The 144,179-nt window shown below is 42.9% G+C and overlaps 1 protein-coding gene across 2 annotated transcripts; it reads right to left on the bottom strand.

Annotated features, from left to right (window-relative positions):
* Positions 1 to 39,669: 39,669 nt before the first annotated feature.
* Positions 39,670 to 128,973, bottom strand: BCL11B (BAF chromatin remodeling complex subunit BCL11B). Of its 2 annotated transcripts, XM_040412537.1 has the most exons (4): positions 128,200 to 128,973; positions 109,896 to 110,261; positions 42,749 to 44,614; positions 39,670 to 40,787 (listed from the first exon to the last, which is right to left on the bottom strand). In XM_040412537.1, the coding sequence occupies exons 1-4, from the start codon at positions 128,255 to 128,257 to the stop codon at positions 40,735 to 40,737; spliced, it is 2,343 nt and encodes a 780-aa protein (XP_040268471.1). In that variant the 5' UTR covers positions 128,258 to 128,973; the 3' UTR covers positions 39,670 to 40,734. The 2 variants fall into 2 exon arrangements, with proteins under 2 accessions (XP_040268471.1, XP_040268470.1); XM_040412536.1 differs by having other exon boundaries at positions 39,670 to 44,614.
* Positions 128,974 to 144,179: the final 15,206 nt, after the last annotated feature.

Genomic DNA, 144,179 nt, shown 5'->3' with positions numbered 1-144,179 from the left:
TGCTTATTTTTTATTTTCTGATTACCTCTTATCTCTTTAATTAAAGACAGCGACACGATCACTTAGGATGAAAGAGCAGAAAATGAATTATTTGTTCAGTGCACGCTGCGCCAATGTTTGATTCGCATTCAGGAGTAATTGATATTATTTCTCAATTGACTGACCGAGCTCTCAGTCGTTACCGGTGATTTACTTCACGCTGTTATAAAGAAAACTCCAGTAAACAAACAGACAGAGGCGCATTGTAATAATCCGTAAAGTCCAGAAGTGCAATAGAACGCAAAATTTCTCAGGTCCAGAGGACTGACCAAAGCCAAGCGATCCACACATTCCTACGATTCAGAGGTTGTGTCCGTTATATTTCTATGACTATCTGATCATCCAGAATATTTGATAATCAGGTCGTATCAGGTCCCATTGATACTAGTATAAAGGAATTTTACTGTTATGTATTTAAAGGGGTATTCCTATTTGGCCGTGGGTGTCCAGGGTTATGGGCACAGTCGAGAGGGGGTGCTACAATGTTTCAGTTACTTCCATAGAAGAAAATGAGAGTTAAAGAAAGGTCACAGGAAAACAAGTTACATTGTTTCCATAGATCCCAAATTACCAAAACAGCATAACTCGTACAATGCTATTTCCATAACCCTGAACACCTCTGGCCGCCACATATGACGGGTAATTGGACCTCAGATATGAATGGAATACCCCTTTAATAATGTCCTTCAGGCTCCATACTGTCTCCCTCAGTAGTAGTCCACTCTTGGATGGCTCCAACTTTGTTTTCTGTGTAGAATAAAATATTCAAAGAAAAGACACCTTTTTTTTTAATTCAGAATCTTGTGTATACTGTATACATGACCCTTTATTGTATCTTCATCACCTTTCAAAAACCTGTAGATTCCCAGAAAAAGCGAGGAGGGGATAGGAGGGGGATGAAGCTGCAGTTTCTCACTCAGTGACTTCAGTAGAACAGCATGAGAGGGAGAGGGGAGGAGGGGCAGCATTGTGAAACATCTGATTGGTTCAGAACGCACAGCCCAGCTCTGACATCACACTAGGAAGAGCCCGCCCACTCAGCCAGCATGAAGAGAGGAATATGACAGCACAATGGGGACGACTTAGCTTTATGTTTACATTTAAAGGGGTCTTCCCAGACTAAAATATGTTGGACTGGTAGGGATGAAGTTGAATGGGGCTGAGCTGCAGTACTAGGCATTGCCACATGGAGCTTACTTGAGTATGCTGATGACTTTTGGGGGTCCCGAGGGGAAGCCTACCACCATCCCCACTGACCAAAATTAAAGCTGGAACCTGATTGGTCATGAAGACCAGCATCACTTTGTGTTTACACTTAAAGGGGTCTTCCAGTGCTAAAACATGCTGTTTCGGTAAGGATGAAGATGAATGGGGCTGAGCTGCAGTACCAGACGCTGTCACATGTATGGATGAGGCGCTGTGCAATGAAGAGGCCACGGGCACTTAGTGGAGCAGTCTTATGGTCTATGGGGGTGCCAAGGGGAAGACCCCACCAACCAAACATTGATGGCCTCTCCTACAGATACAGCATCCATGTCCTTGAAAACCCTAAAAATCCCTGAAAAAATACAGAATTATCTTTTTTTTTTCTAAGAGAATAGTGTAATTTTATATCTCAAAGTAAATATAATTTAATATTTTTGTAAGAAAGTTGTAAGAACATTTCCAATTGCCAGAATCCCCCCCCCCCCCCTCAGGGGGGATTAAAGTCAGACAGAAAACTCCGCTGTCACACATTTCACATTGTGCTGGCATGCTTGGATAATCTAAGATTATAGGGGTATTATCAATATTCTGCGCGGCCTCGATTTCTAACCTCTAGATGTGGGTGACAGTGAGGTCCCTTTAAGAGTAATGACATCTCGGGATAGGTGGTGGGAGGAAGCTTTTGTGGTTCTTGGGTCTCACTTTTGGTTCCTAACAAAAGAGGAGGAAAGATCTGCCATTATTATGATGATGAATGCTTCCTCCTTATCTGCAGGCTACGTTTCCATCACCTGGACTCCTCCATGCTGGTTCACCATCCACGAGCGATCACATCAACCTGCACCAACAAGTCTCTCTTCACTGCTCTGGGTCAACAGTTCAATGTTGTCCTCCTAGGCCTCAGAGCATTGTGGGTATTGTAGGCCAAGCATGACCAAGTCTTATCAATAACGTTATCTGGAAAAAAATAACACTTCTCAGGAAAATTATTCGCTCATCGCCTCTGGGTTCTTTTTGGATGTAACCCTTTGCATACCAGGGTTTGTACTACAGCTTTTATACAAGGTCTTCTCTTCTGTTGTTCTTGACTCTTACTCATGGACTCAAGAAAAGGTTGTAATCAAGTTTTATAGACTCATTTTACTTGCTGGAAGCCTCAGAGAGACGTCTCCACCATCTCCATCTTATAGCATACTCTCCCTGAATGTCCAGTAGACCTCCTGGACTCCCCAAAGGGCAGACACACCTCCCTCACAGGTCATGGGGGCCTGTTTTTGCCCAGAAAGGAGACCCCTATGAGTTATCTCTGTATGTGGCGCTGGGATATTGCATCATTAGAGGGGTGGGGCCGGCCAAGGAAAGTGGCTGGGGCCTCAAGAAGGGGCGTTCCAAACTTCTCCCGCAAGCCAACTTCTGAAAGCTAACAGACACAGAGCACCCGCCCCGATAGGGGCGACTCCATACAGAACCTGTCCCTGTATTGGGGCCTAATCCCTAATTGTACCCTATTTACAAAGCCCTACATGCCATGTTTCGTCCCGAATTGCCGGAACTTCAATGAACTTTAAGGGAATATAGAATCGACTGAAGGTAGATTCCCTGTCGTATTCACTGTATGGACTATCAGTGGTGAACTGAAGGAAGAGACCGGCACTCCTTGGTCCTGCAATTATATCGGGTTTATTCGCCACTCATAGAAGAGGTGACGCGCGTTTAGACACATGCAAGTGCCTTTATCACTTGCATGTGTCGAAACGCGCGTCACCTCTTCTATGAGTGGCGAATAAACCCGATATAATTGCAGTACCAAGAAGTGCCGGTCTCTTCCTTCATTTAAGCATCCGGAGTGACGTCCGCTAACCGCGCACCCATACCGTCATGCAGTGCCGCCCGACTATTCGTAACTATCAGTGGCGAACGTCCGTACTCAGGTGTAGGGAAGTGTCCCCTGTCCACCTGTGTCTCACCGCAATTTGTGGTAGTTTGGGAGAGCCATGAGTACGGAAGTTCGCCGTATGGCCCCCTCTTTGAATGGAGCAGCAGTCTACCATGCTTTCAAACTGCTATTGGACTGACGGAGGTAGTCGAGTGCTGAACCAGCAATCTCTGGCAGTCTCATAGAGATAGGGTGGCGGTCTACCATCTCCTTTGCCTCTCCATTCAAACCCTATCAGACTAAGGCCTCATGCACACGACCGTATGTATTTGGCGGTCCCCAAAAACGGATCTGCAAAAAATACGAATGACGTTTGTGTGCATTCCGTATTTTGGGGAATGGAGCAGCTGGCCCCTAATAGAACAGTCCTATCCTTGTCCATAATGCGGACAATATTAGGACACTTTCTATTTTTTTGTGGAACGGAAATACGGAAACAGAATGCACACGGAGTAACTTTCAGTTTTTTTTTTGCGGACCCATTGAAATGAATGGTTCTGTATACGGTCCGCAAAAAAAAAGGGACGGACACGGAATGAAAATATGTTCGTGTGCATGAGGCCTAACAGACGTAGCCAAGCACTGTCTCCAAAAGTCCCAGAGAGATGAATGGAGCAGCAGTGCACACGTTTGACCACCGCCTCATACATATGTATGGGGGGCCAAGACCACCGTTCTCATGATCCCGTATCCCCATAGATCTAACAGTTATCCCTAGCCAGTGGATAGGGGACATCGTGTTGTTACTGGAATAACCATTTAAGGTGCCTATGCACATTAGACGCGTGTCCCCCGTGGCCGTATTGCGGCCTGCATATGGCGGGTCCGAAATACACGGGACACCGGCCAGGTGCATTCACTTGAATGGGTCCGCAAATCCGGAGATGCGGATCGGAACCCCACGGAAGTACTACGGAGTTCTTACGTGGGGTTCCGTTCCGTGCTTCCGTTCCGCAAAAAGATAGAAATTGTCCTATCTTTTTTGCAGAACAGGCAGATCGCCCACGGCCATCACACGTTCGTGTGCAAGAGGCCTAAGAGTGACAGCTACAAGTGGAGATGCGAGTCTAACCTAAGGCATTTGAGACCAAGAGGCTTGAACATCTCCCCCGGATCAGAGCGGTCCGCACTGGGTCTGTAAATATCTGCAAGGACCGCACATACAGTATATTGGAGGTACTGTCCTGTGATATACCTTTAAGAGCATGCAACCACCACGTATGATGTTCCCTCATATATTGTGATGCAACCATCAAGCGCATGGACTGTGTGAATTTATTCTCATGTAGCCTTTTAAAGTACTGATAGAACAAAGATACGTATACAGCATGTATCCCCGCCTGCTTTATATCCATGCCATCCAATAACCCGAAAGTGCGCCCCCCGTATTGCACAGACCCAGCAGGTCCATGCACATCCCACTGATTTCATGTAATGCTTTACTTGCCCTGTGGTGGTGCTGTAAGGAAACGATCTGTAAGCTAATAGCTGGGGGTCCTAGCTGTGATCAGGGGGATTTTCCAAAGTGCACAGCCCCTTTAATTATAATAAATTAAAAAAAACACCGGCAGGAAACACCAATTACAGATCCCGGTTTTCCCGTACAGTACAATTGTCCAGGACGCCTCATTGTAAAAGTAGGGGCCTTCCACAGGGGGCTGCAAAGTTACCGCCATCCAATCAATGAGCCGTCCTGGAGAAGTTAGGGGTTTTTCTTTCTCCGTGGATTGAGTTTCACTCCAGAGCTGTAATTGCACCGCAGTTTAATTTCGCAGACCATGCCCAGACTTCAAAGAAACGCCAATGAATGATCCTTCACAGCTGATTTCTGAACAGGGGATAAAACCTCCCAGCCACAGAACACACAAACAGCGAGAAAAACTGGACGTGGATGCAATTTACATGTTTTTTCAATCAAAATGAAGCTTCTGCTTTACTGAACCTCACGAAAGACGGAAGGGCCGATCATGGGACGTATAGCAATGGCCGCAGCTACAAGCCATGGCTGTATCCACATCACCCCAGTAATGTTTGCTCATTACTAAGCCATTTTTCGGCTTTTACTACTGTTTCTCATATTCTGCCACTATATATTGCCCTAGAAAAAGATGGCAGCTTTCTTCCAAAAAGAGCACCACACCTCTCCACAGGCTATGTGTGGTATTACGGCTTGGCCCCATTCACTTCAGTGGTGTTGAGCAGCAATACCAGGTACAACCTATGGACAGGAGTGGCAGAAGCAGCCATGTTTTTCTAATCCTGGACAACCCCTTTAAACACTTCCTGACACTATATCCTACTGGACAATGTATGTATTTATGTCACTTATATAGCGCCAGCATATTCCACAGCGCTGCACATGATGGCATCCCTCACATCAATCCCACAAAATAAACAATCAGCATGTTTTTGGACTGTGGGAGTAAACAAGATGACCCCCCCAGGCAAATACAGGAGAACATCCAATCTCTGTGCAGAGGTTGTCTTTGGTCGGATTCAAACCCTGGACTTGAGCGTTAAACACTGAGCCACCATGCTGCCCGGGTCATAGCATCCGATTTCCTCTTATTAGTCCATACACTTGTGTTGGTACCATGACCCACCTTCCTTAAACATGCATGTTTGGATCAGTTAAAGTTGGAGGAGCATTTGCCTGGTTGCAAGGTGCAAGTAGTGGAGGCGCCAACACAAGTCACTTGGTCTAAAACAGGTAGTTTGGTTTCAGGGCTAGATCGGCAAACTAATCATTTGCACTAGGTTAAAGGGGCTTTGACGACCTATCTTTAGGATACCAGCTGAGTGGGGTTCGACTCCCGGCTGATCAGCTGCCTGCAGAAGCTGCTAGGCACCAACGCCAGAACAGAATGGGAGCAGGACTGCAGTAACCAGGCACGTCCACTACACAGTGTACAGCGCTGTTCTGTATTTTACGCTGTTCTGTTCTGTATTTTCCGCATTTTACTCACTTTGGGCTAAAAATATTATTTTTTTACATTTTCAGCCGTTTTTAAGATACAGGTGTTAAAAAATCAGTCTGTTTGATGCTTTTTAACCCCTGTATCTAAAAATGGCTGAAATATTTTTAATCAAGACCAAAAAAGTAAAATGTAATCATAAAAAATTGCCCCGACGGTGTCCATAGTCTTTAAGGAAAACGTATTGACTCTGATGTATGAAGCCAAAATGGTTCAAATTCAATCACACTGACGGTGACCCAGGAGGCTGAGCAGATAATAATAGATAGTAATGGTGGCATCTCTTCTAGGCTGACAGATCGCACGCTTCTTTGGTTAGTTCACAGAAAATGAGGAATGTCTCAAATGTAGTGAAATCTGACGTCCGGGCGATACCTTCCCTTCGGCGGAATGTTGCACATCTTAATTACGTCCACATTAGGCCGTGAGATACGTGCTATGCAATCAGACAGACAGACACGGATCTCGTGGCTTTGACAATGGCTGTAAATTAATTTATCTGATTCATTTGTCTAAACTCAGGTCACCCCGTCCGGATCAGTAAACAGCTCATTACAGGAACGGCTCTGATGACATCACTGCAGTGACATCACTGTGTGCAGTGTTCATGGGGATCCTAAGCTCATGGTAGGGACAGGATCTGATGACTAATATGTGGTTATTTTTGCAGAAAGAGGCTTCATTAGAACAGAAAAGATGGGGTTATGATTTTTATCTTTTTTTTTTTTGTCTTTTATCAAACTACGTTCAGATTTTCCAAAGAATTTTATAATATGTCTTTATCGGGGATGAAGCTCCATTTTTCTGCTGCAGAGAACAAATCCCCTGCCACACTTCAACAGCCATAGGGCTAAATGAAAAACCTCTGGCAGCCTACAGCCACCAGTAGGGGGAGCTTTAGAGCTAAGAGAAGACAACATGTCACATCTCCTCTTGCTTGGTCCATCCCCTTAGATTGAGCAACGCTATCTGCATATAGTGCACTCTGTGTCTAAAGGTGTGGGACAAGTCAGAGGAGTGATCACATGACATCCGTCCAGACAAACTTGCAGCATGCACCGTTCTTATCTGTTTTCCGTCTGAGACTCGTTCATTGAAGTGAATGGGTTCTGAAAAAAAAAGTACACACCAAGACACCCATTCCAATGTACACATATGTCTGTGTTTGGCGGGTGGCAATCGGAACAATTGACTGAATCTGGCCTATCGCTAGAAATATTCAAGGGATCTGCTCCATATAAAAAAAAACAGAGCACCAACTGTTATAAAGATATATAATAATATTAAAAAGGTCCATCCCAATGGAGACTTGGGACACCCCCCTCCCAATAAGTGGTGTGAGATACTCCCATAGAGTAGTCCTCGTGTAATACTTAAGTCTATATTTGTTACACTTTGGTCCTACTGAACGTAGGAGGGAAAGAGGTGAGGGGAAAAGGCCTGGAAACTAGGGAAAGGAGCCGGTCACCTCCTAGAGAAACCCTAATCAAAGTCCTGACTGACTGCAAGTATGAACTGACCCCAGAGGTAGGTGAGTTCATACACAGGAACCTAGTCCTAACTCAACCTGTAGGACTCTGGTACTAATGTTAGGACAAGAGACAACCTCCCTCAGGCCTAAACACAAATGGCAGGGAAAATAACAACACAAGAAAACCCCAACAATAAACAACAGGGGAAGGAGACACTTAACTTCAAATGGCAATGGAAGCACAGGAACTCTGCCGAGATCCAAACACCAGGACTCCAAAACAAGACTGAAGCTTTAAACCGCACAGCATGGTGGGAGAAGTCACAATAAATAGGGAAGGTTAGATGACCACATAAGCAACACCTGAATCAAGAGGTGTGGCCATTACCAGAAACAATACAAATTGATCCACAAGGAACCTGTCAGATCAAACAACGTGTTGCCAGTCTCACTGATCTCCTGCCACAGGAACGTCTGTGACAATATTGTGCAAATCTGCTGTAATCAGGCCTGGACCCTCTACCACATGAGGACAGGGGTGCTATGAATGGGCAGTGCATTATGAGAAACAGGGTGTCTCCGGTTGCTTTATGTTCACCTACATACTGATTATCTTGGTTTGGTTATCGCCAAGCTTCACCTGGTGGATTAGGGTGGAGTTTCTGATTGTTTAGCCTTTATATATCCAGGCTTTATTCCATTCTGGATGTCAGATATAGCGTTTGCATGGTGCATTCCCTTCCAGATATTTTGTACTTTGTTCTGAATTCTGGGAACTGTAGTTTCATGGTTGTATCTTGTTCTGGTCTAGTGTGTACTGTGTAGCCTGGGATCTGTAAATTCATGGTCTATTTTGCAGTTTTGGGGATTTATTTGTGGTTGTGCTGTTGCCTGGCTGATATGCTGACAGATCAGGTCAGTTCGGTGTCTTGCTTTCACCCCCTATTGCTAACTGCTTCATATATGTGTTTTTTTTGCAGCTGCCCAGTTGTTGTGCAATTGAACTCTACTGTAAGTCCTGAAGGTATCTGGGTACCATGACCCACCGTTAGGAGTTCAGAAAGGTGAGTCCTATGAGTGAAGGTCGGGTCTGTGGTCTGCACAACTGGTGTTGCAAGTATGATGGTGTTTTATGATAATTACACAAAAATTTTATGGTGCTAATTTTGCAGTTGACCATGACTTTCACATTACATTTCTTTGAGTCATCTTCATCGATCCTGTTTTCAATTTTTGTATAGTCCCACACACCATTGTGGCCCTCAAAGGTGGGGATGCAAGAGACTGTCTTTGGCAACCCTCTAGATACCATAACAGTAGTAAATATTGTCCAACAAGTCGTCCATCCAACGCTCAAGGTCACCAAGTTTTCCTCCATCGACCTACGTCAGTTAGGTGAAGTCACCATCCATATAATGTAGTTAACTATGGTTTTCATAGAATTGTATTACTTCTATCCTGGCAAATGGAAATAATGCGGCGGTGATTAATTGTTCTCAAAAGCATATGAGCAGTCATGTAAGCAAAGTGCAATTCAATTTCACAGAGAAAACCTTGAATCAGAAAGATGAAATAAAGTCATTTTATTGGCTCGAACAATACAAGAAAAATAGTAGGGACAGGTCAGATGAGTTAACTTTTATATACGGTAGAGAGGGAGAGAGGAATGAGATGGCACCCCCGCCCTATGGTCAGGAGGGCGTGGGCCAAGATCAGAATGCAGATAGAAGAGGAAGGGGAACGGTGTATGCATTATTAGGAAGCCACAAGTACTTGAAGAGGTCAGGTGCAGAATACACTTTAGTGGAGCAGGAAACACAAGATCAGCTCAGTTTTCAGTAGACCGTAGCCTTGATTAAGTCTTGCATAATAGCTACAAGTCCTTCGCACAAGTCACTTGTGTTGAAAATGTCAAAGAACTTTATGAATTTGCCCTGAGCAAAAAGGAAAAAAAGATTATGGTCGGTACTGGTGTTAGAGGCTTATGACCATTCTTAGTGGGTGTGAGGGTTAACCACCATAAAAGAGACACACAAGAGACCACATGTGCTGGACTCATGACCACCACGCTCTCATACCGGCCTCGAAACGTGCTCTTAGAACTAATGTGAGCTTGTGTGGTTGTGTAATTCACATGGTGGGTTGTAAAGTATCTATGAAAAGAAAGAGTGGTTAAAGAACATCACTACCTGGGAGGATAGACTTAAGCTTTACCAAGATCCTTCCACCAAACATCACCTTTCCTTAGAGGTCCTGTAGAACAGGAACCTCAAACCTGACTGCATATACCCAACAAAGTCGTGCACCATCTTGGAAACCACAATCATTAGTTCTCAGCAGGGCAGGGCTAGGTTCCTGCATAGTCATCAAGTCTGGCACTATCAATGAAGAAGGAGAGGGAGTGTGAGGAGCAAGGGTGGACAGAGTGACTTGGGTTTGCTCTTGGTGCATTTAACTGCCTAATTACATATGGATTAATAGTCCTTTTCCTTGAGAATGAAGCATTGAGCTGCGCTAACCCTACTAGACTGCCTGAGCTAACTGTGAATTTTCAGGTGACAGTCTCCCTTTTAGGGCTCATTCAGACGGCCGTATGCTGTCCGCAAAAATACTGAATGCTATCCGTTTTTTTGCGGATCCGCAAAAAAATGAAACATGTCCTATACTTGTCCGTGAAAATCAGGACATGGCCCCATTGAAGTCTATGGGTCAGCAAAAATACTGAATGCTATCCGTTTTTTTGCAGATCCGTTTTTTTGCGGATCTGCAAAAAAACGGATAGCATTCAGTATTTTTGCGGACAGCATACGGCCGTCTGAATGAGCCCTAAATGGAACCTGTCACCCAGTTTGGGGCCATGAAACCATCAGGGATTTAAAGGAATTTAGAGTTTCAATCCTACCCATCCATCCTTGCGAAAGAAAATAAATGAAATTCAAACCAATTGGGAAAAGAGTCCCGGACTCTTCTCCAGGGACAATGAAGCCATGGATTATACTACTTGCTTCACTGTGCATGCGCTACCTATGGAGCACATTGCAGTAAAGCCAGATGTACCATCCTTGGCTGCATGGACACCCGTACTCATGCTCCCAATGTGGCTGGAGAAGAGTCCCAGACTCTTCCTTCGACAAGTTTCAATTCCATGTAGGTTTTCCCCAGCGGCATCACAGCATGCTGACGGGTTACTGGCCCCAAACCAGGCGACAGGTTCCCTTTAAGACAATTGTGAATAGGAGTTAAAGCCGCAGAAGGGCGCCATCAGCCTTAGATAAAAGCATAATACAGTAAAAAGGCAACAAAAGTGTCAGCGCAGAAGACGAAACGTAAAATAAGCAAAAGGAAACCGGAGAAAGATGAGGTCCAGATACCCGGAGAATTTCAATTTTAAGTACTGTCTGCAATGCCACCAACCATGGATGTCACAACCGCAGGTATCCTAATGTCGCCGTTCTATTACTTCCCCTGTTGATACAGATCAAAGATTTACGTGGCGGCACAAACTAATGTATTTTCCTAGTACTATGTGTGACTTTGGTGGGCTATCAGACAAATAAATGGTTTTTACATGATTGGATATAGAAAAAGCCTACAGCTGCTTTGGAGATATGGAAAAATGTAAATCTTCCCCACTGTTTCAATAGATTATTTCAATTCTCACTGTTTCCCATGTTAATAGACTTCCCTGCCACCGACAGTATTTTATTTTAGAACCGGTACTTGTTTTGTTTTTTTGGAGTTTTTTTGTTGTTTTTTTCTTCTTCTTCTCCCCGTTGAAAAGAAATAAGGATTCTTGAAAGCTTAGACCGTGAGCAATGTCTTGTGTTCCTGGGCTGGAGAACAAAAATTACTTAATCCATCATTTACAGATGGAGGTACAGGAAGAAGAATGTTGTCATACTTTGCTTTATTTCTCAGCTGTTTGATAGGGAAGCGGAGTGATTGATAGGGCCGACGATCTGGAATGCAGAGACAAATGTAGTGTTACTGGGGACAGGAGAAGATAGCATCTAAATAAGAAACTGGAGAGAGGATGAGGGATGCCGCCCGGCTTCCACTTAGTATGACATAATGGATTTTTAGTAAAATTAAAGCCGTCAGTCAAATGAGACACATCGTGCAGATTAACCCAGTCCTATGCGGCGGAGGATCTAACCGCCACGGCGCGCGGCTACATGTACAATACAGGGTCAGCGTGTGGACCCTCGACTGCTCCATGATGCATCTCAGGGTTTGCAATGATCTGTGACTCCAGAGTATTTGAGGATCGACCGCTTGCCTTGCCTACGGCAGACAGTGTTGTTGTTAGTCCCCCATGCTTTATACTGTAGCTTTGCTTGCTTAGGCTGCTTTAACACTGTCAGTGATTTTCATAAGATATTATGGGGGTCATTTATTAGGACCGGCATTTTAGACTTAATATCCCCTATAGCTGGCGCCGGCCTCTACATAACTTTGCCTTGCTGGCGTAGATTTAGACCATTTTCTACGCCGAAAACATGATGAATAGGACGAGCCTGCTGGCCCATCCCTTTTCCCCGAAACACGCCAGTTGCAGATTGTGGCACAATGGACCTTTGCACTGCAACCTGCGCCAGAAATACGCCTAAAATAACCCCCAATGTGTTTTTGACCTGAACCTGGTTTTGGTTCACAATCACTGATGAAAATCACTGACCAAACACTGACTGTTTAAAATAATTACGTTTTTTTCTGTTATGCATGACAACAAAATAAAAATCATGTCGACAGGCACAAAACGGAATGCCTCTAAAGGTTTCCATTTTGCATTCCGTCCTAAAATTGCGTTATATTCAGTTATAACTCTGTTATAATGGAACACTATTCCTAATGTCTCTTGCACACGACCATATGGCTTTTTTCAGTATTTTGCGGTCCGCAAAAAATACGGATGACGTCCGTGTGCATTCCGTTTTCCACGGAACAGCCGGCCCCTGATAGAACAGTACTATCCTTGTCCGTTATGCGGACAATAATAGGACATGTTCTTTCTTTGAATGGAACGGAAAAATGGAAATACGGAAGGCATACGGAGTACCTTCCGTTTTTTTTTTTTTGCGGATCCATCGAAATGAATGGTTTCGTATACAGTCCGTATATGGAACGCAAACGAAAAAAAAAAAACGTTTGTGTGCAAGAGGCCTAACGCTGTTATAACGGAACGTTATAAGGGAATATACGACGCATATATGAACCCACCCAACCTGACTGTTTGCAAAGTTGCTTCATTTCTCATTGGAAAGGCACTGGGGCAATAAAAGAAGAACTGGTTGTGCCGGTGTACATAATAACCCTTCATTGTGTGTAAACTCCGAACACGAGTTCTCCTTGCAAGGTCAGCCCGTACGTGTCCATAATTTGTAGGGAAGAATTTTCTTTTGAATCCGCCGTAATGGGAGGCTTGCCATTTATGCATTAAACAGAAGACACTGTCAATAAAACAAGAGGCAAGAAATCAATAAAGTGTCAGACAAATTAATTATCAATGTATGAAGTTAAAAATAATGGGATGAGATCACAGGCGCTGTCTATACAAACCTTACATCAGGTTAATTCCCCACATCCGTTAGTACAGGTATTAAAGACGTCGCTGGCCTGGATTCCTGCAAATGGTCCGGCCGGCCGCGAGTCATGGACATCAGACACAAATAACAGGGGGGTTTAGAGGTTTGATGATGCTGTTACACCGTATCATATAGAATTCAATATTTACATGTCACATCGACCCTTATATGCATACATAACTGGCATTTAAAGGGGTTGTCCAGGATGACCTCAGGATAGGTCATCGATATCTTCTAAGCGTGGGTCTGACACCAAGCCGTTGTGCAGTAGTCCAGCTCTGTCCGCTGTGTAGTCCTTCCTTGACTTTAGGGAATTTCAGTAGTTCCATTGTGTCTTGATACAGGAGGAAACGGGTTCCTCTGCCTTCTGTGTTGAAATGTCATAATAGCATGTGACCCGATGGGTTGACTTTCCGAAACTGCTCCAAGCTGCACCCCTTGGGTAGTGGTACGGGGGTAAGGGGAGCTTTATAGGGGAAAGGACCCAAGGGGCGCAGCTTGGAGCAGTCAAACTCATTGGGTCACATACTATGATGATGTTTGGACACAGAAGGGAGAAGAACAAATGAACTTCCAGTCACAGCAGAAGGGCCCCAAAAGTCATGGAAGAAAGGTGAATTTGAAATAAAGGTACATTACAAATTTTTTTATTTTGCTAATAGTGAGCGGTTTTCACATTTTTTTCTCTGGAAAACCCCACATCACTAGGCACCACCGGTGGGCTGATATATGCCTTTGGAGGTCTCCAACCTTTGCATTGGATGTCCCATCTTCCTGAAGAAAATATCCATAGGTCTTAGTCTACTTTCACACCGGCGTTTTAGCTTTCCGTTTGCGAGATCCGTTCAGGGCTCAGCGGTCCAAAACGGATCAGTTTTGCCCTAAATCATTCAGAATGCATCAGTTTGCCTCCGATCCGCTCTAGAGGTGGACACCAAAACGCTGCCTGTCCGTCCTGGGATGCGGAGCGAGACGGATCCGTCCTGACACACAATGTAAGTCATTGGGGACGGATTCGATTTCTCTGACGCAATAGAAAACGGATCAGTCCCCCATTGACTTTCAATAGTGTTCAAGACGGATCTGTCTTGGCTATAGAAGACATAATACAACTGGATCCGTTCATGACGGACGCATGCGGTTGTATTATTGTAACGGAAGCGTTTTTGCAGATCCATACGCTAGTGTGAAAGTAGCCTTAAAGTTTTTGACCTAAACAAGGCAACAATCAATGGCAACAATTTCAATTTGGCAATTGTTTCATTTTTTACCTGCAGAGTGAACAGAGGTGTAGTCCGCCATATAGTGCGGAGGCCTCATCCTCATCATCAGAGCATGCTGGGTGTTATGGTTCAGGAGCCACATGTCGGGAACCACAAACCAGCTTTGCTACAAATGGTAATGATAGTACCAGCCCTATTTTCTTCTGTCGCTTCCCAACATACATGAGTGCGGTGGATCTGCAATCACGGGAAATACTTTGGGCTGGCAGTTTGCAATTTACAGCATGCTGGGAGCAAATCTAAGAGTGAAATCGTGAGAGGGGGCCTCCGAGATATTAAGGGATTAGCGGCCGAGTCTAATCTGCAAGGCAAAACTTCATTCAATATTCAGAATCCTCCCCGTAAATGGTGTCAGATCGACTCCTCGCGCCCCCCGATTTGTAAATATGCAGAAGTCTTGCAGATCGGGTGTCCTTCCGGAGGCTTCTCATTCCATTACTGTATCAAAGATTGACATCATATCTCTGTAATGTGCTGCTGCCATTTTTAATCGAGTGATAAGACGGTCTCACTTTTTTCACATCGGAGGAAGAAATTCACTCCATGGCATTAAAGAGCAATCCCATTTACAACTGATACTGACATCAATGAGACGGTAGATGGTGAAAGGATAGGCTTCACACAGGACCCGTCTGAATCAGTAAATACTGGTATTTACCATGAAATTACAATTCTGCAGCATCTTTTCTTAAAGGAACGGGTCATTCCTCTGTTATTCCCTCTGGCAATGTATGAGCAAATTGAAAGCCGGGCAATCGATTGGACATTGTTGGCACTGACATTGACTGCGTAAGTCATGGTAACATCCAATACTTTCCCAAGAGGAATGACACAACACAGAGTTTAAAGAAAAGACGGCTGGAGCACCAAACGTCTCCCGAGCAAGACAACCCCATTCTATATGCGTCTAGTGACCCCCACCTTCCTCTATAACCTTAGACTGACCTAGATGAAGTTACAAAGCTAAATCTGGACCAGCAGAGGAAACGTGTTTCTCCTTGAAGAAGGTTTAATTTAAAGGGGTTTTCCAAGAATTAAATACTAATATCGGATTGGTAGGGGTCTGACTCCAGCACCGCCAACCAGCTATTGGAAGGGCCTGTCATACTCTGGTGAGTACTACGGCCTCTTCCCCGGCTTGTGACATTGCGTCCATTGACACGCAGCCTTTCTGCAGCAGATTGAGCTGCAATACCAGGTACGGCCACTTTGCGCTGTATGGCACTATGCTTGGCATACTATGAAGAGGCCACCCCTTTGAAAAAGCTGATCGGAGTCAGACCCTCAACAATCAGATACTGATGACCTTCTTCGTGAGAACGGGTCATAAATATTTAAGTCCTGAAGAATCCCTTTGGGGGGAAATACATATTGTGGTATGCCTGGAGCAGGGCTTGAAGTCTTCAGTGAATACAAGTGGGTAGAGACTTGGGATAGATGGAGGATTAAGCAGGCCACATACATAAGATGCCAACACTTACAGCTCTCTCCTGATCCCCCTTGGACGAGCATGCACGTGTTTTGGAAGGGAGAGGGTATTAGATGCTGTCAGAGTCCTCTATCTCCATAGGAAAAATGACTGGGCACATGCCAGTCCCCCAACATTGGGCGTGTTGGGGGACCTCCATAAGCATTATATAGCCGTCCGATCCTGCCCATCTGATCCTGCCCAAATCAGCAGATTCATCTAATATGTACAGGCGCCTCAAGACAGGGAGGACCAGCAACTCCTCTGGGACAACTGGTTAGGAATGTGCTCAAACCCAATATACCTGGAATTTGGTAACCCTAAAAAAAACTATGATATCTTCCAAAAGTAATCTTTCACCTGGGTATCCTGTCAGCAGCCACGAGCATAGTGCGGTCAACACTGGAGGAAATACAACAGCCCTCAAATGTACGAAGTCACAGGTGCTTCCTGCCTGAGAAGAACTGAAACCGCATCACAACACTGTATGCTCCTCCAGCCATGGTACCACAAGCTAATGCCCCCCACACAGTGGCGGATTACAATAGGGTCGGTAGCCCCGGCATCCTTGGGGGCCCAACGCCGACCCGAACGCCCACATACTGCGGCAGGGCACACTGCCCCGCCGCCGATCACCGCCATGGGCTTCAGGCCTACTAGGCCTGAGGTCCATGCGGTAGTGAAATCCCGGCGCAGGAGTGCGTGATGACGTCATCGCGCGCCTGTGCCGGGAGGGACGCAGGACAATGAAGAAGAATGCGCGCCTGCCTCACCTCATGCCGGACACAGGTAAGTATTAGCTTTTATTTTTTGTTTGTTTCTGTGTGTGCCAACTTGGGGAGGAGGGCAGTGTGGCAGCAATGCGGTCAGTTCGGGGGGTGGCAGATTATTACTTGGGGGCAAATTACTTCATGGGGGGCAGTGTGGGGGAAAATCACTTCAGGGGGTGCAGTGTGGGGGGAAATTACTTCAGGGGGTGCAGTGTGGGGGGAAATTACTTCATGGGGCAGTATGGGGCCAAATTACTTCAGGGGGTGCAGTATGGGGCCAAATTACTTCAGGGGGTGCAGTATGGGGCCAAATTACTTCAGGGGGTGCAGGGTGGGGCAAATTATTTCATGGAGGGCAGTGTGGCAGCAATGCGGTCAGTTCGGGGGGTGGCAGATTATTACTTGGGGGCAAATTACTTCATGGGGGCAGTGTGGGGGGAAATCACTTCAGGGGGTGCAGTGTGGGGGCAAATTCTTCATGGTGGGCAGTATGGGGCCAAATTACTTCAGGGGGTGCAGTATGGGGCCAAATTACTTCAGGGGGTGCAGTGTGGGGGCAAATTACTTTATGGGCGCCAGTGTGGGGGCAAATTACTTCAGGGGGTGCAGTATGGGGGCAAATTACTTCAGGGGGTGCAGTATGGGGCCAAATTACTTCAGGGGGTGCAGTGTGGGGGCAAATTACTTTATGGGCGCCAGTGTGGGGGCAAATTACTTCAGGGGGTGCAGTATGGGGGCAAATTACTTCAGGGGGTGCAGTATGGGGCCAAATTACTTCAGGGGGTGCAGAGTGGGGGCAAATTACTTCAGGGGGCAATGAGGGGCCTACTTCAGGGGGTGCAGTGTGGGGGCAAATTACTTCAGGGGGTGCAGTGTGGGGGCAAATTACTTCAGGGGGCAATGAGGGGCCTACTTCAGGGGGTGCAGTGTGGGGGCAAATTACTTCAGGCGGTGCAGTGTGGGGGCAAATTACTTCAGGGGGCAATGAGGGGCCTACTTCAGGGGGTGCAGTGTGGGGGCAAATTACTTCAGGGGGCAATGAGGGGCCTACTTCAGGGGGTGCAGTGTGGGGGCAAATTACTTCAGGGGGTGCAGTGTGGGGGCAAATTACTTCAGGGGGTGCAGGGTGGGGCAAACTATTTCATGGAGGGCAGTGTGGGGAAAATTACTATATGGGGGCAGTGTGGAGGAAATTACTATATGGGGCAGTGTGGAGGAAATTACTATATGGGGGCAGTGTGAGGGAAATTACTACCGGTATATGGGGCAGTGTGGGGGAAATTACTACCGGTATATGGGGCAGTGTGGGGGAAATTACTACCGGTATATGGGGCAGTGTGGGGGAAATTACTATAGGGGGCAGTGTGGGGGAAATTACTATATGGGGGCAGTGTGGGGGAAATTACTATATGGGGGCAGTGTGGGGGAAATTACTATATGGGGCAGTGTGAGGGAAATTACTATATGGGGCAGTGTGAGGGAAATTACTATAGGGGGCAGTGTGGGGGAAATTACTATATGGGGCAGTGTGAGGGAAATTACTATAGGGGGCAGTGTGGGGGAAATTACTATAGGGGACAGTGTGGGGGGAAATTACTATAGGGGACAGTGTGGGGGGAAATTACTATAGGGGACAGTGTGGGGGGAAATTACTATAGGGGACAGTGTGGGGGGAAATTACTATAGGGGACAGTGTGGGGGGAAATTACTATAGGGGACAGTGTGGGGGGAAATTACTATAGGGGACAGTGTGGGGGAAATTACTATATGGTGGCAGTGTGGGGGAAATTACTATATGGGGGCAGTGTGAGGGAAATTACTATAGGGGGCAGTGTGGGGGAAATTACTATATGGGGGCAGTGTGAGGGAAATTACTATAGGGGACAGTGTGAGGGAAATTACTATATGGGGCAGTGTGGGGGAAATTACTATATGGGGGCAGTGTGAGGGAAATTACTATAGGGGACAGTGTGGGGGAAATTACTATATGGGGCAGTGTGGGGGAAATTACTATATGGGGGCAGTGTGGGGGAAATTACTATAGGGGGCAGTGTGGGGGGAAATTACTATAGGGGGCAGTGTGAGGGAAATTACTATATGGTGGCAGTGTGGGGGGAAATTACTATAGGGGACAGTGTGGGGGGAAATTACTATATGGTGGCAGTGTGGGGGAAATTACTATATGGGGGCAGTGTGGGGGAAATTACTATATGGTGGCAGTGTGGGGGGAAATTACTATAGGGGGCAGTGTGGGGGGAAATTACTATAGGGGGCAGTGTGGGGGGAAATTACTATAGGGGGCAGTGTGGGGGGAAATTACTATATGGTGGCAGTGTGGGGGCGTTTCTATTATTTTTTGGGACACTATACAGGCATTATTACCTGGAGCACAATATAGGGTGTTATTATTACTGGGGGTCTCTAGGGGACATTATAGCTGCTGTGGACACTATAGGGACCTTTGGGGTAATTTATCAGACTGGTGTAAAGTAGACCTGGCTTAGTTGCCCCTAGCAACAGATTTCACCTTTCATTTTTCACAGCTCCTTTGGAAAATGAAAGGTGGAATCTGATTGGTTGCTGTGGGCACCTAAGCCAGTTGTACTTTACACCAGTTTGATAAATGACCCCCAATTATGAGAAATCTAATGTGTCTGTAACAAACTCTGTAGAGACGAGATGCGGCTGAAAGAATTAGTCATGGCGGTCTGGGTCTAACGGAGGAGAAGAGGAAAGAGAAGGTCTACATGACGGGAGATGTCCCTGGATGTAGAGGTAGGTGGTGCTGTATTCCCCTATATGTAGAGCGGGCTCAACGCTGGGACCCGTGTCTCATCTTCTCCTCCAAGTCTTTTTTTTATCATAATAGTATGTATTTTAAATTTGGCAACTAAAATTTTTATTTGTCACCTGCAGTCCTATGTAACAGCCCAGATAACAGTGATAGTTCACTGTGTTATGTGGGGTGTGACATAGGACTGCAGGTAACATCTACGACATCTGTACTCGGAGTTATGAGATGGTGGGGTTCTGACTCCTGGCACCCCCACCAATCCGCTGTTTGAGGAGACCGCGATGTCCCAGTGAGCGCCGCAGACTCTTTGCTCCTTACCAAGCACAGCGCTGTCCATGTGTTAGCACTGCGCTTAGTATTACAGCTCAGCCCCAATCACTCAGATGGGACAGAGCTGCACCGAGGCCATGCGAACGATGTCATAGGGCCTAGGAAGAGACTTTGGCGCTTATCTTCATACAGAAAAACTAAACTAAAACTAAAATGGAGGGGGGGGGGGGGGCCCGAGTTGGGTAGACAGCCCCGGGCCTATCATGCACTTAATCACGGTTCTCTGCCTCATCTTATACTGTACATTCTAGGGTTTACCTGGCTCCTGGGATTTGACCATCCATGACTCAATGGATGAGAGGATGGTCAAGCCTTCCACCAAATCATAGCCTATTAATCAGAATTCCCTCATAAAGGGCATAAATTCAATGTCCTCCTCTTATCCTTTAAGTAAATACATTGGCCAAAGAATAGACTACTTAGTGAGCCTCCTTGTACCAAACACATGGGGCACCTGCCCTGCCAGCTCCCCCATAGATATACCTATGCTAATAAAATATCCCTCTATATCCATACAAGTAAGGCTACTTTCACACTCGCGTTTTGGGGGAGGATCCGTCATGGATCTGCAAAAACGGATCAGTTACAATAATACAACCGCATGCATCCGTCATGAACGGATCCGTTTGTATTATCTGTAACATAGCCAAGAAGGATCCATCATGAACTCCATTGAAAGTCAATGGGGGATGGATCCGTTTTCTATTGTGCCAGAGAAAATGGATCCGTCCCCATTGACTTACATTGTGTGTCAGGATGGATCCGTTTAGCTCAGTTGCAAGCAGCATTTTGGTGTCCGCCTCCAGAGCGGAATGGAGACCGATCGGAGGTGAACTGATGCAAACTGAGCGGATCCTTTTCCATTCAGAATGCATTAGGGCAAAACTGATCTGTTTTGGACCGCTGAGCCCTGAACGGATCTCACAAACGAAAAACCAAAACGCCAGTGTGAAAGTAGCCTATGTTTCCTTGGAAGTCAATCTTCAGATATGATAGATCAGATGTCCTCGATGGCGAAACCTCATGTTCCCTAGAATGAAGAAAACCTTCTGGGCCTCCAAATCATCTTCAGATATTTGGGCTTTGTCAAGGGGTCTCCTATTGAAATTGATGGAAAGGTTATGCTTGTAACTAGGGGTGTAGGACTGTGTAGCTATAGAGGGTGAAAAGTTGAAGATGCCTCCAAGCTCTAGTCCTTAGGGGGGTACCTGACGCCACAAAAGAAGACACCAATACTATGAATATCACATAGTAGGCGGGGGTCCTATTACAGATTTTGCATTGGGTCACAGGAGCTTCAGGTTACATTTGATGGGAGTTCCAGCTCATGGACCTCCACCGGTGACCTCTTCGACACGTCTCAATTTCATAAACACTCACTTTCCGGAGCAGCTTCACCTCTGCGATATTACAGAAATGAAATGCCTAAAAAATGCTTCACATATGAGTGCAATTAATTCACTGAGGAGAACAAATCTGTGCTAAAGCCTCGTGAGTCCATTACTATAGTATAAGACCTGTTCCTGGCAGCCTGTGTCCTGCTTATGGCACAGGAGACACAGGCTGCCATAAAACAGCTTGAGAACTTGGTTTCTTCCACTGCTGCCAAAAAATTGAGCTGTTGTGATAATGGACCTATAAGAAATGCGTTGTAATAAGATCTTCACTTGACAACACTTGAACCTGCACCTTAAAAAAACGAAAAGGTCATTTTCCCCAAAAATGTGCCTTAAAAATTAGTTGCACCGTGAAAAAAAAAAACATTGAATGTCACCTCACATGAGATCTGTCTGCAGCTGACAGGTACAGGCTTCAGCCATAGGCAAAGGGAGGGTGGTGTCTGCAAGACAGGTACACCTTAAAATGTAAAGACATGTTAACCCTTTGCAGTCTAACAAGGGAAGGTTAATGCAATGTGGCCCATTAATATCATGTTGCAAAGAGACCAGGAAGCGATAACATTTCTTGATGTTCATGGAGACGCAGCCCCGGGGAGGTTTTGTGAATTCCATCCACGGTGTTGACGAGGTCTGGAGTCCAAAGGAAGACAATGTTGTAATCTGTGTCATGTTTTATTTATGGGGAGGAACGCACTGGATAAGGGTGTTAACAAACACATATGATTGCTTCGGGGGCATCGCCTCGTCCTGAGGTAATTAGGACAAAGCTGTTTCTCTGGATGGGGAGTCAGATGGGAGATAAGCGCGTGCTGCGAGAAAAATAGATGGATCCGCAAGAGCCAGGCCGCAGACCTCTGTCACAAAAACATGGATTATGCTTAGAGCTGATATACACTCACCAAAATGGAGTGATCCTTGATGCATCCATGACCCGAAAAACTTATGTGAAGGACCTCAAGATACGATCATGATTGGTGGGAACTGTGGAAAGGGAAGAAACGGGCCAACTGCCTAGAAGACTCTTTCAGAGGGTTCTCCCAGTGATGTCTATAAAAGAGAGGAGGCCATACAGCAATAGGTCTCCATATACGTCAAATTTTGTCCACCCAGGGCCTCCATTACCTTTTTCTGATCCCACAGGCCGTGGCGTTGCGAGGGGGTTGCGGGCCGCATCGGGTGACACCAGTCTGATGGCCGCAGCAGCAGGCCACAGGGAGATGAACGCTTCCCATGTGGAAGCGCTCATCTCCATAGTCATCTGTATCGCCGTCCTCAGGACAGCGATACAGATGGATGCTGCGACGGGGAGGGAGAGGCGTGTCCCTTCCCTGTTCCTCTGATAGGCTGCCGGCACTAGGCCGGCAGCCTATCAGAGGGCGGTGCCAGCGGCGCAATGGCGTCATCGCGCCGCCTGAGCTGTACAGCACGGGACACAGGCCAGAAGAGGCCTACATTGCATTGCTGACACATGAGGGGGGGGGGGGCTCTTGTTACTGGCACATGATCATGATGGGGGGTGCTCTTGTTACTGGCAAATGATTGGGGGGCATCTATGGGGGCACTTATTACTGGCACATTATTGGGGGCACTTATTACGATGACCACACGAAGAAGCGGCCACCAGAAGAAATTGAACAGCATTTGGTGTCTGTCAACCAGCCAGCCAAAGTGGGGTGTACCTGACCTAGGTGAGCTGCTGCCAGCAAGGAGGAAAGGGGGTGCTGGGGCTCTAAGCTTTGGGGGGGGGGGTCTGCTTAGCTAACGGATGCCCCCCCCCCCCCCCCCCCCGGCGGCAGTAGCACCCCCATAGCCCCCATATATGGCAAAAAATAATAATTTTTTAACACCATTTTAGACCGCACCGGGTGACACCAGCCCTAGCAACGCCACTGCCCACAGGATCTCATCACCTTGTACCAAAAAGACTGTCACCTTTCTACAAGGGTCCCACAGTCTACCTCCATAAGATGTCCACCCTTAGGTTTTCCATTTTTTATAGGACGAGGTTCTTGATCATTTTATTGCAGCAGTCCTAACGAATGGTCTTGTTTTTTGCACCTTTTTGGTATAGGAGGTGACAATACAGGTTACAGAAGTTGTGGTTACCCTGACCTTGGAGGCTGAGGGGCCCATTGGTGCATATGAGGATACCAAGATGACAAATGATGCCTGGCGGTTGGGGGACGTTAGACCCAGGAGATGACGGTTATGCCTTGATCAGAGAAGGTTCTGTACGCTATACAATATACCGCCTTTCCTACAAACACAGACTTGTTTTAGCTCCACCGAACAGGTAGCGGGTGAAGAAGATTTTATAAAAGATCGTGCAGCTCACAAGAAAGCAATGGATGTGCACTATAGGGGAGGCCGGGGCAGACATTTTGCCGCACGTGGAAACGGGCTTTACATTTCCTAGCAGCAGAGGAGATCTGTGCTCTGTCTACACTCAGACATTCTGGGCTCCTATCATTACTGAGCCGGCCATAATGAGGTTTTATAGGCAAAAATACATAAAACAGGCCTGTTCCATATTAGAGGTGAGCCACAGACCTCATGTGAATGGCAGCGCGAACAGAGGAGCCGCAGAAGATCGCTACATGCAGTTATACCATTTTGTCCTTTTCTTACAATTTTTTGAGGGTTGGTATTCCTTTAGAAAAAAAATAAAGTAACAGACCACCAGGTTTTTGGACAAATTGGGGGTCTTTTATCAAAGACCAGCCTTTTACCCCAGTCTTCAATAATATCCCCTACGTAGCGCAAGCCCCGTCATAAATTAGGCGCATCCTCCGGCAGGCCGTTACGCCTAGATTGAAATCCAGATCCAGGCTCCAGATCACAGCTCATGGCCTGAGTAGATTTCAGTTGTCATACACGGTAGTAAACAGGAGTAAATGATGGCGAATGTTCTGTGGTAGTTTCTACTCCACTTTTTCAGAAAGTGGCGTGGGCGATGTAGAAACGCCACTTGCGCCTAAATTTATGTGAAATGTAATTTACAAAGTCGCCAACTGTGGGTATACCACTTTACAGTTTCTGGCATAGGGTGTCATTGTAAATGCCCCCCATAGAATGCAAATGCCCAACCTCATGTAATGCTGCTATATAACCTCTGTGTGAAAAGCAAAAATGTTTGAGTGAAATAATCATCCTCTGCAGATATATTGGTACTTAAAGGGAGTGTCTGTCAGCAGTTTTGACCATGCTAAACGGCTGACAGCACTAGGTAGGAGATGGGGGGAGCAGGACAAAGATACATTTTTATTATCAGGAGTAGTGAGAATATGAAGTTTTATTCTGCCAGATTCTGCTCCTGCAAGTGCCTTGGACATGGAGCTTCACTGTGAAGTGCACTCTGCATTGAGCTGCCTCACAGCCCCTCTACAGCTGTAGAATCCAACCAGGAGACCACCACAGCTGTAATGCAGAGGCAAGGGGCTGTGGAGCAGCTCAATGCAGGGAGCACTTCACAGGAAGCACCTCCTGGGCACTTGCAGGAGCAGAACCTGGCAGAACAATACTTCATATTCTCACTACTCCTGATAATAAAAGCTCCAAAAATGATTTTTTTTATTGCTCTCCCCAGCCCCTACCTAGTGCTCTCAGCAGTTTAGCGTGATTAAAACTGCTCCCTCTAAAGATGGTGTCTGGTTTATAAAAATATTTTCATATACTCTATTAGGGATTTCTGGGTTATCAGATGGATGGGTGTCCAAAGTTCTAGACCCTCATTGTTAAACAGAGTTGAGAGTCATTACAAGAGTGTCTCTCACGGTGGATTACAAGGAAAATCCATAGATTTCAAGGGGAACTGTGTATTACTTCATTTCCCCTGAAATTAAACATTTGCTATTGGGCTGCCTGACAGATCACAGCTGAATAATGAGGGTCCCAGTGTAGTAATGTGTTGTGATATGTAATATTATAGATGACCAAAATCAGATCTGTGCGGGTCTGACTGCTGGCACCCCTGCCGATCAGCTGTATGAAGAGAAGGCATGTGCCATGCGGGTGTGCCGTCCCCCGTCTCTCTTCCTGCTTGCCATAAACATAGCAGTGGCGAGCAGGAAGAGAGACAGGTGATGGCACGCATGCCTTCTCTTCATACAGCTGATCACACCCGGCACCCCCGCCAATCTGATATTGATGACCTATCCTGAGGATACGTCATCAATATTAAAAGCCTGGAAAACCTGTTTAAAGCAAGCCACTCTATTTGACCAAAGTCTCCAGATCTTAACATTTCCGCCAGCAAATTGAATTTCTGGTATCCGATCTACCTCTAAAAAAGTAGCATAGCACTTGCAATATAAAATAAAAGCGCATCATGGAATAGGACAAATAGATCAATAGACAGATGAACAGACATTAGACATAGAGAGATAGATAATAGATATGAGATAGATAGATAGATAGATAGATAGATAGATATGACACAGATAGATATGAGATAGATAGATCTATAGATATTCTCATTTCCTGCTGCGGTGCCCCAAATACTCAGCAGTGAGGGAGACTGACTTCAGGAGACTGTCTGATCTCTGCCCAGACTTCATCTCCATGGAGGAGGAAGAGAGACTCTCCATACTGCTGGGGGAAGAGGAGAACACAGCGGCCACAGCAGCACAATATATTACTGCCCGCCATAGACTGAGAGGAGCCTGATATACCATGGACTTCTATACCCCCACCCTGTATATGTCCCCATCCCCCAACCCCACCCAATTATTTCCCACTTGCTTTGGCAATGCTAAAATGTATTTAGTCCTGCCAATAAAGCTGATTTGATTTGATATGACATAGATGATAGAGTAAAACAATAATCTGTAATAAGTCAAAGAACTGTATTTGACTGAAATCTCCAGATCTTGAAATTTCCGCCAGCAGACAGAACTTCTGGTGTCTCTCCCTAATCTAGAATAGTAGTAGAACACTTGCAATCTACAATAAAAGTGCATCACGGAACTATTTAGAAATGTTCCACTCATTTGCTCACTGCACTTTGTAACATAGCACTATTTTACATGCGGCTCTTGATCTGTTCAGAACTGGCGCTTCAGATTTGTGCCTAATGAGAATATAACTGCAAATGAGAGTGGCGCAGTGAAATACGACCCGATCGCACTGATTCTATTATTCTTTTCAATAACAACAGCGAGGGAAGGAATCAGCAGACTGGAGCAGTAATAAAGCCTGGGCTTGTTGGTATCTGCACAGAGTTTAGGGTCTGCCTCCATTGTTTTCATTCCTACAAGTACGGTGAATGCAAAATGTAAAAGAATATGTGCCCCCCCCATACACTGTAGTGATAGCTGTACAATCATGATGTCATAACCTGTAATATGTCATATATAAAGGCTAATAGCTCTTAGGTCAGAAAAAGTATTTTTTGATAAATTTGCTTTAAGGGGGTTGCAATCCCTTTTTGTTAAAGTGCCCATCAAAAATAAGCTGATCCCAGGGTGTCAGGCTGCTGGGTTCCCCAGCAATCAACTGCAATCTGCAGTGAACCTGGCAACAGGTGTTCAATTTCCTTGTAGCACCCCCACAGGGGAAATAAAGCATTACACGATGGCCATTGAAATGAACAGGTTGTTTGTGTATTGAAAGAATGAGTCCTCCAAAGCAAGAGGTCCTCTCCATGGATGCTGTTTGCTCCAGCTAATTGATGGAGTTTTTGCATGAAGGACTCTCCTGCCTCAACAGAATACTTGGAACTACATTTCCTAAACCAGATTGATATATTGAGGATGAACAAAACAAGTTAATTATTGTCAGCTTGTTAAAGGAGCTGTCTCATAGAGGACAACCCTTGCCCATATCAGGAATCTTGCGATATCCCCTCCACGAGCTGCTCTATAAGGGCTCATTCACACGACCGTTGTTGTTTTGCAGTCCGTTTTCACGGATCTGTTGTTCAGTATCTGAGTTTTTTTTTTTCTATGATTTTAAGTCCTCTTCCGTTCCTGCACAAAACATATCTGTATGGTTTCCTTATTTGATCCGTTTTTTGCAGTTTGGAAACGGAAACAGTAACTTATTAATCACCAAACACATGAGCAATATGGGCTGGGCATAGCATTTCTACAGTATGGATCCGCAAAATATGGATGAAATACAGATGTGTTCCATGTGCGTTCCATATTTTTTGCGGACCCATTGACTTAAATGGGCCCTCCGACCGTGATTTGCGGACAATAATAGGACATGCGCTACTTTTTTGCAGAACGGCCATGCGGACAAACGGAAACGGAATGCACACGGAGTAACTTCAGTATTTTCTCCAGCCCCATTAAAGTCAATGGTTCCGCAAAAAAAAAAAACGGAACGGAAAGAAAATACGTTCGTGTGCATGAGCCCTAAGAAGGGAACATGTGTGGTCAGGATCAAGCTGAATGACCACCATTGACTACATTCTACATCAATTCCACCCAGTATAGTATTATATTTTATGAAATATTCATGTATACATTTAGAAAACAAAACCATGATGGCGACCAAATTCAAACTCTTAAATTGGATGAATCTTCTACTCATGTATGAAAAGATATGTCTCTATCGCACAGCTATGCCTGACCAGCAGTGAAATAATATGGTGCTCTAAGCTGCTTGGATGATTGGAAGTGATGAGATTGTACACCAACACAGGAGGAGCTCCATAAATGATGGGAACTTCACTGTGGGTCCTGGGACCTCATGGACATGTCACAAATACAAGCAGCAAGATCCCTTATATGTTCCAGGACTGTAAAACTCATGTATAGGAAGAACCTCTAATGATCACTGACAACATTGTCCATCTCTACATCTTGCCCCTTAACACAACCCATGGAGGACTCCCACCAAAGTTCAACTCAAGGAAAGTGTGGAGATACACCAGAATCAGAAAACCCATTTACACTGCCAGCATCTCTGAGGTTTCCCTTCTAGCGTGTCAGTTTCACGTTAGTTGGATGGATCTTGTACTCAGGTAAGAGAAGATACGTCTCTACCTGTGCAACCACCAGTGGAATAATAAGGTGCTGTAAGTTCTAATGTATTTCCTTAAAAAAATGGGATCTTCGTGGTGGTTCCCGGGATCCCATGGACATGTCATTATGCATTCTAAGCAGGAAGATCCCTTAGATCAGTGATGGCTAACCTCTGGCGCTCCAGCTGTGGTAAAACTACAACTCCTAGCATGCTCCATTCATTTCTATAGAGTTCCGAGAACAGCCAAGCAAGGGGGCATCTTGAGTCATAGTTTTACCACAGCTGGAGTGCCGGGGGTCAACCATCACAGCCTTAGATGTTCCAGGACGGGAGAAAACTCATGTATAGGAAGAACCTCCAATGATTACGGACAACATTGTCTGGCTCTACGTCTTGCCCCCTGATGCCACACAAGGAGGACTCTAACAACCGTTCAACTGAAGGGAAGTGTGAACTCGTACCACCATATTTTAACCGCAATTACATTGCCAGCCCCTCAAAGGTTCTCCTCAAGTATCTCAGTTGCCTTTAGGATCTATCATCCTTATAGACATGGCTGTGGTCAAGAAAGAAATATATAGAGTATATATGAGTGCATTTTATAACTGATTAGTAATGGCTTAGGACTTCACAAGAAAGTGACATGTGAAACGGCTTGATGTTTGACTTTTGACTTTGACAATTGGCTCTTGTGCTGTGTAGCTTTTAATTCATTGATTTATGTTGCTGAGTTCTACAAAATAATGTGAATGCATGGCATGACCTTATGGATACTTCCATCAAAACTAAAATCCGGCAGTAATTTACCGTCACCGCTGAGCGGCTCTCGGCTTCAGAGTAATTCTTATCACAGGAAATACACTGGTTGGAAGAAGAAGACTTTGGTGATGCCTTTTTATTGGTCAATTAAATAGCAAGGTCTGAAGGTCTCTGTAGCTAATGATGCCAGATGAGGAGACCAAGTTGTCTCCTGCTTCGAAACAGTATTATGCTGTACTACAGGTAATGCACAAAACATGAAAATAAACATAGCATAGGAAGACTTACAGTTTTGTCTACGTAAATTTGAATCATTACCGTATATAATAATAATAAAGCCTTCAACCAATTTCTAATCTACTTTGTATTTCTACTGCTCATCATCTCTGCTTGAAGTCAATGAAAGTAAACATTCATTCGGAGACAGAAAATCTGCCCTGATCCCTTTTCATATGACACCAGTGTATGGTTTGTTAAAATGAGTGTTCCCATCTTAGGTATTTATCCCAATTTTTTTGAATATACCATAAGTGCTTGAAAAGTGTAGGTCCCACCACTTATACACTTACCTATCGGGAAAAGGGGAATCTGGTGACTCTCGTTCGTTGATTCCCAGCCACTGCATTTGTCGTGTATAGAATCCTGTTATTTTTTCCCAAAAGGTGAGGGTCTGAGTTGAGACTAGCTGTGTATTAGCCATTCCCTGTGTCAGTTGGACAGGATCAGGAAAGGACCTCAGCATGTAAACAATAAATGATTCCATTGACTGACAGCAAGCATAGATCTTGGTAACAGTAAGAAATTAAAACACAAAGAAAAATGGAAAGTAGTAGGACCTTTAATACCACAATGTGTTTCATGTATTAACATAAAACTGGAAACAACCCTTTAAGAATTTTTCGAAAATGTTACATATTTTAGTGATTCAAAAACAGAAGACAGTTTTACCATTTCAAATCAACTGGTAGAACATCTGCAGAATATGCAGTGAACACATAGGGGATCAGTTATTAAGATGGGCATTTTAGACGCTGGTCTTAATAACCTTGTGCGTTGGCGGTGGATCCGCTGAAGTTATGAAGAGGCGCCGGCCTCTACATAACTTCAGCGCATCCTCCGTCAGTTCTAAATGTAAGACGGCTTCCTTGCGGTCTTACAATTAGACCATTTTCCATGCCTGAAACAGGTGAAAATAAATGGTGAATGAGACGGACCTGCCGACCATTCCCCGCCCACAATTTTAGACCCGGCGTGAAGTCGCAGATAGTGGCGCAACTGACCGTTGCGCTGTTATCTGCGGCTGAAATTTGCCTAATAAAGGCGTATTTCAGCACGATAAATTACCTCCTATATGTGTAAGAGTAGACCAGGGGGTGGCCTGGTGTAGGATGCAACTTTTTTGCGACTTTTGAAAAAATAACATATAAAAATCATGGTCTAATCTCCCTTTTAGATCTCCTGTGAAAAGTGGCGACAATCACAAAATGTCGCAGTTGCCATGACTTGTGACTTTTTTACGGCACAAAACGGAAATATCTGGCTTAATAAATAAATGATCCCCATACTCTATACATAATACATACTCTATACACTTCTGCAGAAAATGTAGTGAACACATAGGAGGTCACTTATGAAATCAGATATGTCCGTTTTGTGGCGTAAACAAGTCGCAGTCATGGCAACAGTGACATTTTTGTGACCCTCACCACTTTTCACAGTGGTCTATGTTTAAAAGCAAAACGTGAGGTTAGACTTGGATTATGGCTCATTTACAATGTGCGACTTTTGCAATAGTCGAAACTCCCGCCAGGCAACCCCTGGTCTACTTTTACACCACATATATTATTAAGGTGCACCATTTCATACATTTGGTGCAGGCACACAAAGCAAAGCCTGACTTAAAACTGACATAAAAACAACCTTAAATGATAAATGACCCCCATACTCTATACATAATACATACTCTATAAACATCTGCAGAAAACATAGTGAACACATAGGGCCAGATTTATCATTAGCTCAAGTCAAAATAATGGAGTGAAAAAGTCGCATATTTAAACTTTTTTTCGGCTCTTCGCTATGCTCACCAGTTTTCTGAAAGTGGGCGTGTTTTCTTATGTAAATGAATCTCTAGACAGATTTACTATTGCGACTATTTATGAAATCGCAAAAAAATTGCATAATTTCACTCCATTGAGGACCATGCTTATCTTATGCAACTTTTTATTGGAACATGCAACTTTTTCGTAAAGACATGCGACATTTGTAAAGCCGCTTACTGACGGATAAACTGCTACCGTCAAACCACATTTATTACAGTCTTAAAGGGCCGATCATAAATCTGACTTAGCTAAAACTGACTTTAGCCATATGTGAAAGTGGAGCGAGCTGTCAGAGTAATGATAAATATGGCCCATACTCTATACACACCTGCTGCGTACGTAGTGAATACATACTCCATACAAATCTATAGAACAAATTGTGAATAGGAATAGTTTTGAAGTTCGGGTATATGGTGAATTGTATTATGGGTTCCGTTACCACAGACCATAGCGCAATTCAATGACGAAATGCATTCCGTCATAATAGAAGTCTATGGCCAGCAGAACGGATACGTCCAGTTTCCATTATGCAATATACACACCTGCAGAATATGTAGTGAACAGGTACCCTATACACATATTCAAAATGTGCAGTGAAAACATAGTTTAAACATATCTCTAGAATATGCCATAAATATTTATTCTATAAACATCTGCAGAATATGCGGTGAACACATAGGGGGTCATTTATTAAGACCGGCATTTTAGAAACAGGTCTTAATATCCCCTGCGCTGGCGGTGGATCTGCTGAAGTTATGAAGAGGCGCCGGCCTAAATGTAAGACTGCTTCCTTGCTGGCTTAAATTTAGACCATTTTTTACAAGTAAAACAGGTGTAGAAAATGACAAATGAGACAGGCACCACCTTTTTTTAGACCTGGTGTGAGTGGGGAAAAGATGCAGATTACGGCGCAAATAACCTTCGCGCTGAAATCTGTGACAGATATATGCTATAAAGTGGCATATATCTGTTAGTAAATGACCCCCGTAGTCTATACATATCTGCAGAATATGCATTTATTACATATTGTATATGTATGTGCAGAATATGTAGGGAATATATTCTGTAAACACGTCTGCAGAATAAGAGGTGAATCCATAATCTCTCTATATACACATACTCTATACACATCTGCAGATTATGAGGTGAACACATACTCTATATACATCTGCAGAATATGAGGTTAATATATACTCTATACACATCTGAAGAATATGGGGTGAATACATTCTATACACATCTGCAGAATATATAGTGAACACATACTCTATACATATCTGCAGAATATGAGGTAAACACATACTCTATACACATGCAGATTGAGGTGAACACATACTCTATACATATCTGCAGAATATAAGGTGAATACATTCTCTATATACATCTGCAGAATGAGGTGAATATATACTCTATACACATCTGAAGAATATGGGGTGAATACATTCTCTATACACATCTGCAGAATATGTAGTGAACACATACTCTATACATATCTGCAGAATATGAGGTGAATACATTCTCTATACACATCTGCAGAATATGTAGTGAACACATACTCTACACATCTGCAGAATATGCAGTGAACACATGCTCTATACACATCTACAGAATATGTAGTGAACACAAACTCTATACACATCTTCAGTATAGGAGGTGAATACATTCTCTATACACATCTTCAGTATAGGAGGTGAATACATTATATACATCTGCAGAATATGAGTTGAATATATACTATATACACATCTGAAAAATATGAGGTGAATGCATTCTCTATATACATCTGCAGAATATGTAGTGAACACATACTCCTATATATATCTGCAGAATATGTAGTGAACACATACTCTATACACATATGCAGAGAACACATACGCTATACACATCTGCAGAATATGAATACTCTATACATACCGTATCTGCAGAATATATGGTAAACACATACTCTAAACACATCTGCAGTATAGGAGGTGAATACATTCTCTATACACATCTGCAGAATATGCGGTGAATACATTCTCTATATACATCTGCAGAATATGAGTGAATATATACTCTATACACATCTGAAGAATATGAGGTGAATACATTCTCTATATACTGTACATCTGCAGAATATTAGGTAAATGCATACTCTATACACATCTGCAGAAAATGAGGTGAACACATCTATACACATCTGCATAATGAGGTGAATACATTCTCTCTATAAAAACATACATACTTTGTACATATCAGCAGAATCATCTCTTTGCATATAGATAGAATAAGCACACAAATTAGCCAGTTTAAAGTCACATGACCATGCACCGCCAATCAGCAAACACATCCAATGTATGCATAACAATGTGGTGGGTCACATACTGTATGTGGAAAAGTGTGTGCATTGTTCTATTTTTCTTATTGCAAATTGAAATATGGAATTCTCAGCTCAGTCTATCTAATGATGCATATGGGGTCCAAAGATGAGTAGATGTCTTGTTCCTTCCTATAAGAGTACCTGTCCCCATATACTGATCTTTAATTGGTAGGGATTTCGATATTTTAACACCATAGGGATTTATGGGGATTTATGAGACTACAAAGTCTTTTTTTTTTTTTCCAAAAACAGCACCACTTATCTACATTGAGAGACTTTTCAGCCTTTTGCAGCACGGTTAGGCAGAGTGCCGAGACATACATAAAATGAGAGTGCCATTTTTAGTCGCACCCTCTTCACACCGTTGATTGGAAGCTGCCGGTACTACAGTGACATGTTTGGGGACAAGAGCCTTACGTGATATTCTCCAGCCTGAAGAAGTCAGCAGATTAACGCCATTGAACTGAACTTGTCCAGAATATATTCACACCATGGAAGTGACACTGACGCCAAGCTATACTTAATTAGCAGTTAAAAATTACCTTTTCCATTCCTTTTTTTTTTTCTTACACAAACTTAATTCTTTGTCATGGTGTGTCATTTTATTCTGGCTGCTTCTTTTTTCCACCCATAATATTCTGTGTTCCCTGTTAGAATATTAAAATTCCTGTAATACGGCAATTAAGTTAGATGATTTGGAGCCTAACATAGCAGTGGAAACACAAAAAGTACATAATCCTTCATTATAATCCTTCTTCATTTTGGAAAATGCATTCAAAAATCCCCAAAAACTGCATGTGTGAATCTAGATTTAGAGTAAAGACAGCTTAAAGGGCAACTGACGTATCAGAATAATCCATCACTTGTGCCTGCGTGAGGGAAAACACTACATCTGCCCATTATATGACTTGCATTCTCCATTTTAACCAGTTTCCCCCTCTGTAGGCTCTAACTCTAATTCGCAGTACTCCCCGAACCAGTGGTTAGAGACTAGCTGCTATGATGTCTCCCATACACACAGCACACAGAGAAAGAGGTAATTCTGCTCTCCTATCTTTCTGTAGCACAAACTCTGAAGTAGCAGCAGCAGCAAAGAGGACATTATACAGCAGTGTAGCTGTGAATCTAGCACTGGGGTGAAATAGAAAATTTAACAGAGCCAGCAGCAGCTTCTGTGTGTCACTTTTTCTCTCTCACTGTAACCCGATCCCTCAGTGGAACTGAAAATCCCTTTGTCTCTGCCTCTAGAAAAACATATTTTAGCAGTTCAGGGAGGATGAGAAGAAGTGCTCATAAGTAGTGGAGACATTTTTCTTGTAAGGTACTTTACAAAGTTTCTTACCTTCACTTGAATTATAGGTTCATGCAATGTTTGCTGGAACAATAGTGACCATTTTAAATAAAGTGCTAATACAAGAAAAAGAGCTTTTTGGCCAGATTCACACATTAAGTTTTTGATGCAATTGTAGCACGTTTTGTTTTTCACCCAAAGCCAAGAGCAAATCCATATGTGAGGACAAACATGCAGCAAGTTCCTCCTTTAAACTTTCTTCTCTTTTGGATCCACTCCTAGCTTTGGTTAAAAACTTCAACAACTTCAGGTGAAAATCAATTACTGCTAAACTTTCTGGATAATGGACATAAACTATTTTGATGCCATTTTTTTATGCATTTCATGTGAATGTAGCCATTAAAAAAACATCATAAACTGCACCAAAAAATGAATCAAAAATTGCAACAAAGACAGCAAAAAACAAACAAACGTGTGTATCTTGCCTTGTGTTTTTTAAATCAGAGACTTCTCGTCTAGATTACTTCTCGTCTAGACTAGAGACTTTCTGGAGTGATTTTTAATGGGATCTCTGATGTATTTATTTTTTAAATCAAAGCCAGGAGAGGATCCAAATACGAAGACAAATAAAACAAAATTTTTTAGGGTTCTGCCACTGCCTATTTTTTCTCTTTGTAAAAAAAAACATCATGAAATTTACAAGTTTTTTTTTTTTGCAACTATTTTTTTCCCTCACATCATGTATTCCAGACTTTTCTTAGGGAGTTCACATCTCCGTTTCATTATCCGTTCTTCTGATCCATCAGAAGAACAGAAAAAAAAAAAAACAAGATCCTGTAAAAAAAAAATGGATCCTGTGCAAGTTATGCACATTTGGCATTCGTTTCAGCCATTTCTGCCAGAGATCCGTTATTTTAGATGGAAAAAAAACTCCTGCATGCAGTAACCTTTTTCTGTCTAAAAAATGGTTCTCAGATGGAAATGGCTTAAACGGATACCAAATGTGCATAAGGGGAGGTTCACATAAGCGTTTTGATTTCCGTTACAGCATTCCGTTATAACATGCTTATAATGGAAAAAAACTGAATTGCTATAACGGAAACCAAAAGGAACACTGTCCGTTTTAATCCATCCTAATTAATGGAGAATAAATAACGGAAATTAGCATTCCTTCTGGTTTGCGTTATTATTGATGGAAAAAATTTCCTGTGTGCAGGACTGTCTGTTTTTTTTTACAGGATCCTGTTTTTTTTCCAGTTCTTCTAACGGATCAGAAGAACGGAAAATGAAACAGAGATGTGAACTCTCCCCAAGGGCTCATGCCCACTAGAGTAAGGGCCCTTGTGTAAGGGTCACCGTGCTGTGGACCATCTTTTTGTGTTGCAAAGGCATGGATGGGAAGCCCATGAAAGTGATTTGTAGTATGGGCTTCCGATCCGTGCCTCCGCTCCTCAAAAAATAGGTGAAGTCCTATTTTCAGTCGCATGTTGCGGATTGAGGACCCATTCAAGTTCACAAAACGGGCACTGAGCCAGTACGCTTGTGGGCATGAGCCATAATGGAACTGTATTAAAATGCCACTACAAAGAAAAGTCTTTATTTTTCTTTTTTGGATATTTGTAGCAGTGTCTTTGGTTGGAATAATAACTGCATCAAAAACGGCAAAACAAATGATATTAAAAGCAGCATCTGTGAACCTGGCTTTGTGTTTTTAAATCAAAGACATCTCTAGCTCATTAGACTTTCTAGATTATTGGAACATGCAGCTTTAGTGCAGTTACTGGTGTATTTTTTGTGCATTTTTATGTAATTTTTTATGCCGTTTATTAAGCTAAATCCAGTAGTGGATCCATACATTGGGGCAAATATAAATCCATCCGTTAAGCCTTTTTCACACCCCCGGGTTTGAATGCTTGCAAAAAAATAAAAATAAAAACAACCTTGGATTTCAAGTTTTTTTTGCAACTTATTTTGGTGGCTTTTTTATTTTGTAACATTTAAAACACGTTTTTAAAAAATCATGCCGTGTTTTGAAAGCAGCTCCACAAATCCAAAAAGTTACACACAAAAAAATGCCCCAAACCAAAGCACTGTGTATGCAGATCTGGCTGCAGTATTTAAACCCAAAAATTATGTTGTCAAAAATACCAATGAAAACAGCAAGAGAAAAACAATAATGCCAAACACTGTGGGGGGGATTTATTAAAACTGGCGTCATTTTCTAATATACAGGTATTTAGCATTTTGCTGGCAGACCTTTATTATATCCACACAATAGCCTTTCTCTAAAGAAAAAAAATGGCAAGGCCCGTTTTAGTCCTGTAAAATGCGTCCATAGGAGATTCGATCAGGACTAAAGATGGCGTCAGTCATGTGACTCTCACTCCTGTCATGTGGCCTTCAGTTAACTGTCCAGATATCTAATAGGTGAATAGTAGTTTATTGAGATGCAGTATATACACTATCCATATCTGCCACGGTCTGTGGAAAAGCACACCATTGTTCTCCCTGTCTCCCATGTATGTGTTGCATTTGTAATTTTTTTTTTTACAGCTAGCTTTATTAACAACATGACTACATCACCTACAGACAGGCAGCCATTTTACAAACCACCTAGAAACAGGTAGCCATGTAAACACACATGTAGTGAAGTAGCCACAATAGTTTCTGCCATTAGTCCTATGGAAGTGTGCTGTCCTGTGTGCTGACCCCACTGTCAGTGGGGTCTCACATGACTGATGCTATACCATTCTATTGTGCAGATAGGAGTCAAAAACCTGATATAACAAAGGTATGTAAGCAGAATTTTAAATACATGGATATCTGAATACTGTATGATTTCCTATTATATAAACAAATGCATTTTAAAAAAAAATTAAAACCCAGAATACCCCTTAGGATCAGTCATCAGTTTGGTGAGGGTCCAACTCCGGGACCCGCGTCGATTAGCCATTTGCACAAAAATGTGTGGGGCAGTAGACTTAAATGTCCCCCTTATTTGTGGTGCAGATACTTTTCCATTATTTAGACTGCACTTCTGGATACAAATTTACACCAAAACAGCAGCTGTGATTAATAAGGCCTTCTGCTTAAAGGGGTTTGCCCATTTGGGACATTGGTCGCATATCACTAGGCTATGTCACCAATGTCAGACAGGTGAGGGTTCCTCTTCTGGGACTGGCTCCTATCTCCAGAACGGGGCTCTGAAAATGCGTGGCAACCCTCTATACCATATCAGTGAACGGAGAGGTGCTTGCGCAATGCGCTCTCCATTCACCGTTATGGGGGCTTTACAAAACAGCCAAGCGACTGCGCAGTGTGCTCTCCTTCACTTCGGGGGCCCCATTCTGGAAAAAGGAGAGAGTCCCCCAACTATCTGACATTGATGGCATATCCAGATGGGTCAATCTCTTTAGCAGACATCTGGATTGAGACTTTTTGTGTTTTTTTATTTTATTTATTTTTCTATGCCTATATTTCGTTGATGAAGAAGCAATGAGAAACAGGATCTACGTTTCCTAGGAGAAGAAAACAGAAGAGGAAGAAGCAACGATTTCATCAAGTTTAATGTCCAATTTATTTTTCTTTTTTATAACTTGAAAACTGGAACAAGCTTTGTTTCAAACGAGCGTACAAATGAAATGGCTGACACATGCTGAACTCAACAATGAGACAGTACGGTTAAAGAAAGACCATATTCTTGTACAGATAGATAAAGAAACAATAAATATTTCACCTAGCCATGTTGAAAAGACCTCGAGCCGTCCCAACATTTTATCCATAATAAAAAAAAAAGTGCTCGTTTTTCAAACAGAGCGCAAATACCAAGCAATAATAAATAGTTTCAAACTTGTAGTAAAAGACAAAAACCTCCAAAACAACAAAAGCTCAATACAATAATAGAAAAAGGTAATAAAAATATTTCGCCTTGCCGTACAAATGCAAACAACTTAAACCCACATTTAATTTTGCTTTGCAGTTCTGAAATTACAAAGAGCACCATTATGATGAGGCTGCCTGCGATACACAATATGGCGGACTGTCTTTTAACCATGGGCTGCGATGAAATGCTATCGACCGCTTAAAGGGAAGCGAGGGAAAAACTACGGAAGCTTGCTAATTGTGCTTGAATGTAGGGGAGGGGTATTTTTGAATCCTAAAAATTTCACTTTTGTGCTTGTTGGTTTGACCTATGGCTACCCATTAAATAATAAAAATGGTGGTGGGGGGGTGAGTTCTGCATTTGCTGGTGATGTTACAGTTTCATCCGTTGCAGATCCAACTTTTTGGGACGGGGCGTTCCAAAAGAATAGTCGATTTCAAAGCTGCCAATTTTAGTGTTCCCAAAAGTGGGGGGTAAATTATGGGTAAAAAAATAAAAATCAAGAATTTCATCTCAGCCCATCAAACATTCAGGATTTTTTTGTTTTTTTATGGAATGTACAAAAAGGATTGAAAAGCAAAGCAGATGCTAATGGACTGGCAAGACCCGGGTTCATGTGGCGTCCTGTTCTGACAGGGGATGGCGTGGTTGTGCCTGGACCATATAGCATAATAATACAGTAGGTTTTGTGTTCTCCTTTAAACTGTTTTTTTTTTTTTAGTTTAAGTACAACATATAGGGAATAAGGATAGGATGTAGGATGAAGCATAACTCTCTATAAGAGGTTCTCTGGAAACTTCACAGGTTACAGTTTGTGGAATGTTCCTGTCATTTTCATTAAAAAAAATTCTATTATTTTACACTGGTAATCCGTACCAATCATTCAATACCTGCTAAGGCCTTGATACAAGGTCCAGGCACCCTATAGATTGTTACATCCCTGTAGGAACAGTACTTATTTTGTAGGCTAATCATGAAAAAATGTACAACTAATATTTACCGGTGAACAAAATATCTAAGTTGTTTTTTTTTTTTTTTCTTTTTTATTGATTACCCCGGAAGCCGTTAAACAACTTCCCTTTTTTTTATTATTATTTTCTGTACAGTAGGACTTAAATTACAAATGCTTTCTTTATTTTGTATTTTTTTTTTTTTGTATTTTTTTTTTCAATATTTTATCCTGCCAAATTAAAAAAATATATTATGGCAGCGTGTTTTATTTTATTTTATTTTATTTTTTTTCAAATTCACTAACAAAAAAAAGTACATTTAATCCTTTTAAAAGGACAAGCGTACAGTTAAAAAATTACAAGCTCCGGTAAAAATACAGCAAGTGCCTACATCATGTCAACCGATCAATATCAATATCCATTCCAGAAAGGGAGGAGGGGCAAGAGGGGAGGGGGGTAAAATTAAGCACAGTTCAAAAAACGTGATTTTTTTTTTCCGTTTTCTGCAAAGCAATAACAATATTAAGCACTTTTTTTCTACTTACTTTTTCTACATGGTGTAGCAATCACCTTTTAATCCCCAAATACAAGTTTCTATACAGTTCAAAATAAAAAAAAATTATAAAATAAAATAACACCCAAGGCAGGAAAATAAGTACTAAAACTCAGACTTTACAATTACAGTGACAAGAACAATGTTATAGACCCACCATTTAAGTTTTTTTTTTTTACTGCAACATTTTTTTTCAAGGAAAAAATTATTTTTTTCGGGTTTTGTTAAATGCCCAGGCATTCTCCATTATTACAAATACTGGTCCACTTTTACAGTAATCAAGAAATTTTAATATATATAATATATACTAAAACCCCATCACCAAAAAAAATTCAAAAATAAACAATATACACATGGCCATTATGGCATTTTTTTTAAACCTATTAAGCAAACCTTGAAAAGAAATGATCGTCCAAACACACATACACACAATTATTTTTTCTCTTTTACCCTTGTACGTATTGAATACTGTAAACGTATTTTAAGACAGAGTGCACTAAATTTTACATAAGAAAAAAAAAAAAGCAGTTGTTCCTGAATTGTTTTTTTGTTGTTTTTGATTTTCCCATTCAACGATCACCGGTAAGCCGCGTCATTTCATTTTCGTTTCAGCAGTAAATAATTTTCATTCCGTTTTTTTTTTTTTCTAAGCAGCGTTGTCCTGAAAAAGAAACGTAGCTGATAATAAATCAGCCCAGAGAAGGTTCAAACTTGTGCTGAGTAAACATCTTCGTTAGATTGGGTCTTATGTCTTATGGCGTTATCGAGTCCACACTATCGTCAACCAGAATTTTTTTGTTTAATAAGTAAATGTGGCTTTTGATTTTTTGTTTTTTGTTTTATTAAAGAAATGTACTTTTCTTGTGTTACTATGTTAAAAGTCCTTTTTTTTTTGTTTCACAAAAAAAAAACAAAAAAAAAGATTTGCATTTTGTCTCAAGAGACTCACATAGGAAGATCAGTTTTCAAGGCACTCACAAAAAAATTCGAATGGCAGTAGACAAACCGTCCAATAAATTATATATATATTTTTTTTTATAGTGCCAGCATTGTGAATGCCATGCTTAGCAACGCTGGCACTTAATCTCAGGTGTTCCCTTATAGCGTTCAACCCGCCATCGGGTTGCGTAGGAGAATAGGCTGTAATTTCTTGTTCAGAAGCCATGGAAAACAGAGAAACTCAAGTTTTTTTCTTTTTTTGTGTGTTTTTGTTTAAAGTGCGGTCAACAAAATTAAAATGGGTAACCTTTTGATCTCTGCTGTCCTCCTGATGCACGTAAAAGGAAAAAAGAAAACAAAAATGGAAAAAGGATCTTAAAAGCCGGTGTCATTATCGGAACTTGCAATTATTTAGAATAAATAACAATGTTCAAATTCATAGTCCACAATATTACAATGACATAACGGTAATGAACTGCAACGATGACCCTTCAGCCTTTCAGCACTGAGTGAACTGCAAAACACTGCAGGTGGGTTCAGAGTTTCAGGAATAACAGTGCATCTCTCTGACATTTGCTCGCTGGAGTGACTCGCAACGCCAGGCCCATGGGTGCTGGAGTTGCAGACCACTTAAGCAGCAAAAAATGATTTGTACGTGAAGCAGATTGCGTTCAAACTGGGACACTGGTCCCGTTTATACGGCAAGTTTTTGAAAAATTTCCCCTTTTTTTTTTTTTTGAGGTGTACCCCCAAGATTCTTGAGTTTTAGGTTGCATTTTAACTGTTGCGTATGAGATCCTACCATGCAATTAAAAATAAGTGCTAAAACACATAAAAGATTGTAATCCGCCATTTCAATAATCCTGACCCCCATCTTTTAGGAATGGCCATAGAACATAAAATCTGTAACAAAGGAAATCAAATAGCTGATGGCTTCTTTGCAAGAAATTACCAAAAAATATTTTTTTTTTAGCTTAAATTCCAGAAATGTAGCAGCCCAAAAATGATAATTTTAAATACAATTCTCCACTACTAAGACAATGGGGAGGGGAATGGGGGGCTACTACTGGGAGAGGTGGGATTAAACCCTTTTCTTTCTTTTTTTGTCCTGAAGGGGGCTGAAAAATCATTTTTGCTTATAAGAAGTTATCAGTCCCCGCAGCACAAGAGGGTTTTTGCGTTCTTTTTGTTTGTTTTATAACATGAATGCACAATAACAAAAAAAAATATATAAAAAATATAGAAATGAATTAAACTAAAAAAACTGCAAAAAAAAAAAAGTACCTGCACATGCCAAAATGACAAATTAAACCCAAATAAATACAGAAATTATTGCACAGTTAAAAGGCTCCACAATTGTTACTGCCTTATTCAACCCTCAGGTTTTTAAACGAACTGCAGACACAGGATATATTTTAAGTGCCACTTTGTGACACCTGACATGTTTACGCTAAGTTATGTTTAAGGAGGCAAGTAAGGTCAGCTTTCTCAGTTGGCAATAGTTAAAAACTGTACAAATTAAATGGAATTAACCCATATAGGGGCCTTAGCTTCTTTCTGCCTGCTCAATTTTCACGTCATTTGTCAGCAAGTGTTCTCCGTGCCACTTTTTCATGTGTTTTTCCAGGGTGCTGTAAACGCTGAAGGGCATCTGGCAAATGTCACAGCGGTACACCTCCTTACCTATCTGGCCATGTGTTTTCATGTGGCGCGTCAGCTTGCTGCTCTGTGCACATGCATAGTTGCAGAGCTCACATTTGTAAGGCCGTTCCCCAGTGTGGCTCCGACGGTGGACTGTGAGGTTGCTGCAGTTCTTAAATACTTTGCCACAGAACTCGCATGTATCGCTCCTTCTCCCTTCCTTTGAGCTGGGTCGGCCAGGGCCTGGTCCACCAATGTGAGGGGTGCTTCCCCCGCTCGCTGTCCCGCTCCGCCCTGAGAGACCCCCGTCCAGCATATCACCTGGTGGAGTGGAGAACCGCAGGCTTCCGTTTTCTGAAGAGTGTTCAGAAGACGTTGCAAAAGGGGATTGTCGAGAGTCTGTGAATCCAAGAAATGGATCCTTCATGAAGTGCCGTGATGCTGCATATCCAACCAGCCATTGTGAGTAAACGTTTTCTGAGGGGATTATCGTTGCTGGTGGTAAGTCCAAGTCTTTCTCAATTTTTATCCTTTTAGAGGAGTTATTTAGACCACTACCAGAAATAGGCATTGGTTTTCGAGGGAACAAGCCTGGAAAAGGTTCACCTGAGCCAAAATTTCTACCATTGACTGTCCCTTCTTCGTTTCGAATGATTTCCCTCTCTACTCCGTCTTCGTCACCTGGAATTCTCCGACATAGGTCTCGTGGATCAGAAGAGCGTTTCATGAAGTGACTTCTCTTTTGTTTGTCGTTGAGCATGTCATTATATTGCTGCATGCTTCCCAAGTTTACATTATCCATTACTTTACCAAGAACGAGGGACTTCTCATCGTGGATTGGCTTTGTACCGTTTTCACGGTTACGACTCATTTCTGAGTCCATGCTGAAACTTGATTCTGGTCTGCTCTCATTCTCCAGTTCCTCCTCCTCCTCTTCTTCTTCCTCCTCCTCCTCTTCTTCATTGTCATGTCCTAAGGAACGGTCACTTTCATTTCTAAAATCTGTCTCGTTGGATTTCCCTCCTTCTCCCGTTAACTCACTAGTGCCTGGCTCTGGTGAACTTGTAGCTGATAGTCCATCGTCAGACCTGCCAGTCATTGAGCCAGATTTGTGCATATGCGTTTTCATGTGGCGTTTTAATTTGCTTGCCTGCGAGCAGGCATGGTCACACAATTGGCATTTATAAGGTTTTTCCCCTGTGTGACTACGGCGGTGAACTATAAGATTGCTCTGGAACTTGAAAGTCTTCCCGCAGAACTCACAGGATTTACTCTTGGCCTGGGTTTGAGGCGGGGTCGTACTGCTCGGGGGCATTGGCGGCAATGGTGGCGTACTCATAAAAGGGGACTTGGGGCTTGGCTGGAAGGGATTTAGCAGACGATGCATAGGATTGCCACGGTTCGGAGACACTGGAGGAGGAGTGGAATTATTTCCTGCCAGTTCTCGTAGCCTTCGAGAAAAATCCATTGCTGGAGATTCAATTGCCATTGGATTTAAACGCATAACTCTGTCAAAGGCACTGGGATGCTGGGCAACTAACCCCATTTCTTCGGCACTAAGGCGGTGCGGGTCCAGATGATGGCGAGGGGGTGGGCTGAAGAGCGGTGGCGTGTTTGGCAGCCGAGCATCAGCAAAGCCTGGATGTTCACGTAGGATGGGTCCAGTCATTCGTAAAAGATTAAAGGGATTGTTGTCTCCAAGGAAGTTCATCAGGGGGGATGGTCCAACAGTCTCCGGTCCCAGAGGAGGAGGGATAGTGATTCGGGGAGTAAGGGAACTGCTAGTTGGGCTGGTCTCCAGGTAGATGCGAAATCCATGTGTGTTCTGAGCATGTTGAAGCAGAAACCAGGCGCTGTTGAAAGGCTGCTTACATGTTGTGCAAATATAGCTTGAAGGCTCATCTTTACCTAAAAAAAAAAAGAAGAGAAGAACATTCAAATGATGCACTTTTGCTAATTAAAAAAAATAATTTAAAATAACATTCAGGAATAAAAAAAAGTTTTCTTATTGTCATACAAGCTTCTAAGCAATTTCTTTGAATTTCAAATAAAGCTGTAATGAACGTCCTGCAACACTCCACTTATTACTTCTGGGCAAATTTACAGACTGCAGCTCAATAGACAGCACAGTAATGAATATTTGCTAATACACTTGTATCACACTGTTATCAGCTTGGCAGAGTAATGAATATGAGAGCGGAAAAACAATACCTAATCAATAAGTTCTTAAAAAATACTACACCAAAACGTGTTGGCATTGATTTTTTTTAATACGCTACAATTGGGCATCTATAACAACGTAGCTGTGTTGTGTATGACATTTAGGCTGTCACTAAACGTCTTTGCTTATCGCTTGAGATCAGGAGCACAGCGGTTGCAAGTTTTGAACGCTTTATGACATACGAAGGCTCTGTTTCTCTTCACAAGCGGTCTAGCTACACATTGCCAAAATCATGGTGTCATCATCAATAAAGTGATGAAGGACACAGAGCACATTATTGGACAAAAAAAGAGGCCTTGTGAAGGTGGCCATACAAATGATTAAAAAGTTGTCCGAACCTTCCAGTTGCAGCAGGAACGTCTAACTATCTAATTGCCCTCAACAGCAGATGCTGGGGAAACGAAAGATGAGGCTACATGTATGGCAAGGCTGGCTCCAGACACCTTCAACAGTCACCCAACTTTTTGTGCCATTGTCTACTCATGGCCTTATTTCTGGACCACTAAGCAAGTCCCACTGGTTCCTGCAGTGTTTGAAGTGGCTTCAAAAGTCTACAGCTCTTGCCCCTCATCGATTACCTCCACTAACAATGCCCTGACAGCATTCCCAACCCAGACAAAGGCGGAATTGCCTTTCGACGTGTCGTCCAAACTTTATTGGTCTATTACTCTTCCAAAAACCGTTGACACCACGAGTGACAGCCTGTACTACTTCAATGATACCACTCGGCCCCAGCGAGCAGGTAGGTTTTTATTCAATCAGCTCACAAAATGGCAGCTCCCGTCATCTACAGGTGATAGGTCACGGACGCCCAAGGACTTGTAGGAAAAGCTGTAAAATACCTTTATGTAAGTCAAGCTAGATCAAGTCGAGCTGGATTTTTGAACCCCTGGTTACATCTTTTATGAACTTGTGCTTTTTACGTTTTTATTAGGCTTTATGGTGAGGTCACTGCTAAGGGAGTCTGAATTTCTATATAGCACACTGAGCCGTCAGTCAGCAGAGAACTTGTATATACTTGAAAGGTTCTGTTCAGGTAAACTTGGATTACTGCGGCTATTTAATTCAAGTGAACTGGTCGTTTTAAATGGCAGGCTTGCACACAATCACTTGCTGGGACTTGCTGACAAGAATGTGACCTCTTTTACCTGATGTCATCTCAGCGTATAACTCATAAAGCATGTGAGTTTTACAAGGTAGGACTTTACAAAAGAAAAAAAAGCATCCAAAGCTTACAAAAATGGCAAAAAATAATATTATTTTCTTAGTTTTAATAATACAAAAAAAATAGAACTCAGACTCGGCAATAAACAGCATTCCTGAGCAGACAGTCGATTACGTCAATATGTTGGACTGGGCACCACCGGTTGAAGCCATCTGAAGCCAAGCATGGAGAAGATAGCAGTTTACAATGTGTTGTTGAAGAGAATCTACACTGACCAAATCATGTCCAGGAGATGGAATCAGGACAGGGGGCACATTTCTAACACAACCTGTCCCAATTCTGCCTCCTGCAGTGAATGAGGGGGTTACAGTGGGGAGGCAGATCAGAAGATCAGTAGAGGAGCATGTCATGGACATTATATCCAGTAAAAGAGCTTTTGCAAGCTCTACAATCGGGACAGGGTATGTATGAAAATACTGCATCCCACCCTCTGGGGACATATATACATTCAGAGCCCCTTTAAATAAAAGTCTACTAACAAATAAACTTTGTGGACTTTAAGGCAATAACAGCGTATGAGTCTATGGGGCAATTTACAGCAATGCAAAACTGACTCCCTCACCATAAATTCCCATTCCCTATCTATTAAGTTTAATCTGGGAAAAATATTTGCACAGCACGGAATGTCACTGAGAGATCAAGTCCAAAAGCAGATCTTGAGGCTCAGATTTAAAGTTGAGGGTTTGCTTATTTCGACACGCATGTCCACATAGCCACAACATAGCCATACAACTGAACAAATTACATGCTATACAATGCAAGGACAATGACAACCACACACGAGTACAACACAAGTGAATGGATAACAACCACATACCAGTATGACACATGTAAATGGATGACAACCATACACCAGTACGACACAAGTGAATGGATGACAACCATACACCAGTACGACACAAGTGAATGGATGACAACCATACACCAGTACAACACAAGTGAATGGATGACAACCACACACCAGTACGACACAAGTGAATGGATGACAACCACACACCAGTACGACACAAGTGAATGGATGACAACCACACACCAGTACGACACAAGTGAATGGATGACAACTATACACCAGTACAACATCCTCATGTATTGGAAGGCCATCAAATTAGTAAATTTGTAAAATGTGCACAATTTCTGTGCATTTTTGTTTCTTTCAATAAATGTGGCTTTATAGGCAATGTACATGACATGGTTGGAATATAGGTTCTGACATTTTGTATCTATACTCCATCAGTTGCTACTTGTAGGAAAACACGCACGCCATCATAAATATGTCTCTTGTATTCAAACATTGGTGGAGGGATCTAACCATAGGACGTCTTCATGGCCTTTTGGTTTCGCACCCTTAAGAGTAATAGCTATGAGAAACTGTGACTGAATTTCTATTTCATTGCAAATTATAGAGTGTAACCTATTTTGAAGCTATTTTAGACGAGCCTGTGGTTTGGCCACCACTGGTTTGGTTTGTCTTTGCATCTTTTTGAGTTCAAGAAGAACTTCTGTCATGATCAACCTTTCGTGGTCTTCTCGTCAATCTGAGGCTGTAAATCTACTGGCTCACAAATAAGTTACAGTCCATATTCTGTAAGAAGACCCCTTAGGACTGACCTACACAGATTGGGAGAGATCTGGAAGAAGGGTCTTGAGAGACACTTCGAGCTTAGATGAAGTTGGGAGGAACACTGGATTGTTGGATGAGAAGGAAATTCATGTACCATCCCAAGTCCATTATGGTTTGTGGTTCTCCTAATAGAGGCTTGAGAAGGAAGAAAAATCTGGATTGAATAAATATTTTTAAAAAAGACGTAGGGGAGGGCGGTGTGACAGCTGCAAAATCTCGCCTTCTTCAAAACAGTGATTGTGTGAGAACATGTCTCCGTCCTTACAATGGCTGAGCCCTGTCGCCCTCCTGAATGGATGTAGCCACGCACAGATCTTTTGTTTCTTCTCTCCAAACACATGCACAACAGGTCTACAGCCTTAATGCGTCGGTGAAGGACATCAGGTACTACGATATAAGATGCCGGAGGTGCAATAAAAGTAATTTCAAGGCTAATAACAGGGCGAGTGTTCTATGGCAGATATGTAATACTTTCTTTCTCACATTTCTCAAGCAAATGGAACCTTGACAAGGAATGGGAAGCCAAGACAAATCCTATTGTCTATACAAGATGGGCCATGTGGGACATGACCAATACTTTTATCTCCTATGTAAAAAGAGGAAAAATAAACTCCTTCACTAAAGTATAAGGCATAATGGACACTCTACTCTACTTCATGGGAAGGTCCATGGCTTTTCATGGAACTATGACAATGTGACTAACAATACTAATCTTATCTTGTTCTGCAGCATGTAGGGTGTGTTTTATGAGGTTCTGCAGCAGGTAGGAGATATGTTATGAGGTTCTGCAGCAGGTAGGATATATGTTATGAGGTTCTGCAGCAGGTAGGATATATGTTTTGAGGTCTGCAGCATGTAGGGTGTGTTTTATGAGGTTCTACAGCAGGTAGGATATATGTTATGAGGTTCTGCAGCAGGTAGGATATATGTTATGAGGTCTGCAGCATGTAGGGTGTGTTTTCTGAGGTTCTACAGCAGGTAGGATATATGTTATGAGGTTCTGCAGCAGGTAGGATATATGTTATGAGGTTCTGCAGCAGGTAGGATATATGTTATGAGGTTCTGCAGCAGGTAGGATATATGTTATGAGGTTCTGCAGCAGGTAGGATATATGTTATGAGGTCTGCAGCATGTAGGATATTTGTTATGAGGTTCTGCAGCAGGTAGGATATATGTTATGAGGTTCTGCAGCAGGAAGGATGTGTATTATGAGGTTCTGCAGCAAGTGAGGTGTAGGATTACAAATTATGTTTTTTTCAACCCAATGTTGTAGTCAGGTATTTTTTAGGTGTGCAGACACTGCATCTCTATCATGTTTTCCTATTCCTCTGACATCACACCCCACCTGTTATGACATCAAAACTCGCTGTATACCAGACCTATACCGCCTTTACTATACCAAAGCGCTATAAAATGTCATCAAAATGAGCCATGAACTAAGTCGGACGAGTCGTAACATTTCGGGCTGACAAATAGCCACAAACGTCTTCTCGGTGGACGTTGTCTGTTCCTGAGGTCCTTTAAACCCAGGACAAGCTGTAAATCTTCTTTAAATGCGATGTACATTTAGCTGTGTGGAGATAATTGACACAAGGCTGTGTTATATAGGTTATCTAATACAAAGGGGACTCATTAGCGGCGCAGTACAAACAAGAAGTAATATACATATATTGTTTTCGAGCGGCATTATAGAAAAGTGATCGGCTCCGCGGGGATTTATAGAACGCCGGCAAACGGCAGACATCTACTTGTAAATTTACCTCACTTGTCTCTTAAGTTAAAGGTTATTCCCTTGATCTGAATCTATAATAAAACATAATGGGCCGAGGTCGTCGGAGAAAGTTTGAATATTTAAATTGGGTATAATAACAGAAAATTGCAGGGTAAAAACTGGACCCGCTAATTGCTGGTGGCAGCGCAGACGTGTCCCTGTCATGCCGCAGTAGAGCTCTACATGGTGCGGCTTTCACCTCCCCGCTGCCCCAGCGCCTTTCTTCTCCGCACGCCGTCCCAGCACGGCCTGCAGAAAAACGTAGCCAAATCATAATGGCCTTGTCACTAATCTGGATGTGGGACTACAATTCCTATCAGGCCTTGCTGGTCCCAACCAGGCTGCCGAGCAAAACCGGAATATTTTTGGGAAAATGTTATAGAACAAAGAGCAAATTTATTATTAATATTTGTTGCCTATTTGTTAAAAAAAAAAAAAGAATAAAAATTTTTTAAATTCTTTTTCTCCAATGGACATAGAACTACAACTCCCAGCATAAACTGTTGGATGTGTACTTTAATTAAGCAGCTCAATCTAGTGACCAGTAAAAAAATGTTTTTTTTAATTTTAATGATCTACCCCAAAACAGAACAGAGGATTAGCTAAACCTGTTTCTCTAGCTGATGTGGTACTACAACTCCCAGTATGTACTGTCAGCTGCTGGGACTTAAAAAACTAATTTAAATGATCTTGTCTGACCCAAAACTAAGAGTTAGGCCTCATGCACACAGCCGTTGTTTTGGTCCGCCCGAAAAATATAACCTATCCTATTTTTGATCGCGTTTTGCGACAAGAATAGGCAGTTATATTAATAGCTGTCCGTGCCGTTCCGCAAATTGCGGAACGCACACGGACCCCATCCGTGTTTTGCAGATCCCGCAAAACACTGAACGGTCGTGTGGATGAGGCCTAAGTCCATTCTCGCCCTCCTGGAGATGAGCGACTACAACACCCAGCATGTACAATCAGTATTAGGCCTTATTCAGACATTGATGAATCGTGGATGTGCAGTGTCTGTCTTCTCCACAGACGGATCCATTGTTTTTAATGTGTTTTTTCCCATGTCTGTAAATGCACTATTTTGGTTCTGTGACTCGGACCCAACGTGTCCACTGAAGTCTACGGGTCCGTGAAAAACCACTGACACAACATGGATGGCAGCAGTCAGTGATTTCCACAGACCATTGGTAGGAGATGCTCTGGACATTAATTTTCAGCTGAGCAGTGTCCATGGAATACAGATGACAGACTGAGAGCAAAACGCGGACACGTGGACCAAACACGGATCCTTCACGGATGTCGGCAGACACGGATGTGTAAATAAGGCCTAAGGCATGTTGGAATTTCGAGAATATGGCGTCAAAAAGAACAAATTTAATTAAAAAGTCATATCTGTGTAAAAACAGGTAAAAAAAACAATATCCATAGAAAAAAATATCAATACAGAGAACGATAAGTAAACCTGCCTCGCCAGTGGAGGTGGAACTACTGCTCTCAGCATACGCAGACTGTCAAGTGCATGTTGGGACCTTGGGAATGATGTGCAAAAAAACAAAACAAAAAAACTTGGCAATCTTCAACATGTGGTACTACAGCTCCCAGCATGTACTGGTAGTTTCATGCATGCTGGGACTATTCGAATGAAGCGTTGATGGACAGAAAAGAAAAAGATTCTGGCAACCAACAAAAAATAAATATGAAATAAAAAGAGGCGGGTGGCGAGGAGGCGCGGGCGTTCACCTTGTCTGAACGAGGACAGTCTGCTCAGGTTAACCAACCACGGCAGAAGCATAACTCCTGTAGACTTGTCACCGAGCACAAAAGTCATCAGCGACTGAATGTTCTTTCCTGCACCGCAATTAAGACGAATCAATACGACGTGCCACAAATGGTATTTTATTCTCAATAAGAACTCGGGCTGAGTTTATTCAGAATATTTTAGAGCTTCCCTGGGGGATTTTGGTCCAACGCAGATGGCAAATAAAGTACTCTGCCTAAGGCTAGAGCACATTATGCTAATTCTAATGTCAGATGTACTTTAATATACAGCTCTATTTAATCACCCCATTATTTCACATTTCCATATGAAAAACCTGCGGCACTTCTGCAGAGCTTTCAGTCGCTGACAATGCCAACTTCCCTCATCTGACTGACTGAGGAACAGAAAGGCGCGCTGGTCAATCTCGCCAGGCTGAATGTTATTGCCGTCTTCACCCTCGCCTGAATTTAATGCTCACTGGCTGATGGAATGAATAGAGATCCTAGAGGAATGCCGGCGTGCCTCCCCTCCCCTCTACAAGTCCCTGCCTGCATGACGACTCCTGCCGGGGGACCCACCAAATCACCCTAGGGACTTGGAAAGGATTCATCTGCGGTTTGTCCCGCAAACCTGGGCCCGCGGAAACGCAGATGCATCCATCAATGGTGGCACTAAATGAAGCCATATCATAGTGCCGTAATGGCGCCCGCACAGGTGTAACAGAGCTGATGGTGTCGCTGTTAAGGAGTTGTGCAGAAGTCAGCACTGCTACATCTCGCAAGCGACCATCTTTTCTTCTCCACCATCCTCTATGGCCTGTGTGTATGTGTGGCCCCTATACATTCCAGCACGGTTCTGGAGGGACTCTGGATTCACACACCCGTGGACCACATATTGCACCATTCTGCTGGAGGATGCACCGGGGGAGGGGAATCAGAATGTCTCGTAATAAACGTAGATGAAAAAATTCAAATGCTCAAAAGTGTGTGTAAATATGTAGAGAATATGTATGTATATGTGCGTGTGTGTATGTATATATGTGTGTGTGTATGTATATATGTGTGTGTGTATGTATGGAGTATGTGTGTGTAAATATGTAGAGAATATGTATGTATATGTGCGTGTGTGTATGTATATGTGTGTGTGTATGTATGGAGTATGTGTGTGTAAATATGTAAAGAACATGTATGTATGTACGTGTTTGTGTATGTATGTATGTGTGTGTATATGAAGTAGGTTTGTGTAAATATGTAAAAAATATATGTATGTACGTGTGTGCGTGGATTATATGTGTGTATGCATGGAGCGTGTGTGTATGTAGAGGTCATTTATACAATATGTGTATATGTGTGAGACATAGACAAATGGATGGATAGAAAGTAAAAAAGGAAGGAAGGAAGAAAAGATGGATGGATGATGGATGGAGAGAAAGATGGAAGGAAGGAAAGATAGATAGATAGATGGATCGAAATATTGATGGATTGAGATAGATAATAGATAGAAATGAGACGGACATGTGTGACAACCGCCTTCTGTTATGTGTACATCTATGTATTCTGTAGTATTTGTTGGGCAGCAGAACATTCACCTTCATCAATGAGATGTGGCCGCGCTCTGCACTTATACTACAAAGTTCTCTTTTTTGGACTGTGAAACACATTGAAAAAAAGCATCCAGGCAAAAAAAAAAACAGCTTTCCTTCTTTGGATCCAAATTCATTACATAAGAGACAGAATAAAGGAATGCAAAGAATCTTCGCTCCTAGGAGAGTGCGTTGCCTAAAAGCTATTTTTAAAACAATCAGTGCTGCAATAGAAACACTGGAATGAGAGTCAATTTTTCCTCTATTTGCAGAAGTGCGCCGGTTTTCACTGGAAAGCCGCCTGTGTTTTGTTTGGCTCTCGTTCATACACTGCCTTGGCAGGCTTTCCTTGGATAACACACGGTGAATATCTCTCTTGCAATACAGTAGCACTCTCATTTCAACCGTCCCAGCCACGCGTTCTCTAATAACACAGCGAGAGCGGCAAAATCCTCCTGACTGCATCTCGCCGGGGAGTAAAGAAACACACGGATCCTACGGAAAACTCACAAGTCGAAGAGCTAAGAAGAGGCAGCGGGATCTACACCATCCTTTACCTAGAACGGAACGGCACTTTCTTGCCAAACCTTCCCGTCTCAGTTTTTTTTTTTTTTTTTTGCTGGGGGTTTTCCGCTACAGTTATGAAGTGAATCGTGTGCCTTCTGGCCAAAACATAAAATATTCCGACAATCCTGTGAATCTCTGGATTTCTGCGGCTCGTGGAGGATCACAGCTGGTGGCTTGTACAATCTGTGCCATACAATATTCATATGGATTTATCTCCCAGATAGACACCATGCCCCCAAAAACTTACCTACTAAAAATGACTTACTTATTAGAAGAAACAAAGGGAAAAAATATTGTGACATCGAAACGCCGCAAGCTACGAGCTAGAGATTTCCCAGAATTCATTGCTGGTCCTGAATTCCATCATTAGAGACGCACCAATGTTTTGAGTCGCAATCATAAACTTTTTCCTTATTTTGCACGAGTGCCCGAACATAGAAAATATTCATAGAAACTATTTTTTCCAGGTTGGGCCGATTTATCTCATCTTGATCGATGTTTTTACTCTTCCTTGAAGAGGTTATGCCCCGGACAGGAACAAACAGACCTCTACATGTCAATATGTGGAAACAGGCCGCCATTACTATGGATCAGCAATATAAAATCTAAGTTATAACCCCAAGTGGTCAGTACTGACCACCGAACATGCTTAAAAAGCACTTGTCAGCAGGATCGACTCTATTACACTAGGCACACTGCCTGGTAGGGTGGATCCTGCCGATTAAAATGATACCTGTCTTGTGAAAATCGGCTGAGAAATAAAGACTTTTATGCTTTGTGCAAATGAGAGCGTTATAGCACTGAGGGGCGGGGCTCCTCAGCGGTACAGTGTTGGCCACACCCCTTGGTGCTCTGAAGATCTCTTTTGCACAACGAATAAAAGTCTTTTTTCTTGGGAATGCAGCCACCGATTCACACAAAACAGGTATCATTTTAATCTGCACGATTAACCGTACCAGGCTGAATACCTGATGTAATAGGGTTGATCCTGTTGACAGGTGCTATAACTGGCAGATGTCTCATTGCCCATCATTAAGATATCTGTTTGTCTATGACGGTCCTTAAAGGGGTTTCTACTTTTCAGACAAGGTCTAGCAAAAAGTGTCACTTACAACCAATCTTTTGTAACGTGTTCAGATATTGACAGAAACTTTGATGCAAAATTTGGGTCCTTGGATTCAAAGCCAATAGGGACAACTGGTGACCATTTCGATCCAGTGGGCCAAGGACATGTCACAGCGCCATGGCTTACAAAAGGAAGCCATGATGTTAGCCTTAGGCCTCATTCAGACAGCCGTATGCTGTCCGCAAAAATACTGAATGCTATCCGTTTTTTGGCAGATCCGCAAAAAAACGGATAGCGTTCAGTATTTTTGCGGACCCATAGACTTCAATGGGGCCATGTTCTGATTTTCACGGACAAGTATAGGACATGTTTCATTTGTTCTGCGGAACCGTGGAATAGAAAAGGGCCCCATAGAAGTGAATGGGTCAGCATCTAATCCGCAAAAAAACGGATCCGCTTTTTCGCGGATAGCATATAGACGTCTGAATGAGCCCAGTGAGGTTCTGACCTAGAGTCCATTCTAACATCTGCCTGCATTTGGTGCGTTTTCCACATGTTGATACTGGCCTTTTTAGGCACGTTGGCTAGGATATACCACCTATTTCAAACAGACGCAGGTCCCACCTCTGAGACCTGCACCTATCTCTAGAACGAAGCCCACAAAGTGAATGGGCCGCTGCCCTCCATTTATTTCTATGGGAGTGCTGAAAACAATTCAGCAGCGTGCTTAGCTATTTCGCGCTTGGCTAAGTCCTAGCGCACTGCGCAAGCGCGGCAACCATTCCATTCACTTCTATGGGGATGACAGAAAAAGGTGAGCCAGTGCTTGGCTATTTTCGGCACTCCCATAGACATGAATAGAGGGCGAATTCTCATGCTCCATTCTACAGACCTGCACCTATCAGACATTGGTGGCCTATCCTAGCGATGTGTGAGATGGGCCAACCCCTTTGGGCTTTGGTCAATTGGGCCTAGAGTTTGTGTGCGTCTGTGATGTAGGGAAATTCAATGGTAAGTCCATTCTATGTACAATTCTGTAGAATGTGTTGGTGATATACGAGCCCATGGGGCACGATCACCACTGATGTCCATAGACACCCGGGCTCCACACCCCAAAATATGTGAAAAGACGTTGGGAGGGTTCAAAGCCGTTTCTTTTTTCTACTTAGACCTAAGACGGGCCTTGATGTACTTCCTAGCATTGCATTGATCGCAGGACGTCTTTTACGAAAGCCGTTTGAGCTTTATGTGTCGAGCAGGGAAGGTCAGAGCCATAAAGTCGCTATTTACTGTAAGTGTTCCTGCGCGGTTCACCCGGGTTATTGCTGTTTTTTTTTGTACAAATGAAGAAGATGACAGAAGAAATAAATCCGTCATTTACCGTCCTTTTCATGTCAACACGCAAACCTCAAATGCGGGCCTGTAAGCCAAGTCGCTTGACAATGCAGATGCGATGGTAAATGTCCCCGCTTTATGTTTATTTAATGACCGGATAAGCCATTTTTTTTCTTTCGTTGCTCGGCGTAATCCTCACGTTTCATCCTTCCCTGTAGAAAGCGTGCGGGCACCGCGAGGAAGGCCTATTTCTGCTAGATAAATATCGAAGAAAAAAAAACCCTAGGAAAACAATTAAAACTGGAAGGTAATAAATGATGAAGAGGCTTATGAGCAGAGGCCTGGCCCGCTTCCCAGCGTTCATTCATCCATGACAAAATCCCACAGCTCGGAGTCTTTTAGAGGGCAGCTGGGCAGTGAGGATGTCCACAGCAATATAAATGGGAATTAGATATGATCGAATGTGCTCGCCGTAATTCTCCACAGAACATGCAATTTTTTCTCCCCTTTTTTATAAAAAAACATGACAAATGATCCTGTTTCTAAGCAACGGAGCCGACGAGGGGATTTAAAGTTCCAGCACAAGGCGATGTCTCTACCTCCAGATCATTTAGGGACAATACAAAGGACCAGGGTTCTGGGTTGTGCTCATTAATAAAATTAACAGGACGTCTGTGCGGGGAAGGGGGGGCGTTGCACAATTCTGTCACTGACAGCGGACAGGCCACGCTCAGGAGCCAGTGTCATGTACTAAGAATTGTGTGTACAGTATTTCACTCACAACTGTCCCTGATTATCTGATATCTGTACACCGGGAATCAGAAACTGACGTGATTATTGTCTATGCTATATTGTCCTATGTAATATCTATCTCCTATCTATCTATCTATCTATCTATCTATTATCTATCTATCTATCTATCTATCTATCTATCTATCTATCTAATATCTTCTATCTATCTATCTATCTAATATCTTATCTATCCATCTAATACCTAGCTATGTAATATCTGTCTATCTCATATCTATCTATCTATCTATCTATCTATCTATCTATCTATCTATCTATCTATCTAATATCTTCTATCTATCTATCTATCTATCTATCTATCCATATCTATCTACCTATCTATCTAATCTATCCATCTAATACCTATCTATGTAATATCTGTCTATCTCATATCTATCTATCTAATATCTATCTATCTATATAATATTATCTATCTATCTACCTATCTATCTAATCTATCCATCTAATACCTATCTATGTAATATCTATCTATCTATCTATCTATCTGTCTATTGTATCCATCCATCCATCCATCTCACATGGAAGCGTCTACCTACCTACTATTTCTATCACTTTCTATAAATTCCAGTTTCTGCATTTCCTCTACATATCTACCGTTTTATCCGTCTGCCCTCTCCTTACCAGTCTCGCCCCAGTATATCTCTCATGTCTCCCACCCACCCGCGATTCTCATCGCTCTTGAAGATCCACAACCGATTTCTCTAGGTCCAGAAACCCCCCCATAAACCGGCCGCCCGTCGTCTCACCACAGTCTTTGGGAAACCAGAGCTAAATAATAAAAATCCTTCATTACAGAATTATTCACTTTTCCCTATGATTCACATCCTAGTAATTACCATGACCAGCCTAATAAAAACCGCGACAAAACGAAGGTCAACTAGCAGCGAGAAGTGTTCATTTTCAATTCAATGTATTCATCTCTGGCTCCTAATGGCCTCATTTTCTCCCATGCACTTTAATAAATACCACTGAATTACAGGTTAAATAGCTAAATTAAATTATTGCAATTACAGTGTGCAGAGCCCTGAAACTGGTTTACCTTTCCCAGTTCAATTAGAGGGGAAGTTTCAACAGCCTTCGGATCATGATTGCCGTCAATAAAATGAATAGCTCGGGCCGGGCACTATCCGCTTACACGTACTTAGAGGGGCAATGATGGCGGGTCAGCTCGTTATTCTGAATGAAATCCTATCCCACCGCGCTCATGTGATGCACCGTACCGATTAAATGGAGGTCACCGGCTCGGCAGTTTGGGTCTGGGGGCAGCTGACGTCCACTAGCCCCCATTATGGGAAGTCACTTGACGCCAAATAACTTCAGACGGAAGAGAAAAAACTGATGGAACCAGTAATTTCTTGTAATTCTACAATTTCTGTAGGAAAGGAGTATTTCTGCCATAAACATTTATGACCATACAGAACAATGAGGGACAGACTCCTGGAACCCCCACCGATCGCTAAAAATGGGGATACCAGTCACCCACCAGCCCTCAGCTACGTGACGGAGGAAACAGTGGCTCTATTCGTACACTATGGGCGTAACAAAAACAGCTCAGAACTAGGGGGGACCAGGTCGCCCATTATAGCAGGGGGTCCAACCATCAAACTAAGATTTAGCACCAATCCAGTGAATAGGGGATGCAAGTTTTTGGCCAAAATACCCTTTTAAAGGTTATGGTCATTTTTGACCAACCTTTCTCTATTGCCCTCTGTCCGTGTTCACACGCGTCAGATTTGCTGTAGACATTTATGAATCTAAAAAATCCATTCAATATTGTTTATACAGCACAGGCAAGGTTTATGACAGGCCCCATTTAAAAGAATAGGAAGGGCGCACAAATTTCTGCAACAAGTCTGCCGTGTGCAACCGTAGCCATAGATGGGGTCAAACCCCCCCCCCTTTCCCCCAAAAATCTCACCCCATTTGAGGATCCTGACATTTGCCCCACTGTGCCAAGGGGAATGCCTATTTGTCAGTAGTCCTAATTTTGGTGGGACAGTCCAGCGAATGGGGCCAGGGCCATGAAAGGTGTGGGGCGTATGCAAGGCGGACATTTTATGGGTTTTCCATGTCATTTTAGGGGTGCTCTCTGGTAGTCCAATGGGCGGGACTGAAGCATCCAAAATTTTACTTTTTCATTGTTGGTACGTATGGAAATGTAGTTTAGTAAGATTTAATGACATATTACTTGTGGGGGCAGCGATTTTGTTTGACAAAATGGCTGCCCCCATGTACCACAACATGAGGTAATGGTTCAGCCCCTACAAATGGCTGCTACAAATACAATGAACCACAGAGACATTTACACAACATTAATCATCATAAATGGACTTCTATATGACTTTTATTTTCTGTACTACATATTATAAATAAAGCTTTAATGCCATTTTGTAAGTAAGTTGTTTTTTTTTGAAGGGTTACCCCTGGCAACCAATCAGGTCACACCTTTCATTCTCCAACACGCACTAAATGATAGCTGCAAAGTGATAGGCTCATCTAAGCAGCCAATCAGATCCCTCCTTTTATTCTGTAACTAGCAGTGAAGAATGAAAGCAGGGATAGGATTGGTTGCTATGGGCGACATCTTCAGTCCCTGCCTCCATTAGACGAGGCCTCACTATAATTTCATGTCTACTGATATGAGGCTGCCAGGGCCATGTGACTCTTTCCAGGAGTCGAATACAACGCTGTTTACTGCCATCGGAAAGGGCACAGTGTGTTACACAGACATTTCACACTGAAATTCACCTGAACAGACACATGAAAGATAACCTCAATCTATGTCACTGCAAGGAAACAACACACCCATGAAAAGAAAACCATCTTACAATGTACACGCTCACTACCAGAAAGGACGCCAAAGTAAAAGGGCCCCTAGTTTCCTGCTTGTCTTCATGAAGAAATAACGTATTTTCAAAAATAAAAGTCGCCTCACAATTGTAATAAACCGCCCTCCTCACTCTCTCTGAGGTGAAAAGACAAATTCCCCCCTTACAAATCATTATAACAGGCTTCAGCAACCTCTGGCACTCCAAGTGTAGTGAAACTACAACTCCCAGCATGCTCTATTCACTTCTATGGGAGCTGTCGTGAAACTACAACTCCCAGCATGCTCTATTCACTTCTATGGGAGTTACGGGAACAACTGAGCCACTGTTACATGCTGGGAGTTGTAGTTTCACAACAGCTGGAGTGAAGTAGACATTCGAGGTCTGCCACCAAATCTTATTGACTCCACTGATAAAGAATTGGGCAAATTGTAGAATCGAGGCTGACTGGTACAGGGCGGCATACAGTATGTCAGGATACATCCCCAGCCCATGTGACAAATGTTGCCCCAATAAGGGGCCACACCTATGGTCCTGATGTTTTGGGCCCCAAAAAAATAAAATGACTCAAAAAATGCCTGACGTGATCAGTGTTTTTTTTAGACATTTTAGCTCATATGATGTGTTTTTGCACCTGGTGTTTTTTAATGTTTTTTTTTATATAAGAAAGTATAACAAAAAATATAAGGGAAAAGGAAAAGGTAAAAACTACATGCTCTGTATGAAGCTGCCAAATAAAAAACAATAGAGATGTATGATACAAAAACGCTGGACCCAGAGCATGCCCCCCAAAAATGTGTCTCAAGGGTTAAAAACACCACTACAAAAAAGCCTGTTTGTCCTGCATTTAATATTTCCCATAGACCTCCTTGCCTAAAAAATGCAGCAAAAAAATATAAAAATAAAGCAAAACTCATCAAAAACGGCAAAAACCCTCAAGAATGGCAGAAAAACTGCATGTGTGAATTCACCTCTAGACAAGCACAAGAGAAAAAAGACATTCAATCAAGGGAGTCCTGGATACACCATCGCCTGCGGGCTCGTAAAAAATGGCCACCTCCACAAACAGATCACGTCCCCTTAAATAGAAGGCCGCTGTAGTCTCTGTAAGCCTTTGCAAACAGTGACACTGCACGCAATATTGCTTCCTCGCCGCATAGAATAATCTGGCGCTGTATAAATAAAAATGTTGTGTCGAGACAATAAATGTCAGAACATTCACAGGAAACATCCGAGACTGAAGAAGAAAATATCTGCTCCTGACAGAGCTGAAGAGCGACAGGACGCGGCGGCCGCCGTCCGATAAATGATCATTTGTAAACCTCAATAAACCTCGCTGGATCGGGGAATCTGCGCTTAATCTCTGAATGCAAACCAGAAAATATGATACGAGTCCACTTCAAATGTCAGCGGCAACCCAATTTCATCGCATTACCAGCACACATTGGAGCGTTCGCACAGCCATTTACTCTGAAAGTCGGAAGAGTTTTTGCTAATCAAAATGTAATTAGTCCAAATGGCCCCGCTAAAGGGCTATTAGCATGAGAACAAAACAATATGAGGGGAATTTCCATAAACCACTGAGCAAATGTGCGATCCTTCCAAAATTTCTTAAAGGGATTGTCAGGACAAAAAAAAATGGCCGTCATTTGACTTGGAATAGAGAGCTTTTAATATTAAAGGGGAGGGGTTCTCCTGTGATTAATATAGATAATGAAAATGAGACATCATGTACCACATGACAACCTCTGTCTAATCGGCCCTGTACCTCACATGGATCCAGACATCTCCCCTTCCATTGCTTCAATAGCTCTGCTAGATTTTCTTCAGGCTGATAGTTCAGGATGTGTGTTCTTTCTCAAGGGGTGTGTCCTTTCCATTGCAGCTCTGTCCTGACCACTACTCAGGGAGTGTGTCCTTTCTGTTACAGCTCTCTATCTCTATCACAGCATAGCGGTGTGTGCTTTCTGCTACAGCTCTCTCCCTATGACAGCTCAGAGGCGCATTTCTTCTCTGCTGCAGCTCTCTCCCTATAACAGCTCAGGGGGCATGTCCTTTCTCGGTAGGCACGTCCTTTATGCTGCAGCTCTCTCCCTATCACAGCTCAGGGGGCATGTCCTTTCTCGGTAGGCACGTCCTTTATGCTGCAGCTCTCTCCCTATCACAGCTCAGGGGGCATGTCCTTTCTCGGTAGGCACGTCCTTTATGCTGCAGCTCTCTCCCTATCACAGCTCAGGGGGCATGTCCTTTCTCGGTAGGCACATCCTTTATTCTGCAACTCTCTCCCTATCACAGCTCAGGGGGCATGTCCTTTCTCGGTAGGCACGTCCTTTATGCTGCAGCTCTCTCCCTATCACAGCTCAGGGGGCATGTCCTTTCTCGGTAGGCATGTCCTTTATTCTGCAACTCTCTCCCTATCACAGCTCAGGGGGCATGTCCTTTCTCGGTAGGCACGTCCTTTATGCTGCAGCTCTCTCCCTATAACTGCCACAACTTCTACCAGTAGAACTGACTGGATTGAACTAAGCGTGTGCGACCACCTCAGCAACGTTACTGAGGTGGACACAGGAAAAAGGAAAAGAACAGCAGGTGGCGCTATACAGATCGCTTTTATTGGATAACTCAGTGGCTGTAGCACATTTTTTATAAAATGCTTTACAAAAGGTTTGGAAAAAGGAGAATATTTTTCGTGGGACAACCCCTTTAACCGCATTTTAATTTGCCGGTTACTATGAGGACATCCGTGCACTGTCTACAGACATATCCATAGAGCGAGTCTATAGAAGTCAAGGGGAACAGAACCATCTGCAGTGAGATTTCCTGTCCCACTGATCCAAATTTAACGGGGCTCCTTCTTTGGTTGAACTGCCATCATAGTCCACCGCAAGGTGGTCCCCGTTCTTCTGGTGTCTTCTTCAGGACCCCTTCTCATAGGTTACTGACGTGCATTCTGTGATGACATTTCTGGCTTAAACCTATTCAATAGGATCCCATAGGCCAGGGCCATCGGTGTCAGTGACCTCCCTAATGAGCCACCGTCCACAGACCATGAAGAATTGCGCCATTCTTACAGATCTTTATAACTCCATTTTGGATGCCTCGCCCCCGCAGGCCTGTGACCTCCAAAGACGCCTCACTTTTAATTTCTCAGCTCTCCTGGCAAATTAGTAAAATGCTGCAGTAGAAGACAAAGCGACCAGACGAAAGTCAAGCAATACGATCTCACGCCACGGAATATACCACGGCGTGTGCAGACTAATGAACTGGCGGGTGTCAGGTCTAATTTAATGAATGGCTCTATAATTGAATATAGGTAAAATTAATTTGAGTGTATAATGACATTTCATCCCGTCTCGAGGCTACCGCTTACGCCACATATTACATTACGGTAAAAAGAGCTGGTGTAAAGGATCAGGCACCGAAAATCTAAAATCGAGAGTGGGCCGTGCTTTCTTCCTATGTCCATGTCACAGAGTCACCCGGGCATAACGGTAACGCACAGCCCCTAAGGCTCCTCCCTATACTACATCCTACAGCCTGGCCACCGCGGAACCATAAGAACCGCAAGGCGCGCATTTTTAGATTCCAAAAATCCATATGACTGCAACAAGTGACTGTGATTTTTATAGCTCCGCATGCACGCATTTTGGAGGGGGCTTTATCCTGAGCTTGCTGGGAGCACGATTTCATTTTTTAAGGGCGAGAGGGAATGAAAAAGAGAGAAAAAGAGAAAGCGAGGAGGGGGGGAGGGAGCAAGCGGGAGCCTGTGTGTGCCAAGTGAGAAACATGATTTGCTACATTAAAAATAGGCAACAGATACACAGTAACTGCTATCGGTTTTGGCAGATACAACAAGGGAATACAAGAGCCCTTTTGATATCTGGCTAGCTGCACAATTCCAGCTGTACTGTTCCGAGCGTAACATATTGCAATAACACACACACACAATCAGCCGCGTGGATTTATCCTGCAGACGGTATTATATCCCCACCCGGATCTGCGAAATCAGCCTTGCTTCTCTGAGATCAGCGGCCTGCAAAACTGCAGCTCTCCTCTACCTGCGGTGGGAAGAGTATAACTGCAAATGACAGCGCATGCTGGGTGCTGTAGTTTCATCGCAGCTGGCCAAGACAAGGGTATAAGGCATCCTCCAGGTGGCACTATTTTTTATTGTCACCCTGGTAGAACCCAATGGACCCCAATGTAAGTCTTGGGGGGCAGTGGTATCCATCCTGATCTGGTACTGCATTGCCAGGTATTACAGGTAGCAGGCAGACCTGGATGATCAAACAGCCATTAATCCTCCTTGGCTGCAGCCAGAAAAACATGGGAATCAATGACACAAATCAAATTTTCCTAAGTGATTTAATAATATTGAGGGGGGGAAATCTTATTCTTCCAGTTAAACTATTCAGAGTCTAGGTGTGTTCATCCTGAGCTGCCTAGTTCACGATGCAAAGAACTACAGTAATGGCAGCAAAACAAAGCAGATTTACAATGGGGCCTTTTAATGGCGACCATTAGTGATTGTCACCCAGCTTGAAGGCAGTGTGAAGATGGGTTTCAGAATTGATGGCTTTGTCCTTCCATGTTGACATCAAAATCACATTGATGACAGATACCAGGGATCTGCCGCTCAGCAGAGACAATCCTATAATACAGAATTGGGTATGTGCCTCAGGTTTGGCATGGGCCCCCTCCGCAGCTTAGTTCATAAGCAGAAGACTCTCTATCAATAAGGTTCAATCTGTTGACTAAATCTAGAATATAATATGTTGTTATCAAGCAGATTGATCCAGAGGGAGGCAAAGGCGAGCGTGCCAACGGCAAATATATCCTCAGCCAAACATTCCTCTCCGATGCCCAAAATCTGAATCTCTCCCAAATATCCTTCAGAAAAGGGGGCGTATGGCTGCGTGGTTCGGCACCACGGTTAAATGAGACTTGATTTAACTCTGCAGATCCTGGGTTAATAGATCCAAAAATTCCAAAACTGTTAATGCCAGGTTCACACAAGGCGCTTGCTTAGCCTCTGAGATATTAGACCGCAGCCGCCAGATGTGGAACATTAGTGCATGTCAATTGTTAGAGCATGTTGCAATTAGTTAAAATATAGGAACATTTTTTTCACATTAACTTAAACTTAATAAAAAATTATTTAAAAAAATATATAAAAATGTGCATGATTTTTTTAATGTTGTCTTACAAAAATATTAAAAATTATATAAATTTTACAAAACAAATAAATTGTGTGTATATATATATATATATATATATATATATCTAAATAAAATATACAGGTAAAAAAAAATAATATATATATATATATATATATATATATAAAAAAATATAAAAAAATTATATAAAATATTGCAATATAAAAAATCTAACATTATAAAAACATAATAATAAATAGGTTTTTATATATATATATATATATATATATATAATTTTTTCCGGGTTTTTTTTCTGTGTGAAAGTCGCCTGGTTCTCAATGGCACACATATCCCTCCTATTGGTCACTTTGTAAGCACAGCTTCAGGTTTTTGGTAGTAGACTCAAGAGCCTTATTAAATATGCTTGCAACATTTCTGCGTATGTTAGTGTGCGTGTGAGCCTGTGAGTGTGTGTACGTGTGTGCGCACGTGCAACAATGCCAGCGTGACACATTTCTATCCAAAAAACAGGCCGGACTATCTGTAATCTCTACATAAAAGGGCCTTGTGGTTCTATATCTGCCATAGTGGTAGAATGACATAAATAAGCACAGCCGTTCAGTCTCGCTAAAGCCGCCACATCCCTCCCAATCGATCTGCATCTTCTTTTAATTTTATCTGTTCAGTCAGCCAAGAAAAAAAAATGCTCCCATTTAAAAAAAAAATGAAGTAATGCTATGATAATGTCACCCACGATCCATCCACATTTGTAGCAACCAAGCCATTAAGCTGTAATTATTTTTTAATTAAAAATTTGGGATGCTGACATGCGCAGGCCGCGCCGTACATCTGTCATTGGTTAAAATACCCTCTATTTTTAATAATAATAAAAAAAACTATTTTTTTTAATATACCACATTTTTTTTGTGGCAACTATTGTTGCCAAAGAAAACCCGAGCCTTGCTTATTTTCATTGTGGGGTACAACAACGCGTATGTGCGACTGGACGGAGCTGACTGGCCGTGAAAAGAATTCTGAATAAAACACAAACATGAATTTTGGCATGGCCACAGAAGCAGGCTCGGGACTAATTTCAGCATGTGAGCGGCTCTTACACAGTACGACTGGCTCCACTGTAAATGAAACCAGGCGCAGTAAAAACTGCCAGTAAACTGTCCATTAAAGGAACAGCGCTCTTTATTCCTGTAGCCTTTCTCCTCTCTCCAGTATTGGAGCCCCCTCCAAACAAAAACATCTGTTGAGAAATTGGAAGGGAGATAGGGTGGCAGCAGGACGGGCATTCCAAGGAGCAAAATATCTTACAAAATGCTTTATACAGAGATCCAGTGTCTCTTACTATACACAAGTCTAAGAATTTGTGCTGTTGCCATCTGTGGGAGGTGCAAGTCCCATCTACTGGAAGAACAGGAGGCTAGTGACGCACATAGGCCGACTCCAACTTGCCGCATTCCTATGAGAAATCAGGAATATCCCTTCAAGACCAGAAACCATAATGGCAGCAGGAACAAAGCCTAATACAGCTTGAGTGGTTCTCGATGGAAAATGTTTAAAAATCAGCATTTTTAGCTATATCCGTTCCTGGAAAATTTCTGCCATAATCAATATGGCCGCCATTATAGTGTAGATAATTGTCAACTAGCTTTTGCAGACTCCTAAGTGGTAAATTTGCCTACTCACTACCTCCATATTCATAGAATACACAAACCAACAATTAAATCCACCAAACTGAGACATTTTAAGCTCCACCCCCGAGCTGCCCAGGAACACCCCCAAAGAGCCACTTTTAGAGTAAATTAGCCTAAACCCTCCTAGGTTCATGGGATTGGCCTGCCAAATTCAAGGCACTTGAAAATAAGCACATAAGGGATTTTCCCACAAAAAATGGCTCCAATGATAGTAAAAAATGATAGCAGCAGCATTTCCTCCTGACCCAGAACTGTCACCGCATATATATTGACAGCCAGGTAACTTCATACAATATGATGGATTCACATTAAGCTGTAAACGCAGCCCCATACGGCCGAGGAATGGTTACAATCCTATTTCCAGTCATGTCATACAACAAGCTTTCTTTGAAAAGTTTAAGCTCAATGGCACAAAATAATAGTTCTTAGAGGGGCGGGGGGCATCGCTGACAGTTCATGTGTCCGCTTTTATATCTTGCAATGCAATAAAAATAGCCTTTTATCCTGATCTCCGAAGCCTGGAAAATCATTGTGGCGGATGCAATGGGATAGACAAGGAGAAAATTACTCGTGGCTTTGCTTCAGCATGAAATTAAAAAGTGATGCTGCAGTCTCACGGGGTTTCTGTGATTTCTCCAGGGTTTTGGATAATGCATAAATATGACAACATCCATGCAAAACAAAGGTGGCGATAATGGCCCCGTTTTGAAGTTCTGCGAGGAGATGACAAGGTATTGGCATGCAAAAAGCTCATGAGGATTACTACAGACATGGGGGACGCAGTCCCTAGTACTCAAGAGCTTAAGTGTATAAGTGATATCAAAGGTTCCTAACTATGCTCATTCTGATGATATCACTATTATTCCTAATGAGTGTTCTGATGACATCACTATTATTCCTAATAAGGATTGTTCTGATGACATCATGAGTGTTTTGTAATGTGCCTTCTGATGACATTGCAGCTTTCTGCTGATATCACTTGTTCCTCACAAAGTGCGTTCTGATGACATCACAAGTGCCTAGTGATATGCCTTCTGATGACATCACTGGTTCCTAATGTGCATTCTGCTGATATCACTAGATACTAATAATGTGTGTTATCATGAGTGCTTAGTTATGTGAATTCTGATGACATCGTTGGTTCCTAATAATGTGCAGTCTGGTGACAGTACTAGTTCCTAGTGATGTGCATTGTGATGACATCACAGATCTAGCAACTATTTTATTGGCTCCATCTTTTAATCTAAAAGCTGAGCATATACACAAAAATGCTGTTGTTCTTATAGGATCGATACCAGATTGTTTTTCGAGCCATCCCCAGTGAGGTTCCCCGACCTCGCTCTACAGCCCGCTAGGAAATTATTTGTTTTCCAATAACATTTTCTTGCCATGCAGATGCGTTCAAGTAGAGAAACACTTATACAAGTGTGCCGTGTATACACACGTATGACACATAGACACACTGTAGACATAAGTAAATCAGTAGAGTATGTGTATGTAACTGCAGAGTATCAGTGTATGTGTACAGTATGGTTGTGTATGCGTCGGCCTAGTGTGTATATCAGTAGGGTATGTGTGTACTGTATGTGTCTATACACTATATGTATGTAGAGTATGAGTGTATGTGTACAGTATGGTTATGTATGCGTCTGCATATTGTGTGCATATCAGTAGAGTGTGTGCATATCAGTAGAGTGTGTGTGTACAATATGTGTATGTATCTCTAAAGTATGAATGTATGTGTACAATATGTTTGTGTATGTGTCAGCGGAGTATGTGGGTGTATGGCTCTGTACCATTTGTGTGCAAATCTACACAGTGTGTATGTCTGTATTTTACATAGTGTACAGAAATATGCATATGCTGTACAAGCACATACGTACACACATACTGTACATACACATACATACTGTACAGGCACATACATACTGTACATACACATACATACTGTACAGGCACATACATACACACATACTGTACATACACATACATACTGTACAGGCACATACATATACTGTACATACACATACATACTGTACAGGCACATACATATACTGTACATACACATACATACTGTACAGGCACATACATATACTATACATACACATACATACTGTACAGGCACATACATATACTGTACATACACATACATACTGTACAGGCACATACATATACTATACATACACATACATACTGTACAGGCACATACATATACTGTACATACACATACATACTGTACAGGCACATACATACACACATACTGTACATACACATACATACTGTACAGGCACATACATATACTGTACATACACATACATACTGTACAGGCACATACATATACTGTACATACACATACATACTGTACAGGCACATACATACACACATACTGTACAGGCACATACATATACTGTACATACACATACATACTGTACAGGCACATACATATACTATACATACACATACATACTGTACAGGCACATACATATACTGTACATACACATACATACTGTACAGGCACATACATACACACATACTGTACATACACATACATACTGTACAGGCACATACATATACTGTACATACACATACATACTGTACAGGCACATACATATACTGTACATACACATACATACTGTACAGGCACATACATACACACATACTGTACATACACATACATACTGTACAGGCACATACATATACTGTACATACACATACATACTGTACAGGCACATACATATACTATACATACACATACATACTGTACAGGCACATACATATACTGTACATACACATACATACTGTACAGGCACATACATACACACATACTGTACATACACATACATACTGTACAGGCACATACATATACTGTACATACACATACATACTGTACAGGCACATACATATACTGTACATACACACATGCTATATAGGCACATACACAGATATACTGTTCATACATATACATGCTGTACAGGTACATAAACACACACTGTTCATACACACAAGCTGTACAGGCACATAAACACATGTACTCTACATACATACATACATATTCTTGTAGATTGTAAGCCCTCGCGGGCAGGGCCCTCTCTCCTTCTGTACCAGTCTGTAACTCTCTGTATTATGTATGTGCACCGCTTATCATATGTACAGCGGCGCTATGGAATGAATGGCGCTTTAATAATAATAAATAATAATAATACTGCACATACTCTACAAGCACTTATACAGGCACCTATGCTGTACATACACATATACTCTACAGACTCATACTGTTCAGTCGGTACAGACACATGCAAATGCCGTACATAATACAAACATACTGAAAAGGCACAGACAGACACACTGTATAAATACACACTATACACACCCATACATATACATGTTCTATATGCCATGCAGCCATGGTGCACTGTTCTCATCTCTTCACTCCCCCTCCCCTCGTAAAAACTTTTCTAAGCTGTGATTCATTTTGCTTTTATAGAATTAAAAGTAGTTACTTGCTGCCCTCAGAAGCTATATAAAGACAAGCCGCTGCCAGTGACACATGCCTGCAACAAGTCTTCGAGGAAGAGTCAGGGAACAATATGTATTTCCTGGTTCAGAACAGATGGAGCGCAGCACAGCAGAGGCGAAATACCCATGAAAACATTGTACTCATCACTTCTCCAGCCACGGAGATCTGAAGAGGATTCATCAAAATAACAAAATGGAAACCAGAGCCATTCTGTATAGATAAGAACAACTCCCAAAATAGTAATACAGTCAATACTGATCAACCAGCCAAAAACGGGCACTTCACACGCCCCACTCAGTGGTTAGCACTGGTGCCTCGCTGCGCTGGGGTCCTAGGTTTATATCCAACCAAGGGCAACATCTGCATGGAGTTTGTATGTTCTCCCCGTGTTTACGTGGGTTTCCTCCGGGTTCTCCGGTTTCCTCCCACACTCCAAAGAGATCCTGATAAAGGACCTTAGATTGTGAGCCCCATTGGGGACAGTGTGGTGCTAATGTCTGTAAAGCGCTGCGGAATATAGTAGCGCTATATAAGTGCATAAAATAAATGAATAAATTGCCGCCAGAAAATACCAGAGTCACACAAGTGAACGGCGCAAATCACATACGGCCAGGTTCACATTGGAGTTGTGAATCCATTGCCGGACACAACCATGTGTCGTTGGAACCCCTTTGACCATAATGGGATCCCGCAGTGACCCAACTAGTTGCATGCAACATTTTTTGTCCGGGCATTTATGCTGGAACGGGCTACTGGAACAGACTTCCGGATATCCAACCGCAACTGTGAACGTAGCCTAGGATTAGTTCAAGACTAGAAATCTGTCTACAGGTTGTGTCTGCTGAGCCGCACTGAAGTAATGCTGAGCTGCAGTACCACATAGGCCCTGTGAACAGATGTGGCACTGTTTGTGGACAAAGCAACAATATCAGGGAGCGGTCCTTTCGTGGTTTCATAAGGACACCACTAGTTTAGACACCGCCCCCCCCCCCCCATCTACGATTTAATGACAAGTCTGCCAGGACTGGATTTAAAAAATCCATTATCAAAGGCCCCTGTTTACAGGTTTGCATATAGTAATGACCAGTGTCAGATCCCCTCATCCACTACTTAAAAGAGATGCATACAGCATTGCATTAAAAATTAATTACACATGTTATTTTATTGATAGTGCATAATGTAATGAGCACCAGCTGTGCTAAATATCCAAACTCCTTTATAAGACGGCCATAAAAAGAGAGGAGCGCAGGAAGAGAGAGCCCTCCTTAATGCTTCTGATGTTGAAGGGAAAGAGGAACATTTTCTATGAAATATGAATAAAGCCACTTTGATTCTCCTCGAATAAGGTCTCCGACTACAAAGGTGGAGTCCGGTTAACTCCGTGCGGAGCTCTCGTAAAGTGATGCTGAGAAACCCTTGGATTGTCACGTCTTCTCCTTATGGAGTCATTTTTCATTTATTTCTTGTGTAGTTATACAAGAAGAACCAAGAAGCAACATCAAGGAACCAGACTCAGTCATGTCAGACACCGCAAGGTTCAAATGGAAACAATAGTGGGGTCTGGCAGGCAGGACCTCCAGTCATCTCCAAATCCAATCCCAGTACTGCTGTCCATGAAGAGACGACCACATAAATCCATGAGGACTCGTAACATGAACGGACAAATCCAACAGATTTCACCTCTAATGAAATACATGGGCATTGTACCATTTAATGCTGTCATCTTAAAGGGGTTGTGCCTGCATTAAAGGTTATCTTAACCACTTAACAGTTTTGCCTGAGCGTTAGGCCTCGTGCACACGGCCGTTGCTTTGGTCCGCATCCGAGCCACAGTTTTGGTGGTTCGGATGTGGACCCATTCACTTCAATGGGGGCCGCAAAAGATGCGGACAGCACTCTTGTGTGCTGTCCGCATCTGTTGCTCCGTTCCGTGGCCCCGCAAAAAAAATATAACATGTCCTATTCTTGTCCGCGCTTTTAGAAAGTGATCTATTGTTGAAATCATATTTTTATGTTAAACATATTTTTAAAGAATTTTTGGTGATGTTATTTTTACTTTATCATGTCAATATCGATATATAAAAAATAAATAAACACTGGCTCTGTACAGATCACCTTACTGTAGTTGTCTGCTTATCATTATATGCAAGAATGACAGATATCACCTATATATACAGATAACACAAGATCTGCCATTCACAATGGGTGATATCACAGTATATCTACACCCTCCTGACTTCTGCACAGGTCACAGAGCAAACCTAGAAAACGTTACCATAGAAGTCAATAAATCAGCTCCTGTCCGTTGTGTCTATGGCCGAATAGTGGTTGCTGTAAAGCATATCTCTAAATGCTGCTAAGAAAAGCTGAGGCAAGATGGCAGCCCCCATAATCATATTCAGGAAACAGAATTAAAAAAATTACATTTAGAAAAAAAAAAATAGATGAGAAAAATGGATATAAGTCACTATCTGGTCTTAACTAGCATAAAAATTAATGGTGACACATTCCCTTTAACAGTTAGGCCCAAGCAAAGCTGGGGCAGCAGGGCGGGGGAAGGGGGGGGGGGACTGCTTTAACCCCTCATATCTCTAGATCTGTAGCAGCTAGATACAGACCTGATCTTGTTTGAAAACTGACAATCTAAGCTTTAAAACAAGAATCAGCATTATCTTCTCTACTTCAGGAGATAACGTTGTTAGAAATTGAGTTGGGAGTGATAACAGCTTTCAGCTGCTTTCACTCCTGACCCAACCAGGCCCACATCTCTAGCTGCTACCAAGCTGGAGATATCAACAGTTAACGCAGCCCTCCTCTCTTCCGTCGCATCCATCATTGGACTGCCATCATGTCTTGCGGAGAGCGCATAAGGACACCTTGCCCTCCCCTGATCACTTTCGTCTCAAGCCTTCAGGGCGGACGGGAGCGGCTTCATTGAAAAATAAAAAGTAACAAGGAAAAAATATCTACTCTTTTAATTTTCTCTGGTCTGGTATTAGTTTTCTCTAGTCTTCTCCTGCTCCTTCTCAAGTGCTCTGCTCCCTGGAAAGTGATGCCAGCTTTGCGGAGAAATCGACTTGTTATCATGGCTTTCCCATAATTACTGCTGCAGCATACAGCACTTAGAGAATAGGGGATATCAAAGAGCATGTTAAGTGTTTGGCCAAGTCCTGTCTGAAAGAAACATTATCTTCTCCTAGGAAGTAAATGAGAACGCGCTTAACCCTTGCCTCTCTGCAACTGTGAAAAAGCACTTCTGTAATGTGACAGTGTGGGAGAACTATTTAAAAAAATGACGCCGTTGTCCACAGCAACCCATCATGAGGGCGATTAAAAAATGAAAGCTGGAGTCGGACTGTGCTCTTTTCTATGTTCCAAAAACAGCGCCACAGCTGTCCGCAGGTTGTGTGTTGCATTGCAGCTCAGTTCGCTTCGATGGAGCTGAGCTGCAGTACCAGACACAGCCATGTATTTGCAATTTTTCATAAACCCCTTTAAGAAAGGTGGGAAATCTACTCGAGCTTGTCCTCCTACACGACCCGCTTTTCACCCATGTTGATCTTCACCCCTTGAACATCATCTTGGTAGAGTTAGCCGAATTAAATTTTCCTGAAAAGAAAATGTACAGCTCGACCTAAGAACAAGAAGAACTTGACGAAATTACAGGATTACGTCCAGGCTGCATAATTGCCAACAGTACTGGATTTGCAGAAACTGTCCCTGATTACTGCTGCAGAGTAATTGTTGGAAGGACCTCTCCCCTACGACAGGGACCTAATCCCAGCTATCTGTGAAATCCTTATGGAAAAATGCCTGGGATTATGGGATGGAAGCTGTTGGAGATATCTAGGTCAAAGTCCGGTTGCCCTACCCAACCTAAACATCACAAACAGTTCAAAAATTAAAAAGGAAATAGTTGATGGCGATCCAAAAATGTGCAGGAGACTTTCATCACAAGGTGAGAAATGCAGGTGTGCGTCCCCGGCCGCCGCCTTTGTCATGAAACAGGAAGTGAACTGGACGCGGCTGAATCAATAATTGCCAAGAAGAAGGCAGCTAAGCGGTGGGATTCTAGTGGTATTTCGAGAACAAGACAGGACATGAGGGGGTGCCGCCCGGCTTAGTCTCTAAGACAAAAACACCCAAACAGATGTCTTTGTGTGTCAGTCACGAGTCCTGGGCCCCTTACCCAAAACACTGCAGAATGCAACCACTGATCTGTCGGCTTAGACACATCCAAGGCTACCCGGGCTATCCATATGTCAGGAATGGAAGACGCAATGGTGGTCCCTACGAGAGTCCATGTGAAAACATCAGAACGATATTTACACACACAGCCAACTGCATCCACAAAAATATGTCTGGAAGCATAAATGTACCATTTTTGTCATCTTTTCAATTCAACTTTTCGAAACTTTTTAAAGTTCCTTGAATACCAAAATAGTGGAATGTATATGTACAAGGTTCAAGACAACTGCGATGTCTAAACCCAGCCTCAAAGGGCGCGTACTGTGCAAAAATCTGGTCTCTCCAGAGTTGATCTTCGGAGTCACAACTGTAGTTACAACCAATAGAACCCCGTTAAAGGCTAAAGATATGACCCATACCTATTACCAGAGGCTGTCAATATCTATGATATTACAGCATTCTGAGTTTAATGGGCTATTCTGGCACCCACCTAAACAGCCGGGACGAGGGTCTGGAGACACTCATTCTGGAGATGGGTGCGTGGCCCAGACATTCATGGCACTGTCTGTTAATATGTAGGTTAATAGAGGAGAGCTCCTCCTTCAGAGCCGCCATAGCTTTTAGAGAACCTCAGACTGATTTCATCGGGCACCATGTAAGGCATCATCCGCAATGTGGTTGCACTGCCGACGAAATGAACAGTTGCTATCAGGTTCCTGCACAAATCAGGGAAAGTTTCATAGAAAATGGCAAAAAGTGCAAAAAGCTTGACATAAACAATTCTCAGTTATCTTAAAATGTAACAGGTGAAACTCGAAAAATTTGAATATCGTGCAAAAGTCCTTTTATTTCAGTAATGCAACTTAAAATTAGAATATTGTGAAAAGGTTGAATATTCTCGGCTCAAAGTGTCACCCTCTAGTCAGCTAATTAATCCATACCCCCTGAGCAAAGGGGACCTGAGATTGTGACTTTGGGGTTTCATAAGCTGTAAGCCATAATCATCCAAATTATACCAAATAAAGGCCTGAAATATCTCGCTTTGCCTGTAATGAGTCTCATATGTTAGCTTCACCTTTTAAGTTGCATTACTGAAATAAATGAACTTTGCACAATATTCTAATTTTTCGAGTTTCACCTGTATATATTATATATATATATATTCATATATCACAGAAAACTGCCTTACAATGCCAAATAATACTTTCATACAATGCTCCCACATTCAGTACCTAAAACAATACCGTCATACTTAAACAGTGATGAAGTAAAAAGAAAAAACTGCCCTGGAGGTGCAGAAAAGTGAAGCTTTACAAGCCCTACTCTAAAGCTACTCCTAGTAGTCTAGTTCTTGGGGGCCCACTAAGAAATAGGGGCCCTGGGATGGAAACTGCTTGTTTGTTACCTACTGAACCTTTAGGCTAGGGCTACACACTGACTCGTGGCAATGTGACATAGCGTTGCGATGTCACCCTACTATATCGCAACTAGCGTCAGTGAGTGTGGCGGCGTAGCCCTCCGCAAATTACAGCGATCAGTTTCTGCGGTTGCGATCAAGATCGTGACCTCTGCAATGTTAATGTTGCGCAGTCACAGAAACTTCTCGTTTCAGACTAGAAATAAGGAAATGTACGATATAGTTCTACTGTGGGGCCACGTTCAGGTTATTTACTTTTTTGTATAAAAAATTATTAAAAAACAATAAAAATAATAATAATAAAAAATATCATTTGTGTGACCATGTAACAGATATATAGAGGATATATATATATACATTTGGGCACACACGGCAGAAGTTATTCACTGACGCACTGGCTTGCCTTCTCCACTCGTGAACCAACAAGGAATACTACTTCATCCTTGGCACAGGACCCGCTCCTCATCTCGGAAGGGCTGCGTTTGATTTTGTCGTTTATCTTAAATGGCTACGAGACCACCAGTGCAAAACATTTGTGTGAAGGCGCTGCCAAAACCACAAGTAAAGGAGTCTGAATTCCCTATGTAAATACTGGGGCTGTGCGCAGAAGGAGGAAAAGTCGACACTAAGTGCTCTTTTGTGAGGTCTGATCTTCAAGGGGAGTTTAGGCACAAGCTCATTTCCTGTCATCAACATTTTTGATCTGCTTCCTAATCTAACACATTAGAGTCCACGGAGCACAACAAACATCAGGTCCGACCGTCCTTCTTCATTACGGAGAAATCTCAACACCCATTTGCAACCTGTGGCTCTCCGGCTGCGAAACTACAACTCCTAGGATGCCCCGACAGCCAAAGGCTGAGGTCGCTTTAGTTAGAGGGGTTTCCCCAAGAAAATCCACAGGATAGCTAAATGCTGGGGGGGTCTGACCCCTATAGATCATGAGAACGGGGGTCCTGAGATCCCCAAATGAATGGAGAAGCATAAGAGCAGACTTGTCAGAATGTTCAGTCGGCGCATGCGCAGTTCAGATCTCATAATGGGGGAAGCTGACTGAGATGTACTGTGCATGTGCAATTTTAGGCAGGAAGACATTGAGGAATGGGGGAGGGTCTAAGCCGTACTCCGGGGGGCTAGGCCCACCCCTTGGTGCATGTAAAATAAACTGCAGATTTCTCAACCTCGGGGCCAGGCAATATGCACGATTTTACAGGGTCAATCCTTTAAAATGAGAAGTGGCCACCGGTTGGAGATTTAGCAGACCTGAATTTGTCACTTGATGCAACTGAGTTTTGGAGCCAGTTCAATTCACTGGATAAAATGAGCACTGAAAGTTAAACTAGCAGAGCTGAGTTAGTCACCTCTCTCAACTCATGATGATAATCCCATATGTGATTCTCCACTGCGCTGACGGTAAATCTACCGCATTATTTGATGTTGCAGAATCAAGCGAGGCATGTTCAGCTCTGCTACATCTCAATACAACACCAGTAGACAGGTAACATTGTGATCGTCCCCATAGCAAATGGCCCTTATAAATAGTTTTTTCAAAAGTTGGAGAAGTAAAAAAAAAAAAAACATTGCCCCCAGCCCCTCATTTCCTGCGATAATGCGGAAAGCGAGCGCTGTGGCCCCGGCAGGAGTTTTCTGGGTGACGGTACCTTCTGTGCAACTTTTATGAGACAGAACGAGTCCCTGTCAAACACTGAGAGAAGGGACTTAAACCTGCAGAGGTGACATAGCGAGGCGCCGCCTGCATTTTCCAGTTGTGAAATAAAGAGGTCAGGAAGAAAAATGCCACTGGAGGAACAGCAGTAACGTAAAGTTCTCAGCACAAAAAGGTATTCAGCGCGGAGGGTGCAGGCCCAGCGGCTTTATCGTACTGAAACGACTGTAACCTGAATACACTTTCCTCCCCTATACATGTAGCAGGGCTGAGACTGTCAGTGCAACAATGCCGGGTTCATCATCTGGTACAAGTGTTTTCTGCGGGTCTCCATAGGGCTCTGGGAAAACCTAATGTGCTATCTAAACCCAGTTATCACAGTGCATTACAAATCAAGCTCTGCCACATCTATATACGTGAGCCAGCCCATCGGGATGTCAAAAAGGGCTGTGATTTTACACAATGACAATCCCGGCACTGCTATATCTGCACTTTCTCACTCTGCAAAACATTCCAGTCTGTACAGCGACATAGCGTAGACTTCGGTGGCAACCAAAGGGTTAAGTAAATGGAACCTAGGAGGGGTTTATTATTCCACACTTAAAGGGGTTGGCTCATCTCGCGCAATGACGGAATATCGCCAGGGTGGGCCATCAATGTCAGATAGGTGCAGGTCCGGAACAGCGCCCCCCACACCGAGCATGCACATCCACCTCTCCAGTGAGCACGCTCAGCTATATTCATAAGTCCCATGGCGGGGCCACCGCTCCGTTCACCACTATGGTACTTCTGGAAATAGCTCAGCTAGGTGAAAGGAGGATGGTTGCGCATGTGCGATTGCTCTCCATTGACTTTGGGGGGGGGGGGGCTCCTTTCTGGAGATAAAAAGGGGTCCCAGAAGTGGGGTCTGCACCTTTCTGACACTGACGGTGTATCATAGCGATATATGCTGTCAATGTGTGAGATGAGCCAACCCCTTTAAGACCCCAAAATTAGCATCATCTAGGTTTGCTCCGCTTTTGTTCCGCCAACGCCGCCATTTCCATCAGCGTTCCATTAGTCTATATGGACACGTGGAATACGGCTTCATCAATTAGCTCAGGGATCAGTAACCTCCGGCACTACCGCTGTGGTGAAACTACAACTCCCAGCATGCTCCATTCACTTCTATGTGAGATCTGAGAACAGACAAGCAATTGTGCATGCTGGGAGTTGTAGTTTCACCACACCTGGAGTGCTGGAGGTTGCTGATCGCTGAATTAGATTACCGACACGTTATGGATACACTGAGATACATCTGAGGGGCATGCATGTTTTATACTATAAAGTTATACTGTTCAAATTTTTTTTTAAAAGGATAGAAACTGTTGAAAATTACAAAAAAAAATATTTGAAAAAATTACAACCCCCCAGCTTTAAAAAAAAAAAAAAAAAAAATTAAAAAAAAAGCACAGAAAAAGCTACATTTCATTTTTCCTGCAGAACACAGCAATACCTGCTGGCAAAAATGTAAAAAAAAATTAGGGATGGGGTGGGAGGTATCATGCACTGAAATCACACAGGCCCCCTAGTGGCCAGTGGATGAATCACAAATGAGTTGCCCACTTTGAACATCCCTATTTCAGCATTGAAAAAGAAAAAAAAACATAAAAAATGAAAAGCCGCATCCCTTGATAATTTAAATAAATAAATACATGCATACGCAGCTGCCTAATTGACCCACCCAATTACAGCCTCATTAAAAGTTTGAAAGGATTTTCCAACTCGCCCTCAAAGAAGTCCATTCCCCCCCCCTTATTCCCTAGTATTGATTATTCCGAACTCTGACCCACCCTGCCTGATCCAGGATGGAGGGGGTTAACAAGGGGATCGTCGCCAAAAGATATTGCAGACTGTACTGTGTCCCTCCAAACCTCCCCCCCCCCCCCCCCCCAAAGCCAAGACATTAATTCTCACAAGTCGGAGAAAATTACTATGCATGAATGCAAAAAGCATGATCAGGAGTAATTAACATGGCTTCATATGCAAATTTTATTAATGCAGAAGTACAAAGTCATTATGCAAATGAAACTTACGTCAACTCTCCTGACAAATATTCTTCTACAAAGCTCGTTTTCCCTTATATGCTATTTTTTTTTTTTACACTTGCACAAGTTTGTAAAGTTTTTTTTATATTTTTTTTTTTTTTTTTTTTTTTTTCCAAATAATATATGCTGGCGACATACATTATTTTTATTTTTCTTGCCAGGTACATGGAAACTTGCACTAAAGAAGGAAGGGGTAAAAAAAAAAATTAAAAAAAACACGAGGGGAAAAAAAAAAACAAGCGCCTACCAGCAGGCAGCCAATCAAAACGCCAGAGGCTGTAATGAGCGCGATTGATGACTGTTTGGCTTTACTGCAGGGTAATGAACTAGAATCTAGTCTGAGAAGAGAAATATGAATATTCATGAAGCAGCGCTCCTGCCTTTGATGATTAAAGAAATTTTTAATATTCAAATAAGCGCTTGCCAAGTGATTAACAGAGAACAAGCATGCAGCAGTGGAAATAGACGCGGCGAAGGTTTGGGAGTCACTCAAGGAGCCAGCTTTTTCCAATGGATCGCCCGCAAAATAGTGCACCCTGGTACTGAGGGAGGGGTGGGCAAAAAACAATAATATATCCTAGTCATGTAAAAAAACTAAAAAGTCGGGAATTTTCGGAAGGGTGTCAGTAAATCGCCTGGTGCCCGACCCTTTTGTTTCTAGGAATAAGACGATGCGGCGTTCGAGTGATTGTTAAGTAATTATTGGTTGACGTCTAATTTTAGATGCGTTGTTGCCCTTGTTTATAATTACATCCAAGGCTTTGTGTAGATGCTAATGAAGTATACAGCGATCCGTGCAGAGGGGGCTGACAGGGAGCGCGCCACATTCTTATTTTTGGGTCATTTAAGATGTGAAAGGCCGAAAATACATAAAAAAATAACATTATTTCGACAATGTTGGGAACACAACGCTTGCCCAAAGAGATTGCAATCCATTGTAGCTGAGCTAAATCTTATAATAATACAGTAGGCGTAGCAGCAGTCCTGTGTAAAATGAAGGAGATCTAACTGCAGTCCTGTGTAAAATGTAGTCGATTTACATGCAATCTATGTAAAATTCAGATGTAGTCCTATGTAAAATTCTGTAGATTTAGGTGCAGCCCTGCATCAAATTCATTAAGTGTGCTGCAGTTCTATGCAAAGTATAGTAGCTTTACATGCAGTCCTTTGCAAAATGTAGTAGATTTAGATGCAGTCCTGTGTAAAATTCAGATTTAGATGCAGTCCTGTGTAAAATTCAGATTTAGATGCATTCCTGAAATGCATTAGCTTTCACTGCAGATCTATGTTAAATTCAGTAAATTTAGGTGCAGTCCTTGTAAAATTCAGAAGATTTAGATGCAGACCTATGTCAATTTCCGTCGTTTTAGATGTAGTCCTATGCAAAATTCTGTAGCTTTAGATGCAGTCCTATGTACAAGTCTGTAGATTTTGATAGATTCTGCCCTGTATCAAATACATTAGGTTTGCTGCAGTCCTATGTAAACTTTAGTAGACTTAGATACAGTCCCGTGTAAGATTTAGTAGATTCAGATGCAGTCCTATGTAAAATTCTGTAGATTTACCCGCAGTCCTGTGTAAAATACATTTGGTTTCACTGCAGTAGTGTCTAAAATTCAGCAGATTTAGATAGAATCCTGTGTAAAATGCATTAGGTTTCTTTGCAGTCCTGTGTCAAATATGTTATAGGTCTCGCTGCAGTCCTGTGCAAAACTCAGCAGACTTTGCAGCAATCCTTTGTAAATTCAAGTCGGCCTGTAGACCACGTATAGTGTGTTGTGATTCGTGGCAAAGTCAGCTCTGCTACAAGCCTGCATTTTATTTTTCCATAAAGTTTTAGATCGACCCCTCCCCCCGTGCAACAAAAAAAAAAAACGCTGCCGTCCTCGCTTATAATTGGCTCAGCAGTAGTTAAATTCGACTCTAATCCTAATCAAGATCTAGAGCCGTATTACAACGAGCCCCGTAAATGACTCAGTGAAACATTTTCATCTCCTCTGAACCACGAGATGTACTTACAATATATAACAGATCAGCCTTTTTTCCGCCACATCTGCTCCATTTTACCCCCCGACAAAAATCTATTAAAACAAAAACCTTGCTGGCATTATTCTTGCAGAAAAACATAATCACGTGTGTAAGTGGGGGGGGGGGGGGGGGGGGGCGTCTTCCCAGACGTGAGCGCTCTTGTCTCCCAGTATATGTTATTAACTGCAAATAAGAAAATGATGATAATAAACATATTCCGCAAAGGAAGTGGCGCGGGGGGGGGGTGTTATAAACGGCGGGCAGGATTCATAAGATCGGCAGTCAGATTTTAATGGAGAGGATGAGGCGACATACAGCAAGCTTAAGGCCATATTCACATTAAATGGGGACTGTCTGGTCGGATCAAGTCACTGGGGAGGCCGAGTCTCGGTAAACTGTCTGGACAGTGGGACTTCTCCATACGGCGGCGACTTCCATCCACAACCTTATGATACAAATATACTCGCTACACAGCTTCATGCAGATGCAGCAGAGCTGAGTTCGTCATTAGGCGCCCTTGTTTGGGATTCCTTCCATTTCAATGAAAGGCACAGCCTGGGGGGGGGGGGGGGATTGCAGCAGCCAATCAGAGGCAGGCTAGAAAATTAAAGCAGTTATCTGATTGGTTGCCATTGGACAAGTGAGGCCTATAGTGATTTATAAGTGAGCCCCAATCACAGGTTCAAACCCCTGGAAATGCACTTTCATGTCAAAAATATAAAATTTTAGGGTAACGGACAGACGTGTTAGTGATAGAAAAAACATATTGTCAGTCTTAGGCCTCGTGCACACGACCGTTGTTCTGGTCCGCCTCCGAGCCGCAGTTTGGGTGCGGACCCATTCACTTCAATGGGGCCGCAAAAGATGCGGACAGCACTCCGTTACGTAGCCCCGCAAAAAAAATATATAACATGTCCTATTCTTGTCCGTTTCGCGGACAAGAATAGGCATTTCTTCAATGGGCCGCCTGTTCTGTTCCGCAAATTGCGGAAGGGAAGGCACGCGGCGGCTTCCGTGTTTTGCGGATCCGCAATTTGTGGACCGCAAAAAAAAAACTGAACGGTCAATTTTGCATTGAATCGCCAAAAATATTTTAAATGTTAAATTCCTTTGAGGACACGCCCAAAAAACAGAGCCCAGCGCACACACCGATAGGGAGCACCTCTCCAGAAATGCGCCATCAACATTGTTACGAAATGCGTAGAGGGAAGAGTCACAAAAAATATATCATTTCACTGGGATTCACTTGAAAACGAATTTATGAAAACTGTCAAAGAGCATGATGCCAATGTAAAAAAAAAAAAAGAAAAAAAAAAGCTGACCAATAAAATGTGGCCACGCCCCATCCTCCTTCTACACACGGGCATGAAAAAGGGGGTGTTGTTTACAGCCAATCAGAATCTATCTGCAGTGGGGTCATGTGATCAGTTCCTGCACGCCCGCTTTGTGCGCCTTCTAGTTTTCATACAGGAGACCCGTGTTCAGTTTCAGCAAAGAAATACAAAGCATTGTAAAAAATATATACAATGGATTCATAAAAAAAAATCCTGCTCACAAACACGGACACACGTGTCACTACAATGAAGGGTCATATACAGATGTACAAAATGTAAAGAAAAATTTGGAAATTTTAATAAAAACTGAAAAAAATTGAGCAGGGTTTAAAAATCAATTGTGAAGCCACAAAAAACCCCCACTACAAATAGCCTAAAATGGAGAAAACACTTCACTCTGACCTGGGGACCGAGTGCAGTCTGTAAACGCACGTTGCAGTCATGTTGGGGTTTTGCTCGAAAACTGACAAAATCTAGCAAAAAATAGCAAATTGTGCTAACTACAATGTCAGCCGCTGTAGTGTTTTTTTCTGTTTTTTTCATCATTTTTTGTGCTTTTTTTTTTTTTATGTTATGCCTTTAGGGCTCATGCACACAAACGTATTTTCTTTCCATGTCCGTTTTTATTTTTTTTGCGGACTGTATACGGAACCATTCATTTATGGGTCCGCAAAAAAAAACTGAAGGTACTCCGTGTGCATTCTGTTTTCTGTACGTCCGTTTTTCCGTTCTGCTAAAAAAATAGAACATGTCCTATTACTGTCCGCATTACGGACAAGGATAGGACCGTTCTATTAGGGGCCGGCTGTTCCGTTCCGCAAAATACTGAATGCACGCGGACATCATCAGTATTTTTTGCGGTTCTGTTTTTTGCGGACCGCAAAATACATACGGTCGTGTACATGAGGCCTTAGACAAATACCATATGCAGTTTTCTGTAGTAGACAGACATTAAAAACTTTTAAAAAATCCCCAAAAATTAGACACCAGCACCAATTTTTTAGGCCCATTGGCAACTGGGATTTTTTTCCAGCTCTCCTTTTTATTTTTATTTAATGAAATGTATTTTCTACTTGAAAATGTAAACACAAAAAACTGAAACACCCAAAAAGTTACTTTTTTTTTCCACTGGATTAAAGCCCCCCTCAAAAAAAACTTGCCTCCATTGAAAAAATAATGGAAGTATTATGCCATGAACAAGACCCCTGTGTGGAGAAGAACAGTTCCTTGAATTTCTGGATTTTTTTTTAAGCGTTTCGCATGTAAAATACTGCGCCAGACTAAATGGTTTCCACAAAATAAATGTCGAAAGATTCCCCCCCCCTAAAAAAAACTTGCCTCTACTGAAAGAAAATGGCAGCAGGAAGCCACAAACAAGAGCCCTGGATGGAGAAGGGCGATTTCTTTTTTTTTTTTTTTACATTTTTGAAAGTATTTTTGCATGTAAAATACTGCGGCAGACAATGCCACAGAAACGTGCCGTGTGAACGCAGATTTACAGAATTTCTGATCATACAGAGGAAATAACACCGAGTCCCACCGCAAAAAAAACTATACATTTTAAAAGAAAATTAAAAAATATATGTCCACTGAATAAACAGAAGAAAAGAACACACCCCAGAAATGGAAGGAATCTGATTCAGGGGTGGTCTACACATCAGAGAACACGATGCCTCTGAGCTCACCAACCTCAACTATCTGCAAAAAACTTCTCAGGAAATCCGAACTGAGCTGAAGAACGTCACTGAGTTTTGCAATCCAGCAGTTTATTTGGCAGGAGCGAGGCAGCCTGGCATTATTCTCTCTTTTCACAGAAAAAAAAAAAAAACTACTATTTCTGGGCACTCGCTCAAAAACAGGTAGGAAGCAAATGCTTCGAAACGAGGAACTAAAAACAGCCAAGTGATTTTTTTTTTTTTTTTTCCACTACCAAGAATGCCAAATGTAAATCTGATTTATTTACCTACGTCTAATAGATCACCAACAAAACTACAGGAGGAGAGGGGGGAAAAAACAGCATTGAAAGAAAAATAATAGCAGGCTGGATTTATTACAGGACATTTATACCATCATTTTAAGGGGTTTTGAAGCCAAAAATATTATCCGTATACAAATGATCTGCAGCAAATTATCCCGCAGCAAACAAAAGATGAAGGGTCTATCTAATGAAAACAATACTTATGTGGCTCCGGCATTCTAATACCCCACACACACACACAGATATTGCTAGCACATGGGTGTCGAGAGCACAAAGTCAGTGCTGATAGATAAGTAATGCATCGGAAGAAGAAAAAAATCTAAAAATAAATAACCTGCAGCAGCCAATCAGATGCCAGGATTCATCCATTAGTTTAAAACTAATATTTCCCCTATTGATTGATGGACAGATACATGTACACGGTCGTATGTATTCTGCTTTCCACAAAAAACGGATCCACAAAAAATACAGGTGACGTCCGTGTGCATTCAGTATTTTGCGGAACGGAACAGCTGGCCCCTAATAGAACAGTCCAATCCTTGTCCGTAATGCAGACAATAATAGGACGTGTTCTATTTTTTTGTGGAACGGAAATACGGAAATGGAATGCACACGGAGTAACTTCAGTTTTTTTTTTTTTTTTTTGCTGACCCATTGAAATGAATGGTTCGGTATACAGTCCGCCAAAAAATAACGGAACGGACACGGAAAAGAAAATACGTTGTGTGCATGAGCCCTAAGTCCGTATATATATACAGATGTAACAGAGCTGAGTTTGTCACTGGTACCAAAGCTCAGTTTTTACAGGCTGCACAACTCATGGCGATATCCGGGGCCGTGTACTCGTAGTTGTGGAGTCGAAAAATATTACAAGACGGTGACGAAAACATTCCAAATCCTGATGTTACCATGACTTTACTATAGTAATATCAATTTATTTAGGAGTTGGAGCCAAAAGAGTCGCTATCACGCGGAAGTGAAGAAAGGTGATAAAAGCTATTTCCACCTTTGGCAAGGCCATGTAATAAGTCTACGTATCTGTCTGTCTGCTGTGAGCATAAATAAACACACTAACCCAATAATACTGCCACAGAGTGCTCAAATAATAAGCCATAGGCCTCTTGCACACGAACGATACGGATTAGGTCCGGGTGCGTTCAGTTAAAAAAGCGCGATTTCGCAAACAAGTCCAGTCAGTTTTGTCTGCGAATGCAGTTGTTCAGTTTTTTCCGCGCGGGTGCAATGCGCATTGATGCGTTTTTTCACGCGCGTGTTAAAAAACCGGAAGGTTTACAAACAACATCTCTTAGCAACCATCAGTGTAAAAACCCATCGCATCCGCACTTTCTTGCGGATGTGATGCGATTGTCACGCAGCCCCATTCACTTCTATGGGGCCAGGGCTGCGTGAAAAACGCAGAATATAGAACATGCTGCGATTTTCACGCAACGCACAAGTGATGCGTAAATAAAAAAAAATACTCATGTACACAGCCCCATTGAAATGAATGGGTCAGGATTCAGTGCGGGCGTAATGCGTTCGCGTCACGCATTGTACCCCGCACGGAAAACTCGCTCGTCTGAAAGGGGGCCATACAGTGTCCAAACAGAGCAGCCAAGTAATAGTACCATACTGATGCGTTATAGGGCCGCATTCAACACAAAACTGACAGGAATGGAGCCTAACAGATCCCGTTTGGGAGAAGTGTTTTTTTTTTAGGAGACTTTTCCATCAGCCATTTTTGACGAACTTTGTGACGGATCCTCCGACGCAGATGTGTATGGTGATATGGTGCATCCTTTAAGGCCAAAATATTAGTGTCACATAATGCCCAAGTACTGGCTTCATAAAGTGAACAAATAATAGTCCCATATAACTCCAAATGGTAGCGCCATACAAGGCATAAATAGTACCGATGCACAGGGCCTAAGTAATGCTGCCAAATTGTGCCCAAATATTAGCATCATAAAATGAACATATATTAGCTCCATACAGCAACCAAATAATAGTGCCAGACAATGCTTAATGATGTCATACAGTAAAGTAATGCTGGCATATTGTGCTAATACATTAGTGCCACATACTGTCCAAATATTAGCATCACGAAATACCCAAATAATAGTCCCATACAGCTCCCAAATGATAGTGCCGGGCAAGGCTGTAATATGGAGTCCAAATGTTAGCGTCATATAATGCAAAAATAATAGCGTCATATGATGCTTAAATAACATCATGCAGCACCCAAATAATAGTACCGTTAGGCTACTTTCACATACCGCTATTGAGATCCGTCATAGGATCTCAATAGCGGAAGAAAACGCTTCTGTTTTGTCCCCATTCATTGTGGTGCGGAGCAAGACGGATCCGTCCTGGCACACAATGTAAGTCAATAGGGGCGGACCCGTCTTGGCTATAGAAGACACAATACAACCGGATCCGATCATGACGGAGGCATGCGGTTGTATTATTGTAACGGAAGCGTTTTTTCAGATGCATGACGGATCCGCAAGAAACGTGAGTGTGAAAGTAGCCTTAGTTGTTACCATCAGAGTGTGTAATCAAGGGCCATTATAATATTCCGCATGCCGCTGTTCACATTGCCTCAGCACACAAAGGGTTACGCGGCTCATTGTAGTTTTAACAAATGATAAAGCCTAATAAAGGCAGCTGCCTGACGACAAATCGTAACTCTCAGGACGGAGAGAAGCGGCAATTAAATGTGTGCAAATGCAGATGTTTGAGGGAAAGAGCAACTTTCCTAAGTGTTTTATCTCCTGTGTGTGAGTGTGAAGGAAGCGACAATATGCACATTCATCAAACAGCGCTTTTCTGCCTTTTAGTCTTCAACAATGATGAGTTTCGTTTTGTGATCTTAAGCCATATTTACAGATATTCAAAGGCAAATCCTATCTTGTTAGATTGTTATAAATGGGACCCCAGGGAACGAGGCACAGCTCCGGCAGATGTGAAACTCTTGGAGAGACGCACCGCCGTTCTTAACGCTCAAATTAGAAAAAGTAAAAAACTGCTAATATCACACTCTTCCATTTTGCTGCCAAATGATTACAGTATCCGTGCGTCTCTCCCAAATGTCCAATTACCATGGCTGGCCAAGTTCACAAGCAGGACTGAGCACATCACAAGTGACTGCATGTGTCCCACGATGAGCCAGAGACCCAGACATGACGACAGGAGGGAAGATTAGATAGAGACATAGATAGATAGATAGATAGATAGATAGATAGATAGATAGATAGATAGATAGATAGATAGATAGATAATAGATAGACATCAGATAGATAGATAGATAGATAGATAGATAGATGGATAGTAGATAGATAGATAGATAGATAGATGGATAGTAGATAGATAGATAATAGATAGATATGAGATAGATAGATAGATAATAGATAGATAGATAATAGATAGACAGATAGATAGCTAAGAGATAGATAGATAGATAATAGATAGATAGATGGATAGATAGATAGATAGAGAGATAATAGATAGATAGACAGATAGATAGATAGACATCAGATAGATAGATATGAGATAGAAAGATAGGAGATAGATAGATAGATAGATAGATAGATAGATAAGAGATAGATAGCTAGATAAGAGATAGATAATAGATAGATAGATAATAGATAGGAGATAGATAGATAAGAGATAGATAGATAGATATGAGATAGATAGATATGAGATAGATAGATAAGAGATAGATAAATAGATAGATAGATAGATAGTAGATAGATAGTAGATAGATAAGAGATAGATAAATAGATAGATAGATAGATAGTAGATAGATAGATAGATAGATAGATAGATTGTTCCGGCCTTAAATCTTTGCTATAAAGTCGACAGCAGGACGCACAGCCGACCCATGTGAACATTGCTAGAAGAATAGATGGAAATATCTACCATACATTCTGCAGACTAATCTTTACACTGAACGGTGTCCAATCTCCTGCACCCCAGACTTGGCCCCAAATCACAGGCAGCTCATGCTCAGAGTGGAACCAAGGTCAACTCAGTCAACGCGGAGTCTGGGGGCATATGGCAGCCATGTGTGACCAGCAGCCTAGTGATGCACTGCAGACTGTCCCACTCCACCTCTGACCGGTCGAATAAAACTTCAATTAATGAAGGAAAATATTTGATTTAATGCCGTCAATTACAGAACATGTGAGATCTGCATCTGGTTATTAAAAAATTCATTGAGCAATTCATAAGATGACAGACGACCACCAGGAAGTGAGCCCGGCCGCGGTAATGGGGGGGTTCTCTGATATAACAGCCATATATTCTACAAGAGGCCATGGAAAGGGATTCTCTTTAATGGAAAACCCCTTTAAATCATGTCCTATCTTCTCATGGTTCCTCCAGAAAAATAGAAGGAACCTAAACAAGCCAAAGTGCCGCTGAGAGACAGCCTCCAGTGTAGCCAACCCTTCTGTGATCACTTCAATACGTCTAGCTGCCTGCACTTAAAGGGGTTCTCTGTGAAATTAAGAAAATGAAAATACTTAAATATTACTTTATTATAAATATATTCCCAAATACCTTTTATTAATTATAAAGGCTAATTTTGTCTAGGGAGCAATCATTAGCAGATACAATGGCCGCCGTCTTATTAGTACACACAAAACCTGTCCTAATCACACAACAGGACAAGTTACTTCACAACACTGGGCCAAAGTCTGTTCTTTCTGTACTTCATGTCTCCTCATGAACTCCATACCTACAGAGATTCAGCTAACGTTCTTATCATCTGTATTCAGGATCATAATCCCTGACAAGTAGGAAAGAGCTGTCTCAGCCTCTTGTTGTGAAGTAACCTGTCCTTCTGTGGGATTAGGACAGGTTTTGTGTGTAGTAATAGGACGGCTGCCATTTTGTTTCTGCTAATGATTTCTCCCTAGACAAAACGAACCATTATAACTAATGAAAGGTATTTGGGAATATATTTATAATAAAGCAATATTTAAGTCTTTTTGTTTTCTTAATAACTGGTGAACCCCTTTGACTGGTAGTCACTCAAACAGGAAGTGGAGTGATGGCTAGGCAACGTTACTCCCACACTATATAAGTACAACAAGGGGGAGTCGAAAGAAGATAAAAGAAACATGGAATGTAATGTACACATGAAGCTGATGAGATAAGTACATGTAGCTACTGTTGTAGAGCTGAGCTTTAAAGGGGTGGGCCAACTTTTGAGGGTTTTTTTTGGCAGACCCCTCATCCTGGCCAGATCTGCAAAGGGTAGCATGCCAACTGTCAACCTCCACTTTGACGCCAATGACAGGCCTTGCGTCACATGTTCAATTGACATGACGCAAAGGGGAGGCTGTTCAAGGCTGCGGCCAGAAATTGGCTGCAGCGGCATCAAAAAGGATGTTGACAGCGGGCGACCCGAGCAAGGCAGCCAAGGCCAGGGAGCGAAGTAGTCGGGATCCAGTAGTGGAAAGCTGCTAAGTCTGATGAGGACGGGGGTGGAGGGGAGTGGGGTGGTTATGCCAAAAAATCTTCACCACAACTCCGAATGCAATATGCAGGCCTTTCCTTAATCTTCACTGGTGCTAAATATCAGATGTAAAATAGTGAAAAGAAACGAGGGATCGACCGATATCGATTTTTTAGAGCCGATACGATAACCTGCGAACTTTTTAGGCCGATAGCCGATAACTTATACCGATATTCCCTACTCACCCTAATAGAGCTCTATTTGGGTGAATAGGATTTTACACTGTCCCTGCTGACCTGTGCATAGTACACACAGCAGCAGGGAGCTCACCATGGCAGCCAGGGATTCAGTAGCGTCCTGGCTGCCATTGTAACCGATCGGAGCCACGCAATTACACTACTGAGGCTCCGATCAGAACTGCCACTGCCACCAATGAAATTACTTAGGTTGGGGGGGGGGACCCTGTGGCCACTGCCACCAATGACTTTAATTAACCTTTAATACAGATACAGGAGGCGGGTACAGCCGGCACCGCCTCCTTTATTTTTATTAAAATTATCATTGGTGGCACAGTAGCCAGGCTGCTTGACTCTGGGCAGGACACTCAGGAGGAGGAGGCTGCTGCCGTTCGCCGAGCACACTAGCTGAGACGGCGCAGCCGTAAACCCTCCCCTGTGCCTCCTCCTGCTTTAATATTAGCCAGACATTCATTGGTGGCAGAGGTGTGGGCAGCTTCAGAGCCCGCTCATTTTATTGGGCTCTGCGGCGGCCACGTCATAGTCCCTCCTCCCTCCTTCTCCACTGACTCTGGCCACTGAACATGGCGGCGCGCGCCAAGCGCCATGTTTTCTCAAAAGCGAGCAGCGCTGGACGCACTATCGGCATATCGGCAAGGTTAGATGCCGATACCTTTGAAAATCATGAATATCGGACGATAATATCGGTAAATCCGATAATCGGTCGATCCCTAATTAAGGAACAAGAAGTGTCTGCCGGGTAAAACGAGGTACAAGTGAGCAAACCGGCCTAACCGCTCGCAGGACTGATTAGTAGCAAAAGAGGCTGAAGGCGCTGGCGGTTTCCAGCCCTTGAACCTACTGCACTGCGCTCTATAAATTTCAACTTGGAATGGTTTTCTGCTCCTTCAAAAGATCCAGTGGTCGGATGCCAAGTCTGGCTGCCACCCGTGAAACTGAGGAACGAAAAAAGTCAGGAATAAATAAAACTTCCTGCTTCGGGAACTTCCCTTCAATCTCCCTGCTTTACAAGCTGGTAACAGCCCACCAGAGAAAGTAAGAGGAGGCCTCGACCGCAGGAGCCTCAGGCTGACGCTTCACAGTCCTGCCCCGTGAAAATAAGAGGAAAGGTACAACAAACGGGTGGACTATCACACCTCAGGTCACTGACACCCGGGAGCCTCCAAAAAACTCAGGAGGGGTGTAACCAGTGACTAATTATCTACAACTGTCCAATAAACCGGACAAACATATCAACAGACCATCATGGAAGCCTGATAATGTGACTGCGCACAATAACAGGTCTACTGTCAGCAGATAAGATAGAAAGATCCGGAATACACACACCCATAAAACAGGAACAACCATCGGGAAAACCCCACCATCCGTAGGGAAGAAACAAGGATCAAAAGGAGGACGGAACGAAGAAAGAAAAAAGGAAGGAAAAAGAATGGATGGATGGAAGGAAAGCAGGAAGAAAGGGAAGGAAGGGTGAAAAAAAGAAAAGAAGGAAAGAAGGAAGGAAAGAGGGAAGGAAGGATGGATGGATGGATGGATGGAAGGAAAGCAGGAAAAAAGGGAAGAAAGGGTGAAAGAAAGGAAGGAAGGAAAGAGGGAAGGAAGGATGGATGAAAGGAAGGAAGGAAAGAGGGAAGGAAGGCAGAAGGATGGATGGATGAAAAAAAGGAAGGAAATAGGGAAGGAAGGGAGGAAGAAGGATGGATAAAAGAACAGAAGGAAAGAGAGAAGGGATGGAAGAAGGATGGATGGAAGGAAGGAAAGCAGGAAGAAAGGAAAGAGGGATGGAAGTATGGAAGAATGGATGAAAGAAAGGAAGGAAGTAGGGAAGGAAGGAAGAAGCGTGGATTGAAGGACTGAAGGAAAGCAGGAAGAAAGGAAAACAAAGAAGAAAGCAGAGAAGGAAGAAAGGAAGGGAATATGGTAGGAAAAACAGTTGAAGGAAACAAGAAAGAAAGGAAGTAGGAGGGAAGAAAGAACGGCAAGAAGAAGGGATAACAAAAGGAAGGGAGAAATGAACAAAAAAAAAGGGAAGGAACATATGATAGATGGGTAGATGGAAGGATGAAAAGAAGAAAGGGAAAGGAACATAGGAAGGAAGGGAGGAAAAAATAGGTAAAAATGAATGAGGATAGGAAGAAAAGATGAGGTAAGGAAGAAAGGATGGAAGAAAGAAGGAAAGAAAGGAAGGAAGATAAATATGACATAGCACAGATACTACTCACACACATATCATTTCATATCTACTTCTATCACACACACTTTACGACCTATGACCTGTCTGCAGTGATGTGAGTCCGTATATTACATGCACAGACATATCATTGGGTGACTTTGTGCCGCTGCCTCCCTGGTGTTAGTACATAAACCTGTCCATGTGTATGTAGTACTCCGGCTTTCTAGGAGTGTAAAAGAAAATGGCATTGTGTCTCCTAGGAAGTCGTGTCTCACTGATGCTCTCAGACATGGAAATGACACAGTAATTAACTTAGTAGGTTTTAGTGTGGGGGAGGAGCTGTTCCCATAATCCATCCGCCGAGACAATGTAATATTATGTCGTATCACTTGCCCCACCCGACACTTAATAAATCTGTATTGGGCGTCTGCAGGACCCTGGACCAAAGCTGACTTTTTCCTTTTTTTTTGCTAGAAATCTTAATACAAATCACACCCTTAGCTCTGAGACAGGGGGATCACAAAGGAGCTGCCTGCTCTACTATGGGAGCTGATTTGTAATGATCCCAGTGTTTATGGAATGAGAACAGACAAGGAGTTGAGGAGGAGGCGGAGGAGGGGGGGTTGTCAAAGTGAAACAAAAAGACAAGGGGAAGGGAAGGCAAACATGTATTCAGGGGCAGACGCACTGACCAAGGTCAGCGCAGAGCTGCAGACCCCAAGAGCAGCTGTGCAATTATCCCCAAATTATGCACAGACTTGAACATTCCAGGAATCCGGCCGGGATGCCAGCTTAGCATGGGATCTGGAGGAAGGTGTAATGATTTTAATAGCAGCTTGGGCTTGGAAAAACAAGATTACGCTCTGTCACACTTGAGTTTTTTTAATTGCTGATCCAAACGGATTAGGTAATGTATCAAAAAATGTAGAGCCCATTAAAATCAATGGAAAAAAAAACATCCATTGTGAGAATTTTTTTCCCAGTGGAACAGATTGAGAGACGGATCACAAAAATGAGGTCATCCATTGCCCAATCTGTCGTCCATTGACGTAAACGTGAAAAAAAAAAATCTGGACTTGGTTGAACATGATGGACTTATGTAACTACGTAACAATGTAACTATGTAACAACCCAACTATGTGACACGACCTATAGATACAGACGTTGACTGCTCCGTTTCTGTTTCAGTCCCATGAGGTCCACAGGGTCATTTACCTGTCAAAACAGCACAATGAAAAACAGTAGTGTGAACCTGGCCCAAGATGGTCTCAGATGGATCAGATGATGCAACTGCTGACAGCCGAGTCTATAATGAGAGGAACTGGTGTGAAAAACATCACAATAGGGTTCAGGCCACAAAACGGAATGGACGTCCAGCAATTGGAACAAATTAATACATTCGCGAAAAACGACACCGTGGGAACTTTATTTTTAGCAGCATCTCAGTAAAATATGCTAATCTATTCATATATCAATTATGCCTGCAAAGCGGTGATATACGGTGACAGAGCTGACGGACAGTGTTTTAATGGCTAAAAAGAAGAAAAAAAAGCGTGGCCGCACAGGCGATAGCATCTGCCGGGCATATGGCTGACCCTTTGTAAGACAGAAAAGACCCATAATGCACTGCAGAGTCAGCCTCCACATCAAGGGTTAAAGGCTCACTCCAGAAAAAGTGTGAAGAATTTGATGGGTTTGAACATTTTTGGGGTTTATTTCAGCCGGCGAGAAGGGTTAACGAGTCGTTCTCACTACTTGTCTAGAGCACACCAACAATAAAAACATTGGCTCGTGAAAGCGAACTCGCTGCCAGCAAGACACAGTGCGAGTGAAAAGTCCGTCCTGTTTTCATTACATCTCTGGGATTTCCGGATTCCAAATCCCCAGATACTCCGCCCACTATTTTAGCTTTCACCCCTGTGCGATGGAGCCCTAATCACTTCAAGGGAAGGGAATAAAAAGGCTGCAGAAATAAATCGTTACGCGTCTATTATATCAGTATAAAACAATCACCGCCGGCCATAATAAACACATGGATTTAGCAAATGATACATAATCCACTAAGTAACCTCAGAAAATCTGAAGCTGAGCCCCCAGCAGATGGATATGGGATAGATAGATAGATAGATAGATAAGAAATAGATAGATAACAGATATATAGATAATAGATAGATAGATAGATAAGAGATAGATAGATAAGAGATAGATAGATAATAGATAGATAGATAGATAGATAGATAAGAGATAGATAGATAAGAGATAGATAGATAATAGATAGATAGATAAGAGATAGATAGATAATAGATAGATAGATAAGAGATAGATAGATAGATAGATAGATAAGAGATAGATAGATAAGAGATAGATAGATAATAGATAGATAGATAAGAGATAGATAGATAGATAGATAGATAGATAAGAGATAGATAGATAGATACGGTATAGATAGATAGATAAGAGATAGATAATAGATAGATAGATAAGAGATTGATATGAGATAGATACATAGATATGAGATAGATGATAGATAGATAGATAAGAGATAGATAGATAAGAGATAGATAGATAGATAGATAGATAAGAGATAGATAGATAAATAGATATGAGATAGATAGATAGATAGATACATAGATATGAGATAGATATTAGATGGGTAGAGAGTTTCGTTGCGATACTGTTGCGGTGTGGTCTTGCCCTGTGCAGACAGAGATGTGACCAGCGCTCATCATGGTGCACTGTAGAACTGCACGATCTGTTGTGGGGGGTGTGACGGTGGTGCAGTGCCATCTTTTGGCTTGGGGCCCTGGGTAACAGGGGGGGTGATGCTGGCACACTGTGGCATGTAGTAGGCGTGAATTTGCTCGCTCTGGCGTGTTGTAGGAGGAGTGATGTCGTAGGAGACAGCAGAAGGTGTGATAATGTTTCAGCACGTCTTCTGGTGGCACAGGCACAAGGCCCAGATGTAGACTGATAGTAACACAATGTGGGGCGTCGAGGGTAGAACGAAACCACCACTGTGAGCAGCGTGAGAAAGGCACCCCTCAGCAGGAAGTGGTCGGCGCTACTGTAACATCCCTGCAGTCACAGGAGCTAACAATCTGATTTCCCCATGTAGTGGGGACAGTTTCATAGGACACTGATGAGGGTATGAGAGGAAACCAGGGCAACCATAGTAAACCCGTAAGAATGCAAACTGCATGGAAATGTGGCCCTGGGGCACCAGGAACCCTGACTCCAGCCCTAAAAATCCTTGTAACCACTGAGCCTACTGCCAAAGGAAACACATGAGCAAGAGCGGGGTCCATGGAGATTAGGCTCCCACTGGTCCGCAAAGCAACGGATAGTCCATGGCCACCAAGGGCATACCTACCACAGGGGCAGCCCATATACTGTAGCAGCTGAGGGGGGGGGGGGGGGGGGGGGTCTGGGATCAAAAACCCCAGTCAGTGCTCTACATACCCCCCCCCCCCCCCCCCCCCCCCAATCACATACAGACACGTGAAGCCAGTGCAGTACAGGTGGCTCTGGCAAGACGGGTTTATGGAGCAGCACCGTTTCGAGGCTCTGACCTTGCTGTAAACACTCCATTCTCAGAATGTGCATGAAATCTATTTTTACAATAACAAAGTACATTTTTTGCATAGTTTCTAACTATAATTTTTTTTTTTTTTAAAAGCACTGGACGCAGATAATGTGCAGGTGGCTTATATCAGCAGTAACATGTCATGCGCTGCATTCTTTTCCATGCTGGCCCCCTCTGAACCCCTCTCTCCGGGGAAGGTGGAGTCACGCATTGTGCCAGGACAGTATAGACAGATGGAAAGGACTATGGGGCATCTGCAGTTGGACTAAACACTTGGGAAACCGTAGGCAAGCAGGGTCAGTGAGACATGTTTTCGTCCCTTGATCTTCTATTGTAAAAAGTGAAGTATCTGGTCTAAGCATGCAGATACTATGGACTTACATTCGTGGCACCTATCTCCCATGAACCCCTGGCTCCATATTGACAATCCTCCATGAAGCACATAGGGAGAGCATTGCCCAGATCCACCTGTGGCACTCTTACTATAGAACTTTATAGTCTTATGGTCAGACGCTCTTAAAGTGATGGGGAAAAATGGATCAGAGACAATCTGATGGACTTACAGCAACGATAAAAACAAGGCTTCATTTCAGCTGCTGCTTGACACGCCATGCTCCTGACCTGTGCCTAATATCCTACTGGTGTCAATATAAAGAAACTATACCATTATATACATATTGCAGCGTTATAGGATTATTCATGCGAGTGTCGGGAAGAGTTGGGATTTGGCGGCTAGACAATCTGTAATAACCTTCCTTGTTCTGTAAGTCCTTCCCCTTGTCTTGCATTCTGAATGGAAGCATTCCACAAGGTGCTGCATTGAACTGCTATGACCACTGGGACCCCCACCGACCCAGTCTGTATATGTGTCGAGGGCATTTTTGAAAATTGCAGTCTCTATTCATTTATCCCCAGACTGAATATCTGAATAATCAAAAATGGCAGATTTTGGTCAACCGTCCCTTCAAAATTTTACGCTAAGCAACTTTCATGATGGTTGACGGCAGACTGCTCAGAATGTGACTTGTGAGACCTGCACCTATGTGACATTTATAGCATATCCATCGATATGCCATAAATGTCCACCCCTTTAAAGCTTGACCCAAAATCTACCTACAAATTTTACAAACATTTTTTGGAAAAAATGGCATATGTTGTGTGAAATCATTGAGTCATTTGTAGTTGAGAAAGGAGCTGAAAATGCCTTCGTTTTGCCCACTATAAAAAGACAGAATGAACTTCAGCAGTGTCCTTGAGCTCTAGACGAAGACTATATTACCCGGCTACAAAAATACCAGTGCGATCGCCTGGGCGTAGGAACGGCATTTATTCTGTGAGCTGTTTCCTGGTAAGAGATGACCATGCAGTCCGTGCTATTTCCTTGTGAAGAATGCATCCCTGTTATGACCCGTGGGCCCTTATCTCATCTGCTCTATGGAGCTGAACTGTAAACGTGTGAAGGACGGCTGCCGACACACCTTCTGCCGCATACCTGGCCCTAAATAGACCATGGATGGCGGGAGGTTGGGCAGAACATTTATAGGTGGAGGCTGCAGGACTGGCGGCCAATTTACTAAAGGACTGCTCTCCTGGACCAACATGGCGACATATCTAGTTAATACGGTTGAAAAAACCCATACGTCCATCAAGTTCAACCAAGGGATAGGTGGGGATGCGAATCCCAAAAGGAATTGAGACTCCGATTTCTACACGTTTTCATAAGCATTAATGTTGTTTACTTTTAAGAATTTGTCTAAACCCCTTTTGAACCCGTCCCCTGTTCCTGCTGTGACCGGCGTCCTAAGGAGTCTATTCCACGGCTTCACCGCTCTTACAGTAAAGAAGCTTTGACGCTTCCGGAGACTGGACTTTTCCTCTCCAGTCGGAGGCAGCGCCCCCTTGTCTTTTGAGCGCATATTACATGGAACAGCTTTTCACCGTATTTTTTGTGCGGCCCATTTATATATTTGTACAGGTTAATCATGTCCCCCCTTAGACGTCTCTTCTCAAGACTAAATATATTAAATTCTTTTAATCTTTCTTCATAACTAAGACCCTCCAGGCCCCTTATCAGTTTAGTCGCTCTCCTCTGTACTCTCTCCAGCTCCAAGGCGTCCTTTCTATGGACTGGTGCCCAGAACTGAACTGCATATTCCAGATCAGGCTGCACCAACGCTTTGTAAAGTGGTAATATTACTTCCCTGTCCCGCGAGTCCATGCCTGACAATATCCTGGTGGCCTTAGAAGCAGCTGATTGACATTGTGCTGCAATTTAATCTACCATCTACAAGGACAAATCCTTCTCTATAAGTGTTACATCACCTAGGACATATGAAGCACGGAGATTATTACTACCAAGATGCAGAACTTTACATTTGTCCACATTGAACCTCATTTGCCAAGTTGATGCCCAATCACTCAGTGTCCCGGTCAGCTTGTAGTGTGTGGACATCTTCCATAGACTGTACAGCACTACACAGCTCAGTGTCATCTGCAACAATAGATATGGTGCTATTAATCCCGTCCTCGATATCATTAATAAATAAATTAAATAATAAAGGGCCCAGCACTGAACCTTGGGGTCACCACTTATAACCCGGGACCATTCTGAATAGGAATCACTGACCACAACTCTCTGGACACGGTCCTTCAGCCAGTTCTCAATCCAATTACAGACTAGACTTTCCAAGCCTATAGACCTTACTTTACCTATTAAACGTCTATGATGGACAGGATCAAAATCCTATGCAAAATCCAGAAACACTAATCCACAGCCGCCCCTCTGTCCAGGCTACTACTCACCTCACTACATCCACAGCCGCCCCTCTGTCCAGGCTTCTACTTACCTCACTACATCCACAGCCGCCCGTCTGTCCAGGCTACTACTGACCTCACTACATCCACAGCCGCCCCTCTGTCCAGGCTTCTACTCATCTCCTCATAAAAACAAATCAGGTTAGTCTGACAACTTCTGTCCTTGGTAAACCCGCGCTGGTTATCACTTATAATATTATTTACAGTCACATACTCCTGTATATAGTCCCTTAAGAGTCCTTCAAACATTTTCCCACAACAGAAGTTAAACTAACCGGTCTATAATTACCTGTGGAGGACCTAGATCCTTTTTTGAATATAGGCACCACATTTGCCCTGCGCCAATCACTTGGCACTGTACCAGTACCTAGAGAATCTTTAAAAATTATAAACAGGGGCACAGCAATGACTGAACTGAGCTCTTTAAGCACTCTTGGGTGTAATCCATCTGGACCCGGAGCCTTGTTCACATTTACCTTATTTAACTTCTCTTGGACCATATCTACAGTCAGCCAATTGAGGATATTACTGGATGTACTAACGGCCCCGGCACCACAGATATCGGCTCCTCTCTCTTCTTTTGTATATACAGAGCTAAAAAATCTATTTAGTAACTCTGCCTTTTACTTATCTTCCGTGACTAACCCCCCCCCCCCCCCACCTCCCCTTTTACCATTATTTAGAGATCCTACCTGCTCAGACCTTGGTTTTTTAGCATTTATATAGTTAAAAAACTTTTTGGGATTTGTTTTGCTTTCTTTTGCTACCTGCTGTTCATTTTGTATCTTTGCTAATTTTATCTCATTTTTGCAGAAGCCCTTTATAATCTTCAAACGCTCCAGCTGACCCCTCAGATTTATATTTTTTAAATGCCCTCTTTTTGGCTTTTATTGCCCTTTTTACAGTAGCTGTAAGCCATGGGGGGTTTAATTTTAGCCATTTATTTATACTTGTTACCTAAAGGGATATATTTTTTAGTGCAATTACTCAATGTGGATTGAAGCTCTTCCATTTATCCTCAGTATTATTATGTGACAGTACCTACTCCCAGTCTATGCCCTGAAATGCTGCCCTCAACCCAGGGAAATTAGCCTTTTTGAAATTCAGTGTCTTTGCTCTGCCGGGCAGAGTTTGCTTCTTATAGTGTAGGGGGAATATAATTATATTGTGGTCACTATTCCCTAGTGTTTCTCGAACGGTAACATTTCCAACAAGCTCTGCATCATTAGAGATTACCAGATCCAGCAGAGCATCGCCCCTAGTGGGGGCTTCTACAGACTGGCCCATAAGGTGGTCCTGCAGCAAGTTCAGGAATCTTCTCCCATTTGCGGTTGAGGCAGAACCAGGACCCCAGTCAGTGTCTGGGAAGATAAAATCTCCCATTATGACCACTGTACCCGCCTGTCCAGCCGCTCTATTTGGTTATACAGTTGCGTTTCTATCTCCTCTGTGATGTTAGGGGGTCTATAGATTACACCAAGTATTATGTTTTCAGAGTTTATATCTCTTTAAAACTTCCACCCATAAGGTTTCCACATCCTCACCCACAATTGCCTCCTTCACACTTGTCTTCAGATCCCTCCACACATACAGGCACAGACGCCACCACATTTTCTATTGACCCGGTCTTTCCTAAATAGTGTAAAACCCTCAATATTAACAGCCCAGTCATGTGAGGAGTCCACCATGTCTCAGCCACACCAACTACATCTGTGGGTTCCTCTAGTACCACAGCCTCCAGCTCCCCCATTTTTCTACCTAGACTTCTGGCATTTGTGAAAATACATTTTAAATTACTATTACCTGTAAAGTGACTATCCGGGATTTTTTGGTTACCTTGGTTGATTTTTGTATGTAACGGGTTCTTGTTACCAGCAGCTCTATTTTTCATCGGTGTACAGTTCTGCCCAGTCTTCTCCCTATTTTCCTCGCTAACCCCAGCCCCCACTAAATCCCCACTGTCCCCTTCTATATCCCACCCTCTATCTACCCCCTTATTAGTATGACCCCCCAACCCCACCCCCTCAGATCCTAGTTTAAAAGCTCCTCCAGCCGTCCATTTTTTCCGCCGGGGCACGCTGGATTGTAGGTCACAGGTCGCGCACTACTTTTACTCCACGTCAGTCGCTCGCAACACACGACTGCCGGCGCATTCACAGCCAAATCACTGCTCTAAAATAGTCGCGCGACAACAAGTTTTGAATTTTTCCATAGAATCTGAACGAGGCCGCCAAAAAAATCTAATTCCTGTGCATACGACGCGGCCAGTCATGGCGTTTGGTCGGCACATAATACGCACAAGAATCTGTCTCAAATCGGACATGTATGAACAAGGCCTAACCATGACATGCGGAGAACTGAGATACATAGGTGGGCAACTCACATACAGTTGTATTCACACGTGGCAGTTCTGCGACTGTTCCATACATCCGAGAGAAGTTGCTTTGGCTAAGCTTCATTTAGCGGAAATTTCCGCGACAAATCTGCCGTGTGAGAATTCACCCCTATGCTTCTCTTTGTGGTTGATAGGCCCTTAAATTTTTGTAACATTAAGGACTTGTTCACACGACCCGTGTGCCCCCCGTGGCTGTGCTGTGGACCGCAAATTGCGGTCCGCAATGCACGGGCACCGAACGTGGGCCAGCCGCATGCGGATCGCGGACCTATTCACTTGAATGGGTCCGCGATCCGTCAGTTCTGCAAAAAGATACAGCAAGTTCTATCTTTTTGCGGTGCGGAGACACAGAACGGAACCCCAGGAAGCACTCCATAGTACTTCCGTGGGGTTCCGTTCAGTGCCTCCGTTCTGCACCGCATCTCCGGATACGGCCACGGGGGGCACACAAGTCATAATAATCGATAGCAGCATAAATGATCGGCTGCAGTGCGTCTATAGTCAGCATTAGGCGAGGTTCACACGTGGCGGTAGTGTGCTGCACGACTAATTCCCGTGGACGCGTGCGTTTTACCAAGGTTTTGAAATCCATGGCACATCATTGGTTCCGGAGGCCAGGTCCTGAGCGACTACTTGGGAACCCTGCTTTTCGCCTTGGTAAAATTTAAAGGGACAGTACATCTAAAACCATTAGTCCTAATATCCTTTACACATTTTTATGTCCCACCAAAGAACACTACAGCCGGGCTAATAAAAGGGAGCAATGGCTCGCATGAAACTGAATCAAACCAATAAAACGGAATCAAATGCCCTTCTACGCACCAGTGGCCATGATAATACGCCATCCTGATAATAAGGGGGTCCGATCATTTCCCCGGTTGGATTATAACCAGCATCATCTTCAAAACCATAGAATTCCTTTAATCCGGCATAAAATATTCTGGTTCTGTTCTTGAGAAATTCAAGATTATCATGCAGTTCCGGATTACTGGACATTCTGGATGCCAGATTAAAGGAATTTTCAGGAGCTAGTGTGAACCCGCCTGCTCCGGAGAATATCTGGCGCAAGTTCTTGGCCTAGACAAAAAGATGACAACAGTGGTGCTAATCTGACACGGTAGCCCCAAGAGCTAACAATCAGATTCAGCTCTGCAATATTAATACATACACCTCTTCCTCTAAATCTTCCTCTAAAAATAGGCAAATATAGCTGAGATCAAGTTCAGCTCTGCTACATCTATATACAACTCTTCTTTATACACTCCTCTTCTATAACTCCCAGCCTAAAATGTACAATGTAGTAAAGATGAGTTTACAATATGTAATCTTATAATATCCCAACATTCTACAGGCAAACATATTACAGATATACAAATGGTGTAGTTCCAAGACCTAAAGCTCACATTCAGCTCTGCTACATCTATATACACCTGTTACCTAAATCCACTTATATAAACCTCAGCTTAAAATATTCAAATATAGCAGAGTCGGGCTTACTATAATATCTTACTATAATATGGCACTGCAACAAAACCCTAAGGCCTCTTTCACACGGGCGTCCCAGATTTGCTCCAGATGCGTCCCGGGTGCATTGCGGGAAACCCGTGTGAGTGCGCACACAATTTCAGTAAGTTTTGACTGCGATTGCGTTGCGTTGTTCAGTTTTTATCGCGCAGGTGCAATGCGTTTTGCACGCGCGTGATAAAAAACTGAATGTGGTGCCCAGACCCAAACCTGGACTTCTCCACTGAAGTTCGGGTTTGGGTTCGGTGTTGTGTAGATGTTATTATTTTCCCTTATAACATGGTTCTTAATACAGAATGCTAAGTAAAATGCGGCTTGAGGGAAGGATCTTCTATCTTCATTCAGCAGGACCTGCGCTGACGTCACCACGTGGTGAGCGCGATTACGTCATCAAAGGTCCTTTTGCAGGTCCTCAAAGAAGAAGAAAGAAGACGATGCCGGCTGCACAATCAAGTGGATGAGGTGAGCTTAGTTTTTTTTTTTTTTTTTAACCCCTCAAGCAACATTTTACTTAGCATTCTGTATTAGGCCCCTTGCAGACGAGCGTGTCCGGATAAGGTCCGGATGCGTTGCGGCAAACCTGCGCCAGTAGGTACCCAATTGCAGTCAGTTTTGACTGCAATTGCGTTCCGTTGTTCAGTTTTTATCGCGCGGGTGCAATGTATTTTGCACGCACGTGATAAAAAACTGAATGTGGTACCTGGACTTCTTAACAGAAGTTCAGGTTTGGGTTCAAGGTTGTGTAGATTGTATGGTTAACATGGTTATAAGGGAAAATAATAGCATTCTGAATACAGAATGCATAGTACAATAGCGCTGGAGGGGTTAAAAAAAATAAAAATAATAATTTAACTCACCTTAATCCACTTGTTCGCGCAGGCGGCATCTCTTCTGTCTTCTTCTTTGAGGAATAGGACCTTTGATGACGTCACTCCGGTTATCACATGGTCCATCACATGATCCTTTACCATGGTGATGGATCATGTGACGGACCATGTGATGAGCGTAGTGACGTCATCAAAGGTCCTATTCCTAACAGAACAAGACAGAAGAGATGCCGGCTGCGCGAACAAGTGCATTAAGGGGAGTTAAATTATTTATTTATTTATTTTAACCCCTCCAGCACTATTGTACTAAGCATTCTGTATTCAGAATGCTATTATTTTCCCTCATAACCATGTTATAAGGGAAAATAATAAAGATCGGGTCCCCATCCCGATCGTCTCCTAGCAACCGTGCGTGAAAATCGCACTGCATCCGCACTTGCTTGCGGATGCTTGCGATTTTCACGCAGCCCCATTCACTTCTATGGGGCCTGCGTTGCGTGAAAAACGCACAATATAGAACATGCTGCGATTTTCACGTAACGCAAAAGTGATGCGTGAAAATCACCGCTCGTGTGCACAGCCCCATAGAAATGAATGGGTCCGGATTCAGTGCGGGTGCTATGCGTTCACCTCACGCATTGCACCAGCGCGGAAATCTCGCCCATGTGAAAGGGGCCTTAACCATGTTATAAGGGAAAATAATTACATCTACACAAAACCGAACCCAAACCCGAACTTCTGTGAAGAAGTTCGGGTCTGGGTACCACATTCAGTTTTTTATCACGCGCGTGCAAAACACATTGCACCGTGCGATAAAAAACTTAACAACGCAACGCAATCAAAACTGACTGAAATTGTGTGCGCACTCGCATGGGTTTCCCGCAATGCACCCGGGACGCATCCGGAGCAAATCCAGGACGCCCGTCTGAAAGAGGCCTAAGGCCCCTTTCACACGAGCGAGTTTTCCGCGAGGGTGCAATACGTGACGCACTGAATCCTGACCCATTCATTTCCATGGGCCTGTGTACATGAGCCTTTTTCTTTTACGCATCAGTTCTGCGTTGCGTGAAAAACGCAGCATGTTCTATATTCTGCGTTTTTCACGCAGTCCTGGCCCCATAGAAGTAAAGGGGGCTTCAGTGAAAAACGCATCCGCAAGCAAGTGTGGATGCGATGCGTTTTTCACTGATGGTTGCTAAGAGATGTTGTTTGTAAACCTTCCGTTTTTTATCACGCGCGTGAAAAACACATTGCACCCGCGCAATAAAAACTGAACAACTGCACGCAATCACAGACAAAACTGACTGAACTTGCCTGCAAAATGGTGCGATTTTCACTGAACGCATCCGGACCTAATCCGTCACGCTCGTGTGAAAGGCGCCTAATACAGAGGTTTTACCACTATATACAAATCATGTAGTTCCGAGGACCTAAATACTACAATCATTAGTTATCATAACATTGCAATACTCTATAATACGGGTGAACTTAGCACAGATAGAGATGCAGCAAAGCTAAGTCTACAGGAGAACTTAGTACAGTACTGAAATAACCAACCTAGCTCTGCTACATCTATATGTACCTGTTCTCTAACTCCTCTTCCATAAACTTCGGCCTAAAACGTAGCAGAGCTGAATTTATAATGTAGCAAACTCATGTCAATTTTGTAAGCTTGTAAAGCACAAACAACGCAGGCCCATACATTCACAAGTTCAGCTCTGCTACATGCCATTGTAGCGTTCAGTCGTGCACATGCGGTTTCAATAGAAGCGAGGTAGAGAAAGTTTTCCTGTCGCTGACGCCGACGTCTCTGCTACTATTTTGGGGATTAACCTATAATTGTTTTAAAAGTCAGAGAGTAAATCGTTGCCAGAAAACTCCTGACGAAGAAAAAAGCCTCTCGGAAAATAAAACCCGAGGTGTTGTGAGCACATCGCCGGCTCTGCCTCCGAGAAGCCAAGACCGCCAGACAGTGACACGAGGAAATCAGAATACCCGCCGCTCCGCAGCACACCTTCCTATTATCTGACCCTGTGTTTTGGCGGCTTCTGAACAATAGTAATCTGCACGAGGCCTGCTGGGAGGAGCGCTGCCTCCGCTATATGGCTGCCAGTGCTGCAGGACCTAATGACTGCGCACCACAGGTCGTTCTAGGAGGGACCTACAACCTGCGTGCTGTGAAACTACAACTCCCATCAAGGCCTACCATTAGGCTGAGAAGAGTAGAGGCGGCCGGGGGTCTGCAACCTGTGCAACTACAACTTCCATCCCATCCTGCAAGCTGAGGAGAGTGAGGGTCAGTGGCCTGTGGTCTCCTCCGCTGTTTTGGAACTACAACTCCTAGTGTATCGGGCAGACTAAAAAGGGGTAATCAGGGGTCTGTAGAGTCTTTAAGCTGACATCTATTGTATCTCAACTACTCCCACCATGTGCTGACAGCCCCAGTGCTCTGCAACCCATGGCTCGTCTGCTTCATTAGGGCTACAACTCCCATCATGATTGAAGAGGAAAAGCAACCTATGGCTCCGCTGATGTTTAGAGCAACTACTCCGATCATGCTGAGAAGAGGCAACCTATGGTCTTCTTGCCATTTTAGAGTTACAACTCCCATCATGCTGAGAAGAGGTAACCTAAGGCTCCCCTAATGTTCTAGGCCTATGACTCCCATCATGCTGAAAATAGGAGACGCAATCTATGGTTCTCTTGCCATTTTAGAGCTACTACTCTCATCATGATGATGATTGACAGTGGCTTTTTACTACTACCACCACCATCCCCTGCAGGCTAAAAAGAAGAGCGGTTGTCAGCGGGTCTGCCACCGGGGTCACAAGACCTAGCATGTCTTCCAGACTGAAAAGAAGAGAGACCATCAATGGTGAATGGTGGAACAACAACTCACACCATTGCCCAGAAACCAGTGGTCTGTAGCCTGTTATTGTGGACCCTATAGACCGAGAGCTGTGCCCAAGAGCATGCTGGGAGTTGTAGTTTCACAGCACGTGTCACACATTTTGGGCAGGGGTTGACCTATTCTGTTTGGATTCCGCTGTGGAGGAGAAGACGCCGCGTTCTGCCTTCTAGGAATAGGTGAGGCGCCTCTCCTCCGCACCAGCTTCAGGATAAAAAGGTTTAGGATTAGCGCTAATCCTCCGACTTCTAACATGCAAATCAACGCAACGTCAGACTCCTGAGGAGGGGGGGAGCCTCCGTGCAAGGCAGATGAGAGCCTCGCGGGATAGGAGGCGAGATATTGGCGCTACGGCGGGTTATTAATATACTTGAAGCGCTGGGGTCCTAGGTTCTAATCCGACCAAGGACAACATCTGCATGGAGTTTGTATGTTCTCCCCATGTTTGCGTGGGTTTCCTCCGGGTTCTCCGGTTTCCTCCCACACTCCAAAGCCATACTGATAGGGACCTTAGATTGTGAGCCCCATTGGAGACAGTTGGTTGCTAATGGTGATGCTAATGTCTGTAGAGTGCTGAGGAATATAGTAGCGCTATATAAGTGCATAGAGGTCAGTACCGCCAGCGCTGCCACGGACATGGAGGCGCCATTCACTGCCCCTTTACTCTCAATGGGCAGCGGCTTCAAGCTTGCAAGGCTGACCCTGACCCTCTGCACAGTAGGGGGCACTGTAACATATCTGCCCATTTACACAGGTACCTACACAGAGTTCTATGGACCTATATACACCTATAGGGGCGTGCCACCCCGCTAAATCATCTCTCTTTCTAGCTTTTGGGGGTTTAGATTTAATAATATTAATCATTTAGAGCTTTTACAGTAAGCAGTATCTATAGAAAACACTATCTAGGGGGCGCTGTTAGTGCACATCTGATCTCCTGGGCGGTGCCATAATCTGTCACATCTGTTGTCGTAAATACTTATATTCCATGATAGGAAAAGCCTGGAGCAGGTTTTCTTGGAAATCTATATAGTATCGGCTCCTGTTAGTCACACTGGGGCGTCACCCTTCTCTTCATCTGTCTGACACCATCAGCACTGAGGGACACACCCCAATGACATGAGATACCGAGCTGTCAATTCACTGAAACATTTCCAGGAGGACTAAAAGAGGATATTTTCTTTACGTTGGATATAAGTATTTTCTAAAACAGACATCACAGGAGACATGACAGGCCCTGTAATAAATTCCAAGGTAATCTGTGACTCTAGAAAAATGTGACTACGTAGGATACAGAGTCCTATAATGAAAGAATTTGCCCATATATTGAGCGGTAAATCAGCCATGGATGATGATGATGATAATGAGGATGATTTTCGCCCTTTAGATCTAAAGAACTATAAAAAAAAAATTGAATAAAATCTCAAAATTTGCCAAAATTCTAAAGTATTTGACCAAATTTGAAGCCATCTGTCGGGTTTAGGACTATCGCTCGTCTTGTACGTACTGACCATGTCTGTCTCATCGGGGTCATTACTAGCCCTAGTCTTGTATGTCTCCTCCTCTCTCATGTCTGTTTCCTCAGAGTTAGGACTAGCCCTCAGCTTGTATGTACTGACCATGTCTGTCCCCCCAGGGTTGGGATTAGCCCTCATCTTTGTACGTACTAACCCTATCTGTCCCCCTGGGATTAGGACTAGCCTTCGTCTTGCACCCACCAACCATGTCTGTCTCCTCAGGGTCAGGACTAGCCCTCGTCTTGTATGTACTGACCATGTCTGTCCTCTCGGGGTTGGGACTTGCCCTCATCTTGAATGTACTGACCCTGTCTGTCCCCCCAGGGTTGGGATTAGCCCTCATCTTTGTACGTAGTAACACTATCTGTCCCCCTGGGATTAGGACTAGCCTTCGTCTTGTACCCACCGACCATGTCTGTCTCCTCAGGGTCAGGACTAGCCTTCGTCTTGTATGTACATACCATGTCTGTCCTCTCGGGGGTTGGGACTAGCCCTCGTCTTGTATGTACTGACCATGTCTGTCCTCTCGGGGTTGGGACTTGCCCTCATCTTGAATGTACTGACCCTGTCTGTCTCCTTGGAGTCGGGACTAGCCTTTGTCTTTTACATACTCACCATGTCTGCCCCCTCCAGGTTTAGGTCTTGCCCTCCTCTTGTACGTACTGACTATGTCTCTCCTCCCCAGGTTCAGGACTAGCGCTCGTCTTGTACGTACTGACTATGTCTGTCCCCCCAGGGTTGGGATTAGCCCTCGTCTTGTACGTACTGACTATGTCTCTCCTCCCCAGGTTCAGGACTAGCCCTCATCTTGTATGTACTGACCATGTCTGTCTCCCCAGGGTTGGGATTAGCCCTCGTCTTGTACGTACTGACTATGTCTCTCCTCCCCAGGTTCAGGACTAGCCCTCATCTTGAATGTACTGACCATGTCTGTCCCCCCAGGGTTAGGATTAGCGCTCGTCTTGTACGTACTGACTATGTCTCTCCTCCCCAGGTTCAGGACTAGCCCTCATCTTGAATGTACTGACCATGTCTGTCCCCCCAGGGTTGGGATTAGCCCTCGTCTTGTACGTACTGAATATGTCTCTCCTCCCCAGGGTCAGGACTAGCCCTCGTCTTGTACGTACTGACTATGTCTCTCCTCCCCAGGGTCAGGACTAGCCCTCGTCTTGTACGTACTGACTATGTCTCTCCTCCCCAGGTTCAGGACTAGTGCTCGTCTTGTACATACTGACCATGTCTGTCCCCCCAGGGTTGGAATTAGCCCTCGTCTTGTACGTACTGACTATGTCTGTCCTCCCCAGGGTTGGGATTAGCCCTCGTCTTGTACATACTGACCATGTCTGTCCCCCCAGGGCTGGGATTAGCCCTTGTCTTGTACGTACTGACTATGTCTCTCCTCCCCAGGTTCAGGACTAGCCCTCATCTTGTATGTACTGACTATGTCTGTCTGTCTGTCCCCCCAGGGTTGGGATCAGCCCTCGTCTTGTACGTACTGACTATGTCTCTCCCCCCCAGGTTCAGGACTAGCCCTCATCTTGTATGTACTGACCATGTCTGTCCCCCCATGGCTGGGATTAGCCCTCGTCTTGTACGTACTGACTATGTCTCTCCCCCCCAGGTTCAGGACTAGCCCTCATCTTGTATGTACTGACCATGTCTGTCCCCCCAGGGCTGGGATTAGCCCTCGTCTTGTACGTACTGACTATGTCTCTCCTCCCCAGGTTCAGGACTAGCCCTCGTCTTGCACATACTAACCATGTCTATCCCCCTGGGGTCAGGACTAGCCCTCATCTTGTTCGTACTGACCCCTTCTTGTGGACCACGTTAACATCTCCAGAGCAAAAGAAAAAATGGCATCGTACCTGCAATATTCTCCTGCTTCGGGCAAATTCCTTTTGTAGGTGTGAGAAGACGGTCTTCCTCATCGGGTGTGACTTGGATACCGATTTCCACCGGCTCTGCCACTTTCCTGAGCTCGGAGCGAGTTGGGGGCGGAGGACTACTTTTATCCAGACTCTTTTCATAGCAGCCACCGCTCGGACCTCCGCACTGTTTTTTCTTGTGCTCTATAAAAACCAAGATGTCTCCCAGCGGGAAGTTCATTTGACACTGTCCACATGTTAACAAGTCTGGGTCAGTCCCGCTGCCGGACAGGCCAAGGGTCCCCGACTCTGGGATGGCGAGACCGTCTTCGTCTGTGATTACCGCTTCGACATGGTGCTCTTCAGCTGTAATGGAGCACAGGAAAAATCGTGAAAACATTGCTAAATATTCAATAACCTTTTAAAGTGCATTTTTACCATAATAATATAAAAAATTGTCATAGTTTCTGTTCACATTAGACAGGGAAATTTTACCCCTTGAAAACGGTGGGATCCGTGAGGATCTGCTGGTGTCCATCATCTGATGGATCCAGAACTGCAATAATGTGAACAGAGCATTGTGTGTTTCTGGGAAAGCAGGGTGCTGACCGATAGGCCCACAGGGATTGTCACTCAGCTGTCTAGAAGCCAAATGGGCCCAGTAATGCAGCTCCATCCTGACATTCCGGAGCCTGGGAAAGCTGGGTGACAACCCTAACAGCAGCCGCATCTATCCTCTCAAACACAGTATATATGCAACCTCAAAACCTTGACGGATGAGGATAACTGAGCTGATCCACTGTAACAGACAACCTTTCCTCTCCCCATAAATCGTGCCTGAGGACATCTGCGTTAAAGCTATCAATGGCATAAACAAGTCTAAAAACAGATAGATGTCTCCTAATAGCTGCCGATTCCTGTAACGTCCCCCCTCCATCCTCCCCGTCATACAGCATGCCCTTGGCAGTACATACCACTTGAGATGGTACCTGTATCCTCTCATTATTTACATCAAACATGTCTCACTGAATTCAAAAAAGGCAAAAAATTAAATAAACTGTATTTATTTATTTTTTAAATACATAAATATATTTAATAAAAAATAAATAAATAAACAAAGTAAATAAAAATGTAAAGTTCCGCTGCTTCTGCCATTATCCTCTCTTGCATTGTAGCAGACAACAGCCTGTTTATCGCTTGCGAGATTACTCAGGGTTGTAATTAATTGCAAGGGAGAGTCGAAACCGGCAGATGATTTTTTTTTATTTTTTATGCGACCCAAGCGAGAACACGACGTTTGCATGAAATGTCCTCACTCTTTTAGTCTAAACAAATTTCACTGAGGAGGATTATATTAGGAAAATTACATGATTTTTATTATTTTTTTTCTTTTTGACAGGACGCCTAACCAGCTGCTAGTGATAATAGACAGGACGGAGCAGCGCCAAAAAAAAATACAAAATTTCCAGATATAGGGGCTTGTTGACACTGTTCTGCACTGTAGGTTACTTTTTCTTCACGAAACTGTCAAAAAAATAGTCAAATCTGGATTCCTGGCATCTCCTATGTTCCTAGTATATGTCACGTTTTTACAGGAGGCAGACGAGGCGCTTCACAAGTCTGGTTACCATGACTATTCGGATCATGGTGGGTACAATGAATGTATCATATGATGATATATAAAGGACTTTATAGGGTTGGCTACATCTGGTTCTAGGAAAGCTGGGTGGTCCGCCATGACAGCTTTCACAGGGGTAGTCACTCTGCTTTTCCAGACTAATGAAGGCCTAGTAATAGCGCCAGATAGAGGCTATAATACCGACATAGAGCTGCCATTCAGGCATTTACGAAGGGCGAGCAGGAACCCGCCTGGTGGCGGCCATATTAGTTGGCATCCCGCTTTTCCAGAAACAGATATATTAGCCGGATAAGAAGAGAAAAAAAAAAGAATACAACTTTTTTTTGGACAAATTTTTTAGGGTTAAACGCTCTATAGGGTCACATACGAAAGTATAAAGGTTCAATAATAATAATAGAAACGATGGCACAGTAACGCCACCATCCTCTCTATCAACTGTTATGAGGTAAGTGCAACTTTTTGTAATCAGAAAGAGATGAATCTCATTCGGGTGGAAAATTTGGCGCTAGTGCGGGCAACCAATGAGACAACAGCTCTGAGTGTCTAAAAGCACCGCCAAACCTCTGCCAATAGGCTGAGCCAGAGGAGAGGCCTAATCCTGGCAAATGGGTCTCAGATGAAGCAGAGCTGAATTTGTTGTTTGGAACAACTCGTTCCATAGGACTGAAGGTGTGAACTGGTGCAGTATGACCGCAGCTCGAAGCATTGCAGCCCTAACAAGCTACATGACAAATTCAGCTTTGCTACATCTTCTATCCATAGGGTGTAGTCATTATATTCCTGCATTTGGATAATTTATCCGTTACAGGCCAGTGAGGAGCCATGAGTATAACATGTGGATTGTAGGGTATCCCAGATGATTTGTTTTATATCATCCAATTAGTTACAGACCAGATATCTAAACTGGGATTATCCCAGAGCCCACTAACCCAGCCAGTCGAGTACTGGAACCAAGTCCAGTATAACATACCAGTTAACCCTTTACAAACCCACCCCATCCCAGCACTGATACAAGCAACCCTCCACCTATATCACCAGTTACTCCACTCATGCCTTGTAGTTCTGGACTGAACTGTCAGTTTTTGGGAGAGATTAATCACTTTTTTTTCCCATTTCGCACCCACAAAGATTTCCCCCATACCCTCCTGGATCTCTACAGATGTAGCAGAGCATTTAACTCCTTGGTGCTGCCTCGTCCTATCATCAGAACTCTCCATGTTAAAATAATATCATAGACTCCGCAGGTCTGGTCAGCGATGTACCTGGAAATGTCCTGCCGGGTCCTCAGCTTCTTTATATATATGTACTCCTATGGTGAGACCACCAAAAGAAAGAACAGGTGGTCTAACATCTACAGGTGCGGTCTTATATGTAAAATCAGATAGATAGACAATAGATTGATCGATCGATAAAAAAAATAGATAGACAATAGATTGATCGATAGATTAAAAAAAATAGATAGATAGATAGGCAATAGATTGACTGATAGATAGATTAATAGATAGGCAATAGATTGATCAATAGATGAATAGATAGATAATAGACAGAAAGATCGATAAGTACATAGATAGATGACAGATAGATACATTGTGTCAAATATCCAGCTCAGCTCTGCTACATCTGTTAAACTCAGCTCTCCTACACCTGTATGTATTCTAATAATAGATCAATCATATTCCCTAGATACTGTACACGCCGCAGGATCCGAGTGCATTGAGGTAAAACCGTGTCGTAAGCGCTCGGTGCTCACAAATGGTAGAACGACAGATAAGACTCCTTAAGAATAAAGTGGGAATATACTGGAACTGAAGAATCTGCATCAAGAATGCAGTCGACACAGTTAAAAGAAGTCATTTTACATTGCTCTGCCTGAAAAATGAGATTCTTGACCACTTCAGGCTTTGGAGGACTTGTCACCCATTACACAGCGCAAAATACCGCATGCCTCTTAACCAATTAAGAGGATAAAGTATTTAAAAAAAACCCATAATAAATCTGGAATATTAAGTCGCACAAAGTATAATTATGCTTATTCTCTTCTACAATTTACAATCACTTCTGTCGAAGATAGCGATTTGTGAAAAATGTAACAAAAAAATAAAAAAATTAAAAAATTCTAAACTAAAAGTCAGTCCAAGCTAATGCTTATAGCCAAATAAATGCAAAAAAAAAGAACAAAAACATCAGATGAGCTGCGCTGGAATAGTTGAAACATTAGACGCCTTGTATGTAGTAAGGGGGTAAATACCATCTTACCACTGAGCATTATCAGGGATCTGTGGGGTGCACAAATCACCAAAAAAACATAAAAGGCAAAAATATAAATCATTGCGTAAACGTGAACTAAATTTTTTTAATTCATTTTTTTTTTTGTCAGGGAAAATGTCTAAGACCAAAGCAACGAAGACTGATTTATTATTCCTCCATTTACAATTTTTGACTAAATTTTACATCCTTGTTTGCGCTACCTTAATACCGACCCAAAACGCCGAGAGGGTGGGCGGGTCATCGAAGGAAAAAATCAGCGTGAAAATGCTGCCATTAGAATTTGTATCTATCAATTCTACATTTTTTTATTTTTTTATTCATTTTTCTACATATTTTTTTTTTGCCATTTTATAGGAAAAAAAATCTATCTGCCTAAGAGGCCGGTGTTGAGAGCTTGTATTTCAGCGTGATGTATTTTAAAAAGGTTCCTTCTCTCTCACAGTTTGTGACCAGTGGTAGGAACGCACGTCTGGGGTTTATTGAAAATATAAATATACTTTATTGAAAAGCGTTTATTGAACCTATAAATATTCAGGAGGAGGTGGGGTGGGCAAATGCAAATGGGGAAAAAGACACTTGGATCCCGCATGTAACATGCAAAGAAAGAAAATAATACCGCATTGCAAAAATCACCTCTTTCTACTGTTTTATCACAGCATAGGGACAGAAAATTCAAAAATTTCAATGGAATTTTTGAAAAACAAAATAAAAAATGTTGTTTTTTTCAGCGCATCAAATGCAATTCAAGTCGGTGACTGCTCATCTAAAATATGGGAAGTCAAGCTGCAATAGTGAACATCTTCCCTTTTAACTCTTTCACGACTGGGCAACATGCTCAGGTCCTGATTTTTTTATGCAATCACGGCAACACACTCTATACACTGTGGAATTAAGCGTGATGAGTTAAATTACCACATGTAATATTCTCACTGTATACTGGAAAAGAACCCCCCCCCTCCCCCTCCCCTGAAATTTTAAGGGATAGTAAAAAGATGTGTATACTCTCTGTAGGTCTGCTCTGTGTACTACCGAAATATGAAGCAAAGTGCTAAAGTAATCAGATACGCTTCTGCTACCCTATATTTAAGACTGAAGGCTCCTCTGACAACAGCGTTTGACCTAATTTATTTCTCTTGCAGATTAGCAGAAAAGCCTGCATTCCTTGCAAAGGGTAATTCCCTACGTCTCCCCCTTGTTCCACGTTACCCTAAAATCTAATATACAAATCAACGCCTCGAAGGAGGTAACCTGAGGCTAAACTGGGACTCCATGCATGGGACAGCGCACAGGAGACCGGCTTCAGTGCAATAGGCTGCAGCATCCTACAACCTGCCACAAGGCAGCAAGTTTACCACGGCTTCTCCTAAAATTCTGTCCGGGAAACTTACGAGATCTAAGGTTCGGCCTTTTAGAATTGCAGGAACTTGCAAAAACAGGCAAATAAATAAACAAAAAATAATTACTCATAAAAACAAAAAAAAAAATGAAAGATAAACTAAAGCAATGATTCATAAATAAACAATAATCTGCAAGTAAATAAAAAAAATAATGAAAAATAAACAATAAAAATAGAAATAAAATGGAATTCAAAAACTAAATAAGAAAAGAATTAAAAAATGAAATAAAAGAAAAGTCGCGATGACTATCCACAGCATCGCTTATGGGCTAATTAAGACGTAGTTGCAAACTTCAACACCCTCCACCGCAGGTCGGTGACATGAGAAACGAGTGGACAGGATGCAGTTATTAAAGGTACGGACAAAAGCGCCAAAAGAACGGGTGGGATTTGCATAAATAAATGTTCTCTTTGTGCCTGGGATGTTGCAGCAGTAAACAGACCTGTGTGATGATTATAACATTTCCACAGTTAAAATACTACGAAGGAATTGCAACCAGCAGCCGAGAATCCTGCAGGCTCGGAGCTCCCCCTAGTAGTCAGAGGCTGTCAGTTTTCTGCCTGCAGGGCACTGCTGAAATGTGCAGCTTAAAAATCAATACAAGTAGTTGAAGCAAAGTGTATTTATAAAAAAATATATAATACAGGCAAAAACAACAATGCATAGTCTGCATACCTGGGCGCTGCGAACAAGTGCGGGCCCTTTAAAAAAAATGCATCTATCCTCATTGGGCTGCATTAAAAATGAAACACCCTGCACAACCGTGCCTGCTCGTACGAACTCTGCAAATGAGGGCAGATTCGTAAGGTCTTAAAAACTCCAAAAAGACTCCTGTAAGTAGGACCATCGTATGTGTTTTGCGGTCTGTAAACTGCAGATCCGCAAAATACGGATACCGGCCGCGTGCATCTCACAATTTCCACGGGCTCCATTGTCAAAATGCCTATTCTTGTCCGCAAAACGGACAAGAATAGGACATGTTCTATTTTTTGGCGAGCCGGACATATGGATGCCAGCGGTACACGGTGTTCTGGCCGCATTTTTTGCGGCCCCACTAAAAAAATGAGCGGGTCAGCATCCAATCTGCAAAAAATGTGAGAAAAAAAGATGGTCGTGTGCAGGAGGCCTTAAGCAGTGTAACGCCACACCTTGCATTGACGCCTTTAAAAGCTGAAACTGATAATTGGGGGAAAGATTTAAAAAAAAAATCCAAAACATATGGGGTGATGTTTTTGGGAGGCCTGCAATATTGTGCAAGGCCTGAGGATATGAATCTGCAAAGTACGAGCATCCAGAGCGCTCACATGTAAAAATGTAATCTGTTCATAGATATTTAGTGCATACAAGTCAGGTTCCTTCCTGCACTGCAAGAGACGCCCAACCACAACCATTTTCCTGTGGTACGCTACCTGTTGGCAATGAAGGGGTTAGCGCCCTTTGTAATCTGCTTCACAAGACTGGGGGGGGGGTTATTTTATTTTATTTTTTTCTTACCAAAAAACTACTTGAAGATTTGAATATATGATTGATACGTGAAAGGAGTGGAGTTTGCACAAACGCCTGCCGCCTGTCATCTCACGGGAAGGTCTGCCATCTTTTCACACCATCTCTGATGAAATCTTAAAGCTGAGATTAAGTCACTGATACACGAGAAAGAGGGAAGGAGTGAAAGGAGGACGAGGCGCTTTAATTGATGTCGAGAGGTAATCTACAGGTAGCGGACTCCAGTCATTAATGTGCCGACTGCATCCGACGTGCAAAAGAAATAATCATATCTAATAGAATAAAGGATATAAAGGTATGCACCGGGACAGATAGACGGATGGATGGATAGATAGACAGATAGATATAGACAGATAGATATATGATAGATATGAGATTAGATAGATAGACAGATAGATAGATAGATAGATAATAGACAGAGATAGATAGATGATAGATAGATAGATAGATAGATAGATAGATAGATATGAGAGAGATAGATAGATAATAGATAGATAGATAATAGATAGATAGATAGATAGATAATAGATAGATAATAGATAATAGATAGATGATAGATAGATAGATAAATAGATAGATGATAGATAGATAGATATTTGCATTGATATACAGATACACATATATGAATACACTGTAGACGCAGAGGTTTGATATCACAGACACATATACACCTGAGTGCCCCTCGCACTCTTCTCCTGTGCACTAGTCTGTGCAGTCTTTGCTCACTATTGCCCTATAATCAGCCGATCTGCAGTGAGCGCGCTGCGAGGCTCTAGGCCTGAGAGTCAGTAAAATCCCTCCTCAGCAATTATTACAGATAAGTCACCGTTCACGCTGTGGTTTTGCTGTTCTTAACTACAGACCGGCGATCTCAGTCCCCACCGCACACAGGTAGGAGCTTTCTGGGGTTTTTTTTGTTTTCTGTTTTTTGTGCACATTGACTGGAAGCCTCCAAGGTGCTAGCTATGGGATGCAGCGCGCTCGCTCGTCACCGGATTCCTACATAACACAAACCAGAGGGCTTTTACACAATCAACAATAAAAACTGGTTTGACTGCTCTCTCTCTCTCTCCACATCTGCAGGTATTTTCATGCTACAACATGGACGCTTTCCCTCGTTCGCCCCTTCAGTCTTTATTTTTTATTACGTATCGGGCTCTTATATATTACTTGAAGCTCAAGCAGTCGGGTCTGCACCGGGAGGGCCGCACACTGCTTGGGATCACTTGTTTTCAGGTCTCAAGCCAGTAAGTAATGCTGTCTTGTTTATTCAGGAGATGTCAAACTAATCCACAGCAGAATACAATCAGGAAGCCGGGCAGCGGCGTACGCCGTATACAATCAATACACTACCACTCATTACACCCGACGTAGCAGCAACTTGCAAATCTATCACAAACCCCAACACGTTCTCTATTCAATTAGGACTCCACGTAAGGTATGCAACTCCCATTGTAAAAAAATAAATTATTTGCATAATTTGCTAATCCCGGGGAAGGGGGGGGGGGGGGGACCCTAACCCTAGTTAACTACTGTACTTTCCCAATTCTAAATTTGCATTGCAGCATTGCAAAAAAAAAGAAATCTACTACAGTGCCACCGAGAGACTGGCACTTGCACAGGATCTAATTGCAAAGCTCAAATTTGCTCGCAGATCAGGATGCCGATGTCAAATCGCATAACGTCTATGGAAAAAAGATCCCGGTAGACCGCCAAAAACAGTATAGGATGCACACAAAAAAATTCTAAATTTTTCACATTATTCATAGTCTTCCATTGAGACCAGATATCATTAACCTACAGGCAACAGAGCATGACAGGGCGCACCATAGAACGACTGTGGCAAAGAAAGGGTTACGCCGGCTGCCAACGCGCTTCATGAATATTCAAATGCCTCCAGTGATGTCATTTCTGGATCACTGATCAATAGTCCTAAGATCAGGGAGATGTAAACAGCAATATATATATATATATACCTACCTGAATTATGTCCTTCTGCATCCCAGACATATTTTTGGGGTTCTCACCCCAAAAAAATATACATTACAAAAAATGAAAGGCCTCTGCATTCAAAGGTTCCATGGCTATGATACAATCCAGAGATCCCAAAATTTAAAACACATTGATGGTGCTACCAAAAATACAAAAATAAACAAATACAAAATGTACAATTTAAGAACCACCAAAGCCAAAAGCTGCACCCAGAAACACAGGAGCAGGTCCCACACCACAGAGCAGACAGCTCGCCTCTCACAGCTACAGTCCCATCTCTTTTGTTTTTCAAAACATATATTTAAAAAAAAAAAATTGCAATGAAAGAAAAAATAATCCAAATACGACGGGAAGAATTATGGTAGAGGGAGAGAAGGGAAGGATGGTAGCAGAGCAGGCAGCTCTCCCTGCAAGCCAGGGGAGGGGAGAGAGACCCTTATATATCCCTATATATATTTATTTATTTAAATTTGTTAAAATCTACCATAAATATTCTGCCGTCCCCGGATCTCCCCTCTCCCCATTCCCCCGGACACAGGCGCTCTGCAGGTTTGGGGGGAAGACCAGGCAGGGGCCATGGGATTATTTACACTTTTATTTTTTACAGGGAAGAAGGGCCAGGATGAAAGGGAGAGGATGCAGCCGCTTGTGAAGCCCGAGCAGGGGGCGGGAAAATGAGCCGAGCCCTGGGCTCCTGACTCCTTTCACCACCAGCAGTCACCTCCTCATCCCCGTCCCTATCATGCACATGTATGAACACGTCCCTGACCCCGTATAACAGCCCAGGCCTGTCAATACGTGCACTGTGCATGGACACAACCCTGTGTATGAAAACAATCCAGGGCCCATGTACCTCATGTATGAACACAATCCAGTCCCTATGTATGACAACATAAGCACATTCATGTGCCCACGTATGAACGCGTTCCCCGGGGTGTCTAAGGGCACAATCCTGAACCTGTGTACACCAGGTGTGAACACAGTTCTGTCCCTATGTATGAACACAAGCCTGTGCACATCTATAAACATAGTCCGGTACAAATACAGTCCTATCCTCATGTATGAACGCAGTGCGGACCCCCAGTATGAATAAAGTCCTTTCCCCATGAATGAACATAATCTTGTATGAACATAGTTCTTTCCTCATGTATGAACACAGTCCTGCCCTCATGTATATACACAGTCCTGTCCCCATGTATAAGCACTGTCCTGTCCCTATGTATGAACATAGTCCTGTCCTCATGTATGAACATAGTCCTCTCCTCATGTATGAACATAGTCCTGTCCTCATGTATGAACATAGTCCTTTCCCCATGTATGAACATAGTCTTCTCCTCATGTATGAACATAGTCCTGTCCTCTTGTATGAACATAGTCCTGTCCCCATGTATGAACATAGTCTTCTCCTCATGTATGAACATAGTCCTGTCCTCATGTATGAACATAGTCCTCTCCTCATGTATGAACATAGTCCTTTCCCCATGTATGAACATAGTCTTGTCCCCATGTATGAACATAGTCCTGTCCCCATGTATGAACATAGTCCTGTCCTCATGTATGAACATAGTCCTGTCCCCATGTATGAACATAGTCCTCTCCTCATGTATGAACATAGTCCTGTCCCCATGTATGAACATAATACTGTCCCCATGTATGAACACAGTCCTGTCCTCATGTATGAACATAGTCCTGTCCCCATGTATGAACATAGTCCTGTCCCCATGTATTAACACAGTCCTGTCCTCATGTATGAACATAGTCCTGTCCCCATGTATGAACATAGTCCTGTCCCCATGTATGAACACAGTCCTGTCCTCATGTATGAACATAGTCTTCTCCTCATGTATGAACACTGTCCTGTCCCCATGTATGAACATAGTCCTGTCCCCATGTATGAACATAGTCCTGTCCCCATGTATGAACATAGTCCTGTCCTCATGTATGAACATAGTCCTGTCCCCATGTATGAACATAGTCCTCTCCTCATGTATGAACATAGTCCTGTCCTCATGTATGAACATAGTCCTGTCCCCATGTATGAACATAGTCCTCTCCTCATGTATGAACATAGTCCTGCCCTCATGTATGAACATAGTCCTGTCCTCATGTATGAACATAGTCCTGTCCCCATATATAAACATAGTCCTGTCCTCATGTATGAACATAGTCCTCTCCTCATGTATGAACATAGTCCTTTCCCCATGTATGAACATAGTCTTGTCCCCATGTATGAACATAGTCCTGTCCCCATGTATGAACATAGTCCTGTCCTCATGTATGAACATAGTCCTGTCCCCATGTATGAACATAGTCCTCTCCTCATGTATGAACATAGTCCTGTCCCCATGTATGAACATAGTACTGTCCCCATGTATGAACACAGTCCTGTCCTCATGTATGAACATAGTCCTGTCCCCATGTATGAACATAGTACTGTCCCCATGTATGAACACAGTCCTGTCCTCATGTATGAACATAGTCCTGTCCCCATGTATGAACATAGTCCTGTCCCCATGTATTAACACAGTCCTGTCCTCATGTATGAACATAGTCCTGTCCCCATGTATGAACACAGTCCTGTCCTCATGTATGAACATAGTCTTCTCCTCATGTATGAACACTGTCCTGTCCCCATGTATGAACATAGTCCTGTCCCCATGTATGAACATAGTCCTGTCCCCATGTATGAACATAGTCCTGTCCTCATGTATGAACATAGTCCTGTCCCCATGTATGAACATAGTCCTCTCCTCATGTATGAACATAGTCCTGTCCTCATGTATGAACATAGTCCTGTCCCCATGTATGAACATAGTCCTCTCCTCATGTATGAACATAGTCCTGCCCTCATGTATGAACATAGTCCTGTCCTCATGTATGAACATAGTCCTGTCCCCATATATAAACATAGTCCTGTCCTCATGTATGAACATAGTCCTGTCCTCATGTATGAACATAGTCCTCTCCTCATGTATGAACATAGTCCTGTGCCCATGTATGAACATAGTCCTGCCCTCATGTATGAACACTGTCCTGTCACCATGAATGAACATAGTCCTGTTCAAATACAGTTCTGCACCCATGTAAAAACAGACTTGTGCCCATGTTCAAACCCAAGGCTAACCCCGTACATCTGATGTATGATCATAGCTCTGTACAAAATCAGTCCTGTCCCCACATATGACCTCAATATTATCCCCATAGATGAAACAATCATGTCCCTATATACCCTATGTACAGTATGAACACAGTCCTGTCCACAAGTACCCCATGTATGAATACAGTCCTGTCCCCATGTACCACGTGTATATACACAGTCTTGTCCCCATGTACCACGTGTATGAACACAGTCCTGTCCCCATGTACCCTATGTATATACACAGTCCTGTCATCATGTACCCCATGTATATACACAGTCCTGTCCACACGTACCCCATGTATATACACGGTCTTGTCCCCATGTACCACGTGTATATACACAGTCCTGTCCCCATGTACCACGTGTATATACACAGTCCTGTCCACATGTACTACGTGTATGAACACAGTCCTGTCCCCATGTACCCCGTGTATATACACAGTCCTGTCCACACGTACCCCATGTAAATACACAGTCCTGTCCCCATGTACCCTGTGTATGAACACAGTCCTGTCCCCATGTACCCCGTGTATATACACAGTCCTGTCCCCATGTATATACACAGTCCTGTCCCCATGTACCCCGTGTATATACACAGTCCTGTCCCCATGTATATACACAGTCCTGTCCCCATGTATATACACAGTCCTGTCCCCCATGTATATACACAGTCCTGTCCCCCATGTATATACACAGTCCTGTCCCCCATTTATATACACAGTCCTGTCCCCATGTATATACACAGTCCTGTCCCCCATGTATATACACAGTCCTGTCCCCATGTATATACACAGTCCTGTCCCCCATGTATATACACAGTCCTGTCCCCCATGTATATACACAGTCCTGTCCCCCATGTATATACACAGTCCTGTCCCCATGTATATACACAGTCCTGTCCCCCATGTATATACACAGTCCTGTCCCCCATGTATATACACAGTCCTGTCCCCCATGTATATACACAGTCCTGTCCCCCATGTATATACACAGTCCTGTCCCCATGTATATACACAGTCCTGTCCCCATGTATATACACAGTCCTGTCCCCCATGTATATACACAGTCCTGTCCCCCATGTATATACACAGTCCTGTCCCCATGTATATACACAGTCCTGTCCCCCATGTATATACACAGTCCTGTCCCCCATGTATATACACAGTCCTGTCCCCATGTATATACACAGTCCTGTCCCCATGTATATACACAGTCCTGTCCTCATGTATATACACAGTCCTGTCCCCCATGTATATACACAGTCCTGTCCCCCATGTATATACACAGTCCTGTCCCCCATGTATATACACAGTCCTGTCCCCCATGTATATACACAGTCCTGTCCCCCATGTATATACACAGTTCTGTCCCCCATGTATATACACAGTCCTGTCCCCCATGTATACACAGTCCTGTCCCCCATGTATATACACAGTCCTGTCCCCCATGTATATACACAGTCCTGTCCCCCATGTATATACACAGTCCTGTCCCCCATGTATATACACAGTCCTGTCCCCCATGTATATACACAGTCCTATCCCCCATGTATATACACAGTCCTGTCCCCATGTATATACACAGTCCTGTCCCCCATGTATATACACAGTCCTGTCCCCCATGTATATACACAGTCCTGTCCCCCATGTATATACACAGTCCTCTCCCCCATGTATATACACAGTCCTGTCCCCCATGTATATACACAGTCCTGTCCTCATGTATATACACAGTCCTGTCCCCCATGTATATACACAGTCCTGTCCCCCATGTATATACACAGTCCTGTCCCCATGTATATACACAGTCCTGTCCCCCATGTATATACACAGTCCTGTCCCCCATGTATATACACAGTCCTGTCCCCCATGTATATACACAGTCCTGTCCCCCATGTATATACACAGTCCTGTCCCCCATGTATATACACAGTCCTGTCCCCCATGTATATACACAGTCCTGTCCCCCATGTATATACACAGTCCTGTCCCCCATGTATATACACAGTCCTGTCCCCCATGTATATACACAGTCCTGTCCCCATGTATATACACAGTCCTGTCCCCATGTATATACACAGTCCTGTCCCCCATGTATATACACAGTCCTGTCCCCCATGTATATACACAGTCCTGTCCTCATGTATATACACAGTCCTGTCCCCATGTATATACACAGTCCTGTCCCCCATGTATATACACAGTCCTGTCCCCATGTATATACACAGTCCTGTCCCCGTGTATATACACAGTCCTGTCCCCATGTATATACACAGTCCTGTCCCCGTGTATATACACAGTCCTGTCCCCATGTATATACACAGTCCTGTCCCCCATGTATATACACAGTCCTGTCCCCCATGTATATACACAGTCCTGTCCCCCATGTATATACACAGTCCTGTCCCCCATGTATATACACAGTCCTGTCCCCCATGTATATACACAGTCCTGTCCCCCATGTATATACACAGTCCTGTCCCCATGTATATACACAGTCCTGTCCACCATGTATATACACAGTCCTGTCCCCCATGTATATACACAGTCCTGTCCCCCATGTATATACACAGTCCTGTCCCTCATGTATATACACAGTCCTGTCCCCCATGTATATACACAGTCCTGTCCCCCATGTATATACACAGTCCTGTCCTCATGTATATACACAGTCCTGTCCCCATGTATATACACAGTCCTGTCCCCATGTATATACACAGTCCTGTCCCCGTGTATATACACAGTCCTGTCCCCATGTATATACACAGTCCTGTCCCCCATGTATATACACAGTCCTGTCCCTCATGTATATACACAGTCCTGTCCCCCATGTATATACACAGTCCTGTCCCCCATGTATATACACAGTCCTGTCCCCATGTATATACACAGTCCTGTCCCCCATGTATATACACAGTCCTGTCCCCCATGTATATACACAGTCCTGTCCCCATGTATATACACAGTCCTGTCCCCCATGTATATACACAGTCCTGTCCCTCATGTATATACACAGTCCTGTCCCCATGTATATACACAGTCCTATCCCCCATGTATATACACAGTCCTATCCCCCATGTATATACACAGTCCTATCCCCCATGTATATACACAGTCCTATCCCCCATGTATATACACAGTCCTGTCCCCCATGTATATACACAGTCCTGTCCCCATGTATATACACAGTCCTGTCCCCATGTATATACACAGTCCTGTCCCCATGTATATACACAGTCCTGTCCCCCATGTATATACACAGTCCTGTCCCCCATGTATATACACAGTCCTGTCCCCATGTATATACACAGTCCTGTCCCCCATGTATATACACAGTCCTGTCCCTCATGTATATACACAGTCCTGTCCCCATGTATATACACAGTCCTATCCCCCATGTATATACACAGTCCTATCCCCCATGTATATACACAGTCCTATCCCCCATGTATATACACAGTCCTATCCCCCATGTATATACACAGTCCTGTCCCCCATGTATATACACAGTCCTGTCCCCATGTATATACACAGTCCTGTCCCCATGTATATACACAGTCCTGTCCCCATGTATATACACAGTCCTGTCCCCATGTATATACACAGTCCTGTCCCCCATGTATATACACAGTCCTGTCCCCCATGTATATACACAGTCCTGTCCCCCATGTATATACACAGTCCTGTCCCCCATGTATATACACAGTCCTGTCCCCCATGTATATACACAGTCCTGTCCCCCATGTATATACACAGTCCTGTCCCCCATGTATATACACAGTCCTGTCCCCCATGTATATACACAGTCCTGTCCCCCATGTATATACACAGTCCTGTCCCCCATGTATATACACAGTCCTATCCCCCATGTATATACACAGTCCTGTCCCTCATGTATATACACAGTCCTGTCCCCATGTATATACACAGTCCTATCCCCCATGTATATACACAGTCCTATCCCCCATGTATATACACAGTCCTGTCCCCCATGTATATACACAGTCCTGTCCCCATGTATATACACAGTCCTGTCCCCATGTATATACACAGTCCTGTCCCCATGTATATACACAGTCCTGTCCCCATGTACCCCGTGTATATACACAGTCCTGTCCCCATGTATATACACAGTCCTGTCCCCATGTATATACACAGTCCTGTCCCCCATGTATATACACAGTCCTGTCCCCCATGTATATACACAGTCCTGTCCCCCATGTATATACACAGTCCTGTCCCCCATGTATATACACAGTCCTGTCCCCCATGTATATACACAGTCCTGTCCCCATGTATATACACAGTCCTGTCCCCCATGTATATACACAGTCCTGTCCCCCCTGTATATACACAGTCCTGTCCCCCATGTATATACACAGTCCTGTCCCCCATGTATATACACAGTCCTGTCCCCCATGTATATACACAGTCCTGTCCCCCATGTATATACACAGTCCTGTCCCCCATGTATATACACAGTCCTGTCCCCCATGTATATACACAGTCCTGTCCCCATGTATATACACAGTCCTGTCCCCCATGTATATACACAGTCCTGTCCCCCATGTATATACACAGTCCTGTCCCCCATGTATATACACAGTCCTGTCCACCATGTATATACACAGTCCTGTCCCCCATGTATATACACAGTCCTGTCCACCATGTATATACACAGTCCTGTCCCCCATGTATATACACAGTCCTGTCCCCCATGTATATATACGTGACCCCTACAACCATCCATTTCAGATCAGTTATCACCTCATGTTCATGGACGCAGCATGTACACATAAATATTAATGCTCAATGCCTGGTATATAGCATAAAGCGAGGCTAAATATCGGTACCCCAGCGCCGTACGATCGTGTACCGCACCGTCTTATTACATGACATCTACATGAGCTGACTATCACTCAGGTGGCGCCTGTTATCTCAAATGTCTATGAAAAATTACAAATTGCGGCGCACAAACCGCACGACGGCAGCGAGGCGGCTTCAGCTTTGCGTCCATGACGCCGGCGCCGCTGATCTACATGATTCTAGGTGTTTTACCCCTTTAGATTGCAAGCTCCCTGGTGCTAACCCTGCCTACAGGTCACCTCGCCTTCTACATTTTCTCGCCATAATCCGGTGACAGGCGACCGGCGGGCAGGGATATTTTTATGCTGTACGGATATTCTTATTACAACGGCCGATGACCTGACGTCAGGTATACTTAAAACTGCGCCATTTAACACTATCATGCCCTGGGTCGGAGACCTGCGGTGGACATGGGTGCTGGGCGGCCTCTGATACACTGGCTGAACTTTTGATATCTCAAGAGCTGACGCTCGCCTCGGTGCGGTCTCTGACCTGGGCCCCATGTCTGCAGCACCCACATGGAGGTAACCCCAGGACATGTGGGTGCCAGCTCCGCTGTAAACAGACCCCTGTCCCGTCTCCAGTCTGCACAGCCTCCCTCCCCTCCTAATAAATCGATCCCGCGCCCCCTCCTCTCTCCCCCCTCTCCCTCCCCAGCCTCTGCTGCCAGTTTGGTTGCATTTCCATTTTACAACCAGGCAGTTGTAATTCTGTTATAACCATGTGTTTGTCATTAGCCCGTCCTGCCCGGGTCCTACCTCCCCGCGGTCGCCCCCCTTTACCCCTCCAACTTTTTCACTGCACGTCTGCAGCCGCTCAGCCCCGCGCAACCTTCTAAGACCCATCGCCCTGAGAATAATCACAACGCATGACCCGATCTGCGAGATCTGGTCTAAAACCACAACAGTCCGGCCAACTTTACGTCCCATGCCGCCATCGATGGCCTTGCACTTGGCGCTCTGTGCAATCCGGTCTGGTGCCATCCTCCAAACGCGCAGATCGTAAAACTCGCTGCGACAAATATGCCCAACAACAAGACATTTGGAGACATCTGGGCAATATATAGCGTCCTGGCGGCGCTGCCAATGTCCTTATCGTACAGATTGCCCTCACCAGAAATAATCAATGGGATTGAATGGCTTCATGCATTGCAACAGAAAACTGCAGGGCAGGAAGGGATCTTATGCAATCAAGTCGCCAGATACTGATCCAGTCACAATGATTGCCTTGATCTGCATGCACTGCAGAAGCCATCGCATGGTACAGTGATCCGTGCAATCAGAGGGGGACAAAGGCCGATGCATTCGGTGCTTTAAATCCCCGGACTGGGGAATGACATGGAAATGAATGGAGAGGGGAATGTGCGACACTGTCACAAGGAGCAGAGAATCACATGCGTCCTCCTGCAACTTTCCCAACTTCCCAGCTCTCGCCCTCCCCCAGTGCAAAACTTTTGGTGCAGGATCCCCCGCCGGCTCCGAGCCCCTCACCCTGCACTTACGTGGAACGATCTCCCTCTGTAATAAGTGCTGCGGGTTCCCTTGCTTGCGACGGGACATTGCAGTGGCATTTACAGTGGCATCGCCCGGAGATCTGCAAGACAACCCGGGGACTCCTTCCTCCTCTGCCAGCACCTTCTTCTTCTTCTTCTTCCTCCTCCTCCTCCTGCTCCTTGCTCTCTTTCTTCCTCCTCCTGGTGCTTCTACTTCTTCTTCTTCTTAAATTAAAATAAAAAATAAAAAAAATTAAAAAATAAAATTCAGCAGGAGCCTCGGGTGCCCCCTCTGTGCCAGGAAGCGGCAGCACTTCTCCTCCAAGTTACCAAATGCCTGTGCCCACTCCAATGGCACTTCTCCCATCAATGCAAAAAAGGCATAAATGCAAAAAAATGAAAAAATGAAATTCAAATAAAAAAATATAAAATAATAATCACTGCCCCAAAAATAAAAAATATAAGTAGAAGAAGAATGCCAGAGAGGGAGCTGACCCTGCTGCCACCAGAGAGGGGATGTCTGCTGCGAGCAGTGAGCCTGGCACTGCCCTGCAATTGACTGGCCAGCACTTTGCACTGCTCCACTTGGCTGGCACTGGGGGGAGGACTACTTCATGGTGAAGATGGCGGAGTCCTGGTTCTCTGGGAGCTCTCTGTCTCTCTATGGCTGGGGCTGCCTCTGTACAATGGGATAAAATTCAAGTTCAAGTACGGACGTGACGTTTAATCTGCACCAGAGACAAAAAGACCCAGAGACTGAGGAGCACTGGGGGCGACTAGTGGCGGCTCTTTAACATTGTACCCTGCCTGCAACACACAGGCTGCTGTGCACACCGGGCGGCGGCGGGGGGGGCGGGGGGGTCCGGCCAAAGGTCACACTGCACAGGACCCGCAGCTCTCTACAGGCTGCGGCAGAGCAAGAGTTAATGGTTGTGAACAGGAAAGAGAGAGGCATAGTACTACCTGACATTAACCCCCCACAGCCCACACTGCAGCCAGGGAAGGGTTAACACATGTGAAAGAAACTATCTATCTATTATCTATCTACAGATCTATCTATTATCTATCTATCTATCTATCTATCTATCTATCTATTATCTATCTATCTATTATCTATCTATCTATCTATCTATCTATTATCTATCTATCTATCTATTATCTATCTATCTATTATCTATCTATCTATTATCTATCTATCTATTATCTATCTATCTATTATCTATCTATCTATCTATCTATCTATCTATCTCTCTATTATCTATCTATCTATTATCTATCTATTATCTATCTCTCTATTATCTATCTATCTATCTATCTATTATCTATCTATCTATCTATTATCTATCTATTATCTATCTATCTCTCTATTATCTATCTATCTATTATTTATCTATTATCTATCTATTATCTATCTATTATCTATCTATCTATTATCTATCTATCTATTATCTATCTATCTATCTATTATCTATCTATCTATTATCTATCTATCTATCTATCTATTATCTATCTATCTATTATCTATCTATTATCTATCTATTATCTATTTATCTATCTATCTATGATCTATCTATCTATCTATTATCTATCTCGTATCTATCTATCTATTATCTATCTATTATCTATTATATATCAATTATCTATCATCTATTATCTATCTATTATCTATCTATTATCTATCTATCTATCTATCTATCTATCTATCTATCTATTATCTATCTATTATCTATCTATTATCTATCTATATATTATCTATCTCGTATCTATCTATCTATCTATCTATCTATCTATCTATCTATCTATCTATTATCTATCTATCTATTATCTATCTATTATCTATCTATTATCTATCTATTATCTATCTCATATCTATCTATCTATCTATCTATCTATCTCAGTTAATCACGTGAGCTCAGATCCATCTTTTCTGTACATACAATCCTTCACAGAGAGACCCCATATTCCTCCGCACCTCATCCTCCATAGACGCTGTAGAGCACCCTGCCCACAAGAGCTTACAATCTAAAAGGGATGGGTGGGAGTGTTGGGGGTGTATGATATCTGTCTCGTGTGCAGTAAAGGGGTTAAGCTGCCTCCTTTCCTCCAGTCTTCTCCCATCTGTACAGTAGTGATCGGCTCCATCCTCCCTGCACCTGACTCCCGTACGGAGAGCCTCGTCTTCCTCTTCCCATCACTTTATATTAATATTTGCTTTCCCTAATTTACGACATGAAACCAAAAACGAGGGCGTCGTCCCCGGGAACATCTGTCCGCGCCGTCTGAGTAACCAGAGCCCGTTCAACGTACATGTAAAATACCAATTAATGGCGCACCCCGAGCCGACAGTGAGCGATGCCACCCCAGTCCTCGGAGCTATGAATATGTATACAGTGACAATGCTCATATATGGCGGCTGCGGCGTCACATACATGGCGGGCGCGCTGTGCACTCATGAAATAGCGCATAGACAATGAGGCGCTGCCAGTCTCTTCCTTGAAGGACATCCTTCTGTCTTCAGCCTCATCCTGCAAGAGGTTAAACTGCTTAATTGTACAAGGCGCATTCGAGACGCCCGGAAACCACTTGCAATATTGTCGTCTGCGCAGAAAGATTCTTTTTTTTTAATTATTCCATCCAAGCCTGCCCATTACCCGCGCAGTCACACATGATGGAGTAGAAAGTGGAAGTGGAACCTGTGACGGCGCCACCTGCATCGCTTCACTTCGTCTCACGCACAATCACCTCCGCACCCGACCCTCCATATCCTTTATAGTCCGCCCTTCGCTTTTATTCGATATTTTAGATCATTTTTTTTATTTTGTTGTTAAATTTCAATAATTGTCACAAGTAAAACGTGAAGTGATTTCTGCCCGTGTGACTGCGCCAATTAGGGAAAGAAAGGGGCGAGTGGTGATGTGCAGGTGTCGCCTCTGCTCCGGCGCTTGGTCCACAGAGACGGCTGTAGTTTCAGTCCCTGCTTCTTGTGCTGCTGGGGCTCTGGGCGTTATAATGCAAGAGCCTCTCTTTTTTTGGAGGTGGGGGCGGCAGTGCTGGAATGTTGGCACGTCTATTACATAATACAGGTGGGAATTTAAATTTTTTCTCTTCCATCTATACCTGGTGCGTCGTATGCTCCTGGGTGACATAGTTTGGAAGATACAGTGTATTATATTACATTATTATATATCATATAATATACTACTATATCATCCATAGCATGCCACATCACACCGTACCATCTCAGATCATGCTACACGTAATATCATACTGTATCCCTCATACCAGGCCATGTCATCCATATATTATACCCTGGTATATAATATTGTATTATCCCATATCACCCATACAATATCATACTATATCACCTATACCATTACCAGGTCATATCGAATCCACCATATATCATATCCTATTATATAATATTGTATTATACCATATCACATATCACACCACGTAATATCATACTATATCACTCATATCAGGTCATATCGACCATACCATATATCATACTCTATTATATAATATTGTATTATACTATATGACGCCATACAATATCATACTATATCACTCATATCAGGTCATATCGACCATACCATATATCATACTCTATTATATAATATTGTATTATACTATATGACGCCATACAATATCATACTATATCACTCATATCAGGTCATATCGACCATACCATATATCATACTCTGCTATATAATATTGTATTATACCATATCACCCATACCAGGTCATGTCGACCATACCATATAGCATATCTTGCTATATAATATTGTATTATACCATATCCCACCACATAATATCATACTATATAACTCATATCAGGTCATATGGACCACACAATATATCATACCTTGCTATATAATATTGTATTATACCATATCACCCCTACAAGGTCATATCAATATACTGTTGTCTTATACCATATGACCCATATTATGGAATAACCTACCATATATCGCCCTGTATTATATAATATATACCTGCCATATGAAGTCATACCAAACCTTACCAGACTTTATTACATGGTAAATTTATATACTAAAGTACACTATACCATATCATACTATATTGTATGTACACCTTACTAAACCATATTACACCATATGGTAATATAGTATACCAGTATATATTGTATTGCATTATAGTATGTCATATCCTACTACATGTATACTTTACCGAACCATATTACATCAGACCGTAATATATCATACTTTATTATATTATGTCATAATTAACACTGTCCTATCCTACTATATGTATGCCTTGCCAAATCATATTGCATCATACCGTAATAATACCTTATACTCTACTATACGGTATAACTGTATGTTGTGTCACATGTATAACGTTGTCATCTTTACACCATATGGTATCACACCATATCAATTATGTATCACCTGATCAAACCTGCCCTATTATATTTATTACCTTGCTTTCTATTATATGCACCGCCTCATACCGTATCAGCTAACGCGTTACCGCACTGACCCCTGCACTATTATACGCTATTACAAATGATTATTGTATATCATTATCAGAGCCCCCCCCCCCCCCGCACTATAAACCTCATTTTTACTTTGCTCTAGAAAAGATGAATGAAGCTGCGTTCACGTCGCCCCCTCCCCCCATTTTTTTTTTTTGTGCCATCAATATCTCATGGTCCCCCCTTTAAAAAACCGTATGATAAGCAGAGGATCTGTCTGTCCAGGGCCCAGCGGGGTCCAGGCTGCCGGGGGGGCGAGGTGGGGGAGGGGAATGGTTTATCTCATCACCCTTCTGTCCCCCAGGCAGGATTCTAACAAAGTCCAGCACATTCAAACTTATTCCTGATCTGTCCTTTTACAGAAACCAGCATGGTGCTGTTACCGCTCAGCTGGTCAGGGAATGGCTTTTTTTTTTTTTTTTTTTTTAACCCATTCCTCACTTTATAGGAGAATACGGAAGCGGTCGGAAACCGAAAGGTTAAAGAGATCCGCCACCCCTCCCTAACAGCGAGCAATAGTTTACAAATCTGCGGCGTTATATTTCGGGTGCAGCGGAGTTGAATTAAATTCTTTTCACCGTTGAATGATTTTCCCCTCGAATGCAGCTCTGAAGGAGTTAATGATATAATTACTGGTGTGGTGGTTATGAATGGGGATGTCCTCAGTGCAGGATGAGGGGAGGAGAAGACACTCAACACCTCTTCTCATATCCCATTCCTCCACTTTTTGTAAACCTCCCCAGCAGTGGGTCTATCACCTAAAGCCGCCCCCCCCCGGCCCCACCTGCTGTCATAATGATGGATATCAGGGGGTCACGCAGGCCTTGTCAGGAATGCACAGAGTTTAGAATATGAATCTATGAGGGAAGCAGACAGGACTTCATGTTTTATACACTCCTGTACAACAACAGGGCAAACACATATATGCCGACGTAGCAGAGCTGAGTTTGTCAGGTGGCACGGAGCGGAAGCTTTCCATATAGTTCTATGTGTTCTTACTGCAATTTCAGAAGAGTTTTCTAGACCTGCATCTGTACTCCCTAGTGCTCTTGGCCCCAGAGCTTACAATCTAATTTACTTTTCCACGGGAGGAAAGAAGACATTTTTCAGAAGTATGAGGCTAAGGCCTCATGCACGCGGCCGTTCCGTGCATTGGGGACCGCAATTGCGATCCGTGCAGCGGGCCGGACCCATTCAACTTGAATGGGTCCGTGGTCTGTCCGCACCGCATGTCATATTTATTTATTTGCGGTGTGGAACAGCGGAAAGAAACACCACGGAAGCGCTCCGTAGTGCTTCCGGTGTTCCGTTCAGTGACTCCGTTCCTGCATCTCCGGAATTGCGGACCCATTCAAGTGAGAGGGTCCACATCCGCGATGCGGGGTGCACATGAGGCCTTAGGTAGCAGAATTGATATATCCTGTGACCAGAGAAATGTCCATATTTCTTAGGGCTCATGCACACGATCGCATGTATTTTGCGGTCCGCAAAATACTGATCTGCAAAAAAAAAAAGAAAACGCGTGACGTCCGTGTTGCATCCGTTTTTTGGGCTGCTCCATTGTAACAATGCCTGTCTTTGTTTGCAAGAATAGGACATGTTCTATTTTTTTGCGGAATGGACACGCAGACAATGGGACACGGAGTCATTTCCGTTTTATTTCAAGTCCCGTTGAAATGAATGGTTCCGCATAATGGAAAACGGAACGAAAACGGAAGAAAAATACGTTGGTGTGCATGAGCCCTTAGTGTTATATGTCCTCAAAATACGAACAACTGCAGCTCTGCGACATATATATCTATATAGCAGTGCTGAATTTGTTGCATTCGCCTTAAGAAACTTGCACATTGCGATCAGTAGGCTGAAGCTGCACCAAAAGACCACTCCAGCTCTGCTACACACACAGAGAAAAGGCTGAATTTGTGGTTTATCCCTTGCTTGTACCCTGTATTGAGATAATACTGCCAGAGTCTGCACCAGCTGACAAACTCAGCACTGCTACATATATACCTATATACAAACTAGCATCATGTTTCAGTCGCCATAACCAACCCCTATTCATAAAAGTTTTGCTGCTTACATCAGCATATATTAGAACAGATATAGCAGAGCCGGATTTGTCATGTAACCGTCTCTTTTGTGCATCCCGATCCTATTCTGAAACTGAGATGAGGTGGAGTCGTGTGATGATGACATACTCAGCTACGCTACATTTTGGAATAACCTCTTTTTCACAATTTAATCTTTCCCGGCAGAAGGGATAATGAGGGGTTGGTATAAAATACAACATTTTAGATTTTATAAATTGTTTCGAAAAATACAAATAAAATTCCAGCCATTTTGCATTTTTTTGCTTGTTTTTTATCTCCCCTTCCTTGAGCTCTGATGCCTGATCTCACAGCGCCCCCTTCAGTCTATTTGCTGTCTCACATTCAAAGGCAGATCAATATCAGTCTCCGAACAGCCCCCCGTCTGCAGCTGGGCCTGGGTCAGAGGCTTCGCCGCCATGTGCCATACACACAGCCAATACGCCCAATTCCATTTTTAATATAATTATTTTTTTATTTTTTTTCGACAGGGGTTCAATAAACATCCAGCCGGGTCTGAGAGGAGCAGCAGTCAACCACAAACTGCGGCCAAGAGTTAGATTAGGTAACCACAATTCGATCTGCCATTGATTGTTGTGGAGGTAAAGAATATATGACATCACAACGCCAGTGCCCTAGTGCCGTAATTCATGTTTTTATTTATTTATTTTTTATTTTAAAATTCAAAAATATATATTTTTTAAATGACATTATGATTATCATTTTTTTTTTATACGTAGTGACATATCGAATTATGGGGTAAAAGGACCACTATCATGTTGTAACACTATGTTTAGCCCAAACATGACATCATTCAATTTTTTCAATTTTTTTTATTTTAAAATTCAAAGATAAAATGAAAAAAATATTTAAAAATTGTTTATTAAAAAAAATGTTTACAAGCAGTGACATATCTCATATGTGGTAGAGGGACCACTATCGTTATAATGCTATACTTAGCCTAAACATGGCATTATTCATTTTTTTTATTATTATTATTATTATTATTATTATTTTTAAATTAAAAAATAAAATAAAAAATATGCTTAAAATTCTATTATTATAGCAACAAGATTTTTACAAAAAGTGACATATGTCATGTGGGGTAGAGGGACCACTATATGTTGGTGCTATATGTAGGCCAAACATGGCAGCATTATTTTTTTTATAATTTTTTTTACTATTTTAAAATTAAAAAAAAAAAAAAAAAATATTAAAAAAAATACATTATTATTACAAAAAATGTGCACATCTAATTTGGGGTGGTTTTGGTTCCCTTCAGGTTCCAGTGCCTGGGTGTGATGTCATCTTCTGCACCCCTATAGTTATACCCCTGGTGACGAGCAGGTACACGTAGATACAACCACTCTAATCATCCCGTTTATGGTCCCAAAGTTGGTCAGAACATTGATTGGACCGCTTTCGATTTATCTTATCTGTGTGTTTACTATTGTCTCTGCACCAAGGGCAATGTACATAGAGGATATTGGCCAAAATACAAATGATTTCCCCTGGGGGTCGTTGTTGGCATCTTGGCTCTCGCCCAATGGAAGTCCTGATGAGCGTCAAATATGAAACTGTGCAGATTTTAATGAATGCCGTCTTTTACCAGTGTACATGTATGAAACACGTGGCTTTTTATGTTGTGCTTTAAACCTGCATTACACACGTACAGATGTAGCAGAGTCGATGCTGTTAGTATAGCTCAAAGGTGTTATTTATGGATTTTGCAGGTAAACCTAGTGCATTACCTTAACTAATAGAGCATGCAGAATGTTTGATGTGTAAAATGAGATACAGATGGGATTGTCAACATGCCTAAAATACCCCCCAAAAAATCTTAAAAATAATAAAAAAATCAAAATGAATACAGTGCATTTCTCCATACCTAGCTAGAGGGCGCTGTAGATCACCCAGTTTACTACATTCAGTATGATAAGTAGAAGAGGGGCCCTTGAAATAATCACAAAATACAGGCAGCAGTAGTAGTGGAATGTTATAGGCGATTCCTTTAGAGTGCAAGCTCTTCGGGGCAGGGTCCTTTCAGCTTGCTTTTCATTGTTCTGGCTTTGCCAAATTGTAAGTTCCAGAGCCTTTGCTCTGTGAGAAAAGATGATTAATATTAATATCAAAGCAAAATATTTTTTAGGTCTGATCAATTATCACCAATTTTGGGACCACGTTGCTTATTTTTAAATTTGTTACATTTTTTATTGTATTTTATACATTGTAATTAGTAAATCTCCCTCCCACTTATATAGAGAGAGAGTTATATAGACTGGAGAGAGAGATAGATAATAGATAGATAATAAATAGATAATAGATAGATAGATAATAGATAGATAGATAATAGATAGATAGATAATAGATAGATAGATAGATAGATAGATAGATAGATAGATAGATAGATAGATAATAAATAGATAATAGATAGATAATAGATAGATAGATATGGATAGATAATAGATAGATAGATAGATAGATAGATAGATAATAGATAGATAGATAATAGATAGATAGATAATAGATAGATAGATAGATAGATAATAGATAGATAATAGATAGATAGATAATAGATAGATAGATAATAGATAGATAGATAGATAGATAGATAGATAATAGATAGATAGATAGATAGATAGATAATAGATATATAGATATTAGATAGATAGATAGATAGATAGATAGATAGATAGATAGATAGATAGATAGATGATAGATAGATAATAGATAGATAGATAGATAGATAATAGATAGATAGATAATAGATAGATAGATAATAGATAGATAGATAATAGATAGATAATAGATAGATAGATAATAGATATATAGATGGATAGATAATAGATAGATAATAGATAGATAGATGGATAGATAATAGATAGATAATAGATAGATAGATAATAGATAGATAATAGATAGATAGATAATAGATAGATAGATAATAGATAGATAGATAATAGATAGATAGATAATAGATAGATAGATAGATAGATAGATAGATAATAGATATATAGATGGATAGATAATAGATAGATAATAGATAATAGATAGATAATAGATAGATAATAGATAGATAATAGATAGATAATAGATAGATAGATAATAGATATATAGATGGATAGATAATAGATAGATAATAGATAGATAGATAATAGATAATAGATAGATAGATAATAGATAGATAGATAATAGATAGATAGATAATAGATAGATAGATAATAGATAGATAGATAGATAATAGATAATAGATAGATAGATGGATAGATAATAGATAGATAATAGATAATAGATAGATAATAGATAGATAATAGATATATAGATATTAGATAGATAGATGGATAGATAATAGATAGATGATAGATAGATAATAGATAGATAATAGATAGATAGATAATAGATATATAGATGGATAGATAATAGATAGATAATAGATAGATAGATAATAGATAATAGATAGATAGATAATAGATAGATAGATAATAGATAGATAGATGGATAGATAGATAGATAGATAATAGATAGATAGATAATAGATAGATAGATAATAGATAGATAGATGGATAGATAATAGATAGATAATAGATAGATAGATAATAGATAGATAGATAGATAGATAGATATGAGATAGATAGATAATATATAGATAGATAGATAATAGATAGATAGATAATAGATAGATAATAGATAGATAATAGATAGATAATAGATAGATAATAGATAGATAGATAGATAGATAGATAAGAGATAGATAGATAATAGATAGATAAGAGATAGATAGATAATAGATAGATAATAGATAGATAGATAATAGATAGATAATAGATAGATAGATAATAGATAATAGATGGATAGATAATTTATTAAAACAAAACAAAAAATCTTTGTTCTATTCCTATATACAGTAAATTGTTCCAGGAATACTTATAAAAGTAATAGGACTGTTCTTAACCACCTTGTGTGAATGAGGCCTAAATCTAATGGACATAATAAAAAAAAACATCCTTATGATTCTAGCGAGCTCAGAAAGGGTTAAGCTATGCATTTCTCTATTCCATACCATTGAATTTAATTGCCAGCCTGGATTATCAGCGTGGATATCACTTGGAGATGGTACCCCGCTTTTTCCCCATTTTTCTCAAGTCCAAATAGCAAAGTGCATCTTGAAGACAATTATGCAGAATGCATTCGGAGGCGCCCCCCGCGTACCGCCAAACTGTTTACAGATTACGCCATTGTTACATATAGAACATAATTATCCTTCAGAGCTTCCATCCTAATTTAAGGATTAAAAGGACAATTTTCAATGTTAATGCACCTCGTCTCGGGAACATGAGCAGCCACCCGTTGGGCACTTCATGGGAGCAATCTGGCTGGGTTGTGCGGAATTAGATCCGCGGCCGTCATAGGGGGCAGTACAGTAAAACTCTGTGCAGGGGAAGAAAAAAGACAATTGTTGTTTTCTTCTTCTTCTGTAACTTTTATAATAGAGAGAGGGACAAATTCAAAGGACAAAAAAAAAATCCAGAAACTTAAAAAATAAATAAAAATGGAGACAAATTCTAAGGATGAGAAACAAAAATCCTCAATTTTCAAAAATGGCTAAAAATGGGGCCAAATTCTAAGGATGAGAAAAATCCAAAAATTTCAAAAATAAGTAAAAATGGGGCAAACTCGAAGCAGGAGAAAATAATCCAAAGATTTAAAAAATAAGTAAAAATGGGAACAAATTCTAAGGATGAGAAAAAAAATCCCAAAATTTCAAATCTAAATAAAAATGGGACAAGTTCTAAGGAGGAGAAAACAATACAAAGGTTTCAAAAATAAATAAAATTGGGGACAAATTCTAAGGACAAGAAAAAAAGTCCAAAAATTTCAAAAATACCACAAAGTATTCTACCAGGAAGGAGGCCTAATCAGATGCAAAGATGATTTAATGTTTGGGCAATGTTTCACCACCGATCCCCCGCCACTCCTTTTCCTGGTACTTTCCGGTCGACGGCTGGTGTCTACTTACTGGTACCTCTCAGCAAACAGGAAGTGACCCGGCGGTGTCCCGCCTCAGCCAGTGATTGGATGAGCAGCACTTCCTGTGTGTTAAGAAGCACCAGGAAGTAGAGAACAGCTGAGCGCCAGGAACGGGTGCAACAGGAAATCTGTAATTATGATTTTTTCCTAATTTTTAATGACAGTACTCTAAGCCTAAATCATTTTAATCAGCCAGACAACCCCTTGAAAGGGGACATAACCTTTATAAATTCATAGGCCACCATGTAATAATTCAGACTCAGGCCTACAGCTCTATGCGGCCTCTGAGCTCAGTTTTATTATGGTGCCGTTTGACTTCTTTGGGGCCCTGCCGCACCTTTATAGGACCCCGATGTCAAGGGATGTCAAAGTATAAATCCGACTTTAAAAAAGTGCTGCATGTCCCTTTGGATGCAGAATTACAAAAGTTTTCTCCACTAGAAGCATTGCTCCGTAATACGGGTGCTCAGAGCACCATATGGCGGCACACTGCGTATCTGCAGAGCAGTAGTACCAAATAAATTATGGGAATATAATATTCATATCCATGAATGGATACAAGCGGAATACAGCATGTTAGTGCTGTTTTGTCTGCTCTACTGGGTCACAGTCACTGGCAGGACTGATTTAAAAGGGAAACGCACACCATGCATATTTTCCACCTTATGTTTATTTGACTGTTCAGACCTGCACGGGCATAGTTTACCCTCAATAAATAACCTTATTCCGCTGTATATCTGCAGATCCAACATGAGCTACTTGTCCTGTCAGGGTGAAAAAAAACACAGCAACGTAAATCAATAAAGCAGTGCCACCTAGTGGCCAAATGAAGTCATAATAGTGATATTAATTAGTGTTATTTTTTATTAATAGCAATATATATTCATTTTCATTTTCAATTATTATACTCCGGATAATGAGTAAATAATATTGACCTATAGGATTAAAATCTTTTTTGGAAATGATAATAAATAATAATAGATTGGGTAGAAATACAGTGTCAGTCCATGATCAGATCGCCTCTAAATCTGTGCAACTCGTGTAAAAATAACTATTTAAAAAAAAAAAAATCTATAGAAAAAAATACTGAATTAATAAACTGAAAAATTCTCAACAAATAGGAAAAAAAATGAAACAATGAAAAGTTCAGAATTTTTTAAAAATGCACAAAAAATCTGAGAAAGAAAAAAGTTACAAATTAAAAACAAATAGCAGTATGAGGAAAACAGATTTACAAACACAATGAAAAAACTTTCTTGTGGAAAGAGGGGAAAAATGACAATAAATAATACAGTAATGTAATAATCTCCCCAAATCGATGCACGATAAGTACAAATCAAACAATTTAAATTAAAATAAAAAAATAAAAAAAAGGTTTAAAAAAATGCCAAATTCAGAAGCCCTAAAAGTAATCTGAGGGTCAGCGCCCAGACATATGACCCTTAGGATGAATAGAACCTGTCTCGACGCCTGCGCCGATTCCTGTCATAAATAACCCCACCTGTCTGAAATAATGGGGTTTGATAGTATCTCAGATAGTTATGGAAAATGTCCATCTTATGGGGGTTAATGAACCCGACCAACATCAATTTATCCTTGACGACCTCACGGATACTTAGCGCTGATGTACTCCTCTGGCGCCATACACATAACACCCCCGCCACATCCGCCACCGAATCCATCATTTACGGTCAAATACTCCACAAGGTGCTTCTAGAAGGAACCTTCCACCTGCCGTCAGCTGCTTTTGACCTTTCTTCTTCTAGACTAGCAGCGCGGGGATCGGGATTTGTCAAAAATCTGAAATTATAAAGTGAAAAAAATGTGAATCAATAAAATGCCCATATTTCTGGAATTTGTCCTGGGGATAGATTTAATACCTGCAAAATCACAGTCTTGTGGCAACGATGCTGTTAGTTGTGGATGAGGCCCGGCCTTAAAGGGTTGGTCCAGGATTTTTATATTGATGGCCATCAACATCTGAGGGGGTCTAACACCCCGCACTCCCACTGTTCAGCTATTCCAGTGCTGGAAGATGGTGACGGAACTCCACAGCTCCACCCTGCTGGTTACTACAGCGCAGCTTCCATTGAAGTGAATGGTAACCATCTCTGCTCACTACACAATGGATGGAGCTGTGTAGCTCAGGCGCCGGAGTTTCAAGGTAGCAGCTAATCAGTGGGGTTGGACTCCCATCAATCTGATATTAATGGCCATCAAAATCTTAGACATCCCCTTTAAGCTTCAAATTTGCCTAATTATGCTGCAATATGTGAACGGGGTACGTACTGCAGGATGAATGAGCAGAAGTGACATCCGGGCCTCCCTGCAGGAGCTGAAAATTCTGCCACTTTGCTTGTCAGACAGGTTTTCAGGAACAGAAAGCGCATTTCCCCATTTACTCTATTCAGGAGTTTGGGAAAGCTGTGTAATCTTGGACTATCTCGGTTACTGGACACTTCTGCCTAATAAATAACTTTCCGCAGCACAGGGGGGCACCTAGCCTTTCTGCTGCCTGAGGTAAAAACTGACATGGCACCCCCCCCCCCATGCCAATTTCTTGACCTAACCCCTTTGCCACAATGAAAGTGCTCATTGCCCATGGCCCTTCCGCTTCCCCCCTCTTGCCCCTACCTGGTGCTGCCTGAGGCGATCGCCTCACCTGGCCTCATTGGTGGTGCACCCCTGTCTCACCTGGCCTCATTGGTGGTGCACCCCTGTCTCACCTGGCCTCATTGGTGGTGCACCCCTGTCTCACCTGGCATCATTGGTGGTGCACCCCTGCCTCACCTGGCCTCATTGGTGGTGCACCTCTGCCTCACCTGGCCTCATTGGTGGTGCACCCCTGCCTCACCTGGCCTCATTGGTGGTGCACCCCTGCCTCACCTGGCCTCATTGGTGGTGCACCCCTGTCTCACCTGGCATCATTGGTGGTGCACCCCTGCCTCACCTGGCCTCATTGGTGGTGCACCTCTGCCTCACCTGGCCTCATTGGTGGTGCACCCCTGCCTCACCTGGCCTCATTGGTGGTGCACCCCTGCCTCACCTGGCCTCATTGGTGGTGCACCCCTGCCTCACCTGGCCTCATTGGTGGTGCACCCCTGCCTCACCTGGCCTCATTGGTGGTGCACCCCTGCCTCACCTGGCCTCATTGGTAGTGCACCCCTGCCTCACCTGGCCTCATTGGTGGTGCACCCCTGCCTCACCTGGCCTCATTGGTGGTGCACCCCTGCCTCACCTGGCCTCATTGGTAGTGCACCCCTGCCTCACCTGGCCTCATTGGTGGTGCACCCCTGCCTCACCTGGCCTCATTGGTGGTGCACCCCTGCCTCACCTGGCCTCATTGGTGGTGCACCCCTGCCTCACCTGGCCTCATTGGTGGTGCACCCCTGCCTCACCTGGCCTCATTGGTGGTGCACCCCTGCCTCACCTGGCCTCATTGGTGGTGCACCCCTGCCTCACCTGGCCTCATTGGTGGTGCACCCCTGCCTCACCTGGCCTCATTGGTGGTGCATCCCTGCCTCACCTGGCCTCATTGGTGGTGCACCCCTGCCTCACCTGGCCTCATTGGTGGTGCATCCCTGCCTCACCTGGCCTCATTGGTGGTGCACCCCTGCCTCACCTGGCCTCATTGGTGGTGCACCCCTGCCTCACCTGGCCTCATTGGTGGTGCACCCCTGCTGCAGCAGATTCTTCAGTGATGGACCGGGCTCCAGTGAGAACTACAAGATAGAGGATAACTAACTGATCGGTGGGGTCACAGTGATCCTGAGAATGGGGTTCTGATGGGGTGGCAGGTCAAGCATGCGATCTGCCTGTCCACCCATTTTCTCCACCACCAGGAAATAGAATCAGATAAGAATAAAAAGAGACTATATCAGTATCTGGTTTAAACTAGTAAAAGAAGACGGCAGGGGATACACTCCCTTTAAGTGTCCATCCTTGGCCTACTGTGGGATGTTTGGTCTCAGGAAAGCTCCGCCAGTTCAAGGACGGATCCCCCTCCTTCCATGTCAGAAATGGAGTAATAAAAGGTGACTGGTGTTCCCCGCCGTTGTGTCCAGCTCCCGTGTTATTTACACGTCCTGTATGGCTGCAGCATAGCGCGAAAAGCGTTGCGCCTTTATAAATAAACACGGGCCGGGATTCCTACGTCTGCAAACTGGAACCACATGAAACAGCCCGAGAGAAAATAAATAGTGAGCGAGGACTCCTCGAGTGGGACTGGTGTAAATTACCCAAATTACCTGGCCCGCCAATGTCATTTCTCAACATTGTTTGAAATAACGTTAGCAACAGTTCTAGCGCAAAACCGCCCAAACATTTCCTGCCATCTTGCCTTGGTGTTATTAACCCCCTCTGGGAAGGCACGATAT

This window comes from Bufo bufo, chromosome 11 (assembly GCF_905171765.1).
Source record: "Bufo bufo chromosome 11, aBufBuf1.1, whole genome shotgun sequence".
Classification (NCBI taxonomy): domain Eukaryota; kingdom Metazoa; phylum Chordata; class Amphibia; order Anura; family Bufonidae; genus Bufo; species Bufo bufo.
Note: the sequence above shows the minus strand (reverse complement) of the source record. Positions and strands in the feature narration are given on the sequence as shown.

Coding starts and splice junctions, on each gene's coding strand:
- BCL11B (XM_040412536.1), bottom strand. CDS start 128,257: ATGTCCCGTCGCAAGCAAGGGAACCCGCAGCACTTATTACAGAGGGAG. Junction 110,262..128,199: donor ACAGAGGGAGATCGTTCCAC/GTAAGTGCAGGG, acceptor GCTCCATTACAG/CTGAAGAGCACCATGTCGAA. Junction 44,615..109,895: donor GAAGCAGGAGAATATTGCAG/GTACGATGCCAT, acceptor TTTTTTTTTTAG/GTAAAGATGAGCCTTCAAGC.